At 42.2% G+C, this 144,179-nt stretch overlaps 10 protein-coding genes across 12 annotated transcripts in view; 3 read left to right on the top strand and 7 right to left on the bottom strand.

The window, feature by feature from the left end:
• The window catches only part of abch1 (ATP-binding cassette, sub-family H, member 1), a 39,441-nt gene extending 20,616 nt beyond the window's left edge, over positions 1-18,825 (bottom strand). Inside the window, exons 1-6 of the mRNA XM_083775384.1 lie at positions 18,577-18,825; positions 16,274-16,425; positions 11,774-11,933; positions 6,191-6,345; positions 2,950-3,057; positions 2,285-2,378 (exon numbers count right to left, since the gene is read on the bottom strand). Coding sequence (XP_083631510.1) covers positions 2,285-2,378; positions 2,950-3,057; positions 6,191-6,345; positions 11,774-11,933; positions 16,274-16,413 — 657 coding nt within the window. The 5' untranslated portion in view covers positions 16,414-16,425; positions 18,577-18,825. The remainder of the gene's footprint in view (positions 1-2,284; positions 2,379-2,949; positions 3,058-6,190; positions 6,346-11,773; positions 11,934-16,273; positions 16,426-18,576) is intronic.
• Positions 18,826-25,504: 6,679 nt separating this feature from the next.
• Positions 25,505-35,758, top strand: lgalslb (lectin, galactoside-binding-like b). Its single transcript, XM_083775385.1, has 5 exons — positions 25,505-25,809; positions 26,401-26,481; positions 26,581-26,669; positions 27,976-28,165; positions 30,685-35,758. The coding sequence occupies exons 1-5, from the start codon at positions 25,777-25,779 to the stop codon at positions 30,826-30,828; spliced, it is 537 nt and encodes a 178-aa protein (XP_083631511.1). The 5' UTR covers positions 25,505-25,776; the 3' UTR covers positions 30,829-35,758.
• Positions 35,759-41,609: 5,851 nt separating this feature from the next.
• cgasa (cyclic GMP-AMP synthase a) lies at positions 41,610-44,906 on the top strand. The gene is made up of 5 exons (XM_083774768.1): positions 41,610-42,159; positions 42,434-42,653; positions 43,263-43,526; positions 43,983-44,082; positions 44,355-44,906. The coding sequence occupies exons 1-5, from the start codon at positions 41,701-41,703 to the stop codon at positions 44,686-44,688; spliced, it is 1,377 nt and encodes a 458-aa protein (XP_083630894.1). The 5' UTR covers positions 41,610-41,700; the 3' UTR covers positions 44,689-44,906.
• Positions 44,907-46,520: 1,614 nt separating this feature from the next.
• On the bottom strand, positions 46,521-60,403 carry ddx43 (DEAD (Asp-Glu-Ala-Asp) box polypeptide 43; the record flags this gene model as incomplete). Its single annotated transcript, XM_083774318.1, has 16 exons — positions 46,521-46,733; positions 46,898-46,985; positions 47,538-47,676; positions 47,988-48,097; positions 48,779-48,906; positions 49,155-49,242; positions 49,523-49,623; positions 50,887-51,028; positions 53,571-53,681; positions 54,272-54,390; positions 55,733-55,892; positions 56,805-56,886; positions 57,959-58,052; positions 58,609-58,740; positions 58,899-58,954; positions 60,088-60,403. The coding sequence occupies 16 exons, from the start codon at positions 60,401-60,403 to the stop codon at positions 46,521-46,523; spliced, it is 2,079 nt and encodes a 692-aa protein (XP_083630444.1).
• Positions 60,404-63,784: 3,381 nt separating this feature from the next.
• On the top strand, positions 63,785-66,247 carry inaa (internexin neuronal intermediate filament protein, alpha a; the record flags this gene model as incomplete). The annotated part of the gene is made up of 3 exons (XM_083774317.1): positions 63,785-64,840; positions 65,776-65,900; positions 66,019-66,247. The coding sequence occupies 3 exons, from the start codon at positions 63,785-63,787 to the stop codon at positions 66,245-66,247; spliced, it is 1,410 nt and encodes a 469-aa protein (XP_083630443.1).
• A 4,833-nt stretch (positions 66,248-71,080) lies between these two features.
• On the bottom strand, positions 71,081-81,272 carry pcgf6 (polycomb group ring finger 6). Its single transcript, XM_083775271.1, has 11 exons — positions 81,212-81,272; positions 80,682-80,803; positions 79,348-79,447; positions 77,448-77,544; positions 75,533-75,588; positions 74,947-75,006; positions 74,107-74,221; positions 73,395-73,422; positions 72,665-72,763; positions 71,740-71,826; positions 71,081-71,628 (listed from the first exon to the last, which is right to left on the bottom strand). Exons 2-11 carry the CDS (start codon positions 80,796-80,798, stop codon positions 71,578-71,580), a joined length of 810 nt encoding a protein of 269 aa, XP_083631397.1. The 5' UTR covers positions 80,799-80,803; positions 81,212-81,272; the 3' UTR covers positions 71,081-71,577.
• Positions 81,273-86,171: 4,899 nt separating this feature from the next.
• Positions 86,172-98,985, bottom strand: LOC310866140 (RING finger protein 122-like). 2 transcript variants are annotated; one of them, XM_083775554.1, is made up of 7 exons: positions 98,018-98,985; positions 97,859-97,975; positions 92,222-92,378; positions 91,041-91,083; positions 90,891-90,932; positions 89,971-90,053; positions 86,172-87,537 (listed from the first exon to the last, which is right to left on the bottom strand). In XM_083775554.1, exons 2-7 carry the CDS (start codon positions 97,881-97,883, stop codon positions 87,417-87,419), a joined length of 471 nt encoding a protein of 156 aa, XP_083631680.1. In that variant the 5' UTR covers positions 97,884-97,975; positions 98,018-98,985; the 3' UTR covers positions 86,172-87,416. The 2 variants fall into 2 exon arrangements, with proteins under 2 accessions (XP_083631680.1, XP_083631679.1); XM_083775553.1 differs by having other exon boundaries at positions 97,859-98,985.
• Positions 98,986-101,023: 2,038 nt separating this feature from the next.
• calhm2.1 (calcium homeostasis modulator family member 2, tandem duplicate 1) lies at positions 101,024-104,188 on the bottom strand. Its single transcript, XM_083774646.1, has 3 exons — positions 103,918-104,188; positions 102,993-103,617; positions 101,024-102,196 (listed from the first exon to the last, which is right to left on the bottom strand). The coding sequence occupies exons 2-3, from the start codon at positions 103,542-103,544 to the stop codon at positions 101,780-101,782; spliced, it is 969 nt and encodes a 322-aa protein (XP_083630772.1). The 5' UTR covers positions 103,545-103,617; positions 103,918-104,188; the 3' UTR covers positions 101,024-101,779.
• A 2,408-nt stretch (positions 104,189-106,596) lies between these two features.
• Positions 106,597-109,876, bottom strand: calhm3 (calcium homeostasis modulator 3; the record flags this gene model as incomplete). The annotated part of the gene is made up of 4 exons (XM_083774650.1): positions 106,597-107,055; positions 108,066-108,193; positions 108,300-108,427; positions 109,590-109,876. 4 exons carry the CDS (start codon positions 109,874-109,876, stop codon positions 106,597-106,599), a joined length of 1,002 nt encoding a protein of 333 aa, XP_083630776.1.
• Positions 109,877-110,440: 564 nt separating this feature from the next.
• hells (helicase, lymphoid specific) lies at positions 110,441-133,882 on the bottom strand. Of its 2 annotated transcripts, none has more exons than XM_083775560.1 (23): positions 133,770-133,882; positions 128,505-128,602; positions 125,888-126,000; positions 124,936-125,058; positions 124,060-124,101; positions 123,937-123,964; positions 122,724-122,791; positions 122,543-122,584; positions 120,780-121,007; positions 120,500-120,682; positions 119,955-120,098; positions 119,620-119,816; positions 119,337-119,433; positions 118,429-118,590; positions 117,807-117,964; positions 116,944-117,091; positions 116,436-116,519; positions 114,007-114,126; positions 113,376-113,492; positions 112,734-112,893; positions 112,319-112,418; positions 111,990-112,066; positions 110,441-111,786 (listed from the first exon to the last, which is right to left on the bottom strand). In XM_083775560.1, exons 2-23 carry the CDS (start codon positions 128,524-128,526, stop codon positions 111,701-111,703), a joined length of 2,499 nt encoding a protein of 832 aa, XP_083631686.1. In that variant the 5' UTR covers positions 128,527-128,602; positions 133,770-133,882; the 3' UTR covers positions 110,441-111,700. The 2 variants fall into 2 exon arrangements, with proteins under 2 accessions (XP_083631686.1, XP_083631685.1); XM_083775559.1 differs by lacking the exon at positions 133,770-133,882 and adding an exon at positions 128,705-128,727.
• Positions 133,883-144,179: the final 10,297 nt, after the last annotated feature.

Genomic DNA, 144,179 nt, shown 5'->3' with positions numbered 1-144,179 from the left:
GAATGTTTCACTCAAGACAGACTCATCATTCTATTCAGTTACACACATAGTTACACACTATCTCTATAGTCATGTGTTCAAGACGGTTCTGTCCGATTCCATCCTAATTGGCTAACATTGGCTTTCAAAGTTTGCAGGATTGGCCCGTTTTGAACAAAAAGCCTCAAATCATGAACGCAGCGTGCAATTTACGTGAAATCTTTCACAGACTTTCGTACTAGGCTGAGGAATATATCCCACCCTTTTCACATTGGCCTGTTATAGTGCCACCAACAGGTGGATTTTTGCAAAACACATTTTTGGAACAAAAAGCCTCAAATCATGAACGCAGCGTGCAATTTACGTGAAATCTTTCACAGACTTTCCTACTAGGCTGAGGAATGTATCTCACCCTTTTCACATTGGCCTGTTATAGCGCCACCAGGAGGCCACAACCTGACCTGCCCTGGTGGAGACCTGTTCCCAGAGGGGCACTTTATCTAGTTTGGTTTGCTTTGGTTTGTTTGGTTCTTGATACTCAGTCTATATTATAGTCTATAAGTCTATAAGCTGCACCTCCCCTGTGTAGATCACTCTCACTACTGTTGCTGCTATGACACCTCCCTTGACACCTCCTTGCTTTCCCTCCAGGGATCACTAAAGGTTGACCTTGACCTTGTATTGTAACTTCATCATAATTACAGCACTTTCTGTGCTGAATTCTTAACTCCTCCCAAGTAATCAACTAACTGCAGGCTTATGTTTAACTATGTTAATTCCCATTAGGACTAATAGGACACTTAACTCAGAACTGACCCGCAGGCACTGTATTACTGTGTGGATGGGTAAAAATGAATTAAGAAAATGTGCAAATGTACTGTGACAGAAAATACCCAAAAGGAGTGGGGGCTAAATTATATGATTATTAACAATTCTTAAGTAACAAGCAGATAATACAATGAGCCATAATTGTAAAATTGTTATGCAAATAAAACCAAAAGTGTTGAAGCTTCTACATTTTTCAGTTTAACTTATGAATGACTTGTCTGACTTTCTGAAAATGGCTCAGAGAGGCCTAATCTTCAACATAATATAATAAGTCAGTCGTTAGTGGGTTTAAAACATAAAGCAGTTAGGCACACTAAATCATCTAGGAAGGAGATTACTACTGAAAGAATGTGGAATCCAACATACAGTACAGTATGTAAAAGTATGTTAAGACTCATGTTAAGGCAGCTACTAAGCTTTCTGCTGAATGTACTTCTGTAAGATGTGGCTATAATATTGATAGATACATAGTTTGTAACATGTCTTTGTCTGCAAAACCGTCCACGAGGGCTGCTGAAAACAACAAACTAAAACACACTACCAGATCCCAGATGAAAGGCGATGAGCCACATGGCTCAACTATGCATTCCACTAGGTTGCCTTGTTTTAAGTACAGTGGTAGCACGAGTGTCAGTGCAAGTTGGCAATATTTCTCTATGTGGTGTCAGTCTTTGATCCACAACATTGTTTTCTAAAATACTGTTACATCAGTGCCAAAAATATGCATCGCAGTGAGTTGTCCACACAAAGCATCTACTGTAGCAGTATTCCAACTCTATCTCTTTCAGTGTGACTCAGTTTGAGCTTTTGTCCAGAATGTCAAATCTAAAAATTTGACAGGGACAATGCTCATTAATCAACATTTCAGTTTTCACTTCCATTTAATAAACAATGGCATGGGGAAGTTGTCAAATGACCCATTGTTTGTAGGGGACCTCAAAGTTGTGGTGATTCCCTGTGAAAGTCACTGTGTATGACTGTTTACTTGTGTGTGTGTGTGTGTGTGTGTGTGTGTGTGTGTGTGTGTGTGTGTGTCTGGGAGATGAGGCATCTGTGAGCCTGTGTGCTTGAAGTCTAAATTGAGCCTAATCCTTTTCATTTATTTTCAATGATTTTTTTTTAAACATATTACAGACAGTTGGTGTTTCTTTGGCCTACTGGCTGCATACACAGGGCTTAAAACCAAAAACAATCCCAAGACTGAAAATGTTTTTTTGCAAATCTGCACTGATCTCATTAAATGACGCCTATGAGATCCTCAGGACTGAAATCAGTCCCCAGGACTGAGAACTTTAAGCCCTGCATACACTGAGAGACAGACACAGACAGGATCCTTTCCTGAGGGCTAGACCAAATCTATCTAGCAGTTGTTTTCGGCAAGTGTCGTACAACAAGGTATAAATTAGGCTACAGGTCTACACGTTTTCTTATGAATGTGTGCATACAGTAAGTACACACTAACTAGTGTGCAGCTCACCACATTGGCTTGTCTGGCCTCCTCTATGTAATGAGTGGTGATGATGACGGACACCTTTCCTGTCTTCACAATCTCCACCAGATGCTGCCAGATCCTACAAACACACAAAAACAGTACTGGGTCACAATGCCATTATATGCCAATTTGTGGACAATTTAATAGAGGGATCGTGAGTGTCTATACTACGTACAGGGAATTGCCGGATATGAAATCTAGCTATACTGGCTGCATCTTCTTCGATCAATCTTGTACTGTAACTCTGTAACTGACCCACAGGAGCATTTGTAGAAAAGATAAAGGACCTTTATAAAAGGGGCAAATTGTATTATATTATTAAATTAAATAATTAAATAGTATAAATTATGTACTGTATAAAGCAGCCAAGTAGGTCATTTGCAGGATGACTAAGTATTTACCGGCACCCATTTTGGTGTTATGCTTTAGCTATTTAAAAATAGCAGATCTACAAGCTCATATCGCGCCACCGAGTGGCGCGATACGAGCTTGTAGGTCTGCTATTTTTTGAAAAAATCGAAGAACGACTGACATTTTTAGAATCTGATCTCGTGTCAGAATGGGTTCATCAGACCAGTGTGTGTCCGGCGGAAACCTCGTATGAATCTGATCTCAGGTCAGAATGGGTTAAGGATTGTGTGTACACATACCTGGACCTGAGCACAGGGTCCACTCCCACTGTGGGCTCATCAAGAATGAGTAGTTGTGGATTCTGCAGCAAGGCTGCTCCCAGAGAAACCCTCCGTTTCTGACCCCCACTGTAGAACGTGCACACGCACGCACGCACGCACGCACGCACGCACGCACGCACACACACACACACACACACACACACACACACACACACACACACACACACACACACACACACACACACACACACACACACACACACACACACACACACACACACACACACACACACACACAATGCATACATGTATGTCTATGTACAGTAGTCCAGGTGTACAGTACTGACTCTGCATGTTGTTCATAGATGCACGTGGAGTTGTAGACACATTCATACCACAACAGAAAGCAGGATCAGCCATCCACCCAGAGGCTACACAGGGGTGAATATCTCCCATGCTTCTGTGATAATTGGTCTCCATAACAGAGACAAAACCGGCAAGACGAACCTGCCTGACAACAACGCCACGCATAGTAGTGGCACATGGTGCTGTTGTCAGGCAGTACTGTTAGTATTATTGACTGTTGGACAGACATGATGAATGCTCACATGAGCACTCTCAGTGGGAACAGAAAGGCCTTTGTGAGCAGATGGGACTCAGCCTGAGGGAACCGCACTCTGTGGGACTCAGCGTGAGTGAACTGCACTCTGTGGGGCTCAGCGTGAGGATTTAAGGCTGACATTTTGCACAGATTTAGCTGATAAGGCATAATATTGACAGGCATATAATGTATTCTCCTCAACGTTTAACTTAAGGTTTATAACAAAACGACTTGTCACTATAGGGTTGCAACAGTTAACTGAGCTAATTGATTTAAGCGATCATATAAGAAAATCTACTGTATAATAGTTTGCAAATAATAATAATTTTAATAATAATTTTGGGGGTAAAGACTCAAATGTGACACCTTGTGAACTTATAAATGTGCTATTTTTGTTATTTCTGTGAAACACTGTTGCATATAGTCGATTACTTTTTCTTTTTATATATATTTTTTATCCCACGATTTTGTAACCCATTTTTCACCCCTGTGTCAATCATCTAATGTGATCCTGGGCTCTACAAACCCTCCGCCAACCTGGGGAGAGCAACGGACTTAACTCATGCTTCCTTCATGCTTGAGTGTCCAAGTTGCTCCTTTACACCTGACAGGGGGGAGTTTCCCTGGTTGGACGTAGCGCATGGAAGGAACACGTTATTCCAACCAGTTCCTTTCCCCTCCATCAGGCGCCCCAGCTGGCCAGGGGGAGGCAGTTTAGAGACCAGGATTACTGCATGTTTTTGTGAGGGTATCTACTCTAGGGGACACGGGGAGAACATGCAAACTCCACACAGAAAGGCCCTTTCGCCAACCCCACCTTCGGGTATGGGCACTGATGACGCGGAGGAGGAAACACGCCGCCAGCACCCACAGCGCCCCGAGCGGGAATCGAACCCAGGACCTTCTAGCTGTGAGGCGACAGCACTACCAACTGTGCCACCGTGCCCCTCATATAGTCGATTACTAAAACAATCTATTTGATTTTTTTCATCGATTTGTTGACCCATATATATATATATACACACACATACAGACTGTTAAAGGAAAAAGGAGGCTGCAGTTTTTCCTTTGATTTGCCAATGGGCTTCTTGAAAACCCAGCTTGCGAGTTATGTCCACATAATTTAGATAGTTTTGTGGATCTCTCAGAAATATGCCAGTATGACTAGAGAAGAGAAGAGGAGCAAGTTTGTGTGTGTCTGCGTGCTATATATATATATATATATATATATATATATATATACAAATTATTTAAAAAACATGTGTCTTGCTTATTCGATTAATGGAAAAAGTTACCAAAATAATAAAATAATATCTGCAGGCCCTACATGTCATTGAAAAATGTGTTGTAACACTGGCTAGAACGTGAGGCAGACAACTTCACACATCACAGTAATTCCACAGTTCCTGCGGTGGTTCTAAAGATTCACAGTATTTTAGTAATACCGGTAATCACATTTGATGCAACTGTAACTTATTTCTATGACATTTCCTAAATTATCATTTTCCAGGCCTGGAAATTGTATTTGCAACCCTGACATTAACCAAGACACAGAGTCATGCTCCTGGTGTGTGTGAGTATTTGTTGTCTGATCATGATTCTGAAGTTCACAGAATTAAACATTTCTGTCAGAAACTAAATGTATGGCTTCTGTGGTAGCTCAAACAGGTCATGTGCTAGCCATGTGACTGCGATATCCTGGGTTTGCATTTGACATGTTACAGTACACTTGCTCTCTTTCATTTCATGGTTCTATTTCCTGATTTGATTGAATTGAAAGTGAACTTATGACACACCTGGACGAAAGGCAACAGTAGCACTGAACACGATAACAGTGTACCGGTAAGCCATATAGATAAAGTCTGTTTAGTCAAGTGAAATGTCAGATTAGTGATTTTGACAGAACCTTGCATAACCCTTAACTGTCACTTTGACAGGACAAATGTTTCCTTGCCCCTCTCGTTTGTAATGCGGGAGCTGGCGAAAACTTCTGGGAACTGGGGAGATAACAATGTTTAGAAACGACAATGCCTAGAATGTCTTGCATAGCTGGCATGAGATTTGAAGAAATGAGTAGAGGCTCTATATTTTGTAAGGTTCTTGGTAGTGTCTCGAGACAGACTGTTAAAGGAAACAGGAGGCCGCAGTTTTTCCTTTGATCTGCCAATGGGCTTCTTGAAAACCCAGCTTGCGAGTTATGTCCACATAATTTAGATAGTTTTGTGGATCTCTCTGAAATATGCCAGTTTGACTAGAGCAGAGCACGTTTGTGTGTGTCTGCGTGCGTGCGCACGTGCGTGCGTGTGTGTGAGAAGCTTTAATTGACAGCAACACTAATATGACCATATGGTTCACTGCCCCTGTATGTCACCATGTCCTGGGAAAACAGTGGCTGACCTATACCACAAATGATTCACAGCACACAATACAAAGAAATGTTGTTCCAGTCCATGCAGCTATTCATACATCAGAGAGATGCTGGGGCTCCTCTCATCGTCGTATTTACAGTATCTGTTTTAAACCGCTCAAGACACCGTCCAACTAAGTTGCTTTGTAATCGTAAAACAGCATCAACTACAGTAAATACCTCAAATTGACAGATGTAACTCACTCCTTCAGGAACTCTATAAGGTTGGATGTTCAGTCCAGGTGCGTTACCTGAGATTTCGGACCAGCCTGTTCTTCTGAGGTAGATCCAGGAAGTCGATGAGGAAATCCATGCGTGCCCGTGTGTCCTTGGACGTCAGGCCGTGGATACGGCCAAAGAAGGTCAAAGTGTCACTGATGGTGAATTCGTTGTACAGCGCCAGGTCCTACACAACACAGTAGAGTGGGGCGAGTGTGGGTGAAGGGTTTGAAACATTCAGATCTGTGTCACAAATAACATCTTATCACCTCTGCGAGGTATCAACATCAGAGAGAAGTGAGACCTATAAGGAAATACTTTACAAAAACTCAACATTCACGTGGCTTAGCGTTCAACAAGCGCGTTTCTGCATTTGCTGCTATACAGCTACAAATCAGGTGCCCTGAGAACAGGTGACGAGTCAACTTACAGACCTCTTTCTATTCTAGGTCACAAACCACTTCCTATTGGTGGAGTTAGCCATGTGTGTTATCATCAACACTCGATATCCAGTCGGACAGGACAGGGAAAACATGATGCTGGAGGGGTGCCGATAGCTGAGTGGGTAAGGTGCACAACACATGGGCTCTGATTCCTGACAGTGAGTCGCGGGTTCGATTCCCGCGCCCGGTGGACCCTTGATGCACGTCACTCACCAATTCTCTCTTCACTGTGGACAATCAATAAAGCCCAAAAGATATCTAATGACATGACGGCACTGGTTGCAAGAAGGATTGAAATTGAGGAGCTCCTGAGCAAGGCACTTGGTGACACATTGCTCTAGTAGTCTAATGTATCTACTTCAGGGACAACTTTAGAAAGCTGTTGCAGGCAGCATGTTTAAAACTGTAAACAGGCCTGAGAAACAGCAAGTGTGCAACACACAGCATACTACATAAAAAGTACACACATCTCAGCATTCATACGATGGGAATACCATGTGATAGTAGCACAATTGGACCACTTCAGCCATTTTAAATCTATCTTCTCATATAAATGGTCCCCACTAATGTTCATTATAAGATGGCACCATTTCTGTCTACTCACTGTGTCTCTGAGGAGGGCTATGAACAGGTCAGATACCTGCCTACCAGTGATATTGGTCATTTCAAAGAAGATATCAACTTTCATCTTCTTCTTCTTTACTAATGCAAGATCAATGCCTTAAAGGTGTAGGGTTTCAGCCTGAAACGTTGGATCTGAAGTTTCTGAACCAATCAAAGCGTCACATCCCTCCAGGCTATGGGGTCTCAAAGTCTGTGACTTCCTGCATGTTTTGTTTGTAAACAAAAGTGACAGGGAGCTGTGGAATAGCACAACGAAGCATGGGAGAGATCACTGGTGAGCTTCATTTTTATTGGCTTTTATCGATGTGTATCTCTACACGTCATCATGCAGCACGTTTTCAGGAAGTAATTTAAAACATATTTGTATGGACTTTTGATATAAAAACACACCGAAATGAGAATTAGCCATTTTTTTGGCATCCATTGTTAGGTATGCCCATATGATGACCACGGATATCTATTCTATATTGGAGAAGTTGTACCCAACACATGGCAAGAAACCCAAAGACACAACAGCTACGTCGCTACAACACCATCTTACACACTACACCCACACACACTCACACGGCAGTGACGTCACACACTTACCTTCGCAGTGTTGCAACGCTATCTCCTCCTATCGCGCCGAACGCCAAAACTCGACACCACCCGCCAAACACTGGCACTGCCACCAAAAATGCCTCCCTTCCACACTCACGCCGCCAATGCATTTGTTTACTACAAACATTATCGCCCGAAGCACCCACACCCCCGGAACACTGTTGCCCTTTCACCACGCTAAATTCGCCAGGTCTATGCAAGTGAGCACAAATTACATGTGAGAAAATTCATTCACAAGCCCACAAATGCCATTCAAATGCCATTCAACACACACTACGACTCGCTTACAATTCGCAAACCTGGCAACACTGCCCTGTCTTCTAATAGGCCCACACTAGCTCTCAGAAGTCAGAATCTGATCTCCCGCAGGAGAAGAGAAACAAGGAAGGGGAGAGGAATTGTAGCCTCACGATTTTGCTTATTCCTTCTAAATCTCTGTATTTAAAATATCGCTCTCTCAGCGAATCTCTTAGTTGCATCAACATTGTACTTTGTCAGAAGTTGGTTTGTGCTAAGTATTCACGATTACACAGATCGCATTGGGCTATTTCGCCTGCAAGCCATACTGCAGAGTACTTTTGATTGCGCACACACACACACACACGCACACACACACACACACACACACACACAGGAATAGCCATGCAGGCTATACGCGGCACCAGCAAGACAGGACGTTATAATCTTGAGTTTCATTAAATAACTGTCTTTCTCCGCACGTGCACACACAACATTATTCAAGTCAAATGCGTAACGGCAATATTGGGCTAATATAGGCTACCAATACAGGACGTTATAATCTTCACTTTCATTAAATAACTCTGTCTTTCTCTGCACGCGCACGTGCGCACACAACATTATTCAATATTGGGCTAATATAGGCTACCAATATGTGGCTAGCCTACAGGGATTTACCCACGGAATGAATATATATATATATATTCATCTATACCAGGGCTGCCCACACTTTATTTTACTTCAGAGCTACTTTCAAAACAACCAGCTCATATACCCACCAAATAAAACTATCATCCCATTGCAGAAAATAGTTACAAAATGTAATTGAGGCTACATACAGTGGTGTCACCTTCATCTGTACCAGGCTGACTTCTATAGGTTTTGAAAGGTACCTTTCTTTTTTTTTCTTTTTTTTTTCTTTATTTACCCAGGGAAGTAGCTGAGCACAGGTGCTCATTTTCAGCAAGGCCCTGCACATCGAAACACACACACACACACACACACACACACACACACACACACACACACACACACACACACACACACACACACACACACACACAAAATGTCATGTCAAAGGTACCTCTGGAAGCCACACCTCTGATGGGTCGGGTTTAGTCTTAAGGGGTGTGTTTTTTTCACCCACTGTGTAATACAATGAATGGACGGTAGGTGGCAGTAGTACAGAGGCCAGAGAAACTATAAGACAAACGCACATGGAATGGGAAATAGAGCGGGGGAAATGGAAATGGTAGGGTTTTTATTTTTGGTATTTGACTTTGCTACTGATGATTGTACGCAACAACAACTATTGCATTGTGTGTTTGAGCTGACAGGCCCTTTTTTATGTCAATCAATCAAGTCATCTCAGGTCATCTCAAGCGGCAGATGCAAAAATAGTTTTTTATATTAAAATTATATATATTTTTAGGGCCATGTCATGTGCAAAGCCTTTGTGATCTATAACTTTTGGGCACCGCTTAACATCAGATCAGGGGTTTTGTCGGCCAGCGCCAAAAATGCTCCCCGACAGCATAATCGGAGCAAATAACGGGCAGTGTGTATGAGCCATAACGTGTTGACTACACTACACTACACTAATAAGGACACATAATAATAACTAATAACCCATCCGTTACTACATGTGGAGTCAACTCCCGCAATTTCCTTCTTCCCATAGTGCGCGGCAACGTAACTCTGGGATGAGCGGCCGCAAAGCGGCCGCGAAATTCTAGTGGTCTAAAAGTGTGAAAAACGTATTTTTCATTTCACTACGACTTTAATACAAAATAAAATAAAATAAAAGGTTCAATTCTTGTTTGAAATGACCCTTGGCTGCCCTAATAATTATTTTGTTGTTCACTGATATTTTTGAAAGAACATTGTTTTCCGGAAGTGCATTCCAATGAATTAGGCCTTAATTTCCTATAGGTGTGCCAGGGGGAAAGCACAGAGTGTGTTACACTTCCGTGTAGTTTGTGAGGATTGTGATGCTAGGTATGTAATAGAGGGTATGCGTGTGACATCATCATCAAACCATGAAGTTATGTGGGAACGCCTACTGAGTGGCAAAAAACTACTTTCTGGACTTGACAGCCCATACATCCACACAGAAAAGTCCTATCTGATTGCATTAAATGACTTTAAACAACATTAAATTCACTTTGTCACTCATGGGCGGAGCTTGGGGGGGGGGGGGGGTGCAGGGGTTGCATTGCACCCCCTGGTGGCCGGGGGTGAAATGTCTTCTTCTTTTTTTTTAAGTAAAAAAAGAAAAGAAAAGAAAAGTTCAAGATTATTTTTATTTTAATAAAATTATAATAATTGTGAGAAACAAATCTGAATTCTATTATGTTTTGTTTTACAATACATTCATTTTATAGTAGTCATCATGTCACATTATTTTATTTTATCGCCCCACCTGCCCCCAGCAGAGCAGTCACAACCACCGTGTCCGGGAAGTTTGGACACAACAACCCCCCCCCCCCCCCCCCCCCAACGTTAATAGGAAAAAACAAATGTTCATTTTCCACCTTCTATTACGAGAAGCATGCGTGGATGGAATATTCCGTTTTAAAGGATGCAGTGTTTTGTTTTGCCTGCCGACACTTCCAGAATGACAGCAACGTGGACTAATTTCGTAATACCGGCGTGAGTGCCTGGAGTAGACTGGGCTCGAAACTGGACAAACATGCGATATCTTAAATGGGATCACTTTAAAAAGAGTGCATCTTCAGGCTCTATTGCAGCTAAACTTTCAGAAAGTCACAAAGCTACTGTAGAGAAGAACAGGTTGTATCTGTCCAAAGTTGTTGATATTATTAGGCTATTGTCTAAACTTGGATTGCCTTTCCGTGGACACAGGGAGGGGATAGATTCAGAAACACGGGGCAATTTTCTTGAGATTCTTCTCTAAATATGATACTGGATTTGAAAGCATGCAGTCAAATCATTTTAATTCAACATCCCCAAATTTCCAGAACGAAATAATTGATATCTGTGCAAACTTGGTTTATGCAGATATTGCAGAAACATTACAGGATACTGGTTTCTTCAGTATTATGGCAGACAAGGCCAGGTCCTCTAAAACGGAACAATTGTCAATTTGTTTAAGATACGTTGAGCAGCTTGAAATCAAGGAGCGTTTTCTGTGTTTTATTGATTGCTCAGCATATCGTGGTGCAGCTGCTATAGTGGACGCTATAAACACAGGACTGGAGATGGGTGGTTTAAAAAACATCCCAATTGTTGCTCAGAGTTATGACAGTGCCTCCGTAATGTCGGGTCACGTTTCAGGCGTGCAGCAAAAAAAAATGAAACCCCGTGCTGTGTGTGTGTGACACACACACACACACACACACACACACACACACACACACACACACACACACACACACACACACACACACACAACTACGGGGTTTCATTAGTACAGCAGGTAGTAGTGTGCTGCTGTACTACCTAAATAACTATTTTTTTAGGGGGTAGGGCATTGTAAAAACGCTAAAATAATAAAATAAAGGTTAAAAAAATCGCAGTCGCACCCCCTGGCATCTAGTTCAAGCTCCGCCTATGTTGTCACTCACTTTGCCACTCGATGTGCCATTCACTTTAAGCATGCGCATACCCTCTCTAAGTAATTCAGTGGTGGATGAAGTACTCTGTTACTTACTATTACTCACTATTTGTTACTTAATATGTGTTGCTTACTTGCGGCATATATCCCACCATCTTCCCTGGAACCTCATGTCCTGGAAACGCAGGCGGCTTCCCCAACACAGTGATGTGACCATGTGAGATCTTCAGAGTTCCCACAATGCATTTCAGCAGTGTCGTCTTCCCACATCCGCTTGGGCCCAGCAGACCATAGCTGCAAAAAAATAGATAAAAGCATTTGGTTAAATAGTAACAAAAAAAACAGTTGAAGCCATTCATCCAACATTTACACTCAAAAGTGCATAAGATGCTCATTTCTGCAATGCATTAAAGCTGCTATACCCGGTATATTGCATGCATTCAATGTTGGCTTCATTGTCTCCTATTGTTGAGTATACAAACTGAATGATAAAGATACTGGCATTAGTGTAGGCCTATAATAGTCCTGGGAAAATTGGGCAATTAACCAAAAATATATCAAGGCCGATATAGCTGACTTAATGAAGGGTAATCGAATAATCAAGAAGCAGGTTTTTGTTTTGTTAAAGGACCACTTCACCACTTTTCAACGTATCTTCGTTATAATATAATTGGTCCTCACTAATGAATGATTAAAAATAAACACAATTTATTTTCTCATAGGAGGGCTGTGGGCAGTTCAGAAACTCGTCCACCAGTGACATCATCGTTAGGCAGATTTAAAAAGAAGAAAAAAAGATTAGTATTATCGTGAGAATGATGGCTTCAATTATCTCATTGCAACTTTTTAGGAATAGAAAGCCTGCAGTTTTAGTTAGCTTGGATTCCCCATCGATGTTGTCACTGGTGGACGGGTTTCTGAACTGCCCACAGCCCTATGCATGAGACACAGACACTAATTGTGGCATTTTATCATGAACATTAGTGAGGACCAATTATATGAAGATAGGTTGAAAAGTGGTGAAGTGGTCCTTTAATGATTTGTATTTTTATATATATCTAGGATAATAATTAATATATATATATATTAAAAAGAATTGTTAACCTTGTATCATACTTCATTCAGTTCATCACAATTATTTTTTTAAATCATTAATTCATCGTAATCGAGGCAAAAGTTTGAATTAATTGTCAGATTGATTTGAAGTCATATTGCCCAGCCCTTGCCTACAATAACACATGAGCTGAAAATAGACTCCACTCCCATAGACAACAAGGAACAAGGAACAAGAGATAACAGATGAAAATGGTAGCTAGCTAGAAGCTAATGTATACTATAACCAGTAGTCTGGACAAGATAGCAACACTTGAAATATAGACACTTGAAAGACAGCCTGAAAAAGATTTAAGCGATGGGGTGGTGGTTAAAACCCACAGTACTTCTTTGGACTCACACATCTAGACCTTGCTGCTCTACAACAAAATCCAAACAGAGCCATGTTGTCCATGCTCTCTCTCTCTCTCTCTCTCAGCTTTCCAGCTGACTTGGAAGAAAGTAAATTATAAAACGGATAGTAGCAGGTTTTATGACTATGCCTCCATGTCTCCAACAAATTAACTGCCACGTATTAATTCATGAATTCTTCCGCCACTGACAGTGTTTTTCAGTGAAGACCCTTATTTTGAAGGCCCACGGAACCCGAGACGACGTGGGCGTCACTCAACAACGACGTGTTGAGTGACTTACGATCGTCTTTTCTTTTACCAGGAAAATACATTTCCTTAGTTATGGGCCATTAAATAGAGCTTGTTTTGACCAAAAATATGATCTGAAACTTTACTTCCGGTTCATTTTTGGTTGTATCTGTCGCTTAGCAACCTAGAACCATTCATAGGTTGACGAAGAGCGCAATCTAAAATAAACCACTGAAAAAACCACAATCTCCGTCATCTGCAATGAAGTGTTGGATTAGACCTTGGTGTAGATCTCTGCCAACGGAAGGGAATGTGTTAAGTTAAGACCTGGTACTGTACTTGTGAACTGTACGTGAAAAATAGGGCCCCTGGTGCTAGTTGAACTGTGAAGCAATAGATTCATATCGGAGGAAATTCCAGGTCTGTCTGTCTGTCTGTACAACATCAAATCACAATATATCTTTTTGAATTGTGAAAGGTCAAATGTCATGGTGTTTCACTTTCCTTGTTTCAGTTCCAGGATTACATCACAGATGTGAAAGATACATATACAGTAAATAATAGGACCCTACGTGTTCACAGCCACCTACTTTGCTGTTGCACCCATGTCGCTTAACGCAGTGGATATTGCAACTGATGCAATATCACATGGTGACACATGGTGGAGGGCCCCATGGATTGATATAGTCTACTTTCTCTTGCATGTTTGACCCACGAGCATGGCATTGTTTTGACAGGAAAGGTCCGTTCTATACAGTACATATATTTGTATGCATAATATGATGTTGTAAATAAAAAACATTGGTGCTTCAGTTTGTCCTTGTGAGGCTCAGCAATGCACACCTCTACGTTGTCAGGATGTTGTAACACTGACCCTTGCCCTTCATGAATAAGATAAGAAAGGCAGCTAAATTCCTGAGCTCTGAAGCAAAATAAGTCATATTGTAATCATGTTCATACCTAAAATTCTTACAAACTGTGTTCCTAGTGGGCAGACAAGGACAGAGTAAAGGCCTTTATATACTTTGTTGTAATAGCCAATCTACAAGCTCAAAGGTTTGGAGCTGCTATTTTTGGTGAGCGACACAAGTGTGATCGATCAATCCATGGGTGAACACATGACAGAGCAAAAGAGACAAGAGACCAACAGATGGTCTGATGGTTTGAGTATGTGTAAACCGGTGCTTAAGGAAAGCACTAAGCAGATGTTGGAGGTGGGTAAACACCTCATGTAATTGTATATGCTCGCATCCAGTGACAAAGTAGTTAGATTCTCGAAGCACTTAGACAGATGATGCGGGTGGGGGTGGATCATGGATGGATGGTGTAGAAAAGTGGAGAAATGGAGAGAAACAGAGCGACTGAGACGAGAGAAAGACAGAGACAGAGAAAGAGACAGTCAGAGACATAGAAAAAGCAGAACACTTGATAATAATGTACTAAAATATAGGAACAGAAAGGAGAACCGTAATCTGAGAATGTTGAGGTCAATTTTTCACATCACTTTTTGATGCAACATACAGTTGCCTGGTGAGCTGTGTGATCCACTAAGCAAAAAAAAGGCTGAATTGAGGGGGGAAAGGGTTCCAATGGTGGGTTGAGGTTCTGGTTGGTATTGCATTGTTTTTGTTACACCACATAATATAAATCAACTATGATTATACCAAACTAAACACATTTTTAACAAGGCCCGAGGGAATCATTTTGGAGGTGTGTTCTGCCGTGCGTGGGTTATATCCGCTCTGGACCAGATCAGTAAACTGTAAAAGGAGTTGATCCCAGGCTACTTGGATCGCCCATAAACTGCGAACTGAGGCCTGTTCTTCTGCTGCACTAGTGTTGCACTCATTTATGAATCTCACTGGCTAAAATGTAATGTTTAATAGATTAACGTATAAAGTCTGAACCACTGCTTCAGGCTTTGTTTTGTTTCCCTAACTCACAGTTGCCCGAGGCTTGTCTTGTTTTATCTTGTTTTCAGACCTGGGCCAGCAGGTATGTGTGAGTGTGTCAAAAGTGAAATCTGTGAAATGCTGCTGAGCGTACTTTAAATCACCTGTCACTCACTCACTCACTCACTCACTCACTCACTCACTCACTCACTCACGCACGCACGCACGCACGCACGCACGCATGAACCTACCCACTCACACACACACATGCGCGCACAGGGCTTAAAGCCAAAAACAATCCCAAGACTGAAAATGTTTTTTTGCAAATCTGCACTGATCTCATTAAATGACCCCTATGAGATCCTCAGGACTGAAATCAGTCCCCAGGGCTGAGAACTTTAAGCCATGCGCGCACACATGCGCCCACACATGCGCGCACACATGCAAACTACTTAGTTTGCATGTGTGCTCTACCTGGGGATCCAGGGGTTTGTCTGGATAGTAAAACCAGACAAAGTCTTATTGAGAAATATTTCTGGTCCCTTTGAGGGACGTTTTATGGCTAAAAAGTATTTTAGGGCTAAGATAACAATTAGTAGCCTAAATGTTTCTGGTTTAGGTCATTGTTAGCATTAGGCAGGGGGTATTGTCGACTCGCACTGCGGTGGGCATATGCGCGCACAAGCAAGTGTGTGTGTGCCAATGGAGCAGTGCTCCACTGACACACATTCAATGAAAGACCAATATGGAATGTAATGAGAGAGAGAGAGCGCCATGAGAAAAGATTGTTGGCACATAGCCACAACTCCCGGATCTCCAAAACAAAACCAGGACTGAGCTGCCAGCCATGCAGGACCTCTACACTGAGAGGATCATAAAAGACCGCAATAATGGACTGTTCACTCTGCTACTGTCTAGCAATGTTGCTACCAGTTGTATTGTATGACAATAAACACCCGGACGGACAGACAGACAGACAGACAGACAGACAGACAGACAGACAGACAGACAGACAGACAGACAGACAGACACACACGAACACACTCACATGTGTCCCTGTGGCACGGTCAAGTTGAGGTTGCTGATGACCTTCCGTTTACCGTATGACCGGCACACATCTCGGCACCGGATCGCCGAACCCTCCAGTCCAGGGGACGGAATTGGCGGATCCTCCAAATCTGTCTTCATGTCCCCCTGTAACTGGCAGAGGAGAAATATGTTTTTTGTACATGATGATCATAAGTGATGAACGAGACCTTTGCACAACTGAGCATTGTTGCTAAAATGACTTCACTCAGAGACTGCAAAGGGTCAATTATTAGACTCAGAGTTCAATTAACACCCAGGATTTTGCAGTGTAGGAGATGGCCTTCCGTTTATAGAATGTGGAAAATAATTTAAATATTGACAATATGTTATTGTAAATACAATGCTTAGGAAATAGTCAGGAATCGTAAGGAATAACATTTTAACTTTTGGTAAATTCCTTCTAATGCAAACGCATTGGTGGACAATTCTACACAGCGAAAATATTGTGTTCATCAGTGATGTAAATATGTTTTCAATGTAATATCCGGGGATGCAGGGATGGTCTTTTAGATGACATTTTATGAGTCCCACTTCAACGACGTTAGGAGTCATATTTTGCCATTTTTACAAATGACAGCATTTAACTCCAATTTCATTTCATATAGTTATAATTCAATTCAATTCAATTTGAATAAAGTGTCAAATCACAACAAGTTGTCTCAAGACACTTTACATATAGAGCATGATGTGGTTATATTCATGCAGAAAACAGAAGAAGAAATGATTATTATAACTAAAGCTAGCAAAATAACTCTTATATAAGAAGTCAATTTCACATGAATACGCTGTATAGCTCAGATGTTCAACACAGGTGTAGTGGGGTAAAAATGCATTGATGTGTGTAGCTGAAGCGACACATTCAAGTAGTCACCAGCGGTGGCCTGGCCACTACTATGACGGGAGACTATAACTGGATGTGATTTGTCACAGGTGTCAATGGCGTGTCAGCCATCCTTTCCCCTCGAAAGGTTTTTACATTATGTTCACCATCAGATAGCTGCACCAGAAAGGAATCTGGGTCAGAAAACAACCCATTGACCTGTAATCTCTAATCTCAGGCTCCTTGCACAGGCTTCTCTGCTCTTCGCCTCCATCTCTCTTAATCTGGCATCTTTTATTTCCCAAGCGGGAGATTTGAGGGGAAACTTCAAGTAAATCTGGCCCCGTTATCTGGGCTTTGGCACTGCCAAACAAACTCAGCATCATCAATGTGTATGGATTTGTGTAAGCTATTCAAATACAATTTATTTTATGTTTGCAAAAGGAGGATAAACCATCACATATTGATTTTTGTCCTGTATCTGTACTTTGTTACCTTTTGAGGATTTGTACTATAAATGTACTGTAGACATTTACCTTTTACTACAATTAATTTCCCCTTCAAAGTACTTGCTACATTGCCATCCCATGAAAAACAATCTATTTGAAAAGAACATTTGTGTGTAAGTTATTAATTGCTGTCAGCATGTTCACCCTGGTCAGTCAGTATGTTATTTATATCAAGGAAGATGTCAGCAGCAAATGAAACAATCATCACCCATAGCCATATAAGAAATACTGTAATGTACTATGAGAATTCTTATTGGCTGAGCCACTGAAATGATCTCAGCTAGACCTAGAAAGCCTGTGATCATTAATTAACTCCGTACATTTTCATGTACTGTACATACTGTATGAAACAACAAGAGCCGTTCTAGGGCTAGATCTCAGCATTCTCAAATTTGCCCTAAACTATGTGGCACATTGTCATAAAAAATTCATTTTTGTTCATTTGAATTTTGAACACATTTATTTGTAGGATGGAGTCGATGGACCATACGGTATAAATATCATAGAGGTTAACAGCATTTATTTTTTGTTTCAATACTCAAGTATATTTAATATCAAAATGATAACTTGGGATATTTTAGTACAGATATTGCATAGCCTATAGTAGGCTACTTTACCAGAGTCGTTTTCTGGTGAGATACTATATCTTTACTCAAGTGTGGCTTTCATGACAGATAGGCTATCTATTAATCACCTCAGATAAAATATATAAAATAAAAAGATTGCACAGCCGTGGTGCACGTCTGCTCTGTCGAGTCTGTCCTAGCCTTTGATATACAAGACTGTCATATGATGACCGTCTTGTGATCCAACTCCAAGGCTAGTGTTCCCAGATCTGACGATGCTAATATATAGCCTATAGGCTATAGAGAGAGAGATAGAGAGACCCATGGCCCTGGGAATAACTTGAATACTTGATGGACCAAAACTTACCTGCAAAGGCGATTTGGTCGAGAAGATTCTGAGGGATGGATGGAGTGCTGTGTAGACTAGACTCACTAGAGTGTGTACTCGTGGGTCTAAGGTAAAGAACTAACCTGCTCAGGACCATCGGCTGACGATTATTTAACCAGTGCAGTAGAGAAGTGGTAGAACAGGTTCAGTCCCTCCTAGGCATTAATTCGGACGCGCAATGTGAAGGGATCGATCCCTCTGCATGCCGTAGATATGCACCTGTCTGCACAACCGACCCGCCTCCTTCTGCCTATGCATCTGTCTTACAGTCTATGATCTGTCTGCTAAACTTCATACGCCAGAATCAGACAGATTATGGTCTTTCTTACCTCAGGCTCTTAACTAGCAACAACACCGTGACCGGCGTAAACAGAATGCGCCTCCGGTTACGTATGTGTCAACATCTACACCTTGTAAACCGAAAGCTCCGTCAAACGGTAGTTTCAGTACTAGTGCTGAAATTAACGAGGCAAAACCATCTATGGGCAAAACCAGTGTCAAGTCAAACAAGCATAAGCATATGACTTCCTGTCGACGGATTTCATAATAAAAGGAGATAATATTTTTACATTGTTAATCAACAATACGTTGGTCTAGTAAAAAAAGGTATTGGACACAAAATGTTAGTAGCCTACTAATAGGCCTATACTACTACTACTTAAAAGTTTAAAATATGTAGGCAGTAGGCACTGTAGGCCTACACAGTGTACATTTTAAAGCTTTACCCTCGTATAGCGAACGAAAATAAAAGCCTGGGTACCTACTACCGAGGCTAGTGATGGGGCACATCTACTCAAATATAAACATGCATGCATTTATGAAATGAAATAAAAACTCAAACTTTCAGGCGACAACTGTTTACCTGACATTCCTGTCATGTTGGGACCAACACAGCCAATCAGACAAATTGAAACACCTGTGTTTTACAGTGTTGTGTTATCCAAGCTATCATAAAATACATTACAGCATTTATTTTCCTGTGAAGCATTCTGAAATTGAAGCAATTGAAAATATTAAATGACCAAACGCCTACACTCGTGAGCAGGTTTCTGAACTGTCCAAAGCCCATATGGGCTTTGGACAGTGTATTATTGCATATGCACCAATACACAGAGAGTAGACATAAATAGTGCCATATGCTATGAGCATTAGTGGGGAATGAGGACCAATTAGCCTTTCAAGGGGTTGAAAATGAAAGGGTTACTTGAGACTATTGCTCGAAACTGGTCAATGTAAAAAAGTAAACAATCTATCAACCCAACTTTTATTTTAAGACCGGAAGATACACTAGTCCGATTTGACAATGTCCTTATTTGCGCTGCTTGACATGGACGGTGGACCATGGTAAACGCTTGCTTTGGTAAACCGAGCAAGTCTGCTCCAATGACACTGACAGTCAGTGTCTGCTGACAGCCTGCCAAGTTGCCAAGTGCCAATTTGCGTCACTGGCTGCCGTTGAAACGAGGGCCGCTCACAATCTAGAAAATCGATTCGGCAAGGGATGAAACGGGGCTACCAGCGGAGTAGCAGTAACAGTTGTGAGCTATTTATAATCTATTCTAGACTAGGCTGTGCCAATGATCACCACCCTGCTGCCACTGAACAGCTGTCATTATGAATGATATTGCTTGCAGCCATGATGATCTGCTTGCTACTGGTGCTATATGTTCGGTGTGCGACACCCGCGCGTAACGAAGCCTAAACATTTATCTTTTTCAATTATTGATGCCGTTCCATATAGTATTCATCAAATGCTGCAATGCGTGCATGCATATAGGCTATATGCATGCCTAAATGCGCGCGCTCTTGCAGAAAATCTTTGTGATCATCATCTAGCTCGAAAAAAAAAGAAAAAAACAATACCCCAAATGTCTTGCTTTCCCTGTCCTGTGATAGAGAAATAAATCAATGACCGAATTTCTGACTTTCTACTGGTGCATTCTTCTCGTGCGCCCGGCCTCCATCCCCGTCGTAACGTTTGCTGCAGCAGCACCAGCATCGTTCAGCCCACCCTCCAGTCCAGCCCATCAAAATAGACACCATATACTCCACAACCATCCCTTTTGCTCTTACCCGTTCCTCCATCTCCGTGCTTTCAAGAGGTGCTGTTGTCGCATCATGACCAACTGCGTCCGCCGCCATGGCTGCGGAGGGGACGGGACGGCAGTCTGACGCTGTGCACTCGGTGCAGACGCAGTGATGGAAGATGCGCACGTAAATGGCCACTGAACTCGGTCAATCTCTACGTTACATTGGGATAGCGCGCGGTGCCCTGCCTGTATGCATTCGTCTGTGCATGGGGATTGTTGTAAACTCTAATTGGACCCTCGTCTGGTTCCGACAGACAGGTAGTGTGTGCAGGCTGGGGTGGTGTGTGACAATCCAGTTGAAGTATTCCTTTGGTACGACTACGACGACTGCGGCGGCGTGCCCGGGAGAACAAATAACGGGACACGAGACAGTATCACTCTAAAGGTTCACAAAGTTTATTACACAACAGGGAACATATATAGTGCTGGATCATAAATTATAATGACGTGACAATAAGATATGAGACAAAATAACGTGCCTATAAGCAAGGCTGACTTTGCTGCCGCCGAGATGTCTCTCGTAGCCTATCTATAAAGTGCTACAGTTCAGGCAGTACACAATACATATCCACATTCCACAAATGCGAACACGTGCCTATACATGTATACGATGTATTAACCTGTGGCTGTAGTAGGGCCAACGGTCTACTAACTCAGTGGTTCCCAACCTGTGGGTCGGGACCCCCAGGGGGGTCCCCAGATGACAGTGAAGTGACAATTGTTCTAAGACCATTTTAATGGGCCTATCTCAAAAAGGGGGGGGGGGGGAGAAAGAAAATAAAAAGACCAATTATTTCATAAAAAGTAAACAAACTATATATGGACAGAGGCAACATTTTTGAAAATAGAAGATCTACAAGCTCACAGCGGCTTGCATTGTGAGGCCTTGTGATCTTGTAGATGTGCCATTTGCACACAGCCTGAATAGGTTGAGATTTGTAACTGTAACTGTAACTCACCTGATAACTCACCTGATACTGTAACTCACCTGATAGGCAAGAGGCTGATTGATTGCTCAATGCTAAATCCTTATCCCATGGTAGACACAATCAATCATCCTGTGCGACAGGCTACATTAGACGTCTGAACTGGTCATTAAGAATGGATGCATTGGTTAATTAAATTAATCTTGAGGGGAAAAAAATAAATGAAAAACTTCTGAAAAGTATAGAAGCAGAAATAATAATTGGATGAGATTAGGAATAGCATAGATATAGCATGATCATCTTTTCTCCTGGCTGTGCCCAACTGCTCTTCAAAACTTGGCTATAGTGGAGATCTCGTTGTTAGGAGTATTATAGGAGATGTATATGCACATATACATATATGCTTTGGATATTGTATCAATCATTCAATCAATCAATCAATCAATCAATCAATCAATCAATCAATCAATCAATCAATCAATCAATCAGTCAGTCAGTCAGTCAGTCAGTCAGTTTTACTGTCCAAAGTAAAATTGTTCAAAGACGTTGGAAAACTTCTTTGAACAATTTTTAACAGAACTTATTTTTAGTGGTTCTAGAACGAACTTTTTAATGACCCTCTTCTTTAAAATAGCCTTTTAACATGTTAGATAGAAATTGATGCTTGCGTGGTATTGCTACATGAACATATAGCTGTGATTTCCATAGCAACCACTAGATGGAGGCACAGGATAATCTACAATACATTTGTAGATAATTATTTTACATAACCTTATAATTATTATATAATATATAAATATTGTTTGTTATAAATATAATATAAATTATTTTATTGTTTCAACAATTTATAATTAAATTATAAATGTTGCCTTAATTAACTCATCTGCACACACACACACACACACACTCTGTAGCCGTCAGATTGAGATTGCAGATGTTCAGTCATCATGCCTGCATGTCCCTCTTTCCAACAGGAGCGACCCTGTTCTTGTTTTGGATCTGGTGGTGGCTGGTGTTTTCTCTCAATCTTAACTCTCTCCAGGGAAAAGCCCAGCCTCCTCTTCCATGATGTAGATTGTAGAAGTCCCCTCCTCCTCTCTCCCTTGAGGTCTCTCTCTGCTACAGCTTCTTATGCAGTCAGGCGTCAGCAGTAGGAGAGCTGCTCCTCTCTTCTTCTTTTTTTCTTTCTGTTTCTTTTTAAAGATTTGTTTTAGGCTTTTTTGCCTTTATTGATATATCAAGTGAAGAGAGACAGAGAGAATGGGAGAGAGAGACATGCAGCATGTTGTCATGAACGGAACTCGAACACGCAACATGCTGTCATGCCAAAGCACCTGGACCACTTGCCCCCCCTGTTCCTCTCTTCTAAGCCTTCCTCTTCCAACAGTCTTTCAAATTTGGTTATAGATGTTTTTTGTAGGGGTGCACGATTATGAAATTATGACCCATATCCGATCTTCGATTAGACATAATCTTTAGTCCACCTAGGCTCTAGGGGCCTCTTGGCCCAAAGCCTGTTAAAGGGAAACTTCACCCTTTTTACAAAAATATATATGTTAATGACGTTTAGAAGATATCGATCACTTTCCTGGGGGTCTTTATGTGTGAAATATGTGGTTTTACATATTTTACAGGGAGCCCAGTGTCTCTGATGTCATAGATACTGGGCCCACTTACTTCCTGGACTACATCAAGGAAGCTCTTAGAAGGAAGTGAAGTGGTCACGTGACTGGGCTGCGCCATGACACTTTCATGGACACTTTCACGGGAGCCAAACTACACCCCGAACTTCGGCAGAATGCACTGGAGCCAATGAGAGCTCAGTGACCAGCTCATGAACAAACATTATTTATGAATGACTGAGACCTTTTGTAAAGTGATCGCTTCTGGAAAATAAAATAATATATATAACACGTTATTTTAGGCTGTCTTATTTTTTGATGTGCATACTACTAGAGCAGAGAGCAGCCCAGGCAGAAAACGTACTGTGCTCTTCTATAAATACCTCAATAAAAATAAATAGTTATTAAGTCGATAAACAACCACTCGGAAAAAACGTGTGATATCACTTATGTCTTCTTTCATATTCCTGAACCAATTATATAACAAAGCTTGCAATCGTTCATGTATAATGTTTGTTATGAGCTGGTCCAGCCGGCTCCATTCACTGCCATGTAATCATTGCACTACCGGTGTGAGTTTGGCTCCAATGAAAGTGTCCATGAAAGTGTCATGGCGCAGCCCAGTCACGTGACCTGCACTTCACTTCCTTCTAAGAGCTTCCTTGGACTACATGTCTCAGTAAGACAGCCCTCCCCCTATCCACAAGGAGGAGCAGTGCACCAAAGCATTATGGGAATTGTAGACCAGGTAGTCAAGGAAGTGAGCCCTGCAGTGTCGATGACATCAGAGACACATGTTTATATTACTCCTAAACATTTCGCCAAACATCACACACACTAATTCCTGGTCGAGACCTGTGCACAGAAGGGCCCTTTTTCTAGGGTATATACAGTATAGCAGGGCCGTGCAGAGGGGGCAAGTGCTCAAAGCCCACGAAAGGGCACATCTGTGCGTGCGCATAGCGTGCACGAATTTCTGGGGTCGTCTTTTTGTCACTCGTGCCATTTCACATAAGAAATGTATACATTGGATGTCTTATGCTACTGGAGAAAGATGTTCCACACTAACTTGGCCCATGGACATGCATGCAGTAAAATAAGCAATATGTTCTCATTTCCATGTAAAAATGAAAAGGGCCATGGATGTTGGGCAGGAAAAGAGCACTTTGAGGCAAAGGGGCCCAAGCCCCAAAAGCACCCCCCTCCCCCAATGTGGACAGAATAGCCCTGTGAGTGCCATAGCTATTTCCTAATTGTAAGAAGTCATGACAGCGACGTTCTGTTGGAATACTTTCATTCATCCCAAGCAACTCAAACACTGAACACAGATGCTCCCTGGCCTTCAATTACCCCACCTGTCACAGTTTCCCCTAAATTAACGCACAAAATTAAAGTTAAATCAGGAATAAATTATATAACAAAACGACATAACACATTATTCCCCCCAGGGACAAATTACAACAAAACATGTGTGCGCCCTGCAGCAATGCTGAGCATGTCCTGTCCAGTGCACACCCTGTGATGATACACAGCAGCTCCCACCGGATGGGTCTGTCCACAGTCTATGGTCTCCATGCATGCACTCAACTCAAACTCTCTACGAATCATTACAATTACAAGCACTTTCATTACTGGAACACCCTTTTGCACCCCTGTGTCGCCGGGCCTGGTCCATGCTCTGTTCTGGGACGTGTAAGCCAGTGAAGTAGCCTATTCCATTGCCACTATTATTATGCTGCTTCCATGGGGAAACTCTTCTCACATGCACGGTTTCACTAATGTGTTGAAGCATAGGTATAGGAACTATACCCCTCAGCTTCCTCATGTCCTCATGACTACACAGCCCTGCAGGGTTAGCCTGGCTAATAAGCAAGACTCATATCAACGGCTGATTAGCTGGTAATAGACGGACGCACACACACACACGCACACGCACACGCACACGCACACGCACGCACACACACACACACACACACACACACACACACACACACACAGACACAGTCCCACACAGTGACACAGGCACACACCACTTGGGACTGTGTTGCACTCCTTCGGCCTGGTTAATTAAGTATTAACTTGACTTAGGCTACTGAATGGAATGCATGCTTATTTGAATGTTATAAGAATATATTGACCACCACCTGCTGAATCGTTTTGAAATTGTTGAGTCAAGCCAGCAAGCTGTGTCATGTGCCCCCCGCCGGCCCCGCACTCCCGCAGTATCAAACGGACACAACAGAGCTTTGCCTTATTGGATGAGGTGGTGAACAAGATGTGTCTGATTAGGCAGCTCCAACAGACGGGGATTAAGCTTTTTAGCTCCGTAATTAATATGCCCTATGAGCATACGTCAGCACTGGCAGCAACACACGGGAGGAGCACGCTCCGTGGGTGATTCAACTTGCCGCCGGCATTCCTGTAGTGTAGTCTCTACATCTGAACGTGGAAGAGCGGAGCCCCCTGTCAGACTCAGTGCCACGACACATTCCACGGCAGGACAGCCCCGTCTGATAAGCATCCTATGGTATTCTGTTCAAGATGGCGGTGCAGGCTACGGAAAGGGACGGAATAGTGAGTATTTTATTTATTATGTATTGGAACAAAACCGCCGGTTTTTAATTTAATTTATTATAGTGATGTTTTTGGCGAACAGTGGTCTCGCGATGGATTCGATCCGTTACATTTGCAAATGTTGCGCGCAAGCCAGGTTTATTGCAAATGTGAGACAGCAGACAGGCGCACGCCGAGCCGACGCGGTACCCTTTCATCTGGGCGAGGAGGAAATTCAATAGCTCTGTTTCTGGTCGAATATAGGCTACACATAACACGCACCGTTTGTCGGCTAATGCCGATCAGATCATGTGCGTGTGCGTTTTTACACGTGGAGCCACTGCATGAAAAGGTCTGGTTTGAACCTGCTAGGATAATTTCATTTGAAGGCGTACCGCTTATTCAGAAGAACACCCGGTCTTTTGCCAATCCCCTGTTCGAATCTATAGCCCATTGTGACACACGTGAGGCCAGGCCACAATGTTGTTATAAACAAATAGGCTACACAATGGTAATATCTGCGTTTTATGATGTTATTATTAGCTACCGGTGCTATTTGACTAATACATCAATTACGTTCATTCATGTCCCCTTTTCTCACTGGTTTTGAAGAATGTCGAATCTGATGAGAATCTCAACGACTCCCTCGGCCCTGGCCTCATCTCACCTGACAAGGAAATTTCGCGTCTCCTGGTAAGACTTGATTAAAGATGTGATATTCAGTGTTTAGCAGAGCTTGATTTATGTTTTAAACCGGTCTGTGCATCATGGCCACATTTTGCATTCCGCTAGACGGTGCCATTCAGCGGACGCATCCGTGGAGGCCTGCGGCCAGGAAAAAAGATCATTGTCATGGGCATTGTTGACCTGGAGCCAACCAGGTAGGCAATGGCATACGCCCTTCACAGCATCAACTGACATTATATGACCTGCCTGTGGCTAATTTAAAGTAGGCCTAGACAATGAGCCTTTTTTCTATTTGTACAGATGATTTGCAAAAGCCTATAGTGCTTCAGATTTGAGTTATTATAATTATGCATAGGATATATGACATCTGCCAGGGCAGGCCAGGGCCATTGTACAGTAGCTCTAGAAGAGTCTGAGCCAACCCCTAGGCAGAGTTCAACAACACATCTGCTCAGCTGGAACTGGAGCACAGACTGAGCAAAGCAAGGCGTGGGCGTTGAGGAAGAATGGTGGCTTTTTGCATAAGCAGGGCGTTCCCTCTTGCCAACAGCCCAAAAGGACCCAGTCAACTAGATTTGTTTTGGGTGTGTCCTGAGTCCTGGCCACCCTAAATGGAAACTTTTGTGGCTGACTTGGAAGAAGCCTCCCCCATGACCTCACCAACTGAATGTTTTGTGCCAGAGACCTCCAAAAGAGAAGATTTGTAACAAAAAATGTTCAAAAATAGCAGATGTATGCATACAAGCTTGCAGCGTGGACACAAAGTGAGGCACTGTGAGCTTGTATTATCTGCAATTTTTGAGGGGCGCTGAATGGCCAGTTTTGAGTATTTGTGTAAACACAAACGTTGCGTAAACACAAACATTGAAGACGAAGGTGAGGACGCAAATTGTGATTGGCTGGAATGAGATGATGTATGATGATAAGAGCGCCCCTCACTTCAAACGGGTGTGATTCTTTTGAGAATCACTGTTCTAAACCAACATTTTAAATCTAAAATGAGCTTTCCAGCTTTTAATGGGTTGAAAATAATTATTGATCTATAAGCGCAAGACGTGTCACAGTGTGAGAGGGTGAAGTGAACCGTGAGCTTGTAGATCAGCTATATGTTCAATATTGTCATACAAGGAAGTAATAGACAGTAAGTGGTTAAGCAAAAGTTGCCTGCCTATGGACGGATTATTCATATTAGCAAATGCTTTGCTCTTACACAGCAGAAGGAGAATTATGTGTCTGATTTATCCTGGATTAGGTATTGCTCATTTACACATGCATGTTTCTCAGCAGGTGGGTCAGGACCCAAAAGTGGGTCACAAAGTTGTTGTGGCAGATTCATAGGCAGAGGTCATTTGTCATTTCTTATTCTTGACTTTGTAGTTGGTGTAAAATAGTTTGAGCCCACCAGTTAAGAACCACAGTTCTGCATCTTGATGATGTTATGTGTGAGTGTGTTCTCCCCTCGTATACTGCCCTCACTCATTTGGGTTCTTCCTCACTCAGCTTTGATGTCAGCCTGACGTGTGGGCGTGGCACGGAGAAGGAGGAGGAGCCTCTGCATGACGTGGCACTGAAACTCACTGCGCGATTTGCTGGTCGCCAGTTTGTGCGCAACGCCCGCGTCTCAGGGAAATGGACACAGGAGGAAGCCTCCACCGATTACTTCCCCTTCATTCCTGATCAGCCCTTCAGGGTAAACCTGTCCTTTCTTTTGTACTGGATTTATTTTTAAGATGTTACTTTGTGTTCCCATTTACATGTCAGGTATTTGTATGATTCTCTTAAGGCCTATTCATAGTCTGGATTTTCGGTGGTGAGGTGACCACCGGAGCTGAAATAACGTTGAGCGGTGGTGAGTAAAAACAGAGAGAAGGGCTGGAGCGGTGGCGGTGGTTTGCTCTTCACCGCGGCTTGTGACGTCATGTTGTAGTTCGTTGGTCACCCCACCACCGTAAATCCAGACTATGTATGAGCCTTTATCTGAAATGTCAGTGAGTAACAGAGAGTTAATGGTCAGAAAGACATTCATATATGTTCAGTAATCTAATATTCACATATTGCATTACACGTGCATTACATGCATTACATGTTGTCAGATTCCTCTGAAGTTGTTCTAGTTTTACATGGGGTCAGATACTAAAAGTATACCAGTACAGACAGCATGGTTGTTAATGGAAATGCTTGTTAAATGCTGAGATGGATAGAAGGGATGCTGATAATAGGACACATGTAGAATTTGATCCTATAGGTTGGTTAAGCATACAAGAGAGAGCCAAAAGGCGCATGTCTCACCACAGTGTGAATATTTATATTTTCATTAAAATTTTACATTTCACGCCTTACTACAGAGTAAAGTAACCTGTGGTCTATAACTATTGCACAGGATATAATAGATAGATGACTGAACACTCTTGAGGTTTAAACCTCAGATTTATAGGATGGATTCTCAACCATCCACTAGGGTGTTTTTCTACACAACTAGCACAAGGTTTCAGATCCATAGTGCCTGGACAATATTATGTAGCATGCTCCTGCACACTATGATGCTCTTGCAGCCCAGAAATATTTACTGTATTTGCAATATTTGCAAGTCAAGTGCAAGTCAAATATTATGAGTCTTACAAAGAAAGTTGTTCTTAACCCAGCATTTGTTTACAACAATGCCTGATGCATAATTTGCATCAGACACCCGAGGACATTTTTGCGCTGAATTCATATTATGCTCTAATAATTCAGAGATGAAAGGATCTGTCAAACTGGTTGACTATAATATACTAGGGTTTTGTCCCAGAAAGGGATATCCTACATTTGAATTTGTGGCTTTTAATGTATGCTCTTTCAATTATGTCATTTCTGTAGTCACCACTTGACAGGAACATACATACATACAACAAAAAATAATAATATACTGTATATATATATATATATATATATATACACACACACACACACACACACACACACACACACACACACACACAGTACACACAGAGTATATGAAATACATACACTATTTTCAAAAGTGGATATACATAATTCTTTTTAGTTGATAGTACATACAGCAAACTGTTTTTGACAGTCAACACAAAGGATAAGCTGATGACTGACCCCCTGACACGTGTGTCACATTCTTTGTGCAGGAAAAGAATGGAGGTTAAAGGATTAGAATAGACTGAACAATAGTCTCCAAGCACAGTAATGGCTGAAAACCTGTTCTTAGCCATCACAAGCATCTACACACACCTGTCCACCCACCCACACATGGCATGTACTGTACTGTACTGTACTGTACTGTAATTTAGGGATTTGGCAGACGCAAATAAATCATGGAATATAACAGTGGAATATTTATATAATGAAACTATGCATACATACTATACTATATAGTGCTATGTCTACATAAAATGTTAGATGTTAGATAAGTTGAGCCTTTGCATGCGCCTGTAAGGTCGTTGGGGCTACAGCAAGTGATAGGGCAAGTGCTACGGGCCAAGATGAAGTCTGAAGAGGTGGGTCTTCAGATTCAGACTGGTGGAAGATTGGGAGTGAGTCTACCATTCTGATTACAATGGAAAGTGCATTCCATAGTTTTGGAGCCAGACGGGAGAAGAGTTTGGGACACGTGGAGCGTTGTCCCAGCGTTTTTGAGGCTGATTTGTAGGGTTCAATCAGACTTGCAAGATATGAGAGTGCCATACCTTTGGTTGCTTTGATGTACAGTACAGTACAGTACACACGTGTGCTGTATTTTGAAGCATGATCAGCCCAGTCATGATTGTATCACAGACTTGTGGATGGGGTGTTATGAGAGATTAAGGCTGTGGTCAGGTGGATTAAACCAAGTGCCTCTTATAGTCTGATCCCTGTAATATAATAATGCACAATTTAGCTTTTGTCTTTTTTTTTTAGCCGTCAGAAACCTGAATGATCTTACAAAGAATACCAGAATCATAGGCAGGATGCCCATTTGGGGTGGGCAAAATGTCGAGCACACCAATAATGTTCAGACAATATATGTTGCAAATGTACGTGGCATGGTAGCTGTTGGATGAGAACTGTGGAGAAAAGGCAGGATAATGTTGAATTTTACATGCTTTTTCGCTGGCCTGATCTGTCCAAATATTGTTTCAAGTGGTGCTGGATGCTTGTGAATTGTTAATGTGTTTACAGTATACATTAAACTTATGTCTCTCTCACACTCCCTCCTTCCAGATTGAGATCCACTGCGAGCACCAGAGGTTTCGAATATTTGTTGACGGACACCAGCTCTTTGACTTTTATCATAAAGTAAAATCATTGGTGTCTATCGACACGATATGGATAGACGGAGGACTACACATCACCAAGCTTGGTTAACCCCTTCATCCAGCTGCCGCTGTGGCTGTGTGTGTGTCTGTGTTTCCATACCTAAGCGCAAAACGGCCGACAGAAGAAGCTGTCCGCAGCTTCTTTTCCGAGTTTTTAGACAGCTGGTGGATGGAAAAGAAGCTCCACCTCCGCGGACGACTGCCGCGGAGGAGAGCGTTTCCGGGAATCTGGCCACCGTGGCAGTCGTCCGTGGAGTTGGAGCTTCTTTTCCATCCACCAGCTGTCTAAAAACCCGGGAAAAGAAGCTGCGGACAGCCAAGAACGTCCGCGGCTCTTTAGATAGTGTGGCAGCACCTTGTGTGTCTGTGTGTGAAAAAGAAGCAAGGACTTAACCACAGTTGGAACACACTCACACATAACATCATCATCCACTACCTATCACTCAACACAACAACAAAGAATCGTACAAAGCCCATTGGGTCACCCGTTTAAATACTTTCCCTCTTTTTTCTTTCACGCTCCATTCTATTATGTATTATCTATTATTATTATCTATTATGAACCAGGGTCTGATTTAGTTTCTCCCTTTTTTTATTTGAATTGATTTATTGCAGCGCAAGCCACAAAATCTTGCTTGGAAGTTTCTTTGTCTAGTTCCAGTTTTGTTGGACCAGGGAACTCATGATATAATAATAGCAGGCTATTTTTATTTTTATTTTTTATCTAGGGGATTTTTACTGAGACAAAGGCTGTAATTCACAGTAGTATTACAGCAGTAATAGTCTAAGCGTGGGAAATACTTTTGAAATTGCAAAAAAGCTATTTGGAGTATTTAGCAGTCAGTGTGAAACATAAAAGCAACATACTGTATAACCTGCAACTACAGTATGTTCTCCAGAAACCCTTATAAATGTAACAGGCTCTGCATTTGCCTTTAGATGTCTCTTAACTGCACCTGACAGGAAATACACATTACTGTTCTTGGCTTGTAAAAGATGCATTGTTATCTTTTACAGTGCAGTACTGCTTCAGGTGCTATTTCCCCCCTCTTCTCTATATGCTGGGGCATCGCCATGTCTCTCAGTAGACCCCATGCATCCCTTGCTTAGATTTATAGTTGTCATAGTAACACGTTTCAGACTCCACAGCTTACATACAAATAATGGTGATTGTGAAATCATGACAATGTAGCAGTCTTGTGCAGTATACTGTACAGTGTGCATTCAAAGTCATTTGCACAACATTTACTGTCCATTGCAACCATTCCCTTGTAGCTAGTTAGGTGTTGTGCACTGACTTAAGAAGAGCTAGTAAATAGAATGTAAGATGTACGTTTTGAGATTTGTTTACATTGAGAGGGAGGGAAAGTGGTTCGCAAAAGGTCTGAATAAAAAAAGTTTTTTACAGGTTTGCCCATTTCACATTCCATTCAAAACTAATCTGAACTGTATAGAAGATGCGCTACTTATTAAAAGATGGCTATCTAGACGTGTGTATAGTTGAGCCGTGTGGCTCATCATGTTTCATTTAGAGTGTTGTTTCTGGCCAAGTTTGTTTTGCTGTTTTCAGAAGTCTCTGGTGGACAAAGTAAGATAACGCAAAGATAACACAAACCAACCAACGATTATAGTTTACATATGGACAGCCTCACTAGTTTCACGAATGCTTCATGGCTAACAAGAAAAAAACACTGTTACTCTTACAACAGTACTAGCTGTTGAGGCCCAGATGGTACTTTGAATTTACATTGATGTTTTTAAGTATTTAGGAGACTCAGTGATGCACAAATATATTCTGTCTCAATATTTGGTTGCACAGCTATTTCTGTTGTAGTCCAGTCTCAGTCCTGTTATTCATGTGTACTGTATGTTCTTCATGTTTATAGATACATAGCCATTACACACAAATGTATCTCTAGACCAAGCTGAGGTTGCAATTAGGGTTAAAATGTGTCTAGAAAGAGAACGTGACATCACCCCATTGAAAGTAATAGTGAAAACTTCTGAAGATTTAACTCAATTGAACGGTTCCTCAAGCTACAGTATATAGTACACAAATTGTTAAGGTCTGTTAAGGTGTATCGAAACTTTTGTCAGGCTTTCTATCTAGTTTATTGATACACAGCACCAGCAGTTGCAGTCTAGTATAGGTTGAGTGTCTGTGAGCTCAAGTAAAAAAGAAAAAGGACAAACAAGTTGAAACAATTCGGGTGCTGCTACACAGCCAAGTGTTAATTTAACTTGTGACTGAGTGTAAGAATCTGATTTGAATGAACGAGTAGCAGTGAGTAACAATACCCCAGAATATGACTTAGCAAACCCGCCACCTCCAAAGGTCAGTCTCATATGCCAACATCAGACACTGTCTCGTGTCTTCTGCCCACTTAAAAATCTCACGCTGGAACCCCAGAAGCTGGGCTCACTGAACAAAGCGCTGTAGCAGGAGCAGGGCTATTGTGACCCATGAAAGACCTCCGTTGTGTTCGGGGCAGGCTTGCTTATGGGTGCCCACTGCCTTTCCATTCCCAGTCACTGCAAATGAAGAGGCAAATAGTCGGGCTGAAACTATATAGAAGATAGAGCCAATGTTATCATGATTCATGACTGCCTTTCACAACAGTTGCATTGAATTTATGAAGCATCAAGAATTGTAATGTTTTTTGAAAACGGGAGCAAATGGTATAGTGCATGTTTAAGCCTGCTTATCTTCAGTGTTACACCAGTATTGCCTCCGTACTGATCATAATGTGCTGGTGAACGTTGCTCAGCACTTGGTATAGCTGCTGCTGCTGCACATTTGGATTAAGCCATTTCCGTTGAGAGTCAGGCTTTGCCTGTGAACTTGACTCTGTAAGCTCCTCAGTACTGACAAGAACAGACGGTGCTGTAACTCATGTTAACAAATTCTGCCTTTGATATCTGAGCACAATATTACAGAGAACCTTGTTTTTTTATCATCCTGTTATCCGGTGTTAACAGAACAGAAGGAAAAATGTTTTTTTCGTCATGCACATGTTTAATTGTTACTGTTGACATATCAATATAGTGGTCTTGACTGTTGGTACAGTTTTTTCTTGGCTGGTCAAACAGGGTCTTTCAAAAACTAAAGAGTGCTCCTTTTTCCATAACTGGCACTCGTTTACTGAAAGTTTGAACACAAACGGAGAGGATGCAGTCGAGTTATAGAGCATTTGTGGACCAATGCAATCTCTTGTGCTGCTGTTGACAGTTTAACAACATACTTGAGTTTGTTGCCATTGTATGATATAACTCTATGCCAGGGGGTTCACAAACATTTCTAGGACCCCCAAATACAAGTTCACAATGTGTCTCGATTTTTCTTTTTTTTAATGCTTTTATTTTTTACAATAATGACATGCTTAAAATAGAGACCCCAGGTTTAAAATGGTTAAACTTAACTGGCACAATCATCTTGTGAATTGAATTAGAATTGAAACTACGTTTTTATATACTCATATCTTTTTATACTTTCCTTGGGGCCCGCACTTTGAAAACCTGTACTCAATTCCCCCCATGCATCAGTGGAAATTGCATTGACAATGATACAATTTCTGTGTCACATGTCATGAAGAATCATGTTTTGGGTTTCCGTTTGTGAGACATTTAAATACTGGCTGACAGTGGTTAATAGGTCAAACCATATGGTGCTGCTCTCGTGCTGTTGTTAGGAAGAATGGGGGAGGGAGATTACACATGACAACTTCCTAAAAGGCTCAAAATGTAGAATGGAGAGAATAACATAACTGTGCTGTACTGTACCTACACAGTATGGCATATCTATGCACTATTTCTGTTTACAATTCCGTGTGGTACAGTTCCATAGAAGCGTAATGAAAAGGGAAAAGCAATCTAATGATTTCTAGTTGTGTGACTGCGTCGCACACTGAAAATAGATGATCTATATACAAGCTCACAGCATGTTGTAGATCTGTGATATATGGTGCATGGCACCAGCTTTTTACTGTTTTGCGTCGATCAATATGCTAATGGTCACAAATTGATGAAAAAACATCCGCAATGATGGTGGAGAATTATATTAAGAAAATGATGTATGACTCCAATGGAAAGTAAGGATGAGACTGTGTCTTACTCTTACCCATAGTAATCCTAGTAGTATAAGTACAGTATGGCATTTGTGAAATGGAAAATCTCTTCAGATGTAATTATTTTTTAGATTATGTAAAAACATAAAAAACTAAACGAAACTAAGCTGCCTACTAACTGGACATTTTGTAAAATCAAACATTTTGTATTCAGTCAAGCATGTGCTTTTCCATTATTTCAACAGCAATGTTTCTTTGTGGTTAGGTTTTATTTTCCTATACAGTATGTACAAATGTAATACAGATTAGTAGTATACTTACGGTACCACATTTTTACTAATTAACCTGTGTAAATTATTTGAATATTGCTGCACTGACATAAGCATTAGGATGCACAAAACTTAAACCAGTGGACAACTACATTAATATTTAAAAGTGCTTACTCGCACTGTTATTGCGGGTACACCATGATGTCTTTGTAAAGAAAAAAGTGTCCTCTGTGTAGATGTAGCTGACTGCTTTGGAATGTGTAATGTGTTGTATCATTTCTATACTCATTTAAACAGTAGGTCTGGGTTTGGAAAAATTAGGAATCGTATTGGTAGTATTTTAAAATGTGGGCATTGGCTTTGAATGAATGAAACATAATGAAGCTTATTAGGAAGTTGGTTCTGCTATCTGTTTTTTCTTCAGTAAAACAGATGGAATGTGCAATTCAATTGGAAACCCATCAAATATTTACATAATGAAATGCTTTCATTATGTTTTTTCCAGGCCAAGGCTTTATCCATTAGAAATGTATTATTATCTTTGATGTATTTACAAACTTTACAATGCCAAAACCTTAAACAAAGACCAGCAGTTTTATAATTTCCTCTCTTAAAAGACAGTGCCTCCTTTATTTTGGCCAACATTTCCCTTTTTTTTTTTTTTAAGATATTTTTTTGCGGCTTACGCCTTTATTGATTTTTTAAGGGATAGAAAGTAGGCTGACAGGAAACGGGAGAGAGATGGGGGGATGACATGCGGTAAAGGCCGTGTCGGGTCCGGGAGTCGAACCCGCGGCACACCGCGACTGGATCACCAGTCCGGTGCCCAGACCGTTACGCTACGGCCTGGGCCACATTTCACTTTTTGATCAGTATATGAATTGACTAATATGAGTAGCCCACGGTTGTGACTTCGGTAAAAAAACATTGTTTTAGCCTCATTGACTGTGCACTAATGAAGGCAGTCCATTCTACGATTGTGGGGTTTTTTTTGTTGCGTTTTTCCCCTCCTTGTGGTTTTGTAAAAACGGCTACTTTGCAGACCAATAAACTTCTCATCTTGGAATGGGTTTGTGTTCAATGACTTTCCTTCTGAAAACCCTATGAATGCCAAATCCGGCTATGAGCATTGAGGCTATGAGATGCTGACGGCTGTCAGGAAATTATGTATTTGATCTGTGTGTCTAGGTGTGAGCTTAACATGACTGTGTAGAACAGCACCACCTGCTGTAGGTCCTATGTTAAGCAGGCAGCACCAGTTCAAATGGTGTCTCAATATATTAATATGCATTATTAAAGAATATCAAGCCAGTACTACTGTATAATGCTGCATACAAGGTGTCATGTAGGTAAATTGTCGATTATAGACCAAGCCCATTACAATCAATGAAAATATCCACAAGGAAATACAAGGACAAATAGGCTAGGCTGTGTGAGGAGCATAGTAATGTCATACTAGGAGAAAGAAAAGAAGTGTGAAGCAATCCCTGATGACACAGACATAGATTACCTGTTTTAGTTAGTTTGAGAAGGTCCATCCCCACCAACTCAAACAGTTGTTCCACCCAAAAGACATGTTTTCATGAATATGAGGTAACCATTTTTGGGTGTATACATTTGTGAGCACCTTTATAGGATTATACTGGCATTAGGCCTTCAGGTTGAATCTGAAGGAAAAGAGTGCACAGAATCATTGTATGCATGCATTTCAGAAAGAATATAGTCCAATAAAGTGAAGCAGTGACTGTAAATATGAGTTGACTTTAGTTCCCTACCCATTGTCGGATGCATCACAGGCCAGTAATAGCGAGAGATGCATGTTGGGTTTTTCCAACACCGCAGTGGGCACCAAGATCACTGCTGTTGAACTCCTGGAAGATCTGATCTGCCTCCTTTGCCGTTTTGACCGCCCAGTGTTGATTCAGCTGCCTCCTCCTACATAAATACCACACAATTCTCCATCTGGGACAGAGGGTAAAGCTCATGAGTTGAAGAGAACACATGGAATAAAGCTGGACTTTATTGTATTGTATACAATTGCTTACCTATAACTTTATAGGACCAGAAAACTCTTTCATTTGATTGGGATCCATACCTAAACTATAAACTATCTATCCCTGCTGACTATAGCTATCTATTTCTCTCAGACTATCCATCTCTGACTATCTCTAACTATCTTTAGCTACCTAGCAACTATACTTATGTATAGCTACTCTGATCAATTATTTATTAAGAATTAAGAATTTATTAGAATTATTAATCTAGTAAGATCTTAATTCCTCCTAGTAAGAACTGAATTACTCCTAGTAAGAACTGAATTACTCCTAGTAAGAACTGAATTACTCCTAGTAAGAACTGAATTTCTCCTAGTAAGAACTGAATTACTCCTAGTAAGAACTGAATTTCTCCTAGGAAGAACTTAATTTCTCCTAGTAAGAACTGAATTACTCCTAGGAAGAACTTAATTTCTCCTAGTAAGAACTGAATTACTCCTAGGAAGAACTTAATTACTCCTAGGAAGAACTGAATTACTCCTAGTAAGAACTTAATTTCTCCTAGGAAGAACTTAGTTTCTCCTAGGAAGAACTGAATTACTCCTAGGAAGAACTTAATTTCTCCTAGGAAGAACTTAGTTTGTCCTAGGAAGAACTGAATTACTCCTAGGAAGAACTTAATTTCTCCTAGGAAGAACTGAATTACTCCTAGGAAGAACTTAGTTTGTCCTAGGAAGAACTGAATTACTCCTAGGAAGAACTTAATTTCTCCTAGGAAGAACTGAATTACTCCTAGGAAGAACTTAGTTTGTCCTAGGAAGAACTGAATTACTCCTAGGAAGAACTTAATTTCTCTTAGGAAGAACTGAATTACTCCTAGGAAGAACTTAGTTTCTCCTAGGAAGAACTTAGTTTCTCCTAGGAAGAATTAAGTTATGACTATCTGAAACTAAAAGCCCAATACACATGAATGGAAAAAGTGACGTAATTACTCCTAGTAAGAACTGAATTCCTCCTAGTAAGAACTGAATTCCTCCTAGTAAGAACTGAATTACTCCTAGTAAGAACTGAATTACTCCTAGTAAGAACTGAATTACTCCTAGGAAGAATTACTCCTAGGAAGAACTGAATTACTCCTAGTAAGAACTGAATTACTCCTAGGAAGAACTTAGTTTGTCCTAGGAAGAACTTAGTTTGTCCTAGGAAGAACTTAATTTCTCCTAGGAAGAACTTAGTTTGTCCTAGGAAGAACTGAATTACTCCTAGGAAGAACTTAATTTCTCCTAGGAAGAACTTAATTTCTCCTAGGAAGAACTGAATTTCTCCTAGGAAGAACTTAGTTTCTCCTAGGAAGAACTGAATTTCTCCTAGGAAGAACTGAATTACTCCTAGGAAGAATTTAGTTTCTCCTAGGAAGAACTTACTTTCTCCTAGGAAGAACTTACTTTCTCCTAGGAAGAACTTACTTTCTCCTAGGAAGAATGACAGTTGTTGATAGGAGTAATGTTAATTTTGACTAGGAAGAACTGAATTCAAGTTATCCTGAATTACAATTTATACTAGCAAGAATGCAGTTCTGACCAAGGTTATAATAGTTAACTAAAACTAACTAAAAAACGAAAACTAGAATTAAAAAAACATTTTAGTTAACTGAAACTAAATAAAAATAAAAATAAATTGAAAACGATAACTAAACTGAAACTGTATTGTGTGTTCACAAAACTAACTAAAACTAACTGAAATTATAGAAAAAATACCCTTAGTTATAGTTTTTATCAATATTTATATGCATTTTGGAAATTTATAATATAAACCTTTTAAATTAATTCGATTAATTTCCTAATTTCTCCAAGAAGTTTTACGGCTGTTTTCAGCACCATACGGCAGCATGTTGCCACACTTTACGTTGCTTGTTTACATTCTGCACTGCCTGAAACTGACTGCATGTTACTTGGAAAATCAGACCCGTCTTAAGTGAGTGGTACTGTACTGTACTGTACTGTACTGTACTGTACTGTACTGTAAGCCCTCCTCCCTGGCCTGTGTGTGTCAGGCTGTGCAACAGTGACACTTGGTGGTGAACAAAAGCTATAACGCTATTTTCGTGCTCGGACGGACACAGCCAGGGACAGACCCAGGGACACAACTGCACAGAGCAGACAGTCCAATATTGGAGAGAGACGCAAGGAAGTGCCTTGTGGAAAATGATGATTGTAAAATATGCGGAGCACGTCGGAAGGGTATAGGCCTATTATAAAAGGATCAGGCATTTGTGGAATGAGCAACACAGCTAAATGTGTGGGTAACATTTGCCAAAATGGCAAGTGGTTGGTATTCACCCTTGCCACAACATCTTGGTTTGGTATGGAACAGTATCTCTCTCACGGGCAAGACAGAACTTGTCATCATTAAAGGCAATCTCAATGCAGTGAGATTCTGGAGCCAGTGGTGATATCTTCAGAATCTGGGACCTAACGCCATCCTCCAGGATGACAACGCTCACCCCGTAGAGCCAGGATCACAGAGTACCTCCAAAATGTAGGAGTGGAGAGGATGGAAATGCTGTGAGTCCAGACCTCAACCCAATTGAACACTTGTGGGATCAGCTTGGGCGTGCTGTACGTGCGACCAACAGAACCAAGTGTTGTTCTATTACTGTGGGACATGGGTTTTCAACAGGTGGTCCGTGGACCACTGGTGGTCCGTGAAGGTGTTGCATGTGGTCCCTGACCATGCATTTAGTAATGTAGGAAAGTGAAGATTCGTATTTGAATTTATTGTATTGGGTTAGGGTTAGACAAAGTTGAGAAACAATGCAGTAAATGATCTGGTGACAAATGATGACGCATCGATGTTGTCAGTTACTGGGAAGTCGGATGTCAAGAACTTCTGGGAAAACTGTACCGGATTGCCTGGTTGAGTCACCATTACAAGGAACTGTGCCCATAATCAACCGCAAGTGTCTGCTTACTCATAGAATAAGTTACAATGAACAGCAACATGAGTTTAATATGGAAGGTTAATTTCTTTCCCCCACACCATGACCATATCCCCAACACAACAATGGTCCCCAGGTTAATTCTCAGTCAGGATGGTGGTCCCCAGGTTGATTGTCAGTCAGGGTGGTGGTCTCCAGGTTGATTCTCAGTCAGGGTGGTGGTCCCCAGGTTGATTCTCAGTCAGGGTGGTGGTCCCCAGGTTGATTCTCAGTCAGGGTGGTGGTCCCTGGTTCATACTCAGTTGAAAACCCCTGCTGTGGGAGAGTGCAATCATCCAATCCACTAAGCAACTCAAAGCAAGAGTTGGTATACCAACCATTTGCAATTTTGGCACATTTTTGGGGGGCGCTACCCACACGTTTAGCTGTGTTGCTCATTCCACGAATGCCCGATTCTTACAATCTATACAGACTATACCTCGTTGTACAGGTGACAACGATCAACAATTAAAATGATTTAAAACATAATACCAAATGATATCATCAAAGTGGAGAAATAAAGGACCAAAGTTACGTTTCTGAACCTTTAGAGTTAATATTTTTAAATTGTATATTTTTTAGGTTTAATTACACAATACTTATTGATCTTTTTTAATCCTATACCTAACAAATTACCTAACCAAAGTACGAAAAAAACTAAAACTAAACTATAACTAAACTAAAACTAAGCATTTCACCAAAATAAAAACGAACTAAAACTAAACTATAATGAAAAAACCAAAACTATTATAACCTTGGTTCTGACTAGGAGAAACATGGTTTTGGATATCTAAAACATATATTACAGATAGGAGGGTGGTTTGATTAAATGTTAAAACGGCTTGCCATAGGCTCCCCTATGGCATTGTGTCCATGAGCTTGAGTAAGATGTAGTTAGATGTATAACAAACCATTCTGTGATCCGCCTTGATCCGCCAACTGGTTAGTGAGGCAAGAGAAAGGACTTTTCTCAATAATAGCGTTGTATTATTAGTTTGAGACTCGACCATTGTTTTAATGAGTCACTTGATTTTTATTTTACTTGAGTGAGTTATGTTTTATTTGTTTCATATCTTTAGTTTAATGCCTGTTTTATTTGAACCAGGTTTTTAACTAAGAACAACATACTTGACCTTGAATTTATTTAGACGGATAATGAAAATGTGGAAACAGTTAAATTATTATTATTGTTATTATTATTGTAAATTAATGCCCTACTTGATCATAGTCACACAAAAGCATCAAAGATTTTGAGCTTGTAGTAAAGTAACACAGAGTGAATTGGTGAATGTACAACTGTACTTTTACATACAGTATACTGTTGTGTCCACAAGGTGTAGCTGTTCATTTGAGACTTTGTTGACATTGCCTAGGGTAACTATTAATCCATTGTTGAACATTCCTTAGATTGTGTCATCAGTCATAAAGGGGAACTACAGAGCTGAACAAGGAAATTATTTGCTTAACTGTCTGGCGCGAAGGTGAAAGCTGACATATCATTTCTCTCTTTGCGAAATCATGACTGGCAGAGGGAGACCGCACAAGGCAAGAAGCCTGGATGTGTGTAAGCCTGTGGAGACTAAACGAGCATCCAGAAGATGTTCGGGGAAAGGCGACATGGAGGAAAAGAAGAGCCAAGTCCTGAAGGATGAAAATAAACCAAAACAGTCGGAGAAGAAAGCCATTGATGAGGAGAAGCCAGCAGGGAGTGCCAAAAGAGAGACGTGTGCTCTACCAGAAACAGTCCCAGCAGAGGCTTGTGCTACACAACAGACAGCAACATGTGCTGGCAAGAGCAAAAAATCACCAAAGGAGACATCCAATTGCAAGGAGCAAAAGCCACCCAGGACCCTCAGACAGGATTCTGTGACACGTTTAATTTCTAAAGAGAAATCTGTTGAAGTCCTTCTCCGGAAGACCCTGGAAAAACTGAAGCTCAAAAGGGTGCAGAGGGCCGAGGCAGCAAGCAGCATCAATGGCATCATAAAGAACATAAAGGATCATCTGAAAAAGAACACACAGTGTTTCAAAGACATAAGTGAACTGCGCACTGGAAGCTACTACGAGAACTTGAAGGTGAGTCACGGGGGGGGGGGGGGGGGGGGCATGTCATCTTATGTCATTTACTGAGCACTAAACATGGAATTTATTATGCTAAATTGCTGCTATATCTGTAAGTCACCGGGCATGTACTACACCAGAGTTTGAGGTTCCATTTCCTGCATTGCTTAATGGCTTGTGGGGCCACCCTTATTAGAAATATAGGCACTGTATGGTGGTAGTAGGATATACTGTGAAGGACTTTGGATTCCACATTGATAATTACAGTGATTTTAACGTGTGTCTCTAGATCTCCAATCCGGATGAATTTGATGTGATGATGACCATTCCCCTTGAACGAGTGGACCTCCAACCTTTTGGAGATGACGGGGCGTTTTATAGTGTGGCATTAAAACGCGGAGAGAGCTCCCTGAAACGCTTCATGCAAGAAGACAATAACACCTTATCTGCCTATGGAATGCTCAAGGAGTTCAGGGAAGAAGTGAAGAAATGTGTGAAGATGATGAAAGGTGAGTAACTATCGAACCATCAAATATATTTACAAATATTCAAACACCTTAAAACATTTAGAGTAAAGGCAGTGTTTTACTGTTTCCCACTCAGTTACTGCACTATCATCACATGTTTGAGCAGGGAAGAATGTAACAACTGAATAGTACCAACACATCTTAAACAAATGTGACAAATGTGTACATTGACTGCACGGCACTGGAACCCTATGTGCATGGCAATGTTCCTATCAAATAATCCAATCATGAAAAAGCATCACAAATGGTTGTCAAAGAGCTCAGCGTTTGTTCAGTCCACTCTTTAGAAGAGTAATGTAGTACTGTAAGTCAGTGTTTCCCAACCTTTTTTCTGCCAGGGCACACTTTATTTTATTTGTATCTTTTTACACACACACACACACACACACACACACACACACACACACACACACACACACACACACACACACACCACTTACAGTGTAAGTGATGCTGCATCCTCAACCAGCAGCTTACAGTACATTGTAGACTAGGCTAGAGGCAAGCATCTTAACTATCCATTATGTAATTAACAGAATGCTTCTAATTTCGTCACTTCTTCTAATTCTCGTCACTTCTTTATTTGTGCAGATGTGGAGATTGAAAAGAAAAAGAAAGGATGCCCAGCAGTAACTTTAACGATAAAAGGAGTCGGACCTGTCCCCATTTCCTTAGATGTTGTCCTTGGGATTGAAGTGCGAACAAGCTGGCCAGCAGAATTCACCAAGGATGGGTTTCAAATAGACGGCTGGCTCGGGAAAAAAGAGAAGCAAAAACACAAGCGAAAGACATACTACCTCGTCCCAAAGCATGAAGGCAGGGGTATGGCTGAACGTGACGGGGTACTTGCTAAAGGTACGCCGCCAAGGCTACTCCCTCAGAAGGCATTCCAATGAATAGTTACTTCTATTTTAGCCACATTATCTAAGCAATAGATACTGTATATGTGGTAGTAGTTATGTAGTAGTAGTTCCATTTCCTGCACACTTGATGTACGATGATTAAAGCGCTGCTCACTTCACACAGGTGTGATTTATTTATTTATTATTTGTGATTATGTGCTGTATACAATTCGTGTTCACTGGGAAAGCTTTCAAAAGGTTAGCTAAGTAAAATATTACAGTTTAAGTTGTTTGAACTAATATGTGCACCGTTAAGTCTAATAAATTAGTTAAGGATAAATGGAAAGTTTTAGAAGTCTGCATCTGCATTCTGCACACAGAATCAGTGTACCGGAATGTATACATATATGAATAGCCTAAAGGCGTACTGTATAAGCCTAAAATACTCTTTTTTCCATTAATGACACAGATGTTTGGCGGATCTCCTTTTCGCATGTGGAAAAGGATATTGTCAAAAATCATGGGAATGAAAAGACATGTTGTGAGGATGGCAAAATACGCTGCTGCAGGTAACATTTTGTTTAGGAACTCTCAGAATTAAATTAACACTATTTTAAGGCACTATTTTGTCATAAGTGCCAGAGTGTATAAAAAGCCATAAGCGCTACTATATGTGGATACTTTGACAAGGATGGTCAGAAATTAAACACTTGACCTTCCGGTTAACAGGACAATGTGTGGAATTATAGGTTGAATTGATGGAGTTATCACTTCATAATGCGAGAAGTTGTAAAGACTGTTTGAATAGAACAGTCAAATTACTTACTTTCCTCTGTTTCAGGAAGGGGTGTTTGAAGCTTCTGAAACACCTGGTGGGACTGCTGAAAGAGGAGGATTCCTCCTTTGCCAAGTTCTGCTCCTACCATGCCAAGACCACCTTCTTCCATGCCTGCTGCTCAAGAAGTAAGGACAGCGACTGGGAAGCCTCCCATCTGAGCCACTGCTTCCTAATGCTGCTGGAAGATTTTGAAGGCCATCTGCGAGACTGCAAACTCCCCAACTTTTTCATCCCCACACAGAACCTGTTGTCAGGCTGCAGTAATAAAAGCTGCACCTCCCTTGCCCGGCGCATCAAAGAGGAACGGGAGAGTGGCTTTCCCATTTTTCTAAAGTGATGATTTGTGGCCAACCAAAGGCTTGACTTGTAGAACTGTGGGGTAAAGCATGGCTTGTTAGGGTTAGCAGTTTCCCATTTGAATGTGAAGGTCAATGTCTCACACCATCATGATTGGGGATTTAATTCCAACTGGGACCACGGCACTGAAAATGTGGTACTGAATCTTGTAACGTAATGTGATAGAATAAATAAAGTTTGTGTTTTATTCAACTTCTAGATTGTCTCATCACAAGTTCACAGCTCACAGGTGTTAAGAGTGCAATTCTTCACCAAGCTTGACTTCTGAAAATAACCCAAAAAAAACTGTTGAAGGGAGGAAATCAGTCTGGATTCCAGGTTAGGCCTATACATTTCCAGAGAATTATCCCACTTCTAACTTTCACTTAAGAAACGAAACTGACAATGAATGCAAGCAGCTCAGTTTCATTTTCTTTGAAATCCATCTGCAAAGCGTGCATCAGCTAAAGTCCATGCCAACTCAGCCCTCAGTCAACACACACGCACGCTCCATAAAGCTAAGCCACTGTGACCTTATCCAAAGCATAAATGAATCCTGGGAACACAATTAACAGATATTTTTTCCATCAGTGTTAAGGAATGCTTCAAACTAAATATAGTACTCTATAAATCGAATGTAATAGACAACGTTATCTTGACATTGTTGCAGTTATACTACATTAACAACTCTCACTGAAAGTTTAAACCGCAATTTAAACTTGAAAACCATAACATAACAAAACAGACTGACAGTAGTGAAAGAGACAATATTTAACAATGATCTCTTCATTAATAGTTCTATAAGGTAATTTAGCTTCTGTCTAGGTAAAGATGTCATATTTTTAAATTTAACAGCTAAAATTGCATTCCTACATGGGTGAGTGAAACAAAATTCAAAGAGATGCTAAGACACGGAACTGGCTTATGTTTCCGTCAAACATAAGCCAGCATTTTTATATAAAGGATTATAGAAAGTGGATTGGTGAAAGTCAGGGTACTAACGTATAATTTAGGTTTCTCTTCATAATACAATTGAGAAAACAAGATTTTATTTTATTTTTAAACCTAAAATGAAATAACACAGGCCTGTTTTTCGTTATTCTGAATGTCTGTAAACATCAAATCAGTGCCTGTTTTCTGTTTGTGTCAGTTTCATTTATTTTCTCTTCTCAGAATAGTCACTACTTTAGCCACACACAATTTTATAGTAGAAAGGCATCATAGAGGTTTTTACTTTACTTTTTTCATAGACATTTTTAAAGCATCTGTCGCTGTACCTTTGCCTCACTGATGGCTTTTCAAAGCATTAGACCACCAGAAGGATTACAAATTGCTCAATCTACGCCTTCCTTCTCAGCTTTGTTAATTATTATCTTAATTATCATCATGTTTGACAGTCCTCTTTATGCCCTACGCACCTGTCGCCAACCTTTTGTTTTCTGCCTTTTTCTAAAGCAAATTAAAATAAAAGACAGGAGAGGGGATCAAATCATATGTTTAATTTGTTGTATCATTTCCAATTTGGAAACAGTAACAATACATATGATAAACTACTCTCCTTTCTCCTATATAACAAAAGTAAATAAAAATATGTAAAATACAAATGAAGGTTCCAAAACACACAAACACACACATGGACCTTCCCATTATGAAAAACACAAAACAAATATATGACCCCGTTTGTGAATAACGATTGAGCAACACATTCTCTGGGGTTTTGCCAACTGCTCACAGCATACAATAAAACGAATATAAAACAAAAAGAAAACCGTTATGCAATACTTTTTTTTAGGTCTGCGTACTCGTTCGCATAAGAAAACAGCCACTGGTTTATTACCAGCCTCCTCCACCTCCCCGCCTTCCTCCTCCACCTACACCATCACTCCTTCCCCATCCTCCTCCACCGTCTCTCCTCCCTCCTCCTCCACCACCATCTCTCCTCCCTCCTCCTCCTCCACCACCTCCAAATCTGTTGTTGTTATCATCTTTCTCTTTCAAGTGTTTGCCATATCTCTCTGCCATAAGCACAAGCTCGTGGGGGACCTCCTAGAAAAGTAATTGCATACCATTAGGACTGGGAGAGAATGTGTGTCAATGTGTGTTACATCTTAGTCAAATTGTTTGGTTCTGGTTTCCTCAAGACATTATAGCAGCAATAATAATACATATATAAGGAAATATTAAGGAAATGTGTGTGCGTGTGTTCCAACCTGCTGAGCTCGTTCCAGGATGGAGATCAGCTCCGATGCAAACCTCCAGTCTCCTCTGGTCACCAAGGTAACTGAGGCTCCCGAACGTCTAAAGAACACAATAAAAAATGAATGCACTGACAATTATGATAAGGGGGGGGGGGGGGAAACACGCTTGAGTGGTAAAGTCCCTGCCCACCAACATGGAGGTTGTGGGTACAAATCCACGTGGCGTGGTGTATCCGGCTTTGTCGGGTGTCTATGCAAACACAATTAGCCCATGTTCGGGGGAGGGAAGTTGGGCAGGCAGGGTGACTATTGTCAGGTGAAAAATTGCAGGTGAGTCAGTAGGATATGACAGCAGAACACCACACAACAGAAATGTGTGTGGGTGAAATCAATTGACATACCGGTAACTATTAACTATTACATTGGGAAGAATTGGGTAGAAAATAATTGTCTACTCTAAATTTAGAAATAAATAGGCTAGACAAGCAGGTTTGTGATCTCACAGGCACTGGTTTAAATCCATGGTGGGCTATGAAAAACTGGATGGGCAACACTCTCCTGAGCAGCCACTATTGGCCTGGAGCCCATACTTGACGAATTCAGAGAAATGGTGCGAATGTGAAGCATGCACACACAATGCTCAATCTCTCACCCTGCACGGCCTGTGCGTCCAACACGGTGGACGTACTCCTCAATGTTTCGTGGAAAGTCGTAATTGAAGACGTGAGTGATGTCATGAACATCCAGCCCTCGGGATGCCAGGTCTGTTGCCACCAGGATACGGACTCGACCTTCAAGACGTAGTGAATGAGATAAAAAAAAAAAAAAAAGAGTACTTCTGTAATCAGCTGTTTGGATGGACGAGACCACCAGTGATAATAAACGTGCACACTTAGACATAATCAATACGTTTATATATTTGAGGGAAATATTATATTGTCTACATAATTATGCTATCCTGTTTTTTGTATAATAGCAGAGAGACAAGAAATCAGTGATTTTGTAGTCATTGCAGAGCACCAGAGCCTAATTAATGCATATCATGCCATCTAGCATCAGGTCTCGACTCATTTTCAAGTAAATGTCATCTCCTGCTGCATACTTTCTTTGAAGTCTTTCAGTGCCTCCTCGCGGTCACACTGTTCCCGGTCACCATGGAGACTCTGTACCGCCAGACCACTCAGGCACATGTCACTGGAAAGGTCATCACACCTAAGAACACACAGAAATCTGTCAAACACATTTGCTTTACCATCATTGCTATGATTTGGACAGAAGACAACCGTGGTGCATCCGGCTTTGTCAAGCAACACAATTGGAGGGAACGTACTCCTACAGGCTGTGGTGTTACCTGTCAGTGGGGAGTGTTGGGTGGGACATTTGTTTCTCATTAACCCATTCTGACCTGAGATCAGATTCATACGAGGTTTCCGCCGGACACGCACTGGTCTGATGAACCCATTCTGACCTGAGATCAGATTCTAAAAATGTCAGTCGCTCTTCGATTTTTCAAAAATAGCAGACCTACAAGCTCATATCGCGCCACTCGGTGGCGCGATATGAGCTTGTAGATCTGCTATTTTTCAATAGCTAAAGCATAACATGATGCTGACACCAAAATGGGTGCCCGGTCAGAATGGATTAAAATACTGCACATTAAAACTCATAGCTGATCAAACCGAACAGTTGACCCTGTGTCAATGACCCTACAAAGTATGGGCACACCAGTGTGTCACAGCATGCCACTTGAGAAGCTGTGTAATAGAGATAATCGGCTGTTGTTGGTAATGCTTGCTTGTATTATCATGCCAATAGCAAACGCACTAGACTGCCACGTACCTAAATTTATTAAATTGTACTCATTTCACAGTCACGCTACCATTTTCTACTCACATAACCTTTCTGCCAACAAAGATGAGGGCTTTGTCCTCTGGTTGCATGCTCTTGATGAAATCAAACAGATAGGCTTTCTTATCGTCCTCTTGGCAAAACAGTATAGTCTGATGTACAGTATTTACCGCCTGGCAAGAGACAAGGTATGTATATTAAGTAAAATACAATACAGAGTACAGACACAAGCTCATGTTTTGTTTGTATTAATATCACCAAATAAGGCCTAGGTACGCCTGAACCTTTATACTCTTTTACACAGAACATGGCAAGAAGACAATCTTGTGATGAATTTCTTTTGGAGTGTAGGTAAATAAATAAATGTATGCACATTTTCTTCTCCATAGAATTACAGGAGATGTTATGAAATTCCACTCACTGCCAAGTCCAGTGTACCCACGTACACCATCATGGGGTTCTTCAGGTAGGATTTGGCTAATCGTCTCACCCCGCTGGGCCAGGTGGCACTTTAAAAAGTATAGGATAGAATACAAAAATATTAATTTAGGAACCAGTTAAATTAAACAACAAAACTATTAAACAAAACTATAACAGAAGTATAATCTTATCCATAGAATAGTGGTATGGAGACACGTTTGATCATCAATAAATACGAAGTCACATGGCAAGAAAAGAAACATTGTAAGGTCAAAGTAAAAAAAAAACTCATCCTGTATTCTTTCAGTTTAAAGGGGATGGGATTTGTTGAGCCCCGTTGGACCTATTGACATGGGACTAGACTTTCACCTGGTCATGACAGTCTGTCTGTCTGGGCGGATGTCCAGCAGGAGCTTCATTATCTGTGGTTCAAAGCCCATGTCCAGCATACGATCTGCTTCATCCAGGACCTATTAGGAAATGCAGAGCCAGATCACTCATAGCATCTCTGAGGATAGAATTCTGGATGAGCAGGACATTTGCAGCATTTTGTACAAAACGTGCCACTTCTGAAAACATTGATCAGGATGGAAGACGGGAAATGGTGTAGATCCGTGTTGAGGACTATGGAGATAGTGTATACCGAATCGTGTGATGTATGGATGAAATGCATAGTGTATACCGAATTGTGTGATGTATGGATAAAATGTGTACGAGTAATCTACAGAAATGTGTTTTGCCAAAATAAGCCTCATGTTGGCGCTATAACAGGCCGTTGTGGGCAGAGGTTCATCGTTGGCATCCAGGGAGTGTGTGCAAAGTTTAGCATGGATCAGGCCAACGGTGCCGGAGATTAGCTGGTAACGGACAGACACACACACGGACGGAGTGCAAAACATGCCGTCGGCCTGGTGGAGACAATAAGCTGTCAGTCAGCTGATTGTATCAATCAGCCTAGCTTCCTATGCCTCATTCACATCTCAGCTGATCATTACGTCTGCAATCACGCCTCATTCCCTCAACAAGGTGGTCCGTTTAAATACGGCTCTCTGCTACACAATAGCTCCGTTTCTGCTTCAAACACTGCTGCTGCTGGCAAAGCTTGCCTCCACCTTTTGATCAGTCTAAAACAACATACGTTTCACATAAACACCCAATCCTTTTCTCCTCAGGCAGGTGTTTGCTGGGTAGCTCAATTATTACCAAATACTGTGTGGGCTTTAGGAGTAGCACTTGGTTGAGGCATGGCGCCACTAATGGGACTTTTTTTAATGGTAGAAGTGGGTTGCCCACACCCAGGTCGTCGCTGGTGCCGGACAAGGAATAGCCGTTTAAAATAATAAAAGTCTGTACCAACAGCATTGACCATAAAATAATCTTTTACTTAGTCCTAAAATGGTCTTTTACCTAAAGTTGTACAATGTTCACCCACACACGTCATCAGGTATGAACGACTGAATTGATATGCTCTTATTCATATCGCCTAGCTAGCTTTATGGGAGCGTGGGTTTTTATCATGTGTAAAGAATTCAATATAAAGTGTAATGTAATGTGTAAACAAAATACAAAATAAAGTGTCATGGACAATTTGTACTGTACAACTCTTTGAATAAACAAGAAAAAGAAAAAAAAAAAGAAAAGGCATAGGCACTAATGCTGACAAATGAACACACACCATCCTGCAAAAAAGTAAACACCAATCACCGACACAAAAGGCAAAACACAGGGCTGACCAAGTAAGTGATGGAGCGCAGGTTGATGAGTTCATTCATCTGCAGGTCGTTCAGTCGTCCTGGTGTGGCGATCACAATGTCCACCCCTTTCTTCACCTTGGCGATCTGGCCCCGCCGGTCGCCACCACCATAGATGCACACACTGAAACAGACCATAGAAGAGCCATTACAATAGGGCTGGGTGACGGGAATAAAACATCACAATATTTATTACCCAAAACCTCAATGAGGATTATCACATTATATTATGACACGAATATCTTTACATGTACATCTCATCCAATGACTTGGAGAGATGGGAGCAGATGCTGAAAGACTGGATCCACACGACGACCTGCTCAGCATTGGTGGAGATGCCCTTCATGCCTCAGATGATACGCTACTATTATGACACAATATTTGTAGTGAAGCGTTGAAGGTTGTCGATATCATCATCATTGGATGTTTCAACTTGTTTTACTAGTTTGAGTGATACCAACAGCACACGTTGGTAATTATGTCACTTAAACTAGTAAAACAAGTCTAAAACATCCAATGATGTTGTCATCACCAACCAGAGGTCCAGAATATTTATTCCATTACCCCATGAATATTGATCTATGATCTTGGCAGCTTCCGACATGACAAGGTCACAACAGTACTGCCTTCAAGAGGCTTGACATGCATCAATCAAGGGAAGGCAGTAGGAGGCATGAAGGGCATCTCTACCAATGCTGAGCAGGTAGCCGTGTGGATCCAGTCTTTTACCATCTGCTCCCATCTCTCCAAGTCATTGGATGAGATGTACGATACTGAAGCAGTGGATAACACAACGGAGTTCAACAGACAAAGAAGAGGGTAAAGGACGGCGAGGGTTGGATGCAGAAGGCTGGCATAAAATCCTGAAAGTGCTATGGGAGTGAGTGGGTGGGAACCCACTCTACCATGGAGACTACCACCCTCCAACATATAATAAAGGCCAGGTAGAGGCTGGCAATGTGAATGTGCAGTATTGTAAATGAGCGTTGCATGTTCTGTGTGGATAAATGTGTTCATAAATGTTCTATTTATTTCAGTTATTTCAAATAAAATACAGTAATCTTTGTAATGCAATGGATTCAGTGTCCTATAGTATAAATCAAACCAAAATGACCACCAGGAGTTTAAATATGTCCATTTCTGTTTTAAACAGTGATTTAGAAATGTGTAAATGTCAGAAATGGATTCAGCATCCTCAATAACCCTCAAAACCAATCAAATATTGTCCAAATCGGCCAAGCAGTTCCTGAAATATTGTCCATAGGTGATTATGCTAATTGTCTCCACCAGGCCGAAGGCATGGGGAGAGAGTATGTTTTGCACTCCGTCCGTCCGTGTGTGTGTGTGTGTGTGTGCGTCCGTCCGTCCGTGAGCAGCTAATCTCGGCCACCGTTAACCTGGTCGATGCCAAATTTTTCACACACACTCCCTGGATGCCAACGATGAACCTCTGCCCCAAACTTTCCAGAACGGCCTGTTATAGCTCCACCAGGAGGCCGCTTTGTGCAAAACAAGTTTTTGCACAGTACACCTACAGATTTTGTCCAAACATCACGCAAATTGGTACACAGTCTCTCTAGAGCCATTCAACCAAACCGGTCTTTCAGATTTCTCAGACTCCATCCTGATTGGTTAAGATTGGCTTCCAAAGTTCACAGGAGTGCTCAGTTTCAAACAAAATGCTGCAAATCATGAACACATCGCGTGATTTCCGTGAAATTGTGCACCCACATTCCCACTAGGCCCAGGACAAAATGCCACATGAACAATTTCAACTCAGCCTCAAGGTGGCGCTATAACTGGCCGAAAAGTGTTTTTACCTCTAACTGCACGGATCTGTGGATAACCTGGTGGAGACCTGTGCCCAGAAGGGCACTTTTTCTAGTTAAGCTTGTTATGCTAATTATGAAAATTACCCAAAATATGCAAGTTGGCATACAGCAGTTTCTAAATGCCATACTCTACATTTCTAACAAAACATTAGGGTACTCAAGATGCCCATGTTCACTCTGGCAAGTGGTCTATTAGTCCAAGAGAGAACCCCAACATTTTAGTCTTGGCTACCTGTCTTTTCCTCAGTGCGACTGGCTCTAAAATTATTGTCGACATCTAGTCTAGACAATCTATAATATTTATTATTGCCTAGCCCTACATTAAAGAGATTAGACAAAGACGGAATCAAAGAGCGATAGAGGAGATGAGAGAGCATGAAAGGGTGCATGGCAGAGAGTAGGAGAGGTTAGGAATTAAGCAATTACATTTTTTATGTGGGTTGAGTCTCAGGAAGCACCATGATAATGAATAATGACTATGAAGGAAACCGGTTTATTGTAGCATAGATTGAGGAAACTGTTTTAGTGCAGTGTTTGCAGTTCTAATAAAAGCTCAATCTGGACCGCCCCTGGTGTTGTAACCAAAATGCACATAAACGGTTAAATGACAAACCAAATACTTTGACAACTAAAATAGATAAATCCATTTTAGAACGATCAAATAATCACACAATAGACAAAAAAATTACAATTGACAACTTAATATCTTCTTTATACTTTCCTTCTCTTCACGGATGGATTAGATACATTCATGTATCACTATAAATAAATACTTCAGTAATACTTCAGAGACACGTGTGTGATGAAGCATGATTGCTGCTAGCCATCTTGTACCTGGTATAGCCCTTAAAGTTGTATATGTTACACTCGGCTTCAATCTGCAGGGCCAACTCTCTGGTTGGGGTCAAGACCAACATACCAGGACCCCCCCGCTCTGCCCTGGGCCTGCAAAAACAGAATGGTGTACACATGCACTCACTGACCACACTTAGCTCACCATGTTAGCAAGTTGCAATGGTTGTCTAAAGTAAGAAATGCCATTTGAAAATACTTAACTTCTGAGAAACATTTCCCTTTCAACAACACTTATAAGCAATAAACATAGACCAATACTATGTTGTTGGTAGGCGTGTTGTTCCGTTTTGACCTACTGTAACAGTCATTTCTCAAAGTTAGGCTATTTACTAACTCTGAGCTGAGGAATCTCATACTCACTGAAAAAAGTGAGTATGAAATTTGAAATTGTAGTTTTCTTTTGCCCAAAAGTGAAACACTGGTTTAAGGGGCAACCTGAATACCTTTTCAAATAATTTAACCAATTAAAACTACATACTACTAATACATTGCAAAAGTTTCCATGTACTTGGTCTACTCTTTTTCACTCTACACACCAAATCTCTTCGCCAAAAATACAGTGTGATCATGTAGATGAGCTACTTTTGCAGAATAGGGATGCTAGAGTCCAAGACACCAAGTCAACTGTACGGCATAATGCCTGTGATGAACAGCAATGGGGAGACAAGTCCCAGACTCACAGAGGCTGTCCGTCCATGTGGATAAAGCCTGGCAGAAGGTAGGCCAGAGTCTTTCCTGTCCCCGTCTGGGCAATTCCAATCAGGTCCTCACCAATGAGCAACACCGGCCATGCCTGAGACTGGAGAGGAACAGATGAAAAACACATCTTTCTTGTTGTTAGGCATGCACAATTCAGTGTCATCGTGATTTTGGAAAGATGGAAAAAGGTTGAAAATAGTTTGAAATCTAGTGGTTGCTGTACAAATATCATAAGATTTAATACCAATAGTTATGTATTTATTCAAATATTTTGAATAAATTGGCTTGTAATAGGATAAGAGAGAAATGTAAAGGGCTCTGGAGGCTTGCATACGTAAAGTCTCCCTGGGCTTGGTACAGACCAGTCTTTGTAATAAAGTGACATTGTTTCAGTCCACTTTCTACCTTGATTATTTCCTAAAGACTCTGATGTGAGTTCTAAATAATCCACTACAGGCTCAAAATAACTTTATATTTAATAATTAGATGAAATGATGCAAGTGTGACTCCAGTCAATGGGTACAAAATACAAATATAAACTACACCCAGGGTAGGAATTCATCAATTGGCTTTGTGCCAAAGGTGTTTCCTGGGCACCGTGCCCAAACAAAACATGATAACAGTGTGATGCAATATGACACCACCGGACGCTGTTCTTTTCTACCAGTTCAAATAGTGTATTATTTCTCCAGGAACCTGGATATAAAAATAATGATCTTTTTCTCAACATTTGTGGGCTAAATTAAGCCATAATGAGACCCAAGCAATCTGATGGTTCTGCTGAACAGAAACATGACAAGTGCAGTGGGCACTAGTCACACTGGATTTTGAAATACCTGTTTTGCAAGACTTCCTCAAAGATTTGACATTTTTTGGCATTCTATGGTTTATTTTTACTAATGTTATTTCCATTTCTACATTTGGATGTTTAGAGGAACAATGAAACCACAAATCAAATCTAATGTGGGGAAGCCCAAGTCACTCAGAGTAAAAGTGTATACCATATCAGTAAGGTTATATAATCCTTCCCACAGCTGACCCGCTACTACTACTACTACTACATGTCAACCGCCTCCCTCCCACCTTTCTGGTCTCCCTATTCACTCCATTTGACTGGAACAAAGCATGCCAGAATAAAGCTAATCTAGCTCATACCGTCATTGGAAGAAAATAAACATGCTCCAACATACAAGTCAGCAATTCTCATCAAAGCTAGCATTAACCAAGACACCAAACTAAGGCAATTCTATGTGATTTCACATATAAACCTGACTTATTATTTATCTCTCAGTATTGTTCCGACAGTCAAATCAGTCAGTCTGTCTTGTAGTCCATCTCATTCCATCAGTTATCCACTAACTTACTCAACGAGCCTGCCAGCTAATTAGCCATTCAAACATAATCAGTCAACAAGACACTAACTAAGGCCCACCCTGGCCTACCTGAATGGGGGTAGGCTTGATGAAGCCGACTCTCACAATGTTCTCCATGATCTCTGGATAGTGTTCAAAGGCTTCCAGGAAAGTGCGACATGGGTTGGGAATAGAACGCTTCTCCCCCTCCTCTTTAAGATCATCCACAAAGATATTATTATTCTCCTCCCTGTAGAGGGAAACACACACACATATACACACACACAAAGAGTTTAAACGCCTTATATTCAGGTTTTGCCACGGTTTTCACTGGTCAACTCCAAAGCTGCAGTCACATGTCACAGAAAATGGAAACTGGCAGCATGTTTTGACACAATCATATCCAACAATCAAAGCAAAAGAGAGGCTCCAACATTAAATATTTTCATGACACAAATCTCACAATATTCAACGCTTTTTTATTGGAGACAAAACATTCTGTCCACTTATTCGATGGGCCATTTTGAATGAACTCTCCCAGTAAAATATGAAACACCTACACATCACTCATTGGCTGTAGGTGAATACGTTTTCATGTTGAAGTTTGTTGGGAAAACAGAATGGAAATGGGATACGAGCAGATGCATGTTTCAATAATGGGGAGACAGGGAGTGACTCCAGTTACATTGGCCAGCAAAACGCATTTTTAACTAGATTTAAAAAATTGTTTATTGTTAGTTTATTTTAATTCGTTTATTTTAAACTAATTTATGAGGTAAATGTCTGAATTCCTTGTGATTCGAGGTCATATTGTCCAGCTCTACAACAAACTACTGGCTACCAGAGGATGTATTTATTTTACACAGTCCATTTGCACAAGATGAAGATCCATTTTGTGTTGGTCTGTGTATCAAAGTGCACTGTGAAATTACTGTGCAACAATGACACCAAGAACAAATCCTTGCCAAAGTGAGTGGGACCTAGGAAAAAGTCCATTAAAGGGGATGCCGATGTTTTTTTTTTGTTAGAATATACAGGCTGAGAGGATTATACTATACAGGCTGAGAGGATATTGATAAAGGTTGCCACCTGTTGGCCAGATGCTGTAATGGGGAAACAAATGTGGCACAAAACAATACCGGAGGCAAAACCTGTCAGTTACCTCCACTCTTGGACTTCCTCTGAAGTGAGACGGGATACATTCTCATTCACAATGTAGAACATCTTCTTCATGGGAGGAAGGTCTACAGAAAAACAGGTTCACAATAATTACTGTTGGGTGCACAATGCCAAGCCTGAATCTGTAAACATAATCCTGTCTGCAAACTTGGGGGCTCCATATTTGCAACCAGCTAGCTATTCAAATGTCATCCATTATATAGTGTACCGGTTCTTGGCCCCTTTTATTGGAGCACTTTTCATGTCATTCAGAGGTAGTCCAGCTCCAAAGGGAGCTGGAGCACAGGCACATACATCTGGGTTTTAGCATTCTGTTGACTGTTAACAATAGGCAGGTGCACTGACAGAAGCAGGCTTGAGCCTCTTGAGTTGTGCCCGAGCGAGGCGATAGTCAAGCTCATACAGAGCAGTGCGATGGCCATGCTGTCAACGCAGTGCCATCCGTGTTTCACACCAATAATCCACAAATGTTTGAGTGCACACTTAAAAATGTGCCGGAAACTAGGTACTTCATTTACCCAATAATTTTGCACTTCAAAATCTCATAATTTTGCTGCATTGAATCACCAAATAAAATGCTGTCCGGACAACACTATGAATGTGAAAATGTTCACAAAACAATATAGAACACTGTATAGAGTTTAGAGTTAAGATTTAAGTCAGTAATTGAAGTTTGAACAAGACTGACATTGATTAAGGAAATGATCATACCACCAGGGACGATTTGGTTTCCCTTCTCGCATATTATGTTAGTAGCCGATCTGCGTTCTCATGCAGATGGGCTACTTTCTGCGTTTGTGTGGATGCACACATGGGCGTGCGTTATTCCGCGACAGAGCCGGAGAAATTTGTTGCCCCCCTCGGCATGTTGCCCTACTCGCAGTGCGTATTGTGCACGTAGCGACGGTGCTGCATACCACAAAACTACTGTAGACCTACTACCAGAGATGATGGTTCATTTGAATGGTTTTCAAACAGCTATATTTTTTTGGATACATACTACTGTAGGTTAAGAACTATACAGATTTCAGCTTTAACAGTCACATTGGTAACTGCAGTGTACTGCACCACTTGGAATAACAGTTTGTGAATAAAGCCATGTAGTTAGTTAATAACTACATGCCTTTGTTTCCTCACCTTTCCACTTCATCTCCTCATACTTTTCCCAGTTATCCCTCAGGTTGCCCCAGTCAATGGGCTCTAGGTCCGGAGCACTATCCGCAGCCTTCAACTGATCAGACGACCAGGCAGAGGAACTCCTGCCGCCGCCACCACCGCCTCCTCCTCCTCCTCCTCCTCTTCCTCTCCCTGCACCTAGAGAAAGCAGGAACGTATGCTGCAACAAGGGATGGGTATTCCTAGGAAATAGCTGTTCTTATCCAGATTAATTACATGGCTATTTTTACATGCACAATTTCACATCAATAATCATTCAGTAAAGTCGATTATTTTAATGTAATAGTTGCAAGTAAACATCATGCCATTTTTCTAAAGTAGAAAAAGAAAAAGCCAAGATAATCTCACAAGGCAGTGCAACGGAATGTGTTTGTAAGCTTGTATCTACAACCCTGACCCTAATAATTACAAATGAATTTGAAAATGGCCACCTAATGTATAATGACATGCCCAAAATAGCGACACCAGATTCAAAGTTGTAATATATATTGCCAATACAGATGTAATCGAAAAAGTCAAATAATGGCTCATATATCAGTCTGGCTCTAATAACAGTCATGATGACCCTCAAGAGTCAAGACCATGTGAGGCAGATAACAGACTAAACAAACTTTGACTTTACCACCACTGCCGAATCCTGAATCATCAGAAACCAGGCTTTCGATCATCTCTTTTGCCTTCTGTTGGGCTTCAGCGGAACCGAAGAGGACCACCTCACCCTGGTAGTCTCCTTTTGTTGTTATCTACAAAAAACACCACAGGATTAGAAATTAAGTGTTTTTTGTAATCTCTCCTTTCTCTCAAATATAGTCAAATTAGTGAACCGATCAAGTCTTGTTTGCTTTTCTTTTTAAAACGTTCCAGACCTGATTGTTGTTAATATAAGCCAAATTCAACTTGCCTTAATTCTTGCACCTGTGGTTTCTTCAAGTTCACGAATTTTGGCTCCCCCACGACCTGTTGAGTGTTAAAAGAGTTTAGCATGTGGTCGAATATAGTCAAAAGCATAGTAATAGGTACTCAATGGAAGCACATAGCTGTAGTACTTGCAGTACTAGCCCTCCAAGCAGAACCCAATGGTACTGAAGTTTCTGACTTTTTGACGACACAGACCATTGGGTCCTGTTCCAGCAGTATCCTGCCACCTGGTACGCGGACATTCATAAAACATAAACAACGTGGATAACGCCTGTATGCGCTCTTTGACGACATTTTTTCGTGTGAGGGCTTCTGAATATGTTTAGTATAAGTACCCATACATGCCGCTGCGAATATCTCCTGTGGCGCGGAAGCCGTTAAGTATTTTTAATCTTTGTTTGACCGATTTGGTCGCTTTGATTCTTCTTTTCCTTCCTTGTTTATTGACACCTCATTGTACCGCCTATCTGGCTAGCTAGTGGCGCTATAGCTATGACAGAGCAGATCAGAAGCAGGGACGTAGCCGCACAAGCCAACCGCACACCGGGAGGCGGTACAATAAACGGTAAACAAACGAGAAGAAATAAAGCGACCAAATCAGTCAAACAAAGATTAAAAATACTTAACGGCTTCTGATTGGCCGGCTCGGAATGAGATGATGTATGATGATAAGATCGGCCGATTCGGCCCTCACTTCACACGGGTGTGATTTTTTTTTTTTTTACATTTGTGACTCAATACAATGGTTTGAGACACAACAGGGCCCACTGATTAAGAAGGCATTAGTTAGCCCTGGTCCAGTGCTTACAGCGAGTAGGCATTGGCCAACTAACTTTTTACTCCACTAGACTAGAGGGTAATTTATTTGATGAGGATCCGATCATCCTTTAACAGCACAAAAATGACCTTGGTGTTCTTCATGCATGGTGGTTGGTTGGGGTGTGGTATGCCAATTAATAATTAGTCCATGCTCCTGTCCATTTATTCTGATTCACTAACGTACATTTCTACGCACACGAAAGATGCCAAATGCCTTGCCTCATGTTGTAGGTGTTGTCCAACTAGCTTTCTGAAGTTTCATTAGCATTTAGCCGCTTCAAAAACCACCTGCATCACAACACTTCTGAGTTTGTAGATGTGATATATAGTATATAAATTAAGAATTAGCCTACCAATAACTCTCCCAATGGAGTCATTTTCCACATTAAAAGTGACCGGCGGGGTTGAGTCGGTCCCGGCGTCACCGCGTTGTCCCCGGCCTCGACCGCCTCCTCCTCCTCGGCGGTCTGAAGCTCCGTCTTCGTCCCACTCCCGACGGCCTCCTCCTGAGCGACCATCGCTGCTGCTCCTCGGTGGCGGTGCTCCTCCGAACCTGGGGACGCTTCTACCGAAACACAGGTTCTCCTTCCCACCACGGCCTGGTGGAAAGCCAAACTTCTGGACGGCGGCGCCGCCACCATCCCTGTATTCTTCTTCCCATTCGTCCATCATTAATGTGCACCTGTTTGTCACACCATGTGCTTCCTCACACACCTTCACGTTCACGCACTGCACCGATTCAATGAACTGAACTGAACGCGATATGCCGCATGCGTACTGCGTAGGTCAGGTCTGTGTGAGCTGAACGAGGGGTTCACTTCTGGCCAATCAAAGCTATCTGGAGGAGTGGCCGGGACTTTTCCGTAGTAGACTACTTTTCCACAATTTTTATTTATTTATTCCCATTATTTGTGAATAGATCACTGGTTGGTTCCCAAACACCGAGACACATTTTTATGGGCCCCTTTATCTTTATTTTGTTTTTAAAGGAATGGACCTAGAGTACGACCTATAGGCCTAGGCCGGGGTAAGTGATTGTTTGGTAACAGGACAACTCACCACTTTTCTGTTTTCCTCACGGAATCTTCCCCCGTGAGGGGTGGGAGATGCTGTAGGAGTGTAGGCTACGGAAGACACTATAGACAGCTGGACTTTGAATATCTCTAACTCTAACTATAAACAGCAGACAGCCTAAGTACAAATATAATTTATGAAAAGGCTACTACAGTGAAGTTGGTTCACGGAAGTTGTTGTAGGCTTTGATTGATTGATTGATTGATCTATTAACAGTTTGCAGAATTACAGTACATTTCAAGTAGCCTACAACTCAATACAAAAACTGTAACAGTGAGTGGACGACACCATAAAGCATTACACTTGTTTACAATTGGGCCCACCATTTTCAATTCATTTACCATTTAGAGACGTACGATTCCGAATATACACAACTATATAGTAAAAAGTAAATCATCATAGGAGGTAAAAAGGGAAAAGAAACATATACAGTGAGGGGGAACAGGGGTGGGTTTAGCCTACAGTTTCGAATTGCAGCCGTCCGTAGCATCCCTTTGAGAGCAGTTTTGAAGGAGTCAAGGGATTCGCATGTCTTAGGTCAGATTCTCACCTAATACTTCGGTAGACTCAGATCCGTATGGGCGGGGAAAGGGAATTCTTGCATATTTAATTGGCTGCGGTTTGCCTTCACACTGTCATTCGCAGCAATTGGAAACGCAGCAGGGGGGACCTTATCAATGTGTTCCGTTCATAAACTATAGCCTACACAGTGAAATCTATGGTGATAAAATTACACTCATAACGTGCATGTGTCGTGCCGCCGGCCCCCCCCCCCTCTCTCTCTCTCTACGCACAGCCGCCACACACTGTTCTTTTGGGCATGGAGGCACAGCGCTGCATGAGCGCACTGATATAACTCCCCAGTCCCACACAGTGACAGCACTCCATGTTTACGGCACGCACAGACAGACAGACAGACAGAATATTATGTAGGCTATAATACACTGCAGTGTTTTTATGTGTTTTCTTAAGCAATTGATTATTGTAGCCTACACGTCCTCATTTCGATCAGGGCTTCAGTCTCCTTATTCGACCACGTCTATCCACAGTAACGGGACATCTTTGCGCTGCGTAAAATATGCCTTAACCGTCTCCAACTGTGTTCAGCTCCTCACCCGCCACATTATGTTTGCTTCATTTCCTTTATTTACTGCGGATTGCATTCACACCTGCACCGAATCGTAGTCAAGTGCGATTCGAAGCGAAGCGAAACCCACGTTTTTGGGCGGAGTAAAATGCGGTTATTTGCTGCGCATTAGGATTCGAATGAGCCTTCACACCTGCCAAACGAAGCGCACTTTCTGACAATGCGCAGCAGGATTCGTTTTAATCGCAGCAAAGCTCTCTGGTATGAATGCGACCTTAATGACTGTTGGTATGGCGTTCCACATTTTGGTGGCATAGGAGCGAAATTAATTTAGTCCCTTGTTTGTGCCGAATCTGGGTTGCAACTTGCAAGCCATTCCAGCCTGTCAAAGTGGGCAGGGCAGGGGTGAGGTGGGTTCGGGGAGTGTGATATGAAGTCGCCATATCTCTCCAACTTTTTATTAAACAGAGAATGCATTTTCAGATCGGGATACCAATTTTATCCAATCATCAGGCTAGATAACTCAGACAGGATACAGATTAAAGTGAAATTGGAAGTATACTGACACAAAGAAATGAGCAGACAAAATCGGAACTGAAACCAATTAAGCTGATAAATGGCTGAGTGGCTGAATTGATTGATTGAAATATTTATTAACAGTTTGTAGAATTTACAGTACATTTTAAGCACAAACTCAATACAAAGACTGTTAACTGTGAGTGGACGACCCAATTAAGCATTACACTTGTTTACAACAGGGTCCACATTGTTCAATTCATCAAAACATTTAGAGACATACAAACATTTAGAGACATACAAATAGACATTTCTATGTAGCTAAAGAACAGAACAGGAATTCATCATATAGGAAGCAAAAAAGGGAAAATATACATTATACAGTGAGGGGAAATGGGGGTGGGGGGAATCAGATTTTACAGAGGCCAGTTTCGAATTGCAGCCATCCGTAGGTGCCCTTTGAGAGCGGTTTTGAAGGAGTCAAGGGATTCACATGTCTTAATGACTGTTGGTAGGGCGTTCCACATTTTGGTGGCATAGGAGCGAAAATAATTTAGTCCCTTGTTTGTGCCGAATCTGGGTTGTACATGGTTTGTTGCACTCCCTCTGGTGTTGTGGGTGTGGACTACATTAATAATAATAATAATAATGGATTTTATTTATAACGCACTTTACATTCGTAAGAATCTCAAAGTGCTACAGAGTGAATAAAAGCACATTAAGGAAGTATTTGGACAGGTATGGGTATCTTGGGTATCTTGGGTATCTTGGTGAAATGTTTGGCGCGTTTGGAAATAGCGCACTGAGCTGACTCTGAGCACATGTGCAATGTAAACTAATAGGCGAGTGGCAGTGCGCTCCGGTGCAGTATTTCTGAACACGCGTTGTCTGCACCTATATATCCTACCTAAAAACGAATATATTTTATGTGTATTAAAGAGCTGGAGAGACAGACACATTTTGGGCTTAGGGCTTTTACTGAACACTATAGCTGATAATTAGCTAGAATATAGTGATTTATTTAACCTTTAACAAAAAACGTTTTTGTTTTAACCAAAAATCACTTACCCTATACCTTTAATTATATATTTTTCTCAAAAGTAATTTCATGAAGAAACATCTAAGAATTAAAATCCAATAGAAAACAAGAAGTAAGCCTATTATAGTCTGCCTTATATAACGTCATGCCAATTGCCAAACCCACTGTGTTAATTTCTCCACACTCTCAGAGTACAAGTTACAACACATGGCTCAGAGTTAAAATAACACTCTGGATTGTACATGTGTAATGTGGTCCAGGTCATTATAAGCTCCAGCAAAGCTCTTAAGTCTCCCAGTCTTTATCTCTGCCTGAGGGACCGAGGACAGAAAAGATGAACTACGGTGACCACTATTCCTCGTCGTCGTCCTACCGAAAGATTTTTGGAGATTCTCCCCGTTTTTCAGCACCCCCCTTGCGCTTGAGCGGTGGCTCGGCCCGGTGCTCGACCTCCTCCTCTGGGTTCAGGTCATTGGCTTCATCCCGAAACAGCGCCTCGTCCTCAGGCTATTACAAAGGGTCATTCCGGCCCTTGTCCTTCTCCCCCGTCCCGAGCGACAGCCTCGACCTAGCCCAGACCTCCGTCCTCAACAATGAGGTCAAACTCATACGGACCAACGAGAAGGAGCAGCTCCAGGGTCTCAACGACCGCTTCGCCATGTTCATCGACAAGGTCCGGACCCTGGAGCAGCAGAACAAAGTGCTGGAGACCGAACTGGTCACGCTGCGACAAAAGCAATACGAGCCGTCCCGGATCGCCGACCTTTACCAACAGGAGATGCGGGACCTCCGGGCGCAGGTGGAGGAGGCGAGCAGCGAGAAGAACCACATGCTCATGGAGCGGGACTGCATCGAGGACGAGCTCCAGAAGCTACGCGTCCGATACGAGAATGAGGTGAGGGCGCGGGAGGATGCGGAGCAGACCCTGAGGTCGTTCAAGAAGGACGTGGACGACGCCACGATGGTGCGGTTGGACCTGGAGCGCAAAGTGGAGACCCTGTTGGACGAGATCACGTTCCTGAAGAAAGTGCACGACGAGGAGATCCACGAGCTGAGTGGAATGGCGTCACGCGTGTCCGTGGAGGTCGAACTCCCCAAGCCGGACCTGACCTCGGCCCTCAAGGAGATCCGGCACAGTTACGAGTCCATCGCAACCAAGAACCTCCAGTCCGCCGAGGAGTGGTACAAGAGCAAGTTCGCCACTCTGAACGAGCAGGCCACCCGGAACAACGAGTCCCTGCGCGCCGGCAGGGAGGAGATCAACGAGTTCAGGAGGCAGCTGCAGTCCAAGACCGTTGAAATTGAGACACTGAAGGGCACGAACGAGTCTCTGGAACGACAGATCCGAGAAATGGAGGACACACAGAATGCCGAAGTAGCTGCCATGCAGGTAAAGCTATAAAGCGATGTCATAAGAATTAAGACTAACTTGTATAGCGCTGCGTAAGGCCTAAAGAAGCAATTCAACTGTTGCATGTAGCCAACTCACCCTACTGTAAATTATAGGCCTATATAGCGGCCCATGAATTAATGAGAACTCCAGAGTTAATGGATTGTGGTAGCTAGTTAATTGAGTTTATATAAGCTTATGAGTATATGCCAAATTATTTAAAGGAAATATTGACGCACAGTCCAAAAAGCAAGATAAAAAAAACAGAGTTGCCCAGTTGTCCATTGTGCTGAAGCACTATCAGCCGCCAAGGTCGCTATGTAATTATATGTATACGTGCGTGCAGTGACTGCAGTCCATTTATAGCCTATATAAGCTAAGCCTACTGTAACTGTCTACTTTCAAGTTCAGTCTAAAGGAATCAGCAGCTTTAAGTTCATCAAGTCACTGCTAGGCCAAAATGTAATGTTCTAGACTTCTAGTGCGGTGTAGGCATAACCAGGGAAAGACATGGCAGTAGAGTCGTTCATGGGTGGATTAAAGGTGCTTAAAGTGATTATTAATTAGCTTTAAGTGCTAAATAGCTCTATGTTCTGATAGGAATCATTGCTTCTACAGCATTAGTTCAGTAACTGGTTTCTGTCTGATTGTCTCTCTCCCTCCTCTCACATTTTCAGTGCCCCGCCCTCATCTCTCTCCTCTCTCTGTCTGTCTCTCTTTCTCTCTCGTCTGACATCTGACCCCTTCATCAGCAGTATCCCAATGTGTGACTCCATCTCTGATCATTCAATACTTTTCTTGTACACAGATAAACACAACCGTTTCTCATCCAACAGACTCTTGGTCTACTGAGTAGACCAAGACCCCATGGTCGTGTAATATCCAAACACAGAGTTAACACTTAATTCTGACCCTTCTCTTTTTCACTGTTCCAGGACACCATAGTCCACCTGGACAATGAGCTGAGGAACAGTAAAGGTGAGATGGCTCAGCACCTGCGGGAATACCAGGACTTACTCAATGTCAAGATGGCACTAGACATCGAGATAACTGCCTACAGGTACCTTCTCAACTGAGAAAATGAACTCTCTCAAACAAACACACAATCTTGAACCCTATGTAATTCACACACAGGTTACATTGAAAATATCCACCCTGACATCTCCTTTGATCCTCAGAAAACTGCTGGAAGGAGAGGAGACACACTTCAGCACAGGGATGTTATATGGAGCAGCCAATCACAGTGTCAACTACAGCTACGTGCCCCTCCCCTCAGCAGGCTCTTCCCCCCCCTCATCCTCCAGGAAGAGCCGGAAGAAGGAAGCGGCTCGGAAGGAGAGCCTCAAGGAGACTGCTGAAGTCAAGGTGGAGAAGAATGAAGAAGCAGACCTTAACTCCAACAGCTAGAAAGAGACAGAAAGAGAGTGAGATAAAGAGAGACCTTGGCCCTACTCAAGTGACAGTGTTTCAAAGCTACTCTGTGCATAAATGTAGTCCCAGGTTTCCAGAAGGTGGCATACCCATTTCCTGTTCCATTTCAGTTTTCCATATCTTCGTTTGATTGGCAATGGCTCGGCAGCAGATTTCAATGGGAAACCAAAGATTGTTATTTTAGGAAGATAGTCCATCCTGAATCGAGCCACTAGAGGCGACATGGTACACAAATCCTACAAATGGTCTCCTAAGTAGGCAAATCTCGCGGATGTCCTGGTGCTATTGTGTGTTGCTGGGAGTCTGGGACAGAGAAAGGTTGATAATAAAGTAGATTTTCTCCTGATTTGTCTCTCTGAAAAGATCCATTTTAGTATGAAAATCTTGGGAATGTTGTGTGTGTGTGGCTTGTGATGATCGGATCCAGTTCAGTGACCATGGAGCTTAAGAATGTTTCAGACGTTGTCTTCCATTGGAATGAATAGACTCCAACCTGCTTCACATCCATTAAAAAGGCATCCGCTAAGTGTGGGATGGCGTATCTTCCTAAATTAAGCATCTTTGACTATGGTTATGCACAGAGCCTATTATTAGTTCAGTCACACTAATCTCTAACTCTAATCACAACAACACAAGGCCATGTTCTACTATAACATCTCTAACTAGAGCTGACATATGGTGCAATTTGGTGGTCAAAGGTCAAGGTCAAGATTGAAGATCAATTATTGATTTGAACACTGTCCATCATTTCTGACCTACTGTATAAGATTGCATTTACAAGCTTGTCTCAAGCAGTTTCACTATCTGCGATAGTGTTACTTTGACATACTACAATAAGATACTGATATATTGATGACGTTTGTAATTTTGTACAAATGAAAGTAAATGGACCCGGAAGGAATACAAATGACAAATGACTGAGTACACAATGGAACTTTAGGTTGCACTCATTTACAAAACCAGACATTGACCGATTCCTACAGAGAAATGTGTTGTATTCTGTCTTATATAGACCACACTAAGACCTTTGACATTTAACAAATATTTTGGTTCCTGTGTGAGACCACTTAATGTTTCTAGAAGGCTTTTTACTTCCTCAATGGTGTCAAAGTTTTGTGTGGGAGATTTGCACTGAAGCCTATTTGTAATGATACAATGAACTAAGATGTTTAGGATAAAATCCATATTTCTCGTTTCTATATTTTTGTGATTAAAAACCTTAGTGTGTATAGTGTATTATTTCTGTTGTCAATGTCATTGTCATTTAAATGTTATGTACACTACATGTTGTATGGTAGTCTTTAGAACAAAATTCCTTACTAAATGGCACAAGGAAAAGTTACATTCATTGGTAGGCCTACAGTGATTGATCGATTGATTTTATTTTAGTAAAAATGCACAGCCTAAAATATATACAATTTATAAATCATACCAAGTATAACACACACAATACTAATTTCCAGTGTGGTCTTCCCACTGACTGAACATTGTTTGTTGTGAAATATAAAAAACGAAATTTGAATAAAATGAAATGCCCAAACATTCTTCACAGCTTTCAGTTTTATACTAGACAAACACAACATAGACATAACAGGCCTATAACTTGTAAGCCTATACATTCAGGCTTGGTTCACATTCAGGTCCCAAAAGGGCTGGGTCAGAGAGGGTTCCAGGTGGTACCTAGCTAAATGATAGAGTTGGTAACCAAATGGACCCTTACTAGATCTTTACATCTTGAGTGTAAAATTACATTTTCACACTCTCAAGAGTTAAATTATTGTTAAACATCTGCCTTACTTAATTTACCACAAGTCTACACAATAAGGGAATGTATAGAATTGTTATTTTCCTATGGTACCAACATCAATTGCAGTTGCTTTACCGTTGTGACGAAAAGAGAGCTGAGCCTTAAGGCTCTGTCTACCGAGCAATTCTACACCAAATCTCTTCAGACGGAAAAATCAGTCCAAGTACAAAGCGACCTCACCCTAAAGGGCGAGGTTGCGTGCACTGGCCATATATAGAGCGTATTTTGAGTGTATAGGGTGTGATGAGGTCAGCTCAAGATATGGAATGTCAGAACAGGTCAGATCCATATATGGAGATCTAAGGGTGGCAGCAGGGGCAGTGTATTGAAAATACAGGGTTTGATGAGGGCCCTATTGAGAATTCTAGTTTTCGACGGCTGCCAGGCGCGGCTGCACAAATAACTTTGGGGCAGGCCCGTCTAGAGTTTAAATGGACAGGTGTCAGTCAAAAGGGAGACATCGGAAAGGAAGGATGGATGGGGAACGATATGGAATGTCAGAACAGGTTCTTACCTATATCCATATACTAATATTGATGACATCAGGGATCTCCATATATGGGCTTAATTGTGACAGCAGGTCGCATTTACTGATGTCATAGTAAATGTGACCTTTGCGGCAACCACAGTGGTTATCATGAGACTGTTACAATATGATCATATATGGGCATTCCCATATAGGGGCTTAATATTGATCAGTCAGGGATCTCCATAGATGGGCATAACAGGGATTGTATTAAGGTATCAGTTGGGAATGCAAAAGTGTATGGAACCTTTTCACGTGACGTCACGATGACCTGGGGGCTTGCCTGGGGTGACCAGGGGACTGATGTCACGATGACCTGGGGGCTTGCCTGGGGTGACCAGGGGACTGATGTCACGATGACCTGGGGGCTTGCCTGGGGTGACCAGGGGACTGATGTCACGATGACCTGGGGGCTTGCCTGGGGTGAGTGACAGGGTTTTGAGTTAGGTGACGTGTCAGAGTGACGGGGATTGTGAGTGAGGTGCCAAAAACGCAAGGTTTCTCTGGTCGCAATTAAAAAAAAAAGTGGCTCATCCTGGAGTTGTTCCACCTCAGTTTATCACAACAGCTTCAGGTAAAAGCAGATCAATGAAGTGATATACCCTTTCGCTTTCTGATTTGCACTCTCATACTAGAGCACGCTTGGTGAATAAAACACATGTTGAGATCTTCATGTTGAAGTTCTCCTTGTGTATATTAGACACTAGTAGGCCTCTCCACAGATCATAGCTTAAAGTCAACACAGTAAAAAACCTCAATGAAACTAGTGCCCAAATTGAACCATGTACACTTCCAGAGTTACAAATTATTAATTGCCAGGATTTTCCAGTGAACTCTAAAACGGGGGCGGCTGTGGCTCAGGGAGGTAGAGTAGGTCGTCCAATGATACCTGGGTCAGCGGTTCGAATCCCGGCTCCTCCTGTCCACATGTCGAAGTGTCCTTGGGCAAGACACTGAACCCTACATTGCCTCCAATGAGTTGGTCGGTGGGAGCTTGCCACCATTGGTGTGAATGTGGGAAGTGAGGACACTGGCATCGAATGTTCGCCGCTTCACCTCCCAATGAATGAACCATTGTAAAGCGCTTTGAGCACTTGGAAAAGCGCTATAAAAATGCAATTCACTCATTCTAGGCCAAATACGTTTTTGACTTCTTTTAACAAATAGCCATCCAGGCTAAAGACGTCTTTAACTTCTTAACATAAAAAAAAAACATCTTAAAAAATAACACACAATTAAATACATGACTCAAGAGCTGCATAGTCATTTATTTAACAAACTACCATGTATAAATACCCGTTACATTTTAGCTTCATCAGGAAGCATATAAACACATCATTGGAAGTCTGTACAAAATATAACTTATGTAAATCTGTGAGGCAATGAAATCAGAATATACAATAGTAGTCCTTAAAGTAGACAACTTTGGTAGCAATAAAAAGCCCTTTCTCTCCCAAAACAAATTAAATACAATTACAGTAATTAACAGTAATGTAGCCTGAAGTAAAACTACACAAACCATGTCTTCAGTTGTTCAAATATGAAATTATACCAGTCCTTATATAGGAATTTAGTCATGTTTAACTGTAAAAATAATTCAAAACTCTGTCACAGTTTACAGCTACAGCAAAATGGCTAAGCCTGATATACACAAACACACACTAGTAACACCTGAGGGTGCATTGTGATTATGGAAAGGAGAATGATTCAATGGTATAAAACATAGTACATCAAGCAGCATTGAAATACAATCACAGCATTTATCCCCCAAAAAACTAATTTCAAGCCATTATAAAAGTGTCACACATGAAAGGATAGGGGAACCAGAGTTTTTCATTTCGTCTGTGAAAACAAATTATTTTCATTTCTCTTTTTTTGTCATGTTTTTCACTCTCCTCCTCTGGTCAAAAGCAAGAACCAGATTATTTGTATTCAAACCTAAAATAACAACTGATGGACAAGACAAACAAACCAAACCTGCCGTGATTCCAGCGCTGTGTCTGAACCGACCAAACAACCAAATCGTCTTAATTAACAACCGTTACTTTACGGATGTAACAAACCAAGGAATTAATTTAATTACAGCTAAATTACTTTAACTCTGATATTTTCATTTATTTATTTATTTTTAAGTATTAATCAAACTTTTTTGTGATGGACGGTCAGTCTCTCAAGAGCCCTCCGGTCGGGGGATCTATCGTAGTGGATAGAAAAATTCTGTGACTACTTAAAAAGGACAAATGGAAAATCGCTGGCAAATTATTTATTTTTACTCAGTGAATGAGTAAGTAAGAGTTGAGTGTTACGCCAGGGCTCCACTGGGCGCATTGCGTCTCCGTCGCGTCCTGCTCGCGTCATGACAACGTCACGCTAGAGGTGCTCCACCACAGGCTTTTGAAAACTGCGCGTCAGCAAAAAAAATGTATACATGACTGGACGCGTGCGTGCGTCAAAAAACGAACCGGGGCAATTTTTGAGTCACCGAACGCAGCACAACGCAACGCGGGCAGTGGAGCCACCCTCCATTGATTAAAAGGGCACATTCCCGACACTGACGGAGACGCGACGCAGACGCGCCCAGTGGAGCCCTGGCGTTAGGGAATCTAGCTTGAGCAGCGTTTGGCTATAGTTTTACCCAGGAAAAATAATTTTGCACCGTGCATGACAGCAGGGCTAATAATATAAATAAAATCAATAAACATTCCTGTAAAACAGTTTCTGTTCTTCCTGCGACCCTGTCAAAACATCCCAAGACCCATTTTAGGCCCCATGTATGTTGGCTGAGACCCACTGGTCTAGAAAATGGCCATTTGTGATATTCCATTTTAGCTATATAATCATAGCAACAGAAAATGTAGGATTTAGAACAGTGGGTCTCAAAAATCACGTTGTGCCGTGTTGTGAGCTGCTTTACAAAATTACCAAAAAAAATGAACAAACTTCCCTTCGGGGGAGGGGGGCACATAAGGCTCTTCAAGGCTGGTCAGGCCGGACCAGGCCAAAATGAAGCACCAAAAGACCATCCTAGGGGAAAGAAATGTACAAAAAGTTGATAAAACAATTGAGCTGAAAGTATAACTGTTGGTTGTGTGACCTCCATCTATGTGTCTCTGGATAGTGGATACTGATGCTAACCTGTATTGCGTCCTCTCCTAAGCTTGTTTTAACGTCTTGTAGTGACTGGTACTGATCCAGAAGTTGTTCTCCACAAACCACATCCACCTGTACACAACGGAAAGATTCAATTCAAGTTAAATTATCTTATTAACAGATTGTGGAGACGGTGGAGAAAAAAAAGTGCACTAAATCAACAAGCTATATAGATAGCAAGTTTTAGTTTATTTGAATCAACAAATGCGGCTCACCGCATTTGTTGATTTGACCCCCAATTCAACCTATTGATGCTGAGTGCCAAGCAGGGAGGCATTGGGTCCCATTTTTACAGTCTTTGGTATGACCCGGTCAGGGACTAAACCCCCGACCTCCCAGTTTCAGGGCAAGGCCACTGTCTGGTCATGCTCATCTAGAAAGGGCAGGGCAGTGGAAGCAAAGTGCCGGAGCCAAGAAATCAGTCTAATCTCTTAATCCCTGATCACGTGTGTTACTGCTAAATATGCTCCCGGAATGAGGCGTCATTGACACACCGGTTCATGCTGTGGTGTTGCAGTACCACACTGACAGTGTATCATAGAGCTAACATTATGGCATTTCTCTATTCAGACACTAATAGTTTAGTATAGTATATTCACCATCATCAGCTTGCATAAAACACAAATTAAACAAAACATGTCCTCTGTGTCAGGAAACAGTTTATGTCCGTTCGGTCCTGAAAGGAATGTTTGGCTATTTGAAAACGATATTTAATTTAGGAAATCGTCCACAAACAGACATCCTTGCATAATATCTTCCATCTTTTCCCTTTCAAGATCTTCACACACACATTTATAACCCTCTTTCCCTTGCAGTCATGCTCCCACGGCTCTCTCAGAGACAATCAGGATCAAGGTTGCAGCCTGTGTCACTTTCTGGTGGTTAGGTTTTAAGTCCCAGGTGAGCTGACCTGGCAAGTGGGGCTGAGCTCCATCTTCCTCCTGATGAAGAGCTCCACGTGACGAATGGTGGCCTCCCCTGACACACGCACGTACCGCCTCTCCAGGGGCTGTAGGAGACAGAGGAGGGGAGTTGTTATTTTGGAGGTCCGACACATTAATTAACAAATGGCAGTGATATCTATTGCGGTTTCCATCTTCTATTAATCTGGTGTCCGTGAGGTCAGTGTCTGGAGATCATCTGTCATTCTGTTGAGCTGGTCATCATTGTGATGTCAGAACATCATTGTGATGTCAGAACAGGCCATCTCCATATATGGAGATCTAGGGGTTTGATGAGGTCAGATCAACATATGTAATGAATTCTGTACTGGCCATATATGGAGCGTGTCTTGAGTATACAGGGTTTGATGAGGTCAGATCAACATATGGAATGTCAGAACAGGTCAGCTCCATATATGGAGATCTAGGGGTTTGATGAGGTCAGATCAACATATGTAATGAATTCTGTACTGGCCATATATGGAGTGTGTGTCTTGAGTGTACAGGGTTTGATGAGGTCAGATCAACATATGGAATGAATTTGGCATTGGCCATATATGGAGCGTGTCATGAGGCGTGACTACGTTTTGGTAGTGTAGAAAGTGGATCTGCATTCCACATCAAGGATCTAAATAAATAAAGATGTGATTAGCCAAACACACCGTTTAGTATATAAAGGGTTACATTTGTCTTCATTACCTTGTAGTTGTTGATGCCCTCTTCAGCCCTAGAAACAAAACAATAGTCATTATAGTGGTTAACATTTTCTATGAGACATTTTCTCACTTAAAAAAAAGGGAAGAGTGGCATCTACTGGTGGTGACATTCAAGTACAGCAGAGTATTATGGCATTAGAATTGGCATTGAACATTGGTAGTAGGGGTGTAATGATACATTTTAACAACGATACGATACGTATCACGATACATGGTTGACGATACATGGACGATATTGGTTAATTATGGCAATACGATTCAATGATTTAAAATTGATAGATTAACTATTTATCAAAGAAATTAAATGTAAACATTTTGGATAGTACAGGTTTTCTTTTAAAGGAAAAAGTATGAATATGGACATAAATAAATAAACAGTGATTCTCTGGTATAGACATTATATTTGAACACATATACAGTAGACAAACCCGTGCTACCATGACATGAACACTTACAATTGCTAAATACAATGCAAAAGTACTTGTACTTCGATACCGATTATTTGCATAGCAAAACGATACGATACAAAGTCAATGTTGCCGTTTACATTTCGATATACTTCGATTCTTGAAATTAAAATAGATTTTTCTATGCAATTACTATATCGTTACACCCCTAATTGGTAGTGTGTCTATAACCAATCCATGCATAAAGCATAGGACAACATTTGATATGATGACATATGAGATCCTCACCCTACAAACTCCAACATTAAAGACACATCCAGCTCGGGAGGAATGGTAAACACAGTCTGTGGTATGTCCTTCTTCTGTTTCCTCAGACCGGTAGGACATGGGTGGGACACCGTCACTGGAAGGACAGGAGTGTGGAGAGATTAAAGAGAGTGTGTATGAGGTGACCCTGCTTTTCCTCCCGGACATTTAACCAGTGAGGGGTGACGCCCCCTTCTGTGCCTCTATTCCAGGAGGACAGCACTGCCTGGCTTCGCTCCATGGTGGGAAATATTGCTCCATGTTGACAGTGCACGGTCTAAAACTATACTTTAATTGGCCAAAAAACTAGTCGGTGGTAGCGGGATTCGAACCCGGGAGGTGTGGAAAAACAGAATTGTTTTTCAGACTATTAGAAATGTGGAAATGTCCCATGGGATCCCTACTACTACCATCTTGCCTCCTCTCCCCTGCCCCTCACTGGGGAAGAAAAGCGGCTTCATGTAAGAGAGAGAGCCAGAGGAAGAGTGGAGGAAAGAAACAGGAGACAAGGACAAATGGTGTATGCCTTGCAATAAAAGAAAGAACATTAACCACTTGATCCCCGCATCTCTATTCTGGGGGCAACATTCACCAAAAATCGTTATATCATTTCCCTATAGAGGATTTAAGTGGCTACGTTTCAGGAAATAGAAAATATGTAGCCTCTAATGTATGTCAGGGAGAAAATGAGTTACAGGGAGCGGGAAAGAAAGGCAGGGGGCACCAAAGACCAACAATAAGACAGACCGAACATTAACAGAAGGTTTCTTGACAGGAGCAACAATGCATAACTTGACCCAATGGTGGTTCTGTTCTGTGTACCTGATTTTGGCACCTCCAGACCTTTCCCTTTGTAGAAGGCAACCATTCGTTCACGCTCCGCTGCAAAGCAAAAATAAACAAGTTTTATTGGAATTGTCAAATACAGTAACAAGAACTAACCCATTTGAGGTCTTCTGCACTAAGGGGCTGAAAGGGGCATATTCCATGAGAAGAAATTCAATTAAATTGAAAATTAAGATGTCTGGTGTTACCATTAGAATGGTTGATATTCATTGCAGACCCAGACTACTGTAAATTTGCCTGGTCCACTGAACAAACTTTGAGAGCTATCTTTTTAGATGCTCATTCAAGTGCCCAATTGATAGCCAAACACATGTTGTGAGCTGCCTTTTGTATGAGCTGAGCAGAGTCCTCACTCTCAAATCTGCCAAAACATGAAATATAGTTAATTATATTTATCATCCCTGTCCCCAAGATATTATGCAGTACAAAAGTATTACCGGTATGTGTACTGGCAAAATATAGCCAATATTTTATGAGCCCCATGGTGTTTCTTATCTGGTTATACCAATGTTCAATACACCTATATATATATATCATATATATACACCTATTTTACACTTACATTCCTCCAGAGAGGGAATCATTTTGTAGACAATATCCTGCAGTTGTCTGTCAGGTCTGCATTGAAAAAGCACATTAAAATAGGTTTTAACATAAACTGTTTTGTTGCAGACTTGGGTGTATTATAAATCCTTGAGCTTTAATCATCCAAGTGTTGGAAACATATATGTTGTGACATTATTCCCAAAGTAACACAATTTAAATAAAGATAAAATGATCTCTGTTTTTGCTTCTTTTTAAAACAGTCAGCAAGAAAATAAAAAATAGACAGACAGATCTATTTTCAAAATACTTTTTATACGTTTTGATCTTGTACATTTTGCACAATGAGTACTTTACTTTTGGAAAATGTTGATGCCAATACTTTTGTACTTTTAATCAAGTACCTGAATACCTGACTTTCACTTGTAACAGAGGATTTCTACATTTCAGTGTTGATACTTTTAGTATGGTTCCATTTACTGGGGGGCAGACTTCAATAGGGACTTTAAGCAACGGCGGTTTTCAGGACGGCTCCGCTAGGCGGAAGTACGGCTACTATGACGCAATCGCCGTAGCAGTCAAAATTGTTAAGCAAACAGCCGTCGGTGACGGGTTCCCACCGCTTTTTGGTTCCCATGGCGACGACGCTTCTATAAAGTATGTGTCAAACATAAACACATGCAGACATAAAAAAAAAGAGAACTCCGCTAACTTGCCGATAACTTGCTTCTTACATGCGTTGGACATGATCAGCAGTGGAAAGAGGAAGGTGCTGGAGCAATTTGTGTTATTCTAAAACAGTTTTAATAAACATGGTTATTATGACATGGAATTAGTGTTATTTCTTCATTCAGAGCATGCCAACACATTACACAGCAGAAGAAAGAGGTGATGGAGCAATCGGTGTAAATGTATGACAGTTTATTTGAATAAACGTGGTTATGACATGGCGTTGTAGACACTACGTAGACGTGTAGGTTCTGCCGCAGTAGGAACGGCTGCGACGGCAAGCTGGTTTATCTATGGACTATGGAGCGCTGATCCATTTCCGGAGCGGACTGCCGTAGCTGTCGTTGCTTAAAGTCCCTAGTGTGTGTATCACGGCAACTTGTGGTGTTACTGTTGCTAGAGCATTCATTCTCCAGTGGATACTCTGTGATGATGGAGATGTTCTCTCAACGGATGCAACAGAACAACATCAATCCATGACTGCAAAGTCTCTGCTTCACACGCCTGCACTTGTTATAGCAACACATACGAGATGGTTTGCATTGGCTGGACGAGATGGTTTGCATCCATCCATTTACAACTGGGCTGGCGGTGGCTAAGGGGTACTATCCAGTGGCTATGGGGTGGCTAAGGGGTACTATCCAGTGGCTAAGGGGTACTATCCAGTGGCTAAGGGGTGGCTAAGGGGTACTATCCAGTGGCTAAGGGGTGGCTAAGGGGTACTATCCAGTGGCTAAGGGGTGGCTAAGGGGTACTATCCAGTGGCTATGGGGTGGCTAAGGGGTACTATCCAGTGGCTAAGGGGTGGCTAAGGGGTACTATCCAGTGGCTAAGGGGTGGCTAAGGGTTACTATCCAGATTCCAGTGGCTGGATAGTAACCGCAAGGTTGCCAGTTCGAACCCGGGCTCCCCCAGAGTTAGTGTCGAAGTGTCCTTGAGCAAGATACTGAACCCCTAATTGCTCCTGATGTGCAGGTTGTGCTGCCATCAGTGTATGAATGTGTGTATGAATGGGTGAATTGATGCACAATCTATGTAAAGCGCCTTGGATAAAGGCGCTATATAAATGCACCATTTATCATTTACAACTCGGAGAGTGAACGAATGTAGGCAAATTGACCCTTACAGTTCCAACTGGTTAGAATTGAACAATCAGAGTTAACGCTACAGTGAGAATTTTGAATTGGGGGGAAACCCAGACATACCTGATATTGTAAAGTGGCTGTGTCTCGTGAACCACGGTGCTGCATGTTGGACATCTGTTGCTGGTAAAGAAGTGCTTCACAATGCAGCTTTTACAAACTGTGAGAGAAATAACATGAAATGATCAGAAGTGATTTAATTCCAATTTACAACCCATCACATGACCAAAGGGACATCAAAATGACCAAATTCTGTTAGTTAAGTAGCCTACCAACGAAATCAAATAAAATTATTTATCGCTTAAGCTTATGCAGTAACTATTCAATGATTCACTCATATACCAAAATCCATTGACAAATGTAGAGATTTATGAATTACAAAGCCTTCTTTTTGAGTGGTGCAACCACTCCAAGGAACAGCAATGTCCGTGTCCCTGTGTCCGCCTATGTGACGTTAGCCTATGTGACGTCAATGAGCACCAGTGGTATCTGAGTACCAGTAGGGGCGCTGTTGTGCCAGAAAACAGAGAGAGAGATAGTGCTGCATTGTTGCCTGCTAATGAGAGACAGAGAGAGAGAGAGAGAGAGAGAGAGAGGAGGGTGGGAAGAGAGGGGAGTTGCAGCCCTACTAAAAAACTGACTCACTCTCTCTCTCTCTGTTTCTGGCACAACATCGCCCCTACTGGTACTAATAGTCATAGCTCACAGTCACATAGGTGGTGGGTGGGTTAACGTCACATAGATAGGCGGACACGGACATTGCTGTTCCTTGGAGTGGTTGCACCACTCAAAAACTATCTAGAATAAAGGGATTTAAGATCATTAAAGCTGGGCTGTTGCCTTTCATTCTGAAATGACTGAAATGCAGTATTCTCGCGGGCAGTATTCTCACAATACTGCACCCTCATAAACTGAAAGGCACCCAGCTGCAGCATTGCAGAAACACTGCAAGATATGCCTTCTTTCATTTGTCTGAATCAATTATTTTTACAAAACGTCACGGTCATTCAAAACATTTTTGTTTATGCCTCGTCTACTCGGCTCTCATAGATTCCAGTGCATTCCGTCAACTTCCCGTCCAGGGCTTTGTTACTATTCTGCTCCTCATAGCCGCCATTGGACTGGTCTGGCTCCATCAAAGATTGTCTATACGAAGATGCACAAACTTCATTGGAGCCACTAGAGGCGCAATGGACTTTGCTCCTCCCCTCCCCTCTCCCAGGCTGACAACACTGACAACGTCATGTGGATGAGCATTGAGGGCAAATTATATGGCAAATGTGATGATTCCCATTTCCCAAATCAGCCCCATCAAAAAAGAGTCTAAGACAGTTATGGAAAGTTATATTATTAAGCATTGGAACACACATTTTATTTCACTTTTAATGTGTCTATTCATTTCACGTTATAATATTCACATATTCTCATATTAAATATGGGGCCAGAGCCCCCCGTGTGTCGTCCGTCAAATTGCAGATGGACAGAGAGACTCTTCCGGACTCTCAAATCTTGCAAGAGTTTGTTGCTGGGATAACGAAAGGTAGAAGGAAAAAAAACGAATAAAAACGAAAGTAGATTTTCTCCTGATTTGTCTCACTAAAAGAAGCCATTTTAGTATGAATATCTTGGAAATATTGAGTGGCTTGTGATGATTGGGTCCAGTATTTAGTTCAGTGACCATGGAGTTAAGGAATGGTTCATAAGCTGAGTTCACCCATTACAAATTAATAGACTCCAACAATCTTCACGTCTCCTAATAATAATGTGTCTGCCCACACCATGCAGATACAGGAAGTAAAGTTGGGACCTCTTGCTATTGCGTGAATTCCGTTTGTGTCCGAGCATAAGCATGGTAACGCCCCGCCTGCTATTGGCCTCTTGGGCTCCATGAAGTGAACGGAAGTGGCGCAACGCTCTCATCCTATATAGCTCTGGGTGTAACAAGCCCATAACCCAAACTCACATGTGTCTAGGCATTCTGTGATGGTGGTGGCATCAATGAGGAAGCCACAGCAGAGGCCACAACGGATATATGGATAAAACAGGTTCAGGGGCTTTTTGATCTGCAAGTCAAAAAACAAGCCAGTGAAAAAAGTTAATCAAGTCAGCTTTTTATCTGCAAAGCACATTTGACACAGATGCAAACTTAAAAGGACAACTATAGTTTTTTCCAACCATGGTTCATGTTTTAGGTTGTTATTAAATAAAGTAAAAGATGAGCATTTTGTTTCATGTACTAGTTTTATTTTCGTGGTTTTTTGACAGGGGGCAGGGGCTAAATATGTAATTTTTGTACAAGTTTTTACGGCGTTTTCTTTATTATTATTGACTATATAGTCTTACTAGACCCCAGAAACATACATCTGGCCACAAAAGATCACAGGATCTATTGTACGTACAAGATATTATCTTGTACGGACAAGATAAAATATATTTTGAATGCATGGCTATTCAGGGGCTCCGTAGTACGATTCCCATGCAGCGCTCGCCCAGTCTTACTTTATTAATATTAACGGACAAGAAAATTCAAGTTACGGGTTGAAACACTCGTTTCAACAACAATAGTTTCACTATTTGCCAACCTTTACTTTTTGGATACGATGTGCAGAAAAGGGTAAGAAATGAAATGTTCCTAGTGGAAACCATGCACCGGTTCTGAAACACGGTGGCTGAACAAAGACCATACACAAACATCAAAAACGTATTCACAACTGTTAATTTGTATTAGTGTAACATAATGCTCAAAACACCTGGTAAAAGGTACACACTGACATAACTATCCAACCAGGCCCGGCGCCAGGATGAAATGACAGAGGGGGCAATCAGGGGCAGGTATTAGACATGAAGACAATGCGCTACATTTGCATATCTATAGAGGGCAGAGGCGCAATGGAATTTAATTTAATGCCTGGAAATGTACCATTGTTTTGTCTGTAACTATTTGATCTAAGGGGGCAAAGAGGTTGATTTAGGGGGGCAAACACCCCTTTGCCCCACCGTGGCGCCGGGCCTGTATCGAACACTTTTTTAACCATAACATTTTGTGCAGACTGCAAAATGCATTAATACCGCATCACAATCATTTAACCACTTTAACCAACCATGTATGCGTTGGCTATTCAAAAATAGCCGATATATAAACTTTTATTTTTTTAAATTTGGAAGTAAGTATGTAATTCTGTAATTAAGTAGTAATAAACTACTCTTGTTGGGTCCCTGCTTGCACAAAATAAGTTAAGATGGGGGGTCCGGCCAAATGCATGATCAACTTGGGGGTCCTCCTTGAACTGAACTTGCCTCGTCCTCCGAGTCTTCTGTCTTGTAGGGTGAGTCCTGACTGCAGCTGCTCGGAGAGCCGTCCTCCCCAGGACCATGTGTTGGTGACATCTTCGAACAAGACCGCTTTCCGATCATATTATCTGTCATAGGATAATAAGAAAAATTATTTATATAATTATATATATATATATATATATATATATATATTTTTTTTTAAGAGTTTTATTTATAATGCACTTTACATTCCTCAGAATCTCAAAGTGCTATATATATATATATATATATACATACATATACATACACACGTCCAACTTAATAGATATTCTTTCTGGGACAATAGCGAACTTTTGCTATAATAATTGACTTTCTGGCTATGCGCATAGCTTGCTGCTAGCTACCTGAAGATAAGAGTTAAAAGACGTGCAATGAATGAACGCAAAAAGTGTTTCGGCTTCAATAAAGTGATTTAACGAGGAATTGGAGTCACGCTCTTTGCTGTCATTACAAAATAACCAGTGTCTCACGCAAAATAACGTTATATCACTTACTTTATCTTCGTGGTTATTTGTTTTGGATCAGAGAACGAAACTGGCGGTTCGTGGTGTGACAGTCCGCAGCAACAACAATGACTTCCGGGAGGCGGGTCGAGAAATGAGCAATGACGCCACAAGGGAATCCAATGGGAATACATCAGAGGAGGATGGGATTCTATTTGCGTGTGTGTGTGTGTGTGTGTGTGTGTGTGTGTGTGTGTGTGTGTGTGTGTGTGTGTGCGTGTGTGTGTGTGTGTGTGTGTGTGCGTGTGTGTGCGTGCGTGCGTGCGTGCGTGTGTGTGTGTGTGTGTGTGTGTGTGTGTGTGTGTGTGTGTGTGTGTGTGTGTGTGTGTGTTAGGTATATTGTTAGGTATATTGAAGTTAGGTAGGCTATATTGTTTTTGGATTATGGGTTGCAAATCAAGTGGAGCAAGTAAAACACAGCAACACTGCACACCTTTATTTTATTTGGGAAAACTGCCATAGGCCTATATCCAATAATATTTTTGCCTTGTAATGGTCACATATGACGTGGATTGGAATGGGACACTGTTTCTGCATGTTTGCCGACTGTATGCCTGGGCGGTGGCCCAGTTCTGTTTAGAATTCCACCTTAGCCAATCGTAATAAAAAAAAGGTTCTAGACTCATGGTTTTCTGAAGTCACTCACTGGCTTTAATGGTTATTGGTTCTTGCTGAACCCCTTATGGTCAAAAGGCCAGCACTGCTGTTTGTGAACCCCTGCCGTATAGGCTGAAATGTTTTCAGTGGGCCTTTGGTTGTTAGCAGAAAACAAACTACTGAATCCAAACTTCATCAAGGCATCAACGGCTTCACAGTTAAAGAGGGTGACACTCACAAGATTAAATTACCTACCTGGGTTTCATCTTGGTGAATCTTTCCAGTGATAAAATGACAATTAAAGTAATCAAACTCCCCACTCACAGATTGTTGGCTGATGAATGAATATCAACATCCTAATACATCCTAATACTGGGGGGTCAAATCGTGACAGGCAATTCCTGCTGTCAAAAAACCACTTTGTTTGAAATAGACACTCATGCTTTCCAAGGTGTGATTTGGGGTCCTAAGGATGAATACAAAATGAATATCAACATCTTAAAACCAAAATGTTGAATTGTGGGTTTGAGCTCACATGCCCTTTTGATGTAAATCAAAGGGGGGGGGGGGGATAATGCAGTTAAGAGTCTTTTAAAAATAGTAAAAGAGACAAGGACGTCCAACTTCAATTTGTTGATTGGCCAACGCTAAAATCTAAAAGGACACTGTGAGATGGCCTGAGTCAAACTAGAACTGGACTCAGAGCTGGGTGTGGCTGCGCACCTGTTGTGCATGGACTTGAATCTTTGCCATGTAAGAAACAACTTTAGGGACTGATGCGCCATCCTGTGAGAGGGTTATCTAATAGTCCAATAAACAGGCTGTACACTTAAAATGATGGATTCACAAGATCTGGCATTTATTGATTGCCCACAATTATCCCAAATTGAATGGTCATGTGATATACATATGAACAGCAAAGACATACATGAAAGCAAATACGACCTGTTACATCACGAATTCGGATTTGATCATATCAGTCCACAGATTTGGGGGCCCCGCGAAGCACAGGCCAGAGGGTTGTCTGACCTGGAGAATTCTGACGTGTCCCTCTCTGCCCTGCCAATATATAGCAATCTCTCTCCCACTGAAGTGACCTTGCATGCGCACAGCTCGGCGGCACACTCTGAAAGTAATGGTAACTGCTTGAAGGGTCTACTTTCCCCCACCAGGCCAGTATTGTAATTGCATCCATGAATCTTGTCCAGCAGGGAGCACACTACAGCAGTCATCAAGATAGGGAATTACAGGAATGTCTTCTTTTCCACACAATGTTGTGGCGTAAACAACCTTCACAGGCAAGCGTTGTGTTTCCATTGTTAGAGTAGATAGTTTAGGTATTCAAGTTATCTGATGAAAGGGGGAATTCTGTGGTGATTTGTACAGTGTGGGTAAATGGGTTTGTGTGGCACCAAAGCATGTACCAAGTGTAAACAGGCCTATGTGAAGTGAAGCTTTCAGAACACTTTGTTTTGTTGCAGTGCAATAATAATAATAATACATTTTATTCATAAGGCACTCAAGGTCGCCGTACAGCAAGTTAAAAACAGTTGATACAAAACACATCCAATAACATTGGAGTGAGAGATAATACATAACATAATACATTATATTTCTAGTATTAGAAATATATATATATTTCTAATTCAGCATCTAGCTTAAAAGTGCAAATATAGAATAAGCTTTAGTTCCTAGACCACCTACATCAAAAGCAAACATAGTAGGAGTTTAAAGGTCAAGGCGCACCGGTATTGGCCAAGTTTATGTTTGTAACAATGCTATGCAGAACAACTAAGTACAAAGACTAAACCCATATCTAACTCAAAAAGCGTACTAAGCCAATCCAGGTGACGTGAAGTACAGCTAAATCTCAGAAGAAATGCATGTTACACACGGTGCTGCACATTGCAGAGACATGCCTGCCATAGTTTGGCCGGAATATCCCCTTAATAGGCCAGCAGCACAACATGTCTGAACAGCACCACTATTTTTCTCTCTCACCACTGAAGTATTTGTGCATCACATGGAATTCTTTCAACCAGTCACAGATAAAAATCCACATTATACATTGTAAGATAAGTCTCACTTTTGGAATGTGACCATGTTGTGTTGTTGAGGCTGGCACAGTAGGTTGGGTCTATGTATGATGTGGGGTAGAGGTGGATGTTAGGTGCTGAAAGAGACACACTATATTTTCAGAATTAGGTCTCTGGCAAGTGACAGATAGTAAAATAAATGCGTAAAAATGGACATAGGGACATTGCTGTTCCTTGGAGTGGTTGCACCACTCAATACATAATAATAAAACCATAATTTTGTAAATATGAATTGGAATCTGCACCGGACCCTCTGTCATGTTGTCTATTGTGTCTCCTGTTTTTTGACAGGGTATTCCATATAGGTTATTTGCAGATTTGGAGATGTACTGATCAGACCAACTTCGGTGCATAACACACTTTGTATATAGGCATATCTGCTGGATTGGCAGTTCTGGATCATATATGCCTAGTATAGATGGACATATTGTTTGCATCCGACTGACTCGATGCCTGGCACTGCACTCTCTCGGGTCCTTGGTGACAGTTCTTGAGATACGTGAACAACAGACAGAACAGAGATTTCACACATTTATAGTCTAGGATTAGACATTTTCTGAATTTTTTTAACCATATGTTACACATATGCTTGATTGACGACAACAACAACAACAACAACACATTAGCTGTATCTATAAAAGTTAGAAGTTATCTATTCCCCACAGTATCATCTGTGCGGAAGTGAACTACTAGTGGACTGTGAGTTATCTACAACCTGATCAATATTGTCATGTGAGGGTGTCACATACCGAACTTAGCCCATGCAATGCTTTGTGAGCTTGTAGATCGATACGTTGTACGATGGTGTATAAATTAAAGGACGACTTCTCACATTTTCAACCTATCGTCATATAAGTGGTCCTCACTAATGCTCATTATTAATATGGTATAATATGGTGAAGTCGTCCTTTAAGCATTAGTCCACTTCATGAGGTATATCATCCTGTCTTGGGAGTGAGAATAGTTATGTGAACTTAGGCTATGTTAGGAAACTGTGATCCACGAAGGACCAACTACCTCCCCCACATAACAGGCCATTTTCATAATGTACTAAGCCTTAGAACAGTGCAGATTGCTGGCACGACAGTCCATCACAAGACTGTCCTGCTGACACAGTTTGCAGATCAAAACGTCATAAAAGGTTCTCTGCACAATTCACACATAAGGAGGCCTTTGTTGTGTTTTGGGTTACCCAACATCTTACCGCATTTAGGGCAGGTTGTCTAGAATACACACTTCATGAAAGACCATTTGATTGTATAGTACTCCAGACACATTATCTCAGTGTTTCTGATATAGCAGCAGTGGCCTGCCTAATTGGTGGTGGAAAAGTCCCCGATTGCAAAACGTAAAAACACTGACATCTCTCATACTTTGGCTTTATCGTTCACTTCAATCAAACAAAACTAAGGCAATAATAGTATAGCATATCTGCCTTTCATATTGTGTGGTGGTAACATTTCATTTGGAGCTTTTCCCAGTGTAAAAGTTGTTCTAAATATTCTGTGATTCTGAGTAATTGCAACTGTTTAAAAGAGAGAATTTAATTAAATAGGCTACTTACACAATGTTATTGAACACTATATTTACAGTAGGACAAAATACATTTACGCTACTGCAAAAACAAAACGTAAGTGGTGGGGAAGCAGGACTTTATCCCTGGATCATTTTCTGTGCTTCCTTTGCACAGACTGTATGACGGAAGCATTTTAAAATTATGTGAGTCAACAGTCTGGCTCGAGGGACTATGTACAGTTTGTACACTATGACATTGTGTACATAATCAAACAAGGCCACTGGAAAGTAATGTGTTACCCATAAATACTTGTTATGTCAACATCTATCTTTGCCTTCCCTATACTGTACATACAGTGGCTGTCTAGTCTACCCTTCAGCTTTCTTCCTGTCTTGTCTCTACAAAGACAATACAGAAAGGAATGGGCTGGGCATAATTATTTCTAAAGTTTGAAATATTCCAAATGTTTATAGCACTCATCATCATGGCAATAATACACAAAATCAAAACGTTTCAACTAACAGAAAGGGAAGTGTTATCGGTCACTTCACCTACACACGGTGCCAGCATAAACAGGCAGTTGATAACAGTCACACATGCCTATTTGTATCACTAAAGCAGAGGTTCAGTTCTTAAATGTACGGTGCACTTTTTCATAGACCTTGTTACCAATAACATAGGACATGCATAAAATGTCAAATATAATACAGATTATAATGAATATAATAATAATAATGTTTCACCGTTATACCTATATCCTAAACATCAGAAGATCACTCTCTCACCTTCTCTCCCAAAATAAATGATGGTCAGAGGGCTTTATATCACTGAAACACTACGCATTTTTATTGAACGCCTTTTATGATACAAAACAACTCCATAGAAATAACTTAAAGACTATGTACTGTATATATGTATATATGTACTGTATAGTATACCTTACTATTGACGGGATAACTTTAGTGACTCTGGAGAGACTCTGGAGTCTGGACCATTGGTCATATAGCTGGATACCTTATACAGGTGTGTGTGTGTGTGTGTGTGTGTGTGTGTGTGTGTGTGTGTGTGTGTGTGTGTGTGTGTGTGTGTGTGTGTGTGTGTGTGTGTGACGTGTGTGTGTGTGTGTGTGTGTGTGTGTGTGTGTGTGTGTGTGTGTGTGTGCGTGTGCGTGTGCGTGTGTGTGTGTGTGTGTGTGTGTGATGGCAGCAGTGGGAGGGGCAGGTGGGGATATGGTCCAATCAGACACCATAATAACCCCATATGGCTTAACCCACTGACCAATCAGAGCTTGGCAATACAGGATGGAGGCTACCAACTGCCTAAACTAAAGGAAGAATACAGCTATAATAACACCATCCCTGTCTCATGATAGTTCACCAGGTCCTAGGTCTAACCTTTTTAATAACAATAATTAAAAAAAAGTATCAATGTAAACTCCTTTCATTGTCCATTGCACAAATATCCACAGTCCATTCACATGGCTACACAAACCTTCACATTGGCAAGCTAAATGAGAGCTGAAGGAGTGTCTGATATTTAGCTGGTGGTAGCTAGCTGGTGTTGGGGTTGGATTAAAATCTACAGTTGAGGCATCTTTACGGTTAAAAGGTCCAGGGGTCTTGAGTTGTGCTTGAAACTTCAATAATCAGTTTAATCACCAACTTCTTCTCTATCCGGGTACGATCTTTTCAAAGGAACTGGAAGGAACAGTGAGGCTATATAGTAGAAACCAGCCCCTGTATATTATACCCAGTGGGAGATGCGATTGAGAGGAGAGTGAGATGGTGTATTGCATGTTGTCTCTTCTCACGTCTCCCACCATGGAAAGTGACACAGATGATAACCCCAATGATGTCACCGACAAATGCCCAACCCCCTCCCCACATTTCCTCTAGCGTCCCAAATCAAGTTTCTACATAGGTGCTTATCCTACACAACACAAGGGGTATTTACGCCGATCGTGTGGTGACGGTGGTTGGTAATAGCCTCAGACCTCCAGGGGGCTCTGCGGCCCCTCTGCCCCCTGTGGGGGGTCAGGCTGCAGGCGGCAGATGGGCTTGTTGCACATCGGGCAGACACTTCGGATCTCCAGCCATTTCAGAAGACACCTAGGGAGGTGGAGACATTAGATGTCAAATTGTCAATATCATGTCATGAACCCCGAAACATGTGGGAACTGTTGCTCTGTGCACAGCAGACCATCTTTTCCCCTGGCGCTAGGTGAGAGTAGAAAATATGCAGCATTAATCGGGTGAGATGGCACACTCAAGGATTTAGCAGGATGCTTGGCAAACACAGTCCTATTTGGAGTGTTAATTGAACTCTGAAAAGTCTAAACATGGAAATTACTAAATTAGTAGTATTTACAAGTGCAACAAACAGCACAAGTGGCATATTTTGGCCACAAACATGGTCCTTATATGGCATATTTACACAGTGCAGTGTGCGTCTATGGTGATAAAGAGACACGTTTGCTGACATTTTGAGGAAACTACAACCAAAAGCACTACTGTTCATGTTATACTTGAGCTGCAGGGCAAGAATGGGGGAGTGCTGAGTTAAACATGTTCATAGACAAACATGCAAGGTCACGTTAAGTGTTTGCGTGTCAAGTATTTTGCCTGTCACTTGCCCCTGGGCGGCAAGTTGAATCGGTGTTTTTCCACAGCTTTTGTAACTACTGCATCAGCTGTTAACTCTCAAGTAAAAAAGAAAAGGGGAATTCCACCGAAAGACAGAATGCCTGTAACTCCTAAGCTTCAACAATTAAGTCAAGCGTTGCACTACCAAAGCTAAACATATTTAGGGAGTCCATGTCACTTGATGGACCCTCATTCTCACTTCCTGATGCAAGATTGAATATCACAACAACATTTTTCCTCTTGAGCCTCAAGTCTGTTTTCAGAAAAGGTGATTGATTGCTTGAATTGCAAATACTCAGCATAGCAATATAGCTGTTTAGGTTCAGGTTCAGGTTCAGGTTCATTTATTAGTTTGTCCCCGTGGGGCGATTTGGTTTACAGCAAGGCATACCACAGGCAGGTAATATGAAACACAAAAACACAGCAAAAGGCACATAGTACACATAGAACATTTAAAACAGGATGGCAGTTCAAGGTATCAGTGTAACATTATAATTCATAACTTTTCCAGAAAGTTGTATAAAAAAATAAAAAAATAAAAAATAAAACTATTAATACAGATACAATTTATCTCCTCCTATCAGCATTTAGAGCCTTGATAGCTACAGGCACGAAGGAGAACTTATACCTGTTGCTTTTGGCCCCTGGAACTTTTAGGCGAATGCCAGAGGGAAGCAGCTTGAACTCAGAGCTGAGGGGATGGGAGTTGTCCGTAAAAATGGACTTGGCTTTCTTAAGCACCTGATTTTTAAATACTTGGTCTAGACTACTGAAATTAACTCCGGCAATCTTTGAGGCCGTTCTCACAATCCTACCAAGGTGGTTTTTGTCCTTTACATTTAGGTTTCCATACCAACAAATGATGGAGAAGGAGATAACTGACTCAATAAAGGCACTGTAGAACAGTTTCATAAGGGATTTGTCAACCTGAAATTTGGCGAGCTGCCTCAAGCAAAAGAGGCGTTGTTGGCCTTTCTTGCACAATATTTCACAGTTCACATCAAATTTGAGCTTATTTATTTATATTTATTATTTATTTATTTATTTGCATGAAAAGGAAATTGGTTTGGTGGACACATAGATGATTCCACAGGGAAGTTATTATTTTCTGATATTTATACATATACATATATATATTTTTGTAATATGGCGGACCCACTTATGCAACTACAATGAGGGAGCATATGCAGGTGCAGCAGAAAGGGATTGTGAAAAGACATATCGGCATGTTATTGAGGTTGTTGTCTGTTGGATCAGATCTGCAGTGTATTGCAGTGGAAGTATCGCTATACCCATTAGACTATTCCACCGTCCTCATGTCAAGTTGTCAGTATGACTGTGGTGGTTTTAAAGCTCAACCAAACCCTCCACAAGTCCACATGAATCATTGCAGTAATCTTCCAATTAGGCAAGTTACAAGGGAGAGTCAACCTGGCATGCCTATTTTGGGCATCATTATAGCCTTAAAAAGTTTTCATTTACATCTTAAAAAAATAACAGAACTACAACTCACAATGTGTCACAATGCAACACGTTGTGAGTTTGTAGATCTTCTATTTTAGAAATAATAATCATTTTAGAAATGTATATAAAAAATAGGACTGAATGGTGAATGCTAATTAATCAAATGAGAGTAAACAGAGCTCCTCTGAGAAATACATGCAGTAGAAAATAGGAGAGGGACAAACTGTTGGAGAGACAGGGGGAGATCAAGGTACTAACTAGATTCGATCATGACTGGCAAGCATAAACCTCTGCTTCTCTTGAAAGCTTAATTTATACATTGTCCGTTATTTTCATGCAACAAGAATACAAAATACAAATTCGACTTAACTTTGAAAAGGAATGTCATACGGCATACATGAATTTGTCTGTGACCTCCAAACAAGGTAAACTTACTTCTTGTGAAATGCATGTGAGCACGGACAAACTCCAAGCTCGTCCCTGCTGCGGAACTCTTCTAAACACACGGCACATGTTTGCTGTAGCACAGAGAAAATACATTTTGAAATATCTCACCATAACGCACAACTTACTCAATATCACACCCCCTCCGGCATTCTGTTAGCTAGAAGGGCATTTAGCGCTTTCCTACCTGAAAGCCCCCCCCCCCCCCCCCCCCCATCTTCCACACAGTTCTAACCTGGCTGAGAGCCCCCATACCCCACCCTCAGTAATTATAGGTATAAGATATATTATTAAAATATAATTACTCTTTGATTGGTTGTTTGTTTGCTAGCAGAGCTACGTGGCTTTTCAGAGACATTCTATTTACAACTATTTTATTTAAATGTTATTTTATTTTATTTGACTATTTATTATTATTAAATACTACTAGAAAAATATTGCTAAGCTCCCAGTACACTTGGGAATGCAAAGTATTTTGGTCATTTAGTCACTAATTTCCATTGACCAAAGCAAGAAAAACAAGTTATAAAGATGGTTTCCTGGTGAACACATCTTTCCTCTCACTACATCACCATACCCACAAAGAAGCACAGCCTTAGGGCCGTGATACATGAGTAAAGTGATGATGCAATATAAATTGACAACCTCACCCATAAGGCCATAACCTCACCCAACACAAAGAACAATAACACGTTCCTGCTTAATATGTTTATGCACACTGATCCATGAGTGAAACAATGTTGTTCACTCACAGGTTTATTGTTCGGCAACAATTTTATTGTTATTGTCGTTGCTTTTGGTCAATTCATACACAGTAAGTAATTTAACTCCAAAGAGTGAGAAGATTTGACTGTGTATGCCACATAAAGGATCCACTGTTCATCTCAAACTTACACAAAATCACAACTTACCCCAAGAAGGCTCAGTTTCTTCCCAGCACCTTTCAAAACCACCTGATGACAAAAAATGTATTTGAATATGCATACATTTCTGAATTGCATACTTGCATACTTGCAAAGAGTAACAGTAGATATAAACAGGCAATGTTGCTTCTATATTACCTCATTATAGCCATACTGTTCTCTTGAACTTTGTCGTCTCAGTCTGTGGAATATGAAACAAACAGTTATTAATGTATAACATGGATACATCCATATATTATATACTATATATTTAAATCGCTGGTTGGTACCATATCTGTCTTTATTCAAGCGTGTCTCATCATGCCATGTGTCAACTGTGAGAGGAGTCATGAGTGTTGTTCATCCTGGAATTTACACCCATACCAAGCTCAAGTATCAGCCTGCATTTCTATAAGTGTCAAGAATGGGTTATTATGGATAACATTAGCATAATGGGCCTACGCAGTACGTACAAGTAGAAAGCAGTGAGCACTGGGAGGGATTGGTCGGTGTGAAAGCGTTCTTGACAGCTTGATGTACTACGTTATTGTGGATCCCACAAGAAAATCCAAATATTTGCCTGTGTAGGTTTTTAAACGCAAGAATCTGTGTCAGTGGCTTCTATGTGCACTTGTCGGTTTGGCACATTATTGTGTAAACCACCATTTTTTATGTGCATGTCTTGTCGTGGGACAATTGTGTGGAATTAATCCACACAAAGGCATCAGGAGCTGAAAAGCCAGCATCTTACTGTACACCTGCAAATATTTTACTCTGTAATTGTGAATGTGTCCAAACATATATTGATTGCGAACGCACTGAGCACTAACTATGAGACCCTGCAGATCATGTCTGTCTGTGTGTGTGTCTGTCTGTCTGTCCCGCTGTGACACCACCCGCCCGAATTTGCTTTTAATGTATGCGTTTGAAACTCTGAGAGTGTGCAAATGTAACCAATAGAGGTCCATTCGGTTGTTTTTGTACACAGAAACACTGTGGATTCTACAGTGTACTACTGCTCTTCATTCCAGTTTTCCCACAACATTGGCTGTGAATTCAAACAAGTGATTGTCCAGGTATATTTACTCAAGTACTGTACGTTTTATTTTTGTACATTTTGAACATGTGAAATGGGACATTCTGCATAATGAGTACTTTTACCTTTGATGTATATTTTGATGCCAATACTTCTGTACTTTTACTCAAGTACATTTTGATTACCAGACTTTCACTTGTAACAGAGCGTTTCTACATTGCCGTATTGATACTTTTACTTAAGTAAAACAGGAGTATTGTTTCCACCACTGTCTGTCATCTCTACACACAACAGCGCTTCCTACCTGAACAGGTAGCAGCAGAAGATCAGGCTGAGCATGGAGATGAAGAGGCCGATGCCCAGTATGATGACGTAAACGTTGAGGGGAAGGTGGTACATCTCTTCAGACGACATTTTGCAATGGGGACCTGAGTTCTGTAGTCCAAAACCACACAAACACCCTGCGAGGAAAGACAACAAACCCATCACATACTAGAGAGACAGAAGTAAACAGCTTCATTTGATGGATAGATGTTGCATTCGTCAATGATCCTGTATGCATCTTTCTCTGGCATGTACAATAAGTTGTTCTTGTATTATGGTAATAATAAAGCATGTTGAACAGAATGACTGACATTAAAAAAAACATCAGAGAGCATCGGTTTTGGCCGATAATTGCAACACGTGTTTTTTAACCTACTGTATTAAACTATTAAGAACTGTCAGCCAATTGCTTAACATGACAAGAATCTAAAAGCCTTGCAAGCAGCCCCCAGAGTCTGCTTGTCTTTAGACCAAACACCAATTGGTCGGAGGGTTGTCCCAAAAATCTGGTTCACCTTGGAATCTTCCTGCTAGATTATGAGATATATATTTTGGCCTGAGTGTTAGAGAATGGACTTCTTCATAGTTAGTATTCATCTTCCAGGGAATATTGCTTTGCGTCATGGCTATACTATATTTGGAGATAGCATGTTTTGCAGGACAGGTTGAAATAGGAAAAATACATAGATAAGTAGGCTTAAACTATATAATGGCTAAAGACAAATAAATATTGCATGGCACTGAAGTAGAAATAGCTACATTTTTGTATAGTCACTATTGCAGTGTAACTAAACTACATGCTATGTTAATTTTCACAATCAGAAATGTTATTACACAAGTAATAGCTGTACATTGAGATAGTAAGCAAGATGCTGTCTTTAAATAGACTAAAAACAAAGGGATGATATTAAAAGACAAACGGCTTTACAACTTGTCTGAAAACTAAAAAACCCTAAAACACTGGGCCATAAAAAACCCAGAGGTAGAAATAAATAAGCTGAAGTTAGCGTGAACATTTGGAGGTTGAAAGAAGAGGCCAAATGGCTTTACAAAGTGCCAGAAAATAAGTGTGAGATGTGTGCTATCATGTCTGAGCTTAAATACCGAGTAGCCGGGAGAATCCACTGGCGTTTGTTTCTGAACCAGTTCCACAACCTTCAGAGCGCTTTGCCATCATACAAAGAACAAGGCGCTCATGAATACAACCTACTGTTCGTTGGTAATGAAAACTGTTAGGCATTTGAATCTATGACTGTGTTTCATGTATTAGCCACAAGTGGACAAAGATAGGATAGCTTATGTCTGAGGAATGTGGTGTTTTCAAATGCACTGGAAATTGTCACGTCAAAAGAGAATGTCTGTGCTCGTAGACAAAGTAGCCCTACTGTACATAAAAAGGCGGTTTTAGCCATTTAAAAATCATGAATGGGACTCGAAACCATCAAGTGATGTAAGCTCATTTCTTTATGGCATACTTGGTGCATTGCCAGATGGGCCAAGACAATTCAAATGTGAATTTATATGGACAATTTGAATGAATCCATGAATGTGTGCCATACAGTAGCTCAAAGTTTTATCGCCTAATTAGACTCCCCCATTCTGTATTTGTATACTGTGCATAGTGCATCTGGAAAGACTCTTTTTTCCAAATACCAACATAACAATGTAGAGCGGTTCCTAGCAGTGTGTGACCTTTTCACACTGAGATGGATATGGAGATATGAGCACATGTGGTGCTTGGCTACTGTGCACATGTATATCAGCTTTCTTCTTTGTTCTGAGTGTGTGTGTGTGTGTGTGTGTGTGTGTGTGTGTGTGTGTGTGTGTGTGTGTGTGTGTGTGTATGTGTGTGTGTGTGTGTGCGTGCGTGCGTGCGTCAGAACTAGGAACAGAAACAGATGGAGAAGGACAGACAAGATATATAGTCATCAGGTTTTTTTCTTGTCTTCAGAATAAATATTATATTCTACCTTTTCCAATACTACGTAAGTTAGTAATATGTTTCTGCACCGAGGACTGTCATGCATTAGAGGCCAAACACATCATCTAGCCCAGCGGTTCCCAAAGTGGGGTCCGCGACGCATAGCCAGGGGGTACCCAAGCCCCCTCAAAAAAAGAAAAAAAAAGAAAAAGTTATATGAAATGTCCAGTACCTCCCCAGTGCCTCCCCAAGTGCCACCCCAGTGTCTGCCCTGCAGTGTCTGCCCAGTGTCTGCCCAGTGCCTCCCCAGTGTCCGCCATGGTGCCTCCCCAGTGTCTGCCCAGTGGCTCCCCAGTACCTCCCCAGTGTCCCCTGAGTGCCTTCCCAGTGTCTCCCCAGTGCCTCCCCAATGTCTCCCCAGTGGCTGCAGTTTCTCCCCAGTGCCTTCCCAGTGCCTCCCCAGTGTCCCCTCAGTGCTTCCCCAGTGCCTCCCCAGTGTCCCCCTGAGTGCCTCCCCAGTGCCTCCCCAGTGTCCCCCTGAGTGCCTCCCGAGTGCCTCCCCATTGCCTCCCCAGTGTCCCCCTGAGTGCCTCCCCAGTGCCTTCCCAGTGTCTCCCCAGTGTCCCCTCAGTGCCTTCCCAGTGCCTCCCCAGTATCCCCTCAGTGCCTTCCCAGAGCCTCCCCAGTGTCCCCCTGAGTGCCTCCCCAGTGCCTCCCCAGTACCCAGCCGAGTGCCTCCCCAGTGTCCCCCTGAGTGCCTCCCCAGTGTCCCCCTGAGTGCCTCCCCATGCTCCCCAGTGTCTCCCCAGTGCCTCCCCAGTGTCCCGTCAGTGCATTCCCAGTGCCTCCCCAGTGTCCCCTCAGTGCCTTCCCAGTGCCTCCCCAGTGTCCCCTCAGTGCCTTCCCAGTGCCTCCCCAGTGTCCCCTCAGTGCCTCCCCAGTGTCTCCCCAGTGCCTGCCCAGTGTCCCCCAGTGTCTCCAATAGCAATACAAGAGCAATAATACTAATTCATCTTAATTTATTAATCTTATTAATTATTGAATCAAATTAATTAATTAATCAAAATGTTCGACGCAAGAAGGCCCCCCTGCGCCCAGCACCATGCCAAAGCTTTTTCCTGCAGGAAACACTGCTTGTGGTTGTAAATATATTGTTATCTGTGTTGCGAGGATGAGGGGGTACCTGGAAAAATATCTACCCCAAAAGGGGTACCTGGTCCAAAAGAGTTTGGGAACCCCTGATCTAGCCTACTATAAAGTTAATTTGTGGTGGATAGGCGGTCGATGTTAGTCAACGATTTCAGCTTGTAGCTCTTTCTGATCTGAGCTGGAGATGGGGAGACACCAAGAAACACTCTATATACTGTGGAAATGATTATTATCACAATATAGAGCTTTAACTTTTAAACAAAAAAACGTACACACCCTTTTTTTTTTTGAGAGTTTGACTAGACGCCCTTGTACACCCCCTGTAAAGTCAGGTCTAATCTAAAGTTCAGTCAACAATAATGATACTCAACGCAACAAGTTGCAACTGTAACCACAAGTTGCACCAGAGAATCCCTAAAGTGCAACGACCTGCAACCGGTCAATTCAGACCTCTGCAACTGGTTGCAAGTTGCAACTTGCTGTGTTGTGAATCATTGGTGTGGTGTGGTGTCCCCCGTCTGTATGAGTGAATTGTGTGAGTGTGTCATGTCTGTGTGAGTGACGTTTTTACGTGGAATCTAGGCCAAGTGGAACCCTACGTCCCCAGGCTGCAGCTTGCTCCTACTTATGGTCCTGTAGTTCACTTCCTGCACTAGACAGCACCATATTTTACAGCAGTTTCCGAACCTTTTGAAGTCACAGACCATTTTTATGGGTTGCATGTAAACTTTGTTGTTGTTTTTACCTTTCCTACAAAAACGAAACATTAAAAAGTAAAATAAAAACATTTCTCAGAAATCATGTGAGCTTGTAGTTAGGCTATTTTCAACGTCTTTATTTTTTCTAGGGCTCAAGTGATTAATTCATAAAGTATTTCTGTAAGTTTAGGTCCCATGCAGGGATACACTATATTTCTTACAGTGCGTTTTAACAGCGGCCGACACATTGCCCAATCGCCCAAAAAGATGAATTATTTGTATCTTTTCGGGCGACGTTCCTCTGCCCACTTTTCGACCACCGCCTGTTCGCCGGCAGTCGCCGGGTCCCATAGACAAATAATAATGCACTTCCGGAAAATGTGTCTGGCTGTCCCCCGCTCTTATAACGTACTTTAAGGGTCTCAAACTGAAAAGGTTTTAGAACCCTAGCTCTCAGTAAATGCCCAGTGGACTACTGACCCACTGAACCTGTTGTTCCCTTCCAGTCTTGGCCATGGCTGTGTCCTCTCCTCAACTGACCTGCATCAAACAGCAACATATTTCATGGCTTGTCTTGTTGTGAGCCTTATTGACCATTACTTTCTCACATTGTGTTATATTTATAATCAGTATGCGACTGAATTGTGTATGGGTACTTTGAGTAGTAAGTTAATTATAATTTGAAACTATTAACCACCAGTTGAGCCCTATTCAAAACTGTAAAAAAAAAATAGCAGATATGCAACCTCACAACATCACCTATTGCAACACGTTAAATAGATAAATGTTTTTATATTTTCCATACAATAAAGTCTTGTATATAACATACGTGTGTGTGTGTGTGTGTGTGATCCTTCAGGTTTCAACAATGTATTTTTCCTTTATTGTTTGTTTCCTTTGTTAAAATGTGGGCCTGTAAAGCCCTTTGAGACTCTCACTCTAATTTTGAGTTGAGTTCACTACAACTGAAGTGTTACCCAACTATCTCCCTGAGAGGCCTGATCTAAAGCTAAACTGTTCCCTTATCCCTGTTCTCCCCAGAAGAGGATTACACCAGGAATCTTAAAAAAACATATGCTCTCACAGAAACACTTTTCCACCATTTCAAGTGACTTGTATGTGAACATTTACAACTGTCCTTGCGTCACCCAGGAATGTGTTCCACTTGCTCCTTGGCCCAGGAACGCCTGCCAAAGTGTGTTTCTCTTTCGTGCGGGACAACAACAGAGGAACAGGCCAGGGGGACTTTTAATTCCTCAAACTAAGACTGCTGAGGCAGAAATCAGTGGGCTACTTTTAGTTTCCCTCTGAGGTCAAGTGCCACTGCTACTCTTGTCCTCTCACATAGTCTGCACTAGCTGGGTCAAAGGCAAAGGTCATGGCCGTCACTGCACATTGGGGTGCTGGGCTGGGGAAGTGGGGGTGGATGAGGTCAGGTGTGTTGTGTGTGTGTTTGTTGGGGGGGAGTTGGTTGGGTGAGGGAAGGTGAGGTAGGCTACTGTATCTGTAATCTTAGCAGGATGCTAGTAAATCATTGATAGTGCAGAGAGCTAAAAGTGCTAAAAGGTATAGGCCACTCAGCGAGTGAACAAATGCTGCTGTCCACCAGAGAGGACCGTTTTAGAACCAAGTGGTGCTGAAGGGGCTGAAGATAATAACAGGATTCTTATAGTCCATCAAATATAGCCAGCCTATACATTCCACTGCGTTCCATTAACCTCACTTTGTTATCACAGTGATAATGGAATGTGTATTATTTTGTTAATTGACATTGTTGCATATTACAATTACAATTCCATATCATCTCAATGTTCACTTTCATTATTTGGATCTGGGATGCTATACCTACCACTACACCACTGCACGGGGTGCATGAAACCAGCGACCGATGAGCCAGGCAGTCCCAGACCTTTCGGACAACCAACCGTCTCCCCCTGACCTCTGATGTCACGTTCGCCTCACTCGCCTGGATCCTAAAACTGTTTCCGTGGGTGTCTTTTCCGGAGACAAAGATGTTACCAAAAATCCCTACTCGGTCAGTTATAGCCAGCCAGAGTCAATACTATAGGCTATATGGTAGTTGGTACATATGCCTATAGGCTATAGATTGATATAGAGGGAAAAATTTGAGTTTTGAGTTCTGTACATTCTGAACTACAATTCCTCAAAGAGACTACACTGATCATTTACTCTGCAGACGATTTGGGCAAATAAAGATGCTATTGATGTTTAGGCAAAAAAGAAAAGCTCCTGACAGGTCCGAGCATTGATTCAGAGTCATGCTGCAAAACAACAGTGTGGGTGTCAGGCAGAGGAGGGGGAGCAACATAAAAAAAAATCCCTTCTTCCCATCATAACAAAGACATAATTATCCATATGGTGATGAGCAGGTGATCTTTGAGGAGAACACGTCAATGTCATTGACAATCATCCAAAAAGCAAAGCTGAATAAAGTCTCTCTCTTTTTCTTTTTTTTCTTGCTTGCTTGCTTTGTCTCCCTTCAAAACATTGTCACAAGGCTCCCCTACCCTCCTGTTCCCCCCCTCGTCTTTCTTTGTCTCTCCCTTAATTTCTTCTCAGTCTACTCGTCCTTTAAATTATTTCCTCTTGTTGGATCTTCCACGATGGTTTCCTCCCAGAGCTGGTGAAATCCTGCCTTGTGGCCAATTAGGGAGAAACAAAGAAATGATACGGATGGATTCCCCAGGCAGGCAGCGGTGTTTCCAGCCAGTCAGACTGCCGATGTCCTCCTCTCTCCTCTGCCCACCCCCACCATCTGCTCCAGCTGTAAACCCTGATTTGTTTTCTAACAAATACTACAACGACTGGGAATATCAAATAAAATTCAGAGGACCAGACAGGCAGGCAATCTCCTCCGTGTCCACGTTCACCCAGTCCCCACCTCTTGTCTTCCGTTGCCTTTCTGTTATCTCTCCTCCTCCTAATGGTTCCCGACCGCCGAGCACTTCTCTGGCTCTCTCAGTTTGTAAACAGATCCGAGCTCATGTGATTCGCTGCCTGCATCACAGCTCTGCTGTCTCCCGCCCCCTCCTTCCTCCCCACTTCTCTCACCTCCCCCCAATTCCAGCTGCAGGCTATGAAGTACTGTAGAGGAGAGCAGATGGCACACAGACAAGGTGACAGGAAGAGACAGGCAGGCAGGCAGACAGGCAGACAGACAGACAGACAGACAGACAGACAGACAGACAGACAGACAGACAGACAGACAGACAGGGTGCAGGAGCACAGCAAAGCAAGCACATCATACTCATACAACTACATCATCATCATGGCCATGAAAGGAAGGAAGTTGCAACCCAATGGACGAGAGAGAGATTGTGTGTGTGTGTGTGTGTGTGTGTGTGTGTGTGTGTGTGTGTGTGTGTGTGTGTGTGTGTGTGTGTGTGTGCGCGGCGTGCGCGTGCGTGCGAGAGAGAGAGAGAGAGGCAGTTGCATACCCTGACTGCCATGTGTGTTTACATCAGAACAGACCAAAAGCAACAAACAGGTGAGAGAGAAACAACATGAGTAAACATGAGATTATGAGATGAAGTCTGCCTGCGGGAAAATGATTGTCTCTGTCTGGGTGTTAAAGCCTTTGACCTTTGCCCTTAGTGTCTGCTTGTACGTTTGCAATTAGTTACTAAAGAAGTTTAGTCTACTGTTGTTGCACTTGCATGTTGCTTTGTGTAACATGCATCAGCATCTAAAATGAAAATGTGTAGCTATTATAGATTATATATATTATGTTGAATTTTCTCACATACAAAGTACAGCAACAGCATCCAGGTACTGATTCCTGACCCAGCTTGACCCAAGTCACCCAACCCATGGAAATACTGTGCGCACCTACACGTGATGCAAGCAAGCACGTGTTCTCTCACTCTCACATGCGCGAGCTCGCGCGCGCACACACACACACACACACACACACACACACACACACACACACACACACACACACACACACACACACACACACACACACACACACACACACACACACACACACACACACACACACACACACACACACACACACACACACAGTAAACACAAGTTACACTCTAGTAAAAAAGGGGAAAGGTTTATTGTGTGAAAATTTTCAAAACATTGATCTTATTCAAAACAGTATTATATTAAATTAACGTCAGTGGATCGCATAGATATGTAAACTCAGGTAGCTAAACTGTGCGTTAAATATTATATTTCCTCAGTATTAGCTGTGTTGGGTCCTGCTCATTCTATTTTATTCAAGCTACAAAAAGTATACTCTGAAAGAATAATGTTTGTTAAAGAAAGAAAAGAAAACGTTTAAAACAGTAAATACAACAGAAACATATACTCAAAGCTCTCATATTAAATATTTAGGCCTACATTACATTTTCTGAGGATGTCTGACAATCTCGTCAGAAGAACCTATCGAAACCATGCTGCAGCTACACCTGCTGGATGATATATAGAAGAGCAGGATGGTCATTGACCATAAGCAAAAATAACAGAGAAACAAAAAATAGACGTGAATTACTATTACTATAATATTGTTTTCCCCATTATCTTCTGGTAAGAGTCAATAGATAATGATGTGATAAACCAAGGTTTACAGTTGTTTGTAAGTTAACTAGGTTTGTAGATAGGCTAATCATTAAGCATCAGTCCTGCTTCACATGTTGATTGATGATGGTGTTACACCTCCTGCTTTAAGATACATGCAACAAACTATATGGTTAGTTGTATGACAGTTCATGAAAAATAACTCAAGCTTATAAATCAGTTATTTTAGCTGCTGTTGAATTTTAGAATACCTTTTTTTTTTACATAGATTTTTTTTAATTAGTTATTTAAATGGTGATCAAACATAAATAACAGTCTGGCACATTTCCCAAAAGTAAATTTATTTCAGTCTGACCAAAAACAAGAATAAAACATTCCAGTGGTGATAATTAAAAAAAAAAAAAAATATATATATATATATATATATATATATATATATATATTCATCATCATTTGGCAATCAAAATTATTATGTATTCTAATGTAATATGTTCTACAGGTGCTACTGTATGGACCCGGTTCAGACAAAGTGCTGTCAATACAGGGGAATCATAAGCAGAGGCATGTATTTCCCTAGCTCTGGTCCATAGCATTAGAAGGAGGATAACTCCTTCTATATGGACCCAGAGCTATAGGATTTCCCCCCATCCCCCCTGGAGACATGTAACGAGACATGTCACTGTGTCTTATTCAATTAACAGTTTGAGCAGCAGTGAGATTGTCAATGACACTGAATATCACATGAAATTATCACACTGGCTCCCACACTATGGAATATTCTCCCCATTGTATTCAGAAATAAAAACGCATTCCCAATTTTTCCAGATTTATTACGATCTTTATTCTCGCACTTCTAAGTTATTTTGTAAATTGTAATAGTATTTTTTCATGTTATTTTTACTACAAAGACAATATCAAACCTTACATTTCAGAAATATAAATATTTAACTACTATACTACTATATGTTTACCTACTAGGAGACTAGATTTCTTCGAGTCTCAGCACTGGACAGGAACCAAGGAATCCATCCCGTAAACATTGGTTCTATACCAATGCTTCTCATTCTCAAACTTTGACATTTGAAGGTCTCCCCTTAACTCTGACAGTAACAGGTCCATTTGAGTTACAGACTTGTAAGGGTCAATGTAGACCCCCCTAAAAGGAACCGAGAGAGCCATTGGAATGAACTTTGAGAGTGTTGTTGTCTGCTGACTGTCAGCTGAAGACATCCAACTCCTTGTCCATAGCCTCTATGTTGTTCTCTAGGTTGTACTGGGCCCACTTGTTCAGCCTGCTGTACAGGGGGAATCCGTTCTTCTCCCTGTAGAGGTAGACACCGGTCACACGGTTCCAATCGGTGCTGGAGATGGCATGGACATTCTGCTGGTGCTCGGCAAGCAATTCCATCTCCTCCTTCTCCAGCGCCACAAAGCCGTAGAAGCTTTTCACATTCTCGGCGGCCATGAGGCGGGCGTGCACTTCACCCGTGCGCTGGAAGAGGTCTTTCTCGCTGGAGCGAAACTGGGACCAGTAGTGTTCTTGCTGGTAGCCCAGTGGAGAGCAGCAGCGGTTGGCACACATTGACAGGAACACCATCACAGATATCACTGCCACCATCAGCCAACCTATCAGCTGGAAGTAACATAAGTTGATATTAAGGATACTGATTTAAACCCATTCAACATGATCAGGCAAGATTAAGCCACATGATGGTGGAATAAAATGATGTATGCCAGGCAATTTTCACCATAATTTGGCATTCAAAATGCTAATGTATTATAATGTACTATGTGCTGTGAATACCGTCTATCCCGGGTGCTGTGTTTGACCATGCATGCAATGGAGCGAGACACGACCCTAACCCACAGGGGACCAGACTTTCCAGGGTTGTTTTTGTGTAACTGTATAACTGTATGAACTCCTCTGTACTTCATACTGTATTCAGATAATGAATTCAGAAGAGGAGGGTTTTATGCAAAAGAGCATAAAACTAATACTTTTCCACAATTTTACTTTCATACTTCAAAAAGCAGAATGTTCAGGAATGTTCAACTTATTGTACATTTCTCTTAACCATTCAGGAGATGAAATTAATGACAACTTAAGCCCCATTCAAAATCCTAACATTTCTGATCTACAAGCTCACATGTGTCGCATTGTGACAAGTTGTGAGCTTCTAGATCTGCCATTTTTGATTGTAGAAATGTTTGAACATTACTTTTAGTTTTGCCCAGCTTTGTGTGTTTGTGTGTACCACATAGTGATGATTTGATTGGCTGAGCACGGAATGTGATGTACTGTGATGATGTATGTTGTATGATGATAAGAGCGCTCCTCACTTTACGTTTTACTTTTTTGAATGACATGCCCAAAATAGGGATGCCATGATTAATGTGGTTAACCATAGGAAATAATACCACTCCACTACCTGAGATTCATACTTCAGTCGTCGCTCAACTTCAGGCCCAAAACCCTCAAGCTCTTTTATGACACTTCCTTTGCAGGGGAATTTGGCCAGAACCTCTGAACTCTGGTTGGGTGGAAAGCCCTCTATGTCCACAAGGTCAATAAACTCACTGAGGGCACATGTGTAGGCCTCACCCCGCAGCAGGGAGATGACCACCCATGTCACTGGGGCCACCACGGCCCGGCCAATGATCGTCCCCTTCAGAGCGAAGGCTGCAGCCCCTGACAGCTTCCGGCACGTTCTGAGTCTGACCTCGGACACCAGGTCCCATGTGCTCTTGTTCATCATGATACCTATGAGGAACAGTACCATCGCAGGGACGCCGATGGCTACCAGACCATAGCGGTAGTTCCTCCCTGAGGAACAGGGGCAGTGGAAGGCGAACACGTTGTACACGGTCTGGCTGGCCACGGTGCCCAGTGCGATGAGACCGTTGAAAATCATCACATCTTTGCTCTTGAAGAACAGGGACATGAACTTGAAGTTCTCTGTGACGAGGGCAAAGGCAGCCATCTTCTTGGATTTTGAAGATCAACGACGAGGGAGTTGTGAGGTTTTCCCTTTGGGTTTGTATACAGCAGTCAGGCTACAGAGAGAGATAGGGGGGGGGGTAAGACTGGGGTACTTTAAATTACAGATTAGTTGCAGAAATTAGTATTCTAAACACTACACTGCACATGTGTAAATGTGTAGTGACTGGCCATGAATGAATGGATTCTGTTTTCTTGCAGATGCTTTGCAGTTTGTTTGTTTTATACATGCTTTCACTGTTGACTAAAAAAGTACAAAAAAGCATTATGACATTCGACACTGAGTTTGACCCATAAAGAAACGAAGCATGCAACTTACGGAAAAGAAAACAAGCAATGAAGTCGTGTCAACTTACACTCCAGCACAGCTCTGAGGTAGGTCATTATGACGCTCCGTTCTTCAAACAGAACCACAGAAAACCAAAATCTGTGAGCTTAAGTTTAGTTATGTGGGTGGGGGGGGGGGGGGGAGAAATGAGAAGTGATTTCCAAATCCTATTATATAAACTCTGTGGATATACCTAGGTTAGAAATGAGTTCCCTCTTTGCGTGTGTCTCCGTTTGAATGTGTCTGTGTAGTCTGAGAAACTGGGATGCGATGAGTCACATTCAGGAACTGCAGTTCAGTTTCCTCCCCTATGGAAAAAAACCTCTTGGTTTTTAAATGGAAACATGTGTTGACGATCACACACAATATGGCGGCCACTAAACTCACAGCAAATGAGTAGCTGAAAAACAGAATGGATGCAGTATGAGTAAACATGCTCATATTACATTTCCGGGCATTTCTTCCAAAATGACAGAGCATGCATGACACTTCCAATTGTTTATAGAGGGATCGAACATTTTGGTTACACGACAGACTTTCTGGCCAATTGTGCTTGAATATATACCAATGCCTGATTTGTGGGTCCAATAATGCCAATACCAATTTAAAAAAGTGCAAAATACATTTTGTACTTATCTATGTACAAAATTGTACATGTGAAAATAACATTGAACTTTAATTATACATTGAACAAGCAATGTTGAAAATGTTATAAAGGGTAAAACGAATCAGGAATCAGCTGCATAATTGCGAATACTGACATATAATATCATCATCGGCCTGGCTCTAAAAAACACTTACCGGTACTTTAAAAATAACATTTATTTTGTACTTTGTTGGTTTCCATGCAAGTACATCTCTAGAAAATACTGGTTAAGATCTCCTATCTCTGAAAACTGCTACGATGTGATCCTACACAGCGGTGCATTGCATTTGCATTTGCACTTCTCCAGCTGACAGGGAACTGAGAAAAAGGAGGAACTGATATTTAAACCATATGTTTGGGTACTACTACTGTACTACTACTTTATGTACAACAGTACAAATTGGATCATGTTGGATCAGTAATAGTCTCATGGAGAAAAAATAATTAAAAATACACACAAACACACCTTTATATACAGCATAACACTTTTTCAGAATTTGTATCTTGCCTTTAATATTCATATTAAACTATTGACAAAAAAATATACATTATTTACATTCTATGTTTGCATTATTCTATTTCTATAAGATGTTAAATCGGTTGACTGACACTTTTGTATTGCTCCTGTATCATGAAATTGATTTAATTGTATTCTTGAGCTCCATTTAGGGTTTATATGAAAGAAGAAATTAAAGTTTTCACAAGCCTCAGGTCTTGCTAATGAATACATTCAGCAGCAGGAGAGTGTGAGGCTTCAAATCAAAGCATGCCAAATGAAAGATTCATAGGTGATGAAGCCATACTAACTTGCATTCCATATCTGTGATTAGAGAAATATTCCATTCTTCATACAAAGGGTGACATTAGAAAATCTGCCTGAGATCAGACAAAGTATCCCGGTAGTTTTAAAGCCAGAAATGGTTGTTTTTGCTTGTAGAAATTAATTTTAAGATATACATTTTCATGATCTAAAGTCTGCCCTTAGAAAGTCTCTGCTATGGACCATTTGCATGCCCATGTCAGTCCGACAGAACTTTGTGTAGCCAACAACCTGTATGCAAAATTAACCAACCCTCAGGGCCCAGCCTATTCAAATCCTCCTCACGTGTCACATTTGGCCTTATTAGACTTGAGATATTTTTGGTTTGACATTTAAGTGAAAGGTACACCATTACCACCATCAGTTCATAGATATCCACTTACATAAAACAAATACAAACACAGCTGTGCATACTGCACATTCATGACATGTGTGTCTGTGCCTTGCAGTCACGTGTAACTAAGACAAACACATTATTATCGCTATACTTGAGTCTGATTCAAGTAACTTGAGAGGCTCTTCTATAGATTAGAATGATCACCGCCATGTCTCGGGACCCCCGCCCGCAAAAATTCACAACTTTATCAATTCCAAAAAAAAAAGTATTTGATAAATGTTAAAGATAAAAGTTTAAGAAGATCTACAAGCTCACAACGTTGTAGATCTGCTATTTTCACTAGTTTGAGTCCTGGGCAAACTAATTTCTCTTTTGGGTCTTGAGCTAAAAAGTTTGGGAACCACTGGATTATTACTCCTTCACCACTAAACATTGACCCTTACCCTAAAGTTAAAACAGCAATCTGTTTTTACATCAACTAGAGAGAGGTGACTGCAACACATTCAAAGCAGAGTGTCCCGTGTGGGAAAGCAAACATCTACCACTGATTCAACAAGGAATCGCCACTTGGCCAGGGGAGATATTGGGCACGATGAGCCATCTACAGGCAGTGCCACTTGTCAGTCCATAGGTGTCCTACCTGACTCCAAGCTTTACATTTCTCAATGGAAGAGTAGGGAGAACACACCCAGCCACTGCAGATGTAGTTATAATGTCTTACGATATTCTACTATAGAGATTGGTTAAAATACTATTTTTTTCATTAAAATAAGTCAGTCTCTTTCTCCTCCCTTCTGTCTCACTCCGTTTGTGGAGAAAGTAGAACAGATTGCATGCATGCAGTGCCTGCCAGTGCCAAACCCTTGCTAATGTCCCATTCCCAAGAGACAGAGGTCAGTGCCACCTAGACATCAGAGTAGAGTGTCTTTCCATCGTGGTCTTCCCAGGTCACACACACCTTGGGCCGGTATTCCGTCCTGGTGACGTCCAACTCAGGTTTGCAGTAGTACCACTTATTCAACAAGCCGTCCATCTGCTCCTGCCTGGTGATCCCAAAGAGCCTCTCCTCCTCTTCCTCCTCCAGCAGCTCCTCCTTCGTCATGTGGCGCCTGACGTGGGGCGGGTGCGGGAGGCGGAGGACGGTGTCCTCGCGGGCGCCCTCGAAGAACTGCACCACACACTTGCGGGCGAAGTCGCGGGCGTGCAGCACGCACGTCTCGTCGAACAGCTTCTGCTCCACGTCCAGGTAGTTGCTCCAGTAGCGCGTCTGCAGGATGGCAGCGTGGTCGTCAAAGCACGGCTTGACCAGGCGCCCCAGCGCCCCCAGCAGGATCCCCAAGAGGAGGATGGACCAGCCGACGGCCTGGGATGGAAGGGAAGGGCAGTGATGATGATAGGAGGATGTTTATGCAGAGCGTCATTAATTGTATACTTGTTGTACGTCTCATGGTATGTTGATTGCGATGCTTGCATAGCGGGAAAACACTGGGTGTCTACTATTATGTAAAGTGTCTTGAGACAACTTGTGAAACATTGAATTGAACAGAAAATTATTGGATCACTTATTTCCTACAACAGACACGGGAAGCCAAAGGAAATTCCATGTTCCATGTGCCAACAAAAACGTTTATATTCTGTTCTATTCCACTGGATGGAACAGACAGTGGCGTACAGCAGGGCCATTCCTACACCGATTAAACCTTGGAAATCCTTTTTACAAGTTTCTGCTGTCAGGCATTGAAGGACAGAGTTGCTTCAGTGAACTGCAGAGAGACACACAAAGGGGCATCACTCTCCTGGGTCTATTGTCCCTGATGCATAAATGGTGAGGGAGGGATCTGGGTACAGAAATGGCTAACAAAAACACACAAGGCTGTCTAGAATGACATTTCTTGTACCTTCATATTAATCATGATGGTCTTTTTGTAGCCTCAATGATCCAAGTTTCACCAGAATAGTTTGAGACCATTGCAATGCAATATATTGCCATGCACTATATAAAGGTTTCTAAATAGTTCTTATTTTGGCTATATTTGCTGGAAGAGATGGCAAGAGATGACAAGAGATGTGTATATGGATGGTGCAGAAAAGCAAATAAACATCTTTATAAAAATAAATAAGGTACTGTATTACTAGCGCCAACTGCTCCTAATATTTAGGATGGATGAATGCAGAGGACGAATTGTAGATATGAATAGAATAGGTACAGTATTTTCCATTGGAAAATACTGTACCCCAACAACGAAAGGGGAGATTAGGAGCTATGCTCAACATCTCCGCGCACTGGGTGGACAAGGAAACTTGCCTATAGCAATGATTTCTATTTAAACATATAGGTCTATGGATTATTCATGTCAGTGTGTAATGTCTTACTTGGGAATAGCAGCGGACATAGCGGGAGACTGCTTTGCGGAAAGAGCTATTCTGGAAGATAATATCTTCCTTACAGGGCACTTTAGCCATCACTCTGATCACATCTAGTCCTGTGTGGTTGGGCATACCTGAGAAAACAGACGTGTAATTTGACCCCACAATATGTTAACACAACAGTCTATGCTCAGATGGAAGGGTTTGAGGTCTGCTCATCTTGTAACAAATGTTTTGTACCCGAGAAGGGTTTGGGGTCCACACTCATACTGAAGGCACAGATGAAGATTTTGCCATCCAGGAGAGTAACCAAGATCCAGACCATGGGGGCCAACATGGATCTCTGGAGCATGGCAGTGAACAGGTGCCTACGGAGAGTATAAAATGCATTAAAAACAAAATAAAAAAAATAAAAAAATCACATTGAGATTGGATGGGGCTAATACTACCAGAATGCCCAAGGTTATGTCTCTTGGGAGATCGCACGGTGCTGCCACAGGGGGTCACCAAGGCACAACATGCATTGGTGACTGCAGGCCTTATTACTGCAGCTAGGTTGATACTGAGAAACTGGAAGAGCTCTGCTACGCCAGAGATCACAGACTGGACCCAACTTATGACTGAAGCGGCATCCTTTGAATACTCAATTGCCAGGAGGAATAACGACAAAGGGAAGTTCCATGAGATATGGGACTATTTTTATTTGTATATCAAAGGATTGTTGTAACATTTTGTATTTGTACATTAGGCCTACATATGATACAATCACGAGTGTGGAGGGGTGTTGTCCAGGGGTTTTCTTTTTTTTTGACTGCTAGGTGTGTTTTGTTTGTTTGTTTTTTCTTGTCTTTTTCTTTTGTGTAAGTCATGTGGATTTTGTATGCTTTATTTAAAATCATTAAAAAACTTTGATGACAAAAAAAAGAAAGTAATAGCTGAAAACCTCAAGGTGGCGCCACCGGGCGATGCGGTTGCTCAATCTAACTTCTATAATAGGCCGCTAAGGAATGCGAATCACTGGAATCAGAATATTTATTAACAGTTTGCAGAATTACAGTACATTTCAATCACAAACTCAATACAAAGACTGTGAGTGGACGACCCAATTAAACATTACACTTGTTTACAAGAGGGTCCACCTTGTTCAATTCATCAAAACATTTAAAGACGTACAAAATAACTTCTATATAGTCAAAGAACAGAACAGGAATTCATCATAAAAGGAGGTCAAAACGGAAAAGAAACATACAGTGAGGGGAAAAAAGGGTGGGCGGTGGGGTTTCAGATTTTACGGGGGCCAGTTTCGATATTGCAGCCGTCCGTAGGTGCCCTTTGAGAGCGGTTTTGAAGGAGTCAAGGGATTCACATGTCTTAATGACTGTTGGTAGGGCGTTCCTCATTTTGGTGGCATAGGAGTGAAAATAATTTAGTTCCAGGTTAGCGTTTCTCTTCTATTCTAGACAGATTTTGTCCATTCCAGGCTGGAACGGAATTCTAGGCTGCAGCCTAGAAAATAAAATTACTACTCACCTAACCACGGCGGGATTTTTGGATCTTTTCCCAACTGGTCTCAGCCACTCGTCCATCATAACGCCCGTGTGTCGATTCACCAGCACACCCAGGAAAAACAATATGACAGGCGGCACTATCATAACCCCCAGAGAGTACAGCTTGTTGTACTGAGGCAGACAGGGGCAGTTGAAGTCAAAGCTGGTGTACAGTTTGACGCTGACCAGGGCCAGGACGATACAGATTCCGTTGGAGATGGACTCGGAGTTGGACTGAAAGTACTGCAGGACTAACTTCATGCGCTCCATCGTTTACTTTTAATTCAGAGGGACTAATTACTCTTCAGAGTAAATACGCAGAAGTAGCCTTCAACCAATGGATGCGCTTTAAAAACTAGGCTACAAAACACCAGGTTGCACTAGTTACAATAGTAAGGAAAGGATACATTTAATTGGAGGCAGTAACGCAATATAGAATGAAAATCCAGATTTCACCCACCTGCAAACAAGTGAAGCTTTTCTTGCAATGCTGCAATGACCCAGATACAAGTAGTCCAGGTGCTCTGACCACACCCTGATCCTAGGATCATAGGACAAATATGGAAAGCAAGGGATTGTGAAAAAGTGGGTGTATAAATTTCCAGTGTCACTTATTTACTTATGAGTACTAGGATGTGATGAATGCACACACACATTATTTGATCATTGGATCTTCACAAGTAAAGAGGGCAAAAGGCAGTTCCGTCCCAGTTTCTGTATAATAGTATAGTTTGGATATAAAACACTACAGTGAGTATCTGAGTTAAGGCATGATTATTTTTCCTTACTCGACCAACAAAACCACAGCAGATTGTAAGGTTACATTGTTTATTTATTTATTTATACATGAAGATAAAACGGGGTACGTACATATGGTTAGTAAAGGGTCAAACATTTTTGTAATCTCTGAAAGTGCTTTAATTAAAGATTACCCTGGTACAATACAGTATTCTTGTGTTTCAGGCAGATAGATTGGACAATCGGGTAATCACAATTAACATCTGCCAGCCCAGGATAGAATGACAGTATAATACCAGGGTTAGACAAATACACTACTTTTATCATCAACAAACAGAGCTATTTGAGTGACAATTGGCACAAATTAAATGATGCCCTTTGTGGAACATCAAGTAGAAACAAGTAGAAATGTGCCACCATATTGGAAGAGTATTCACAGAAGAAAAAAAGAACTGGTGACAAAAATGTACCCCTTCATCAAAACAGCAACAACTCCGTATAAAAAGATTAAATAATAATATTAAAATCAAGTTTTAGGTAAGACCAACAGAATAGACTGTTTTTTTGCCCCTCCAACAAAAAAGTATTTATTACACTAATTTACAGTCCTACAGTATAATCGTATTTTGGATACTTTAGCTGATTTGTAATCATGGGTGCTTTTCAAATTAAAATGGATTAAGGACATTTTTAGAACACAGGTTAATTCCCTGGAATTAGGCCATAAAAATAAATAAAACCTCACCCAACAGGTCTAAAGTCTTAACAGCAGTTTCAGAACATTTTCATAACAAGAGGCAATGGACGACAAACCATTACCTCATTGATTCTCATCGCCATGTCCGGGGGCCACCAGGTGTTTAAACGTACCCTATGGTACTGTAACTTAACACCAAATAATAGAGTGTAGATTGTGGTTTCCAAATATAAATCAATGGTTACATTTGTACCCTCTCAGAGTTAGGCCATTAAGGGTCCATTTGAACACCTGGCGTGCCCCGGACCAGGCGTTGAGAAACAGCGCTTTTACCATAAAGCATAGATGTGCGTAGCGACTCCGACATCACCCCAGTCCAAGTGAGGTCACATGTGGATTCAGGTGACATTAGAGGGCAGAGCCCATGCGCACAGTTCTAGTAGTTACAGTCTTCAATACCAGTGACAGCAGCATACCGATCGCTGTCGGTGGATCGGTTTCAAATTCCTTTGTTCTGTGAAGGAATGTACTCAGGAGTGTGAATGTATAAAGCCTGATTTACACTTTGTTGCGCGCTTGTGTTGGGCACCGAAAACAGCTGACGTGTTGTGATCTTGTAATCTACTGTAGTCGGTGCATAACTCTGGCTTGCAGTCTGCTCAGATCAAAATATCTGATGACTCACTGGCCTCGACCACTCTGAAGACGCCCCCCTTTTCCAGCTTTGAGAACCTCTTTTCCTTGTCTGAAAAAAAAAAAAAAAAAAAAAGGGTTAGGGTTACCGTTAGTGAGAATTGCACCAACAGTAATGGTTTCTATAATCCCATTTTCACAAACAACCTTTTCTTATTTGTGCACAGTATGCCTGGATACGTGTACACATACTTGTTAAAATACACCAGGGTGTGTCCAATATTTTTATTGGAAAATGACCAAGTTTTTATTCACCCATTAAGTCACTTCGATCCAGCAGACTCTCCAGGTCCTCGTCACTGATCACCTTCCCCTTGATACCTCTCATCTCCCTGAAACAAGGTCACAAGAGCATGAATTACAATGACACATCTGTTAGTTTTACTGAGCTTTTGCAATTGCAAATGGATAAATTAACAGACAAATGAGGGCAGATTATAATGTCATTGGTTCCTCAAACACCTTACCACTACTGTAAAAAATAAATAAAGTATGTTTTCCCCCACAATATTGACGGTAGTATCCATGTGGTTAAAATGAAATCGACAAGGGAATTCACATCGACCTGATATCCAGTTCCTTACTTGGCAGTGTTCCTGTTCTTTAACATTTCCTTCAGGTCATCCAGATCGATTATGCTCTTTGCTGGTTGGTTCAGCTCTGACCGCGCTCCTTTAAACTTGTCTGAAGAATAAAAGAGGCAGGTGAGTGAGTACATGACAAAACAGACAAACCCACATTACATTTCAACATATTATTAACACCAGAGTGGAAAGTCTTCAGGATGATGCCAAAACGGGTAGAGTTGACTGACACCATTGAGTAGAGGCGTCTTACATAGTACATGTGCTCTTGACATAATATCCACCGCCTTCCGTTTATAGACAGCCCAATAAAAGTACATACCACACTTACATGTCAAGAGCATTACTCTGCATATTTATTCACTGTTGCACCCTCGTACCCAAAAACGCAAAAGTATTTTTCAAAGATACTCACTCTTGTGGATGATCATCTTCTCCAGCTTCCTCTTGGCTGAAGCACGCTCCAGGATGGTCTGATCAATGGTGTTGGCTGTCACCAGGCGGTACACCAACACTGGCTTGGTCTGTCCGATGCGGTGGCAACGATCCTGGGCCTGCAGGTCTGCTTGGGGGTTCTGGTGAGGGGAAATAGACACTTTCCATTATTCCACTAAGACCTTACCTGAAGCCGATTCTACAAATGCCTTCTAAATCAGTTTCTCACACTTTCAAGATAAAAATAAAATAAAACGCTAGTAACGAAGTAACGCCTGTGAGCTACTTTTTTTAATAGCAAACGAAAGAAAATCAAATTACACTCATGCTTTTCAGGTTTTAATGAGTTATTCCGACAGAACCAGACATGCCTTTGAAGGCAACTCTGGCACACTCAGCTAACTTTATAGTTTTGAAAACATTGCAAAGCCCTGCATTCATTCTGAACAATCTTCTATGCCATGATAAAACATTCACTCATGGTACTGAAAAGTTCCTTAAACCAGACAGAATGTTATATATTCTTTCCCTCTGCCCTTTATTCTCCACTGTACCAATAATTAAAGCAGAAATACCCCAACATAATTTATTTTAAAAGCAAGTATTGTGACCCTGTACCCACCCAGTCACTGTCAAAGATGATGACGGTGTCAGCAGATGTCAGATTGATGCCCAGGCCTCCTGCTCTGGTACTCAGCAGGAACAAGAAAACCTCTGGGTCTGCAGCAAACTTGGTCATCTGGGGGAGAGAAACAAAAACCCGGAAGATATAAGAACGAAGTGATGACAATCGTTTCAGTGGGGACCGTGCAGAGGTCCATGTCATCTTTCTCTAGTTACACTCCCTGCTAAACAAGTGTACCGAACAACCGGTAGGAGTCGCAGCTTGCTAGGACTCCATCCCCTGCCAGGCCAGCCGGCTTCCCACCTACTATGTTGTGTTGGATGGAGGGCACTGCAGAGGTAACGAACTCCGGTCTCTGCAGTGGTGGGCGAGTACCACCCAGATGCCTTAAAGACAGTAATGAGCCTTTAGTGACAGCAATTCAGAGAATCAAATACCATGTACTCACGTTGGTTTCTCTGTCTATATAGGACCATATACTCACGTTGGTTTCTCTGTCTATATAGGACCATATACTCACGTTGGTTTCTCTGTCTATATAGGACCATATACTCACGTTGGTTTCTCTGTCTATATAGGACCATATACTCACGTTGGTCTCTCTGTCTATATAGGACCATATACTCACGTTGGTTTCTCTGTCCATGTAGGACATGTTGCCATCCAGTCGGCTGTACTGGTAGTCTCTCAGGTAGCAGTAGTCCACCAGTAGGTCCAAGATGGATGTCATCTGACTGAACACCAGCACCTACACAAAAATAAATCACAAACATCAGTAAAGAATACAAAATAGAAATGTTTCCTTATGCATCTTTTCATACACATTACATACAGATTAATCGACGTTCAATCGATACGCACGGGAATCGATTTTTAAATTTTGAATCGAATAGTCATTTAAAAAAAGCGTCCGCTTTTGGTCCGCGAGACGGCCCCATTTGGTCCGCGAGCCATGCTTGCGCCTCGCAAGCACCTCGCAACGCCTCCTCTTTCCCCGTGTTAAAAACAAGGAAGCGCACCACAGCTCAGTGGACATTAAATATAGGCTACCATGTTTTATAAGTCATATAAAAACATTACTTACACCCAAATGAAAATAAGAACTTCACAGATTATAGATCACATGGAATTATAACAATATGTTGAGTATTGCCTGAATAATGCCACTATAAAATCTCAACTTTTATCGACGCGCCATTGCACTGAGAACCTTGTGGAGCCTGGCGGTGTAGGCTACATTATTCTTGTGAGGACCTGCTTGGATTCACATGGTGAGTGCGCACACCGAAAATTCAAAGATCTGCAATCTCATGCGCTGCGTTGTGCATATTGGCTGAATATAATGGCACGAATGAAACTAGGCCTATAGATTTATTTTGGCGATGCGGAGAATAGATTTTGCCGTTGCCAGCGATATCTTTTTTTTTTTCTTGTCTGAAGACTGACCTGTTCCATCACTGTGAACTCCCATGCAGCAGAGCAGCTCCTACAGACCCAGACCAAAACATCTTTTCTCTTTGGCATTTAATTGCACCTGATCGTATTATTGTAATTATGTAGCCTATTTGCCTGTGTTTTTTCTTTTAATTATGTTTTTTTTTGTGCGCCGATGGTGATGCTCCACTTGTTTCAGCCTGTAGGCCTACAGCACTTTGGTCAGCTTTTATTGTTTTAAATGTGCTATATAAATAAAGTTTGATTTAGGCCTATATTGGAGCAGGTGCTGGCAAATAACTAATTACTGTAATGCCATGGAGTGAAGTTGCGCAAATGTCAACTCAATTAGCAAGCGGAGCTGCTCTCATGCACTCTGCACTGTCTGCAGCACAATGACTGCAGATCTCTTCTTAAAGTTTACTTATTATGGTTTACTTTCAACCATAAACCATAATATGATTGACAAACCTTGGATTATAATTCTTCATCGACCAACAGCGCATGCAGCATGACTATGAGGTAATTTAACTATGTGGGATTTCTCCATCGGCATCGCATGTCGATAAAAATGGGATCTCACTAGTGGCATTATTCAGGCAATACTCAACAGATTGTTAAGTGATCTATAATCTGTGAAGTTTATATATTTTTTCCCATACGCACACTCAGTCACATTAACTTTATGATCAATCAAATTAACCGTGGTTGATTTTATTTCTGACAAGTGTCAGGCTTGAAGAGTTCATTCATGTTACCGAACTTACCGGTCGTTTACAATTGACAGAGGAGTTTGGATTATATATATTTTTATTTGATGGAGAGGTAATGCCTGTTTCAGGCGCTGTTTAATTGTTAAATAAAAGACCAATCCAATATGCGCTCCTCTCTATCTTCTGCAGCTATATCGCTGTTTTATTTTAAGCCTATAGTTCATTGGTCAGCCCTAAAGGCTTATCGTTTAAAATAAATGATACCAATCCAAGCATGCCTTTCTCTCCGCTATAGCGTTGTTTAAACCAAAGAGTCACTGCTCGCATCGCGCATCACGCCTCGCATCACGAAACCCCCCCCCCCCCCCCCCCCCGGCTGGGTTTCGAAGCGTCGAAGATCGAAACAAATTTATATCGAAGCGTCGATCATCAAAAACGTAATCGAAGGTCAGCCCTATATTATACCCCGTTTTTACATAGAAAGTGCAGGAAGTATGATGAAAACTGGCACTGATGTTGTGGGTAGAAGTTGACGTTCGAAAGCTTCCTAGTATGTTTTTCAGAATGTACTGGCGGAATGAAAAATGGTCCTGTAGTGAAAACGCTAGAAATGAAAGTACGGGCTGGGCCGGTTTAGCGGTCCAGGCACCTTGGCTGGTAATCCAGCATGACAGTGTGTCGTGGTGGTTCAAGTCCCGATCCCGCTTTGCTGCGCGTCTTCCCCCATCTCTCTCCATGTCTACTTAGTATCAATAAAAGGCAAAAAATACCTATATATATATATATATATAATAAAAAAATGAAAGTACCAAAGATTATCAAGTGAGACCGACCGTGTATAGAGAGAGCATAATGGCTTTAAAGCTCAAATACAAGTGTAAGTTGAATGATTGTGACTCATCAGTCGTACCTTATGGCCTCTTTCCTTCAAAGCAGGAAGCAGTCTGTCCAGGATGAGAAACTTCCCAGAACTCTTCACAAGCTCTTCATCAATCTGCAGGACGCAAAGAAAGCCACAATATAGCAGTATGTAAAAGACTTAAAAATAATGAAAATAAGAGCACACTTCAGGAATAAAAGAGGGAAGGAGACAGACGGGTAGTAGTACAAAAACCTAAAAAAGAAACGTCTTTATTTAAGCACTTAAGTCCTATTTAAATATATTTTTAAAATATCGGCAATGCGATGCGACAATCGGCATTGTGAGCTTGTAGTGTGTGTAGGAGGCTGGGTTGCAAGCCAAAACGAAAAATACCCCCAACACAAGAGAATCATGAGATGAAGAATCAGGAGCTAACCAGGCTATATGGTAACATGATAAATGACAAATCAGGAGCTCGCCAGGAGATATGGTCACAAAACAATAGAGTCCTGGTCAAAACAGGCTATATAAAACTGCTACTGGTAAATATGAATACCTTGAACTCCTGCGTGGCAGGGTCCAGTGGATACTCCAGCAGGTAAGGGTGGTTGCAACACTTCTTCAGCACCATGAGGATGTTTCTCATCTTCAGGCTAACCACAGCATCCAGAGGGGTCACTACCTTCACCACTTCTTTGTTGGAGCTGGAGGAAAGAGAAGATTAAGGAGGCATGGCTAAAAAAATGCTCAAGACCAGTGGAAAGTACTGGAAATTACCCGGTAAGTGGAAATGTATAATTAAATTGTTACCGTACAATCAGCTTGGAGGCTCTCAGAGTACCATGCAGATATGCAAACAGGTGTTAGGACCATACCAGTGTTGTGGTATAATATGCAGCTCATTGATAAGGAATCGCGGTATCCTTGACATCACTGCCAGTGACAAATAGTGTTGTGACAGTAAATATTTATCACTACACGGAACCCACCAAAAAGGATCCGCGCACGGAGGCCTAACTGGGACATCTGGTCATATAGCAGACGTGCATGAGCCAATGAGAATGGTGGCACTCATTAACATGGAAGAAAAGCTGCCTCAGTGCACTCATGCTTGTGCACCTGGTGGGTTTTGTGTGTTCCAGTGGTGAAGAAGCAACGCATCACAGTACGGTACAAAAATACAATCAGTGAATAGTGTATGGAGTACAAATTACTGTGGTCCAGGTGCAGTGACATTGTGAAGCTTTAGAGCTCTCCCCCGAATGCATCCAAGAAAGATAAAATTTATATTGAAACAATATAACCCAAGGATGTTTGGAGCACTGGGAGCCATGGAATAGTGAGACTCCCCTAAACAATTACGTATAAAGATAATAAGTCTGTGTTGGTAAATTAAATGACACAGTAGAGCAGGCTGACCTTTCCTCCTCACACTCCTTCTCGGCTGCCTCCAGGTACTGACTCCAGGACTTGTCGACGACTTCCGCCTCGTCGTCGTCTTCCGCCTCAACGTAGTTCACTGCCCTCCGAGGCCGACTCGCCCTGCCAAGACTGTTCACCTCCACTGGTTTCTCAACCTGAATTAGAAGTTAGAACACAAGTTCGATTAACTGTAACATTCAGTGATCCTATCGACTAAAATTGTTGATAAATTATTTAATAAAATAATGTAGGAATAGGAACAAAGAAAATTAAAGAAATAGTGAAAACAGCAGATCTACAACCCCACAACACACCACACAAAATCAAAGGAAATACGCCTTTCAAGTGATCAATAGCCCTAACTGAATGTTTCAGCAACTTATATTTAAGACATTTTAAGACAATTTCTTCTTATCATGCTCAATCTAAATGTAAATCTTAGTTTCCAGTGTGCCTTTGTGACAAATCTTACCATAGCATCAGTCTTAATTGTCTAACATGTTAGAATTAAATAAATGGCCTAATTTCACCAGTAAACATGAATGAAAGAGACAAATAAAGTCTGTGAGACCCGATGGATTACAAAGTCGGGATGCATGTTGACGTTATGCCACGTTACCTTCTCCTGTCCCAGCAGCTTGGCGATAGTATTGTTGACCACTGCTTTGTAGAAGGTCGCCTGCTTGGTCGTCAGAGGAGCGTAAACGATGATCTCCTTCTTGGGAGGAACCTCCAGTGTCACGTCCGACTTCAACCTTCTCAGGAGGAATGGAGTCAGGATCTAGAGACCAGAGAGAGATCTCGTCAGCGTTCATTTATTTTTTACCTTTCCAGTTAATATCACGACGGCCATCATTTAAGTAGATTGGATGGAGCCCGCACACCACAAGTATGAAAATTGAAAATTCTGACATTTCTTCATCTTCATCAGGTCATGTGAACATACACAAAAGTATGTACTTTTATAATAAGGGAGTGCCCCCATTGTCCAATCAAAACACCACATTTTGGTGCACCTCCCGTCACTGCAGGTGTGACACGTCAACCCTGAGTGAGTGGGTGGGGACCCAGACATATTGATATAAATATAATCCTTTCAGAAATGTTAGTGCACCAATTAACCCATTTTGGGTGGGAACCCCATTTGGTGTTGTAAACATTATGTTATAATTTAGCTATTGAAAAATAGCAGATCTACAAGCTCATAGCACCACTGAGTGGCACGCTTGTAGGTCTATTTTTGAAAAATGCAAGTTTGGAATATATATATATAAAGTTTTTAACTCAAATCTTTTCTTCTGGAGGGTCCCTGGAACAACATATTTTCAGATGGGGACCGGAGGCATATTACATATAATCTTTGGGGTTTTTTAAGAAAAAAAATCATTTTAAAAATAACTTTTTTTGATGTCAGGCCTAAATGGGTTAAAACATTATTAAAATTACACCTCATGGCTACACATTGTGAGCTTCTAGCTCTGCTATTTAGGGTGAGTGAGTGACAGCTGTGTTGAGAGGAGGACTGACCTGGTGGAGCATGCTCAATACGTTCTGCTCCCTCTCGTTGGCAACCACGTTCTCCGCGTCTGCTCGGATGGAGTCGATGTCGAACCACGACTCGAAACTAAAAACACACAAAAACACTATTAATTACTTTGTGTCCATTAGCTGCATCTGTTCAAACAACTGCTGATATAAACAAAAAGTTACTTTCTTCACATTTCTTTTAGGTATTAGTAACAAAAAGTTACTAATGCCTAAAAGAAATGTGAAGAAATAATGATGGAAACGAACCATCCCGTCCCATTACCTCTTGAGGTCATCAAAGACGTCTGGCAGGAGGAAGTTGAGGAGGGACCACAGCTCAGCCAGGTTGTTCTGCAGTGGCGTACCCGTCAACAGCAGTTTGTTGTCAGTGGGGATGAGCTTCAGCTCACGCACCAGACGACAGTTCATGTTCTTGATCCGATGACCCTCGTCTACGATCAGATACCTCCAGGATAAATGCTGAATGTGGAGGGGGGGGGGGATCGAAATGGGCGACAATGTCCCAATGCAATTTATTATTTATTCACTCTGTTTAACATTTAATCCGAGCAGATTACCAATCAAAAGACATTTTGAACACAGACGGGGGTGCTGTACCTGTAATATCTTCCTGTCGATCATGGCGATTTCAAAAGAGGTGACGACAACTGGCTGCATTCTGAGGGGGCCCTGAGGCTTCCTGAACTGCTTGAAGAGTTTAGCCCTCTCAAGCTGGGTGCCATGGTAGAGCACTACACTCACCTGCAACAACACACAAATGAGAAGATTATACAACACCTTTCAGGTTCTTTTGTGACATAAAACACTCCTTGGGAGGAGAACAGCCATAGCCGTCATCACAAATGTGACGAGGTCAGTGGATTTAGCCCAAGGAGTGTTTTTTTGTGCAAAACTAATGCTTGGAATGGATTCAGAAGCATGAAAACCCCCTAGTTTCATATGTCACATGCTACTTAAGAATAATGACATTTTGACCATTTTGACCACCATGTTTCATGATTAGTCTTGTATTTTGGTTTGGCAGTGCAAAAGAATGTCTGATGGCAAACTCCCTGAGCCAAATTCCTACGATTCTTTCACGAGCAAATCCCAGTCAAGTCCACCATTTCTAACAATCAATAGAGGGTCAGGAGTCTCAGTACCTCTGGTGTGAAGCGTCTGAACTCGCTGACCCAGTTGGGCAGGGTGGAGAGTGGAGCCACCACCAGGAAGGGCCCCTTCACAGTCTTCTCAATCATCATGGCGATGTGGGCGATGCACTGAATGGTCTTTCCCAGACCCATCTCATCAGCCAGGATCCCATTGATACCGTTCTCCCATAGCATCTGACACCACAACAACAGCAAACAGTGTTGACATCATTATAACATGAGAGAGGCACTAGAACAGAGATGGAGAAAGAGAGAGAAACAAGTGTCTCACCCTCAGCCATTCGATGCCCTCTATCTGGTACGACCTCATCAGCCCTCCAGTAAAGAGTGTGGGCTGCATAAGAGGAACCGGCTGGCCGTTCACCTTCCTGTCGGGGTCCAGGAGATGCTTGGCATTGTCTCGCATGGTCTCAGCGAGACGGTCTTTGATCTCCGTGTTGGAGTCCGTCATGTTCTCTATATCGTCTACATTCACTGACCTGGAGGCAGTATCCTCCTCCTAGATGGGAAGAGGGTATAGGGCGACATTAATTAATATATTAAATAGATAAATAGAACAAATAAAAGACAAAACACAATAACTACAGTAATTCCCCCTCACTCCTCCTTTCTGTGGTTTTAAAGTTAAACATTCATCAATAGGAAATTGTCTCCTTTACTGCCTCATGTTCTTGTATTTTCATGACTTCTCAGATTTGCTGTGGTGCTAAAAGAAAATAACAGATGCCAAAACATCTGACGATGTATGAATGGTCCAAATCAGCGGCGTCCGTCAACTCCGGGGGTGCTCAGGCGCAGAAGCACCCACGGTCAAAATAATAAGCGGCGCCAATATCAATATGCAGAAGCAGAATATGCACCCACTGTCCTGACTGAAATGTCCCTTCCCCAGTGGTCATGTTTTCATGCACGTAGTCACTGTAAGTCACATACCTTTACGGGGGGTTGTGGGCGCTTGGGCCAAGATATGCGTTGGGCCGCCGCCCATGGGCATTCAAATGCTAATAAGGTGGCTTTTGTTCTGCTGCCAGGTAGAGCGTATAAATGTTGCATACAGTACAGTACAGGATTTATTTCCATTTGACTACGATGATGAAGCACCCTCCAGGCAAGAAGAGATTCGTCCAGTCCATGCTACAATTCGGCGCCGCCGCCGCCGGCTAAAACACACCCTAACAGTCCTTAATATCTACGGAAAACCCACCAATAAGCCCTTATCCAACACAAATTAACTAATTTTTCTCAAGCCGCACAATTTCACTGGAGCGCAGCACTTATATGCACGCAGACAGCACATGATACAGGCCTACGCATGTCCCGTCCCAAACACTGAGGACAGTGAGGAGGTAAAGTAAACTTGTTTATAATGTGGCAAGAAAAATATATTCCAATTACTTTTCGGTGCGCACTCACCATGAATCCAAGCAGAAGTATAGCCGCCACAGTCCCAATGGCCCGTTGCGCAAAAGGTTGATATCTAACTTTGGCTATAATCAGCCAAATCTCAACCGATTGGTATAATTCCAAATGGTATACACTCAATGAAATTTATATTTTCCATTTTTCATGGGTGTATAAGTCATAGAGCCAGAGAAAGGAGAGATATGGTAGGGGAAGCACTAAGCCCTGTTAGCCATGCAGCCTATATGTTTCATGAGCTGTGGTGGCTTGCACTCTCTCAATTAGGGATTTAGTGGTTAATTTCACTGATGTGTACAACCTTTATTCAAATAGTTGCAAATGTATTAATTAAAAGACTGAGCATGTATGTTTGATATAAGGCCAAACCTCAAAGAATATATTCAGAGTATACTCTTCATTAGCAAACTGTAAATAAAGTACCAAACGAAAGAAAAAAAACTAGTTTTAGGGGGGGGGGGGGCCTGCACCCACCGCCGTTATAGGAACCCGACGCCTCTGGTCCAAATGGTAAACATAGGCACCGAAAAGTAACTGGCTGTCATGTACTGTGCTTTCTGGCAGTTCGCAGTACATCCAGCCTGAAAGAATATCTTTCAAAAAGTAAATTTTAACTTTATTTACCGTTTTACTTTTCTTGGCTTTGGACAAGATTTCCTGAAAGTAAAGAAAAAGAACAGCAGTACATGAGCTGCGAGCAAACAAGCACATTATAGTTCAACAAGTTGAGACAAAATGTACATATTGTCATTGTGTGTATGTGATTGTGTACTGTAGACACACTTAAACAGCTTACTTCTTTAGACATGACATCAGAAATTTTGAAGCTCTCCTGTGGCCTTTTTCGTTTCTTCGTTTTGTCATCTACAGACAGAATCAAATTAATCTGATATTCATCACCCTACACTTGTTACTTGTGTGTAGGCATAATCATTTTGATTATTCCAGTTGTGTGCTTACTGATTTTTGCATTATATTGTTGTTCTTTGAGTGCATATTTGAATTTAGTTTTACTGAATACTTAATCATCATCATCATAACCTTTATTTAAACGCATCATCATAAGGCCCTCATTTTCATTGTAGCCACAGTAACAATACAGAACACAATACTCAGAAGTAGTCATTCATGGAGAAAAAAAGGCGCTTGGTAGTTGGTACATTATCTCAGAATGAGGACTTTTCTGTCCTCACTTTTTATCCTCAAGTCCAATATTAGCACTTGAGCAGCACCCAAGGGCTAATCTGTTGTGGCGTCCTCAATTTTCTGCCCTCACTTTTTATCCTCAATACGTACATTGCTCAGCCAATCAAATCATCGCTATGGTACGGGGTGCTCAGCCAATCACCCACACACACAAAGCTGGGAATGCATGCGTTTTAAAGCGCAAATAACATGCATTTTAAAACTGCTTTTAATATTTAATATCATATTGTCCATGTCCCTCAAACTTATTTCTAATGTTTTGAGCCTCAATCACCACTCTGATATAACCAGGCCTTGTCATTTCTTTCTGGACTTTGAAAGCAGTTTTAGCTGCAGTACCACAATGTCCTGAGGTGGTGGTGTGCTGATATGCAGATTATTTAATATTTGAGACATTATAATACTGATGCTAGATAAACCCAGGCTTGTTTCCATTCCATGCCAGCTTGGAATATCAACAATGGTGGACATTGTAAACAAAGTGGACATGCAAATTTGGAACTGAAGACTGAAAAAGAGAGGAATTATATAAGTAGGGTGACATTGATGACATCACGATGAGGCCAAAATCAGTTGAGCTGTTCCTGAGAGCAATTTCCATTAAAACACCCATATGATATGAAAGCCTGATTGTTCAAAATTGGTTATTTGTGGAAAAAGTATTGTAAATTTTAAATTGAAAAAGTAGAATTTTATGTTATAGGTCCTTTAAATTGTTTTTTTTTTTTTGGGGGGGGGGCTAAAACAATTTAAAACGCATGCATTCCCAGCTTTGAATCAACTACTTAACGCAGACTACTCACCATTATCAGCTGCTTTTCCATCAGGGCTCTGTAAACAATGGTAATAAAATGGCACAGTTCAGTAATGATGAATAATTATTGTACAATATTTGTTCTCCATCCAGAAACCTCCCCAGCCCTCACCTTCATGGCTCTCTTCATAAGCCTCTCTTTCTTCACTTTCTCCTGAAATAGGAATAACATCAATGTGAAGGATACCGGTTTGTCATTTCAAACTAAGCGACATGAATGATTTGATAACTACCTAGCTTTTCACGTGTTTAAATGCATACCTAATTTATACATTAATAAAATAGTATAATTAGACATGGTCAATCACAAAGGTTCAATGTAATTTTTTGCCGATTACTTCCAAGAGACAAAATCTCTGCATGCGAGTAAACTGATGTCTTTATGAGCAGTCCACTCCAGCCATCATTTATTTACTGAGAGTCTGAGACTGGCAGTACACATGCAAAGACTGCACAGTGCTTGAAGTCTCGATTGAGTTTTGATCTTCTGCCGGCAGTGAGTACATGTGCTGGGGTCCTAACCACAGCCCTTATCAACGTCAAGAAAGCAATTACAACCTTAACATTTGACCCAAACTCAAGGAGGAGTCATGAAGGGCACAGACTTATGAATTCCTGTGCTCACTAATTAACCTACCCGTAGGTTTCAATGCATCAGCCGATTCCATGACCTCTAAAGAAATACTCTTCTTGAGCCATGATTACCCAGTGAGGTAGATAGAAATGGAACATATGCTGTGAAGTTCCCAATGATAAGAGTTGTTAAACGACTGATGCCCTATTTTATAATTTGTTGTACGACGGTGTCGCAAAACAATAGCTGATCTACAAGCTTGAGGATAATTGGGATATTGTAGATCAGTTGTTTTCACATCATTCGCGAGTTGCGTCTACTTCTTCCCCACAAATCACCATGACTAATTTAAATTAACTTCCAATCCCTCTATCCAGATTCATAGGATCATTAGGATGATGCAGACCCGTTTACCTCTTGCTGTTGCTGTTCCATCTTGGTCAGCAGAAACTTGGAGTAGATGTTGCTCTTATCCAGAAGGTGCTGCAACTTCTTGAAACGTGCTTCATGAGACTGATTATCCAACTGTACCCTTGCCTGAAGGTCAGAAGATCAAGTAGTAACTAGAAAAAGTGCCCTTCCGGGCACAGGTCTCCACCAGGTTATCCACAGATCCGTGCAGTTAGAGGTAAAAACACTTTTCGGCCAGTTATAGCGCCACCTTGAGGCTGAGTTGAAATTGTTCATGTGGCATTTCGTCCTCGGCCTAGTGGGAATGTGGGTGCACAATTTCACGGAAATCACGCGATGTGTTCATGATTTGCAGCATTTTGTTTGAAACTGAGCACTCCTGTGAACTTTGGAAGCCAATCTTAACCAATCAGGATGGAGTCTGATAAATCTGAAAGACCCGTTTCGTTGAATGGCTCTAGAGAGACTGTGTACCAATTTGCGTGATGTTTGGACAAAATCTGTAGGTGTACTGTGCAAAAACTTGTTTTGCACAAAGCGGCCTCCTGGTGGCGCTATAACAGGCCGTTCTGGAAAGTTTGGGGCAGAGGTTCATGGTTGGCATCCAGGGAGTGTGTGTGCAAAATATGGCATCGACCGGGTTAACGGTGGCCGAGATTAGCTGTTCACGGACACACGGACACACGGACACACGGACGGACGGACGGACGGACACGCGGACGGACGGAGTGCAAAACATACTCTCCCCACATGCCTTCGGCCTGGTGGAGACAATCAGGTAACCTCGCCCAAAAATACGAAAAAATTAAATAAACAGTATATCGTTGCTGTCGGGCAGAACACTTCATGTCAAAATTGAGGTATTGAATTTGAGGCCCAACACACACACAATACCAGGAAAGAACACAAACAGAGAAATAGTTTAAAATGTATGTGAAACTGTTACGATACAAACCTGGTCCATGAATTCCTCCTCTTTTCTCTCGTTTTCCTCCTTCAACTTCTCCTCTTCCTTCTTCATTTGCTCAGTGATAACGACTTCTGTGGCCTCATATTTCACAGCATCACCTTCAAGAAACAAGTCCGAAAACACTTAGAGCCGATCACACTATGGAATGTTATGCATTTTCTTCTTTTGATAGTGTGACTATAATACACAATAGCCGCAATTTGAAACTTTTTTATAATGGGATGAATCTAGAGTTGCAATACCCTCCATTGACTCCCCACTTATCCAATTTGATTTTGCAATCTGCTTGTATTAAACGACTTCAAACTCACCAACATTGCAGCTCTAGGCCAAGATTGAATTATCCTCTTTCAATCTGCCGAGCTATGGGGTCATAAAAATCCACCATAGACATGTTATGAGCTACTTTCTGTCCAAAATATTGAAAGCATAATACCGAGCTCCAAGTGTGCGACCAACCGCCAAACAATTCGTGTGGGAGAACGCAGTGCGTGACGGGGCGTCCCCTGCGTCCTCCCTCTTTGGGTGTTTTTGGGTTTACCTGCATGTGCACACCTGCACACGCAGGTTCTATTAAACAAGCGCTCTCCCACACGTCTTGTTTTACGGACGGTTGGAAAATTACAAGATGGTGGCTCGGAATATTGCTTGTGAAATATTTTGGACAGAGAGTAGATCATAACATGTCTACGTGGGATTTCTATGACACAAAAGCTCGGCAGATTGAAAGAGGTATTGCAACTCTAGATTCATCCCATTATTTAAAAAAAATATAGAGTTGCAAATTGCAGCTAACCACACCCAGAAGAATGCTTGGGCATTAGTTCCAACATACTATTGGTCCGACTGTCCTTAGACCGACACCCTACGTACACAAAACGGCATGTGCATCCCGAATGCTTAGGCCTAAATTAGAGATGTCCCGATACCAGCGTTTCCTGCAGGAAAAAGCTTTGGCATGGTGCTGGGCACGGGGGACCTTCTGGCGTGAGGCCTTTGGCCGCAGGGCGAAATTTTGTATTATATAAAAATCAGTCAAACACAGATTAAAGACTTAACGGCTTAAGTTAACGGCACAGGAAAAAGTTATCGGCACAGGAAAATTCTCAGCGGTTTCCGTTGTATCCTATAGCTCTTATATGGGTCGTTTGAAACGTGATCAGAATCACTCAAAACACAGCAGATGTAACTGCCGGGATACTAGTTCTTTGAACTTCAATCATTTCCTAAGTTGAAGTTAATCTGTTATTTACTTTTCTTATTTTGTTCATCTTATTTTGAAGCTTCCTGTATTTCGGTTCACTTTTACTTTGAAACTTCCTGTTACCACACCACACTTAGCTGAGGCTGCTAGCTTCACACACTCCATTCTCACACTGAGTCAGTGACAGAGGGAAAGAGACACACCCCAGCATTTGTTTGTGACTTTGTTACACTGCACAGCAAGGTATTTATATGCATCATGCACCTTTGTACTCAAAGTAAGGTTGCCTGTAACTTGCAGTCTTAGTGAACAGTTGACTGAATGACTGAAGTTGTTTATATTGTTCTGCAGCGCCTGTCACACTATGTTTGGTGTACCTGTGACTGTTTGATGATGTACCCTGAGGTTCAACTGGTTCATGCAGCCCTTTAGCGCCCTTGATAAGCAGACTAAAGCGGAGTGAGGTACATGATTGTTTGTTTGTTTTGGTTTGGGGTCTCATTTATGATTTGTTTGGGACTTAATTAATTGTATTTGTTTCTGGTATGTTTTGGTGTATGATATTTGGTTACTGTGCATTTTCCCTTTCTGGTATTTTATTGGTCATGTATTGAAGTGGACTGATTTATTTTATCACTGTATTATAATTGCTATGAAAACCATTTTATTGTTAGTTGTAATATTGAAGTGATGAACTTAATGCACGGCTTTTATTGTTGAGTGAAAGCTATGAAATTGTTTGATGTGATCATAACAGTGCTTCTGTCCTTTTATAGTTTTCACGGTGTCGTAAGAAAATAAACACCCGTTGAGACCACATCGATCTTTATCATCATTTCAACTATCGAGGGCCGCTACAGCAGAAATGACGTTTCCGACGGTATTTATGTCTGCGTTCCATCAATTGCATTAGGAAACATTTCTGAACAGGGACCCCTTGGGTCGACGAAAGAATGAGCTGACCCAGGGGGTCCCGAGAGGGGCTAGGCAACCATATGGGCACTTGGTAATATGGCAATTTCCTGTCAATGCTGCATGGCAGGGCTCTGAACCTTGCACTGGTCCACAATGCACGTTTGCTACAATGGTGGTATAGCATATTGTAAATCCCCAGTTTTGATTAATCCATTGCACTCCCGTAGTAGTAATAAAAGGAACAAAAACGATATTTAACGCAAAGTCCCATTGTTCAGAATCAGATGCTACATTGCTAAGAGATCAATGTGGACGTGGTGGTAAAGAAAATAAAAACAAAGAAGGGGGAAAGGCCGTCAGGATTTTACTGTGTGTGTGTGTGTGTGTGTGTGAATGAATGCTGGTTTCGTTGTGGAGCATTTCATTCATTCGATTCTCATTGATCGTCGAACTAAAATGACTGACTGAAATTTGTAACATTACCATTTGATAATGCGGTCTCCATGGCTGTACCAAGTGGTTCCTCCGACTCGTCAGGTTTCGGGCATTCAGGGGACAAACTTCGAGATTCTTTCTTTACACTATTAATGAAAAGACATATAAGACAAGTGCATAATACAACACATGTTATTAACTTCTTCTAACAACATAATTATCCTCCAGGATCCACTGTCTAAACTCACCCCTTCGACATGATTGCTCCCAAAAAGTTGACAATAACAATTGTCCTCTTCTTCAATAAAACAGCTACGTCGCAGTTGCACAAGCTGCTTTTAATTTCCTCAACCAGAAAGCACGACCGACAACAACAAAATGCAACGTTTTTGAAACAGAGAAGATAGAAGCGTTCTTCTAGACTGCTGTGCTAATGCTGAGTCTCTAGTCCTCGTCCTGCACCGGCTGTGTTGTGGGAGGGACACAAAGATTTCGCGCCAGTAAGGAATGAACCACTATAGCTCAAATGGGGGTGTATACGACATAGCAGTATCCATAGTTCATTTATTTATAAGTACATACGGATATCAAACTCTATTGAGTGTTGAGATATGACAACACTACTCAAATGTGCTACGGCACAATTGAGTATTTGAGGTGCTAAGGACACGACTCCACTCGTATTAAAGTCCGAACTACCCCGTTGTGGGAAATCCCTGTCAAAATTTCCCGCGAGAACGCTCGAGTAGTCTACACTACTAATTATGTGTCAGTCACCAGTGCCTGTAAAAGTGCATAATGTCAAAAGAGTGAGTGGGCGGTCATTGTTATGCTCTATCAATCTGTAGGCCTACACTACTGTAGACGTTAGGAGGTGATTTACACAACAACATGCTACCAATGTTTAGTTTACATGATTGGAGGCTTGGAGCAACTGCAATCAAATAACATGTTAGTCTAGTCTGACGTGAGTGGGTCTGATGTTTTGATTGATTGATTGAAATATTTATTAACAGTTTGTAGAATTTACAGTACATTTTAAGCACAAACTCAATACAAAGACTGTTAACTGTGAGTGGACGACCCAATTAAGCATTACACTTGTTTACAACAGGGTCCACATTGTTCAATTCATCAAAACATTTAGAGACATACAAATAGACACTTCTATGTAGCTAAAGAACAGAACAGGAATTCATCATAATGAGCAAAAAGGGAAAAGATACATATACAGTGAGGGGAAATGGGGCGGGGGGGGGGGGGGGATTCAGATTTTACAGAGGCCAGTTTCGAATTGCAGCCATCCGTAGGTGCCCTTTGAGAGCGTTTTATTTTTTGCGGCTTACGCCTTTTATTGATTTTTTTGAAGGGACAGACAGTAGGCTGACAGGAAACGGGAGAGAGATGGGGGGATGACATGCAGTAAAGGCCGTGTCGGGTCCGGGAGTCGAACCCGCGGCACACTGCGACTGGATTACCAGTCCGGTGCCCAGACCGTTACGCTACGGCCTGGGCCTTGAGAGCGGTTTTGAAGGAGTCAAGGGATTCACATGTCTTAATGACTGTTGGTAGGGCGTTCCACATTTTGGTGGCATAGGAGCGAAAATAATTTAGTCCCTTGTTTGTGCCGAATCTGGGTTGTACATGGTTTGTTGCACTCCCTCTGGTGTTGTGGGTGTGGACTTCGTTTACATTAAGGAAGTATTTAGACAGGTACATGGGTATCTTGGTGGTGTATCGAATCTTGTGGACCAGACCCATTGCAAGATGCTGTACTCTGTCGTCGACCCTAAGCCATCCCAGTCTGTCAAAGTGGGCCAAGTAGGAGCCTGACCAGTTTGTTTTGGGAGGTCTGGAGACTTGTTTTAAGGGCCTTAGAGGTGCTGTGGTACCAAGAGGTGGATGCATAGTCAAAGAAACCTTGTACGAGGGCTCCTGTTAAGGTCTTCAAGGTGTTTTTGCTGACCAGTGAGGAGATCCTGTAAAGGAATCTTGTTCTTTGATTGACTTTTTTGATTACGTTGGTGGCCATTTTATCACCGGAAAGATTGGCCTCCAGGATGGAACCTAGCTAGGTAATTTGATCTTTTTGTGTGATAATATTGTCACCCACTCTAACCAAGAAGCCATCTGCCTTGCTGAGATTACTATTTGATCCGAAGAGGATGGATTCAGTTTTTCCCAGGTGTAAGGATAGTTTGTTATCAGCGAGCCAGGTGCAGATTCTACCGAGTTCAGAGCTGAGGGTCTTTTCAACCTGCAGTTTGTTCCTGTCCGAGACCAGCAGTGCTGAGTCATCTGCGAACAGGAACAAGTTGCAGTCACAAGCTGAAGTCATGTCGTTAACATATATTAGGAACAGTAAAGGCCCTAGTATGCTTCCTTGTGGGACACCACAGCTCACTGGGAGGGGAGGGGACAGTGTTCCGTTCACCCCCACCATGTAACTACATCAATCAACATTTACAATTACCTCAGAATTAAAACAGATTGTTGTCCCTGAATATATACTAATATTAATGGTAGTTTCATACCAACAATGCTTCATTGTATTTTTGAGGGGCGCTAGCCCCACGCATCTCATATTTGCCATTGACAATGAAGGATTAGGTCAAATATATGTTACTGCTGGCGGGCGAGGATGCTACACATCTGCCTGGGTGACGGTAGACTCAGTGATGCAAATAGCCTGCATCCTCACTAAATTGAGGAAGGATGTCACCCTCCGGGGTCCTGGGATGCAATACTGTACTCATTACTGTAGCGTAGCCTACTATAATGTCGTCAGACTCAAAAAATGGCCCTGGGACTCATTTAAAAGACCAGCTAGTAGGCCTGGGCCGTGACTCAGGGGTCCAGGCACCCTGGCCGGTAGTCCGAGTCTGGCAGGTTGCCACGGATTCGACTCCCGATCCCGACGGCCCTCACTGCATGTCTCTCCCCCATTTCCTGTCAGCCTACTGTCTGTCCCTCTATAAAATCACACCCATGTGAAGTAAGGGGAGGGGGGTTCCAGACCCACAGGAACGCACCCAGGGTGCCGGCCCGATTCCGGCGAGCCGCCCCGCGTCCGAAACGGTTGAGAAATGACAGAGTTAGCGTGTGGGGGTCCCTCTACTGTACCCTCTACTGCACTGTACTGTCACTGTAATGTACTGGCACACCCGAAATCACCATATATACAGTTAATATGTGCGTGTGTGTGTTAGGTTGCGCACGGTGGTGAAAAACAACCATGATGTTTTCGTGCTCAGACGCACCCACACACACACACACAGTCACTTAAGGAAGTGGAATATAAAATAAAGGCGAAAGTCGCAAAAAAAAAGCATTTAAAAGACCACCTAGTAAAACTTAGTATTTACATCACTGCAGACTGCTGGGCGAGCGCTGGCGTTTTGGCATGGGGGGGGGGGTCAGATGAACAGAATCAATTCTGTACTGGCCATACATGACTTGAGTGTATAGGGTTTGATGAGGTCAGACTCAGATCAACATAATTGGAATGTCAGAACAGGTCAGCTCCATATATGGAGATTTAAGGGTGACAGAGGGGGCAGTGTGTGTGTGTGTGTGTTTTAAGTGGTGCAACCACTTCATTAAGGAGTGTTAATGTGTCTGTCCCTGGCTGTGTCCCTGGTTGGGTCCGAGCATTTGGTTTGTTTTCACTGTTGTTGCGCAGCCTAACACACACACACACACACACACACACACACACACACACACACACATATAATATAATATAATATATTAACTGTATATATATATATGATGATTTTGGGTGCGACAGTACAGTAGAGGGACCGCCTGGGGACCCCCACATGATAACTCTGTCATTTCTAAACCGTTTACTGAATGAATGAATTCAGTGCATTCTGAATGGCGTCCATTGATGTATTCATGAAACTATAGTTGATTAGGTTTTAGGATATGCGAGAGCAGCCAGAGTATAGTAAGAGAGCGGCAACACGCTTTGATCTCGCCGCAAAGCACCTTGAAGACCTTAACAGGAGCCCTCGTACAAGGTTTCTTTGACTATGCATCCACCTCTTGGTACCACAGCACCTCAAAGGCCCTTAAAACAAGGCTCCAGACCTCTCAAAACAAACTGGTCAGGCTCCTACTTGGCCTCACCCCCCGAACCCACCTCACCCCTGCCCACTTTGACAGGCTGGGATGGCTTAGGGTCGACGACAGAGTACAGCATCTTGCAATGGGTCTGGTCCACAAGATTCGATACACCACCAAGATACCCATGTACCTGTCTAAATACTTCCTTAATGTAAACGAAGTCCACACCCACAACACCAGAGGGAGTGCAACAAACCATGTACAACCCAGATTCGGCACAAACAAGGGACTAAATTATTTTCGCTCCTATGCCACCAAAATGTGGAACGCCCTACCAACAGTCATTAAGACATGTGAATCCCTTGACTCCTTCAAAACCGCTCTCAAAGGGCACCTACGGATGGCTGCATTTCGAAACTGGCCTCTGTAAAATCTGAATCCCCCCCCCCCATTTTCCCTCACTGTATATTGTATCTTTTCCCTTTTTTTGCTTCCCATATGATTAATTCCTGTTCTGTTCTTTACCTACAGAGAAATGTCTATTTGTATGTCTCTAAATGTTTGTATGTCTTTACATGTTTTGATGAATTGAACAATGTGGACCCTGTTGTAAACAAGTGTAATGCTTAATTGGGTCGTCCACTCACAGTTGACAGTCTTTGTATTGAGTTCGTGCTTAAAATGTACTGTAAATTCTACAAACTGTTAATAAAGATTTCAATCAATCAAAAAAGCAGGGTGCAGCGAACATGGCTGGTTCCAAAACAGGCTTGCAAGCCCGAATGCAGGCGCTGGAGCCTCGGGCTCTTTACATTCACGGCGTTGAAACCTCTGTGCCCAACACGCTGGACAGTGAGAGCTGCGTCGTTACAAGCGGTGCTTTCCAACTACAATGCAATCATGGACTTTCTCGATGCTATGCATCACTCACAAGACAACGCAGCCTCGAAGGCTGGTGGCCTGTTTTCGCTGCTAGAGAAGTTTACCACATTTTTCTCCCTGCAAATATAATAATAATAATCTCCCCACAAAGCGACTGCTTTACTGTTTATCATTGATCATGCTGAAATGTTGAAACAAGATGCTGAAACAATTTAATGTGTTCGTTGTGAACTGAAACACTGTGTTCATTAGCAAACTGTAAATAAAGTACCAACCGAAAAACTCAAGGTGTGAGTGATGCTGAATTGAACTTCAAATAGCGTAACTGTAATGTCTGTAGACTGTAGAAGTGTATCTTACAATGAGCCGACTCCGTGTGTTCTCTTTGTGTATTCATTCAGACAGTACAGTAGTATAGTTCCATAACACCGGCGGTATCATCAAATATCAAAACATTAACTGACGTGCTTCCGGCTTCCGCATACGTCACCCAAGACATGCGCACTCTGTCTAAACTTTAACTAGTGATAACGTGAATTCATTCTACATCTCTCTCTCTCTCTCTCCCTCAACGATGATTTTCTCCTAAACATTTTCAGAACTCTTTCTTTTTAAGAATATTTCTTATTGATGTAAATGATGATGATTTTTCCACATTTTTCACATACAATTTAGGCCTACAAGGTCCGTGTATTTTACGGCCATTTGAATTCTAATTTCGTATTTGACTAACAGTATTCAGAATACGGTTTGGTGTTTGTCAAATATATCAATGGTAAATTAAAACATAGCATATGGTTCGTTTTCTGAATACTGTTTATCTCGTTCATTTCTCTGGCAGTAACGTCCCTCCCTTTCCCTTTAAAGGGGACGGAGGCGTGGCCACGGCCGTCTTGAGTGACAGGCAGGCTGTGCTGGTGTTACTGCAAGCAGACACGGGCAGCGCTGTTGACGATCGCACCAGGCGATATTATATTTAATGTATCCTTTATTTTAGATCACATTTTAACGCACTGATGTTATTATATGCCTTTATCTTCCGGATGATTTAACCTCAATGGAAACGATGCCACAGTTTGCCACTGATTAAACATGCGCATTATATGGTTAAATGGGCCCCGGCCCTAAGAGATGCAGAAATGAACTAGAAAAAGTGCCCTTCTGGGCACAGGTCTCCACGAGGAGGATCATAGGACGGAGAGTGTGTGATGTTTGGCAAAATGTTTAGGAGTAATTTAAACATGTTTGTTTTGGTTTGTGTGTGTGTGTGTGTGTGTGTGTGTGTGGTGTGCGTGTGTGTGAGACGCAACTTGGCCTGTTGTAGCGCCACCATGAGGCTTATTTGAAAACTGTCGGCTTGGGATACACTGCCATGTCTTCCTTCTCAGAATGCATTTCTTTCATGAGTTTGATATCTGCACTGTATGGATTTTATTGGTTATGTAAATATGGGTTAAGTGAACAGCTTGTGCTTATATATGTTGTTTATTGATTATTGTCTGATTTATGATGCATATTATGTTTTTCTTTTCTTTTAGTTCTACGTTGATTCACTAATAAAGCAACTTAAAATCATCAGTCAGTCTCCAACCTTATTGGCCAGCTGGGTCCGCTACACTACAAGCTATCAGGTAGGGTGAATAACTAGAAAGAGGCAATTCTGGGAAATTGCAAAGTGTGGTTGCCCACATCGCACCCGTCGAAAATGGAATCGCTTTTGTCTCTGCGTTGATGAAACCACCCTCGACCTGTGATTCAAATTTGGGATGGATCGGACATTCCGTGCGTGAATTGTGGCGTTTTTTGTAAAATAGGCCCCTCCCACTAACTTTGGAAGACGATTACGGCCGAACGATACAGAAGATCTAAATTCTGTCTGTGCTGTTTTAATGGGATAGGTCCCGAGATCATGTGTACTGATTTGTGTGAGATTTGGTCAAAATCTGTAGGAGGAGGAGCAAAAAGTGTGTTTTGAACAAAATTCAAAATGGCGGGAAATCTATCTAGACGCAAATGGGCGTGGCCTGTATGGGGAGATGTGTCATGACCCAAGGAATCCAGGGAAAAAATATTTTTTATTTTACGACCTACGGTTCAAGAGTTATACCCCAAAAGGTAAAGTTGGCTGTTATAGCGCCACCATGAGGCCGACCGATATACTTCTAAGGTAATTAATTTTATGAATCTCTCCTCCAAGTCTTGTAAGTATAGCCCTTACGGTCTCAGAGGAAAAAATACTTGAAAGTGAGTCTTTGCATTTTCCCATTCATGTCTATGGGGCAATTTAATGCACGAATTAATTCATATCAATTAAACTATTCAACAAATGTCTTAGCAAAATGAGTGCGTGCGACAAAAACTGTGGGAGGTATAACGCGACAAAATAAAGTTTATCTATAAAAAGAATAAAAGGTCACTAAAACAATAGTATGGTTGCCTTCAGGCAACCACACTAATAATAAAGTGTTACAATTACTAGAGTCTGGTTGCCCATTCGGGCAACCACACTAATAACAGCAGGAAGGCATGGGCCACAATCCACCGTCTTGGCAAAGACCACACCACCCATAATTCACAACGGTCACAGCAAACTCTATTGCATCACAACTGGTGTAGTTATTGGATGGAGCCCGCACACCACCAAAAAAAGAAAAACAACATACTATAGTATGCCCTCCGTGACCATGGACTTTAGCCTTTCGCTTTTCTGCGATTTAACCTTTTTTCAAATCCTCAACAATGATGAAGAATCGTGCACTATAGCGTGCCACTTAATGACCTTGACCAATATCAATGACCTTGAGCAGTATAAATTACCTTCAATAAGACTAGTAAATGACCTTGACCAGTATAAATGACCTTGACAAGTACAAATGACCTTGACCAGTATAAATGACCTTCACCAGTAGAAATGACCGTGACCAGTATATGACTGTGACCAGTATACATGACCTTCATGAGACTAGTAAATGACCTTGACCAGTATAAATGACCTTTATAAGACTAGTAAATGATCTTCACCAGTATAAATGACCTTGACCAGTATGCGGTCCGTGACCATGGACTATAGCCTTTTGCTTTTCCTTGATTTTCACCTTTAAAAAATCCTCAACAATGATGAAGAATCGCGCACTATAGCGCGCCGCTCAATGACCTGAGACCATGGACCAATGAATGAAATACAACACATTGAGCAGGGCACTGCAGGGAGTTGAACCCCGTTCCGGTAAACCAGAAGTACGACACCAGTGCCTTAGTTTTTGTGTTGTTGTTCATTTAAAGGTCCAGGTGTGCATACGCATGTGCGCCTGTGCGTGTGTAGGTGCATGTGTGCATGTGTGTGTGCACGCTTCAATGACCACTGTTGGACCCAATGGCGATCAAGGACCTCAGGGAGCCACCCATAATTCACAACGGTCACAGCAAACTCTGTTGCATCACACTGGTGGCCAACAGTCGTAACCAACACCGCCGCCGACCCACAGGAGAATACCATCGCACAGTGGTATCAGACCAACCACAATCAGCCAGCCCTCAAACCAAACCATTCGACCTAGAAGAACTCGAAACCCGGAAAAGCAGCAGGGATTGATGACATACTGGCAAAAATTATACAGCACCTGGAACCTAACGCAAAGACCTGGCTCGTGGGGATGCTGAACACATGCAAAGACCCATCATCCTCAAAGAGCTACCGACCCATTTCCCTCCTCTGCATCACCTACAAGAGAGGCTGCTACTCCAACGCCTCATACCACTCATAGACACCAAGCTGACTAAAGACCAAGCTGGTTTCCGTCCCGTCCTGTGCTGGACAGAGCTCAACCTCACCCAACACATTGAGGATGGGTTTGAGGGAAAACAAATAACTGGAGCAGCAACTGGAGGGCGAAGCAAGCACGCAGGCAGCTTGTGCCTGCCTGCGTGCCTGCCTGCCTTCCTGCCTGCCTTCCTCATGTGGAAACTGCATAGTTGACTTTGTGTGTGTCTTTCTTTTTCTGTCTGTCTTTCTTAGGATGAAGATCAAGGTAGACGCCGTTGGAAGGCTCAACACAAGCCGATGCCCCTAGAGATCCATCCCAAAGCTTCCCTCAGGGAGCCCAGCAAGCCAGCTAGCCAGCAAGCCCGCCCAGTCAGCCAACGCAGCCAGCCAGCTCCGCCAGTCAGCCAGTGTAGAAAGTCAGGCTGACAAGCCAGAGCATATCAGCCCTTGCAGTCCGCCATTGCAGCCATACCAGCCTTGCTCAGTCAGCTCAGCCAGGCCTCTCTCGAGGCCTGGCTCTCTGTCTGCCTGGCCCGGTCTGCCCTGCCCTGCCTTGCAGCAACAGAACCAGCCTTGCTAGCAAGCCAGCCAGCTCAGAATACGAGCTCAGCAAGCCAACGCAGCTGGCAAGCACGCAGTTAGTCTAAACCAGTTTCAGACAGGCAGGCCAAGGCAGACAGACAGGAAGACCGAGGCGCCTAGGCAGGCAGACAGGCCAGGAAGGCAACAAAGTGCAGGCAGGGGGACTATCCGGCCTAAGGCTGCGCTGCAAGGGTTGGAGCCTGGCCAGCTCCTGCTGGTCTTGGCTGAGTGGCTGTGGCTGCACAGTAAGGCTGCGGTAACCTAGTCTGGGCTTGCTGCTGCACTGGCTTGCTCAGCTCGCATTCTGAGCTGGCTGGCTTGCCAGAAAGGCTGGTTCTGTTGCTGCAAGGCAGGGCAGGGCAGACCGGGCCAGGCAGACAGAGAGCCAGGCCTCGAGAGAGGCCTGGCTGAGCTGACTGAGCAAGGCTGGTATGGCTGCAGTGGCTGACTGCAACGGCTGATATGCTCTGGCTTGGCAGCCTGACTTTCTACACTGGCTGACTGGCGGAGCCGACTGGCTGCGTTCGCTGACTGGGCAGGGTTGCTGGCTAGCTGGCTTGCTGAACTCCCTGAGGGAAGCTTTGGGATGGATCTCTAGGGGCATCGGCTTGTGTTGAGCCTTCCAACGGCGTCTACCTTGATCTCCGTCCTAAGAAAGAAAGACAGAAAAAGAAAGACACACACAAACCCAACTATGCAGCTTGCACCTGAGGAACCGAGACGCGAAAAACCGCCACCGACCCACAGGAGAATACCATCGCACAGTGGTATCAGACCAACCTCAATCAGCCAGCCCTCAAACCAAACCCTTCGACCTAGAAGAACTCGAAACTGCAATATCAGACATCAATATAATATCAGACATATTGATGTAAATATAGTCTGTTCAGAAATGTTAGTGCCTCTCATAGAGCTTGTAGGTGATGCAGAGGAAGGAAATGGGTCGGTAGCTCTTCGGGGATAATGGGTCTTTGCCAGGTTTAGGGATTGCAACCACTTTGGCCTTTCTCCAGACAGAAGGGATGGTTTTCTGTGCCATGCACGTGTTCAGCATCCCCACAAGCCAGGTCTTTGCGCTAGGTCCCAGGTGCTGTATCATTTCTTCCAGCATGTCATCAATCCCTGCTGCTTTTCCGGGTTTCAACTTTCCCATTGCAGTTTCAAGTTCTTCTAGGTCGAAGGGTTTGGTTTGAGGACTGGCTGATTGTGGTTGGTCTGATACCACTGTACGATGGTATTCTATGTGGGTCGGTGGCGGTGTTGGTTACGACTGTTGGCCACCAGTTGTGACCAACACCGCCACCGACCCACAGGAGAATACCATCACACAGTGGTATCAGACCAACCTCAATCAGCCAGCCCTCAAACCAAACCCTTCGACCTAGAAGAACTCGAAACTGCAATGGGAAAGTTGAAACCCGGAAAAGCAGCAGGGATTGATGACATACTGGCAGAAATGATACAGCACCTGGGACCTAACGCAAAGACCTGGCTTGTGGGGATACTGAATAAATGCATGGCACAGAAAACCATCCCTTCTGTCTGGAGAAAGGCCAAAGTGGTTGCAATCCCCAAACCTGGCAAAGACCCATCACCCCCAAAGAGCTACCGACCCATTTCCCTCCTCTGCATCACCTACAAGAGAGGCTGCTACTCCAACGCCTCATACCACTCATAGACACCAAGCTGACTAAAGACCAAGCTGGTTTCCGTCCCGTCCTGTGCTGGACAGAGCTCAACCTCACCCAACACATTGAGGATGGGTTTGAGGGAAAACAAATAACTGGAGCAGCATTCAGAGATCTCTCTGCTGCCTACGACACTGTCCAACACCGCACAATGGTCAGGAAAAGCCTCCTCAACAACAGGCGCTTCTATGTCCAGTTAAATGACCAGAGGAGTAAATGGAAAGCCCAAAAGAACGGCCTAGCACAAGGTAGCCTGCTCGCCCCCTCCTTTTCAATAGCTACACAAACGTCCAGCCACTACCCAAAGTAGTAGTACTGGAATGAAATGATAGAACACCTCACACACACATAGTTTCCTTTCGTGGCTGTTTACATTCGAGGGTCGCCGGTCCTCTCGAACGGAACAGTTTAACGTCATGCCCAGGACGAAAAGATATAGAGAACACCAACATGTCAAATAACAGCAGGAAGGCATGGGCCACAATCCACCGTCTTGGCAAAGACCACACCACCCATAATTCACAACGGTCACAGCAAACTCTATTGCATCACAACTGGTGTAGTTATTGGATGGAGCCCGCACACCACCAAAAAAAGAAAAACAACATACTATAGTATGCCCTCCGTGACCATGGACTTTAGCCTTTCGCTTTTCTGCGATTTAACCTTTTTTCAAATCCTCAACAATGATGAAGAATCGTGCACTATAGCGTGCCACTTAATGACCTTGACCAATATCAATGACCTTGAGCAGTATAAATTACCTTCAATAAGACTAGTAAATTACCTTGACCAGTATAAATGACCTTGACAAGTACAAATGACCTTGACCAGTATAAATTACCTTCACCAGTAGAAATGACCGTGACCAGTATATGACTGTGACCAGTATACATGACCTTCATGAGACTAGTAAATGACCGTGACCAGTATAAATGACCTTTATAAGACTAGTAAATGATCTTCACCAGTATAAATGACCTTGACCAGTATGCGGTCCGTGACCATGGACTATAGCCTTTTGCTTTTCCTTGATTTTCACCTTTAAAAAATCCTCAACAATGATGAAGAATCGCGCACTATAGCGCGCCGCTCAATGACCTGAGACCATGGACCAATGAATGAAATACAACACATTGAGCAGGGCACTGCAGGGAGTTGAACCCCGTTCCGGTAAACCAGAAGTACGACACCAGTGCCTTAGTTTTTGTGTTGTTGTTCATTTAAAGGTCCAGGTGTGCATACGCATGTGCGCCTGTGCGTGTGTAGGTGCATGTGTGTGTGCACGCTTCAATGACCACTGTTGGACCCAATGGCGATCAAGGACCTCAGGGAGCCACCCATAATTCACAACGGTCACAGCAAACTCTGTTGCATCACAACTGGTGGCCAACAGTCGTAACCAACACCGCCGCCGACCCACAGGAGAATACCATCGCACAGTGGTATCAGACCAACCACAATCAGCCAGCCCTCAAACCAAACCATTCGACCTAGAAGAACTCGAAACCCGGAAAAGCAGCAGGGATTGATGACATACTGGCAAAAATTATACAGCACCTGGAACCTAACGCAAAGACCTGGCTCGTGGGGATGCTGAACACATGCATGGCACAGAAAACCATCCCTTCTGTCTGGAGAAAGGTCAAAGTGGTTGCAATCCCCAAACCTGGCAAAGACCCATCATCCTCAAAGAGCTACCGACCCATTTCCCTCCTCTGCATCACCTACAAGAGAGGCTGCTACTCCAACGCCTCATACCACTCATAGACACCAAGCTGACTAAAGACCAAGCTGGTTTCCGTCCCGTCCTGTGCTGGACAGAGCTCAACCTCACCCAACACATTGAGGATGGGTTTGAGGGAAACAAATAACTGGAGCAGCAACTGGAGGGCGAAGCAAGCACGCAGGCAGCTTGTGCCTGCCTGCGTGCCTGCCTGCCTTCCTGCCTGCCTTCCTCATGTGGAAACTGCATAGTTGACTTTGTGTGTGTCTTTCTTTTTCTGTCTGTCTTTCTTAGGATGAAGATCAAGGTAGACGCCGTTGGAAGGCTCAACACAAGCCGATGCCCCTAGAGATCCATCCCAAAGCTTCCCTCAGGGAGCCCAGCAAGCCAGCTAGCCAGCAAGCCCGCCCAGTCAGCCAACGCAGCCAGCCAGCTCCGCCAGTCAGCCAGTGTAGAAAGTCAGGCTGACAAGCCAGAGCATATCAGCCCTTGCAGTCCGCCATTGCAGCCATACCAGCCTTGCTCAGTCAGCTCAGCCAGGCCTCTCTCGAGGCCTGGCTCTCTGTCTGCCTGGCCCGGTCTGCCCTGCCCTGCCTTGCAGCAACAGAACCAGCCTTGCTAGCAAGCCAGCCAGCTCAGAATACGAGCTCAGCAAGCCAACGCAGCTGGCAAGCACGCAGTTAGTCTAAACCAGTTTCAGACAGGCAGGCCAAGGCAGACAGACAGGAAGACCGAGGCGCCTAGGCAGGCAGACAGGCCAGGAAGGCAACAAAGTGCAGGCAGGGGGACTATCCGGCCTAAGGCTGCGCTGCAAGGGTTGGAGCCTGGCCAGCTCCTGCTGGTCTTGGCTGAGTGGCTGTGGCTGCACAGTAAGGCTGCGGTAACCTAGTCTGCGCTTGCTGCTGCACTGGCTTGCTCAGCTCGCATTCTGAGCTGGCTGGCTTGCCAGAAAGGCTGGTTCTGTTGCTGCAAGGCAGGGCAGGGCAGACCGGGCCAGGCAGACAGAGAGCCAGGCCTCGAGAGAGGCCTGGCTGAGCTGACTGAGCAAGGCTGGTATGGCTGCAGTGGCTGACTGCAACGGCTGATATGCTCTGGCTTGGCAGCCTGACTTTCTACACTGGCTGACTGGCGGAGCCGACTGGCTGCGTTCGCTGACTGGGCAGGGTTGCTGGCTAGCTGGCTTGCTGAACTCCCTGAGGGAAGCTTTGGGATGGATCTCTAGGGGCATCGGCTTGTGTTGAGCCTTCCAACGGCGTCTACCTTGATCTCCGTCCTAAGAAAGAAAGACAGAAAAAGAAAGACACACACAAACCCAACTATGCAGCTTGCACCTGAGGAACCGAGACGCGAAAAACCGCCACCGACCCACAGGAGAATACCATCGCACAGTGGTATCAGACCAACCTCAATCAGCCAGCCCTCAAACCAAACCCTTCGACCTAGAAGAACTCGAAACTGCAATGGGAAAGTTGAAACCCGGAAAAGCAGCAGGGATTGATGACATACTGGCAGAAATGATACAGCACCTGGGACCTAACGCAAAGACCTGGCTCGTGGGGATACTGAATACATGTATGGCACAGAAAACCATCCCTTCTGTCTGGAGAAAGGCCAAAGTGGTTGCAATCCCCAAACCTGGCAAAGACCCATCATCCCCAAAGAGCTACCGACCCATTTCCCTCCTCTGCATCACCTACAAGAGAGGCTGCTACTCCTGTTTACATTCGAGGGTTGCCGGTCCTCTCGAACGGAACAGTTTAACGTCATGCCCAGGACGAAAAGATATAGAGAACACCAACATGACAAATAACAGCAGGAAGGCATGAGCCACAATCCACCGTCTTGGCAAAGACCACACCACCCATAATTCACAACGGTCACAGCAAACTCTGTTGCATCACAACTGGTGTAGGTATTGGATGGAGCCCGCACATCACAGGTGTAAAAAAAACGTTCTGTATTGAAATACTGACAACGTTTCGATCTATTTGATCTTCATCAGGTCATGTGTACACAAAACATACACTTTTATACTAAGGGAGTGCCCCCATCAACCAATCAAAACACCACATTTTGGTGCCCCTCCCACCACTGCAGGTGTGACACGTCAACCCTGAGTGAGTATGTGGGGACCCAGACATATTGATGTAAATATAGTCTGTTCAGAAATGTTAGTGCCTCTCATAGAGCTTGTAGGTGATGCAGAGGAAGGAAATGGGTCGGTAGCTCTTCGGGGATAATGGGTCTTTGCCAGGTTTAGGGATTGCAACCACTTTGGCCTTTCTCCAGACAGAAGGGATGGTTTTCTGTGCCATGCACGTGTTCAGCATCCCCACAAGCCAGGTCTTTGCGCTAGGTCCCAGGTGCTGTATCATTTCTTCCAGCATGTCATCAATCCCTGCTGCTTTTCCGGGTTTCAACTTTCCCATTGCAGTTTCAAGTTCTTCTAGGTCGAAGGGTTTGGTTTGAGGACTGGCTGATTGTGGTTGGTCTGATACCACTGTACGATGGTATTCTATGTGGGTCGGTGGCGGTGTTGGTTACGACTGTTGGCCACCAGTTGTGACCAACACCGCCACCGACCCACAGGAGAATACCATCACACAGTGGTATCAGACCAACCTCAATCAGCCAGCCCTCAAACCAAACCCTTCGACCTAGAAGAACTCGAAACTGCAATGGGAAAGTTGAAACCCGGAAAAGCAGCAGGGATTGATGACATACTGGCAGAAATGATACAGCACCTGGGACCTAACGCAAAGACCTGGCTCGTGGGGATACTGAATAAATGCATGGCACAGAAAACCATCCCTTCTGTCTGGAGAAAGGCCAAAGTGGTTGCAATCCCCAAACCTGGCAAAGACCCATCACCCCCAAAGAGCTACCGACCCATTTCCCTCCTCTGCATCACCTACAAGAGAGGCTGCTACTCCAACGCCTCATACCACTCATAGACACCAAGCTGACTAAAGACCAAGCTGGTTTCCGTCCCGTCCTGTACTGGACAGAGC

This window comes from Protomyctophum parallelum (genome assembly GCF_964188405.1).
Source record: "Protomyctophum parallelum genome assembly, chromosome: 10".
Classification (NCBI taxonomy): Eukaryota; Metazoa; Chordata; class Actinopteri; order Myctophiformes; family Myctophidae; genus Protomyctophum; species Protomyctophum parallelum.
The sequence above is the reverse complement of the archived record's forward strand: the minus strand, read 5'-3'. Positions and strand labels throughout refer to the sequence as shown.

What these genes read in the sequence shown, in the direction of transcription:
- lgalslb (XM_083775385.1), top strand. Translation starts at nt 25,777, where the DNA reads ATGGCGGTGCAGGCTACGGAAAGGGACGGAATA. An exon ending in GTTGACCTGGAGCCAACCAG is followed by an intron (nt 26,670 to 27,975) that starts GTAGGCAATGGC and finishes TTCCTCACTCAG; the next exon opens with CTTTGATGTCAGCCTGACGT. An exon ending in TTCCTGATCAGCCCTTCAGG is followed by an intron (nt 28,166 to 30,684) that starts GTAAACCTGTCC and finishes CCCTCCTTCCAG; the next exon opens with ATTGAGATCCACTGCGAGCA.
- cgasa (XM_083774768.1), top strand. Translation starts at nt 41,701, where the DNA reads ATGGAGGAAAAGAAGAGCCAAGTCCTGAAGGATGAAAATAAACCAAAA. An exon ending in TGACGGGGTACTTGCTAAAG is followed by an intron (nt 43,527 to 43,982) that starts GTACGCCGCCAA and finishes TTAATGACACAG; the next exon opens with ATGTTTGGCGGATCTCCTTT. An exon ending in GGCAAAATACGCTGCTGCAG is followed by an intron (nt 44,083 to 44,354) that starts GTAACATTTTGT and finishes CCTCTGTTTCAG; the next exon opens with GAAGGGGTGTTTGAAGCTTC.
- pcgf6 (XM_083775271.1), bottom strand. Translation starts at nt 80,798, where the DNA reads ATGATCGGAAAGCGGTCTTGTTCGAAGATGTCACCAACACATGGTCCT. An exon ending in CAGCCACTTTACAATATCAG is followed by an intron (nt 75,589 to 77,447) that starts GTATGTCTGGGT and finishes TTTTCAATGCAG; the next exon opens with ACCTGACAGACAACTGCAGG. An exon ending in GATTCCCTCTCTGGAGGAAT is followed by an intron (nt 75,007 to 75,532) that starts GTAAGTGTAAAA and finishes TTTGCTTTGCAG; the next exon opens with CGGAGCGTGAACGAATGGTT.
- LOC310866140 (XM_083775553.1), bottom strand. Translation starts at nt 97,883, where the DNA reads ATGCACCCCGTGCAGTGGTGTAGTG. An exon ending in AACAGTATGGCTATAATGAG is followed by an intron (nt 90,933 to 91,040) that starts GTAATATAGAAG and finishes TTTTGTCATCAG; the next exon opens with GTGGTTTTGAAAGGTGCTGG. An exon ending in TCACATGCATTTCACAAGAA is followed by an intron (nt 87,538 to 89,970) that starts GTAAGTTTACCT and finishes CCACCTCCCTAG; the next exon opens with GTGTCTTCTGAAATGGCTGG.
- calhm2.1 (XM_083774646.1), bottom strand. Translation starts at nt 103,544, where the DNA reads ATGGCTGCCTTTGCCCTCGTCACAGAGAACTTCAAGTTCATGTCCCTG. An exon ending in GACTGAAGTATGAATCTCAG is followed by an intron (nt 102,197 to 102,992) that starts GTAGTGGAGTGG and finishes TGTTACTTCCAG; the next exon opens with CTGATAGGTTGGCTGATGGT.
- hells (XM_083775559.1), bottom strand. An exon ending in AGCTGCTGGGACAGGAGAAG is followed by an intron (nt 117,965 to 118,428) that starts GTAACGTGGCAT and finishes CTTCTAATTCAG; the next exon opens with GTTGAGAAACCAGTGGAGGT. An exon ending in ACATGGACAGAGAAACCAAC is followed by an intron (nt 113,493 to 114,006) that starts GTGAGTATATGG and finishes TCTCTCCCCCAG; the next exon opens with ATGACCAAGTTTGCTGCAGA.